This window comes from Oryctolagus cuniculus, chromosome 20, assembly GCF_051225735.1.
Source record: "Oryctolagus cuniculus isolate XC-2025 breed Fujian yellow rabbit chromosome 20, ASM5122573v1, whole genome shotgun sequence".
In the NCBI taxonomy this organism is placed as follows: domain Eukaryota; kingdom Metazoa; phylum Chordata; class Mammalia; order Lagomorpha; family Leporidae; genus Oryctolagus; species Oryctolagus cuniculus.
In genome coordinates, this window is record NC_142886.1 from 31,965,472 (window position 1) to 32,109,650 (window position 144,179).

At 41.2% G+C, this 144,179-nt stretch overlaps 1 long non-coding RNA gene and 1 pseudogene across 4 annotated transcripts; one reads left to right on the forward strand and one right to left on the reverse strand.

Moving 5' to 3' along the window:
* Positions 1 to 13,312: 13,312 nt before the first annotated feature.
* Positions 13,313 to 115,796, forward strand: LOC149120128 (uncharacterized). 3 transcript variants are annotated; one of them, XR_016226659.1, is made up of 4 exons: positions 13,313 to 14,342; positions 28,314 to 28,364; positions 112,578 to 112,645; positions 115,684 to 115,796. It is a non-coding gene; the product is annotated as an uncharacterized LOC149120128 (long non-coding RNA). The 3 variants fall into 3 exon arrangements; XR_016226661.1 differs by lacking the exon at positions 28,314 to 28,364; XR_016226660.1 differs by lacking the exons at positions 13,313 to 14,342; positions 28,314 to 28,364 and adding an exon at positions 82,314 to 82,445.
* Positions 34,962 to 35,776, reverse strand: LOC100357005 (large ribosomal subunit protein uL4 pseudogene; annotated as a pseudogene). Its single transcript, XR_016226405.1, has one exon. The product of XR_016226405.1 is annotated as a large ribosomal subunit protein uL4 pseudogene (transcript).
* Positions 115,797 to 144,179: the final 28,383 nt, after the last annotated feature.

Genomic DNA, 144,179 nt, shown 5'->3' on the forward strand with positions numbered 1-144,179 from the left:
AAAATAAAAATTAAGTGTCCACTATGCCAAGAAAATCACAATTAGCAGTTTACTTTATTTCTTATCCAAAATGTTCAAGTCTACGTCTCAGCCACATTTTTATTGTCCTAAGTAGGATCATACTATATTTATATATCTACAGCTAGGAGTTTTGTAGTTATCTGTTTACACTGATGTTTTTATAATAATGCATTAAGATCTACCCTAATCTACCTTTCTCTCTTTCTTTCTTTCTTTCTTTCTTTCTTTCTTTCTTTCTTTCTTTCTTTCTTTCTTTCTTTCTTTCTTTCTTTCTTTCTCTTTCTTTCTCTCTCTCTCTCTCTCTCTCTCTCTCTCTCTCTCTCTCTCTTTCTCTCTCTCTTTCTTTCTTTTGATTTATTTTTATTTATTTGAAAGAGTTACAGGGAGAGGTAGAGACAGAGAGAGAGAGAGAGGTCTTCCATCTGTTGGTTCAGTCCCCAAATGGCTGCAATGGCTGGGGCTGAGATGATCTGAAGTTAGGAACCAGGAGCTTCATTCATGTCTTCCATGTGAGTACAAGGGCCCACAGACTTGGGCCATCTTGCACTGCTTTCCTAGGCCATAGCAAAGAGCTGGATCAGAAGTGGAGCAGCCAGGACTAGAATTGGCTTCCATTTGGGATGCTGGTGCTTTAGGCCAGGGCTGTAACCTGCTCTGCCACAGTGCTGGCCCCCCAATCTTTATAATGGCTAGTCTATTGAATGACTTTTGTATAATTTATTTAACTAATTTCCAATTGAAAGCATGCAGGATGTTTTCAGATTCTTGATGATTACAAAAAATGTGGCAGGGGTCCCGCACTGTGGTGTAGTAGGTTAAGCATCCGCCTGCAGTGTTGGCATCCCATATGGGCACCAATTCAAATCCTGGTTGCCCCACTTCTGATCCAGTTCCCTGCTGGCCCAAGTACTTGGGCTCCTATAGCTTCATGGGAGACCCAGAAGAAGCTCCTGGCTCTTTGCTTTGGATGGGTCTAGCTCTGACCATTGCGGCCATTGGGGAGTGAACCAGTGGATGGAAGACATCTCTCTGTGTTTCTCCCTCTCTTTGTCTGTAACTCTTTCTCTCTCAAGTAAATAAATAAATATTAAACGAACAAACAAACAAACAAAAACAAAAAGAGGTGGAAGGAAATATGTTTATGCTTATGTTTGTCAATTCTTGGGATAAAGTCTCAGAAGTCTAAGTTTATTAGCTGTTACCAAATGCCTTTCCAAAAGTGGCACCAGGAGTGATATTGTGGTGCACTGGGTTAAGCTACCCCTTGCTGGCATCCCATATCAGAGTGCCACTTTGTGTCCCAGCTGGTCTCCTTCTGAGTCACCTTCATGTTAATGTGCTTGGGAAGGCAACATGTGATGGCCCAGGTACTTGATCCCCTGCCACCCATGTGGGAGACCAAGTTGCAATTCTAGGCTCCAGGTCTTGGCCTGGCCCAGACCTGACTGTTGTGGCAGTTTGGGGGGGGGGGAGTGAATTAACAGATGAAAGATCTCTCTTTTTCTTTGTCTCTTGCTCTCTCTGTGTCACTCTGCCTTTCAAATAAATAATAAATAAATCTTGGAAAAAAGGAGCACCAGTGCACACTGTGATCAGCAGCATATCCAAGGAACCATTTCTGCATATCCTTGGCAACATCACGAATTAGCAGATGCTCTGATCTTTGAAAATACACTTTACTATTTTGTGCAACTGGAATTTCTTTTGATCCGAAATATGTTGGGATCCAGATCTGTTTTGTCCAAAAGGCTGGGCATTGGCCCCAGCTCCATCTTTCCCTCACTGATTTGAAATGACATTCCTTTATTTATTTATTTAAGATTTATTTTATTTATTTGAAAGACAGAGTTACAGAGAGAGGTAGAGACAGAGAGAGAGGTCTTCCGTCCACTGGTTCACTCCTCAGATGGCTGCAATGGCCGGAGTTGAGCAGATCTGAAGCCAGGAGCCAGGAGTATCCTCTCCCGCATGGATGCAGGGGCCCAAGCACTTAAATCATCTTCCACTGCTTTCCCAGTCCAAAGCAGAGAGCTGGATTAGAAGAGGAGCAGCTGGGGCTAGAACCATTGCCCATATGGGATGCTGGCGCTTCAGGCCAAAGCTTTAACCTGCTGTGCCACAGTGCTGGCCCCATAAAAAGCAGGTTTTCAAGAACATAAGAAATAGAAAAAGGGAATGATTGTGATTGAAGATCATCTTTTTGCTACATGTGCTGTGGGTCGTAAAGAAATATTGGTGAGGTTTGCATTTTGAAAAACTTCCTGGAGAGAGCATGACTAATGCAGAGGCTCAAATTCCTTGCTGAAGGTGTACACCTGCTGGGTTTCTCTTCATTCTAATCTGGCCTCCCTCTCTGCTAGTCAGACACAACAGTATGTTACCTACACAAACCTCCAGGGTCAACATCTGTCTTCCTCCCTGGGGTAGGTCAGGAGTCTCTCTCTCTTTTTTTAAAATTTTATTTAAGGTATACAAATTTCATGCACTTCATATATACAGATTTAGGACATAGTGATACTTCCCAACCTACACTCTCTCCTCCCCATGCTCCCACCCTTCGTCTTCTTCCCTCTGCTATCCCTACTCTTAACTTTTACAAAGATCTATTTTCAGTTTACTTTATATAAGTGACTTCTTGTGGAGTTGGGCTAAGTGGTGATTGCTGCCTTCGCTCCACTTCTTTTCATTCTAAATGAAAAGGTTTTTGATTCATGTGTACTACTGTTTATTCTACCATCATTTGTCTACCTCAAAGCAGAGGATTTGGCTTGCTGAGAAATAATTAAATTAATGGAAAGCTCAAGCCTTAAGAAACAAGTGAATATTATGTCTCTATCTCAGGGAAGAGACCCCCTACTCTACTCACAGATGTGCATTTAGGGTATGATTCTTTTCATAATTTTGCTAAAATTTAGACCCCACACTTCTTATTGGAAGTGTTAACTAAATACAAGATTCTGGCAGGCTTACTCTTTGCTCCAAAGATTCTGTTTCATTCACAATAATTTCATTATTAACATCCCTCAGATCCATCATGGAGAGGTTAAATTTAATGTGTCCTACAGGGAGTTTCAACATAGTTTTTTCATTTATAGTTGGGGAATAAATATTAAAATATTTTTTTAAAATTTTAAAGGTTTTAAGTTTATTTGAAAGGCAGAGTGACACACATAAACACACAGTGAGAGAGATGGAGAGAGACACACACAAGCACACACACACACACACACACACACAGAGAGACTGGGAGACTTGCATCCTCTGGTTCACTCCCCAAACATCTGCAACAACAGGGACTAGGCCAAATCCAAGTCAAATCCAGGAGCCAGGCACTTTATCCAGATCTCCTATTTGGGTAGCAGAAACCCAAGTACTTAGATCATTGCCTGCCTTCTCCCTTGGTGCACATTCATAGGGAGGTGGATTTGGAGCACCTCAGGCACTCTGAAACGAGATGCAGGTGGTGTCCCAAGTGGTGGCTTAACCTACTGGGCCACAGTGCCCATCCTTAATGGTAAAAGTTTAAACGTTGTACCATACTATACAACAATGCATGAGAAAAAGCCAAAAGTTTACTTGTAAACGTCGACTCGATTGTTAAAACTTTCTAATTTTCTTGTGTCTTTCCAGCCAAAATGAAGAAATTCTCTAGGGATTTCTCTAGCACTTTTCATCTGATGCTGTCAAAGCACTTTACACCCAGCATCTAATTAAGACTCTGAACACCTCAGTGAGAGAGGGAAGCATCAACACCATAAACCTGACAAATAGAAGCTGGATTCTCGGCAAACCTAACTAAATAAAACAGCTCTGGGTACACGATGAGAATTCACTGAATTTAAAGCATTGAAAAGTTTGTATTTTGTCAGCTTGTTTACTCCTTGGTGCCTCAGATCATTCCACTAAGAATTCTATATTTCAAGGATATTTGGAGCAAGCAGTAGAATTTCAGAAACAGCATGTCAGGCATTAAATACACTAGAAAGTGAATTGGAAGACAAAGAGACCCCAAGGAAGAACATAAGGAGTATGCTGTGTGTTTGCTATAGCTGCCAGGAGGTGACTGGGAGCTGGTTGTAGAAAGAAATGGTTCTCTGAACATGGTGGGTGGGGGGATATGGAGAAGTCTCTAGACTCTGACGGCATCAGGATTCTTAGTTTCAATGATCGACTCTGCCTCACATTAGCAAAATGGAAATTTGATGGAAGGGTATCAGAATCTCTCAGATTCAAAAGACAACTCAAGGACCTGTGTTTAGAAAACAGAAAAGAGTCAAATAGGCTCTAGAAGGCAGGATTGGAAGTAGTGGGCCTGCAGGAAAAATAGTCTAGTTTTCTTTTTGCTAGTGTATTTGTCATAAAGAAAGGACCCATTTTCTCAACATCTTTGTGACACTCACTAGTGAGTCCAACTAGCATCCAACTGACTTTTACCATCATTATCCATCTTAAGTTGTGAAGGGGCAGGAAGGAGGGAGGGTGTGGCTCCTTCAGCTTCCTGATGGGAGATGGTATCTATGACACACTGAGGGCTTCCTCACAGGAACCAGGAAGTGAGGGTCCTGGAGTGTGAACCACCAGAAAATGGAAAATGTCCACAAGGGTCACCTCGCGCTTGGCTCTTCACCCTTGTTCTCAGAGCCCATGTCGGTGTGTGGTGTGTAACGTCTGCGTGTGTACATGCAGAGTGCTCTGGCTGAGGGGTGACTGTTTCTAAGTTTGTCTTGGAAATAGCAGGTGGTATATCATAGAATATGTGCTTGTGCAATATTCCTTTTATCCATACTTCCCGCCTTCCACCTTTGCCTATTTGTAAACATCCTCTTGGCAAGACAACGAAGCCAGGCAAAGTGCGTCTAGATGCCAGAACTACTAAGATGCAACTTTATCATTTATACTGGTGTAAACATTGATCTGAAAGTGTCATTTATTCACTTATTTCTAAAAAGATTTATTTATTTATTTAAAAGAATTATTTATTTATTTATTTATTTAAAAGAGTTACAGAGAGAAAGGGAAAGACAGAAAGAGACACAGAGAGATCTTCAGCTGCTAGTTCACTCCCCGAAAGACTGCAATAGCCAGGCTGGACCAGGCTGAAGCCAGGAGTCAAGATCTCCATCCGGGTCTCAAGTATGCGACAGAGGCCCACGCACTCGACTGTCTTCCATTGCATTCCCAGGGGCATTAGCAGGGAGCTGGATTGGAAGAGGAGCAGCCAGGATTTGAACTGTGCTTAAATGGGATGTTGGTGTCCCAGGCAGTGGCTTAACCCATTAAGCAACAAGGCTGGCCTCTGAAAATTTCATGTCAATTTACAAACGTCCTATATCCCTGTCATTTCTGAGCCTAGAATACCTACCTGCCACTGCTTTCTCTAGTCCTTGTCCTATGTATTTCCTATTAGACAGTTGAGGATGTTGCTTCATATATTGCTTTGTGGATGTAGTCTTATTCATCTTTTATTCGCAGCATTCAAAAAGCTCCTGAAACACATCTTCTTTGAAAAAGTGATTTCCAAAGTGACATGTTTGGGTGAAATCCAGATCACTTAGTCATATGGATGTTTCGATGCTACACTTAAGAATATAAGGCAGCAATGAGTAATCAACCAGGGTTTTCAGTAGTCATTCATTCTGCACTTTTGGTGCTATTATCAGTCAGAAACTCTGTCTTCATCCTCCACCACTCAATTCTCTTGATCCTAAATTTGCACGCTAGTAATTGCTTATGCAGCCCCAGGTTTTTCTGACTGATGTGTTGTATTTATTAGTGTCAGTGTGGCATAGCTAAGATCATAAGATCCCATAAAATTGGCACCCAGACCTTTTGTTCGGTGTCCAACATGGGGTGCAAGTGACTTCTGGTGAGGGTGGTGGAGGTAGTTTGCAGACAGAGGAAGCCTGTAGCTCTAGAAAGATCAGCATTAAACAGCTCTTACTGCTTCTCAGAGGATGCAGACCATTTATGCCACCTGTCAAAAATCAGTCTTCTGGTAGCTGTCCCCTCATTCCTGAATACTATGTTTCACACCAGCTAAATCTCTAGGTGTTGGGAATACAATTTCCTGCTACGTGCTGGGCTCTGTCTGAAGGCTACCATTTACTCCTGTTGACTGAGTTTTAGTAATAGGTTAAAGAATTTCTGTATGTGAGGCCTTTTGAGCACTTTGGCTATGGGGGAGGATAGGTGCACATTTTCTGCTATTAACCTAGATACTTCTTTTGCCCCTAAAATTTTGTCCTACTGAGAATGCCAGCCAAGGTTAGGAGTAGTAGCAAGGATATCCAGGAACATGAGAAATACATGTCAAATTCAATATACTATACCATCTCTACCTTGGTATATTAATTTACTGATACAGAAGAACTGATAGGATAGGATGGGTGGAGCAGGTGCTGAATATTGAAAAATATTTCTTGTGAAACTGACCAAAGGGCACAGCTAGATATTCAGGTGGGAAAGTTACCTTAAAGTTGTGTCTACTTTTGAAATGACAAACACAAGCTTCTTTGCTTACATTTATGCTGCATTAATTTTAAAAACTGCAATTGGCGTGTACAACATTCAATATGAAATCAGTGCTTCTGTGTATAGGAGATTCAAACATGATATGAGGACCCCAAGGGCCTATTTCCTTCCTAGGCACTGGGATCTAGCCTGTGACCTTGGCTGAACTGTTCAGATGGCCATCAGCCTTTCTGTTCCCCATCTCTAAATGGAGGGAATAATGCTAAACACTTATTTTGTGATGTTGCTGTGAGAGTGCATGAGGCATTGCTTACAAAGCACTTCTCTGTTCAGAGCAAGGCACTAGAGAGAGGCTAAGTGCTTTGGCTCAGATTTGCACTGCACTCTGAAATGATGGTTTTCCCTGTTTTTTTTTTTTTTCTAGTGTACACTTCTGTCTGGGAGCCAGCAAGGAAGCTGGAGGGCAGTGTTGCTGTGAAGGGTTTCTTGCAGACCAGTCTGGGTTTCTTCTACAGGCCCAGTCTTTCTAGATTTTTTTTTGTAAAGGTGTATTTTACTTATTTTACAGAAAGGAGAGAGGGAGAGGAGAGGGAAAAGTAGAGGGAGGAAAGGAAGGAGGGAGGGAGAGAGAGAGAGAGAGAGAATCTTCCATGTGGTGGTTCACTCCCTAAATGGCTGTGACAATCAGGGCTTGGTGAAGCCAGAACTCCTTCTGGGTTTTCTATCTGAGTGGCAGGGTCCAAGCATGTGGCCCGTCTTCCGCTGTCTTCCTAGGGGCATTAGCAGGAAACTGAGTTGGAAATGGAGCAGCCGGGACCGGATCTGGTGCTCTGATAGGGGATGTCAGTGTTGCAGGCTGCAGCTTAACCCACTGCATCACAACACTGGCTCCTAAATCTTTGTTACTTGGACATTCTTGCTTTCTCCTTGTCTTGAACTCATGTCGCAATTTGTTTCTTCATCTAATGTCTTCACTAATGTCAGCTGAAAAAAACCAAAAATTGGATAAAACAAAGACTTAAAAAAATCTATTAAGCGCAACTAACATTTGTTTTGGAAAAGACTTTTGCTAATGGAGTGAAAATATCCAAAGCAACCTAGAAATGATTCAAACTTTATGGCATGCAGTGGTGACAGGGAGACTTTGTTTCCAGGGAGATGTAGTCATGGTGGCAGGTACTTGTACATGGAAAGTGTTGAGAACAGTGCCTGGCACATAACAGGCCCTCGATAATGATGGTGGTTGTTGCTGTAGTTATTATTGGTTCCTTTCCTTCACTGTGTTCTAGCGAGCAGCCATCATGAAACAGCTCTTTTTTGGAAATTGGGGATTTGTCTCTCTCATTTCCTGTTTGCAGGAGCAAGGTACTCTGGCATTGTCTCTTAGCTGGCATGACAGTGGAGTGTCACAGGGTAGCTCTGTTTCATAATGAAGGTTTTTTAAGGGCAGGCTAGGGAATAAAAAGCATAATTTAAGGACTCTACCTTCAGGAAGCATTCAAGTTGATAGGATGGGGGAGGTGGGTAGGCAGACAGGTTCAATATACTATACTATCACATAATTTGTGATTTTAGAAAATAGCTTCTATGCTTGGCTACGCAGACAGCAGCCAAGCCACAAGGGCCTCAGAATTAGCATCCAATCCAAGTCCATCTGAATCCAGGACTTTGCTCTGTCCCCTTCATCCCTTCTCTGGGGAAGAGTTCACTACCCACCTGTCATAGGCAGTTTTTCTAGACATATCCTAAGAAAAATGCTAATCTAGCCACCACCTGTATCAAAAAAGAGGGCCTCAGATAAGATCTGTGCTCACCCTAGCTTTCCCTTAGAAAGGGCCAAAGGAATTACTGCCTCAGTGGGAAATCCCTGGGGGCATTGCAGAAACAGGGCAAATACAGCTCAGGCCCATGGAAAAGGGAGGCCATGATGGATGGGCTAGGGTTTAACCAACTCTCAAGTGTCAGGCTACAAGGGAAACAGAAGTTCGCCCTTGATTTGTTGGCAAACAGGAAGCTCAGACAAGAAAAACTCTGCTAAAGCCTTAGGAGGGTGAGGCTGTGATGTTGATGTTTCAGGATTGCTATTATTGCCCCACGTGGCAAAGCCAGTGATTCATGGTGCTGTCAACAGCTCTTGTAGTTGGAAATGTCACATTAAGGAACTCTAGTTGTTATCATAACTTCTGTGATATTAGCAGCTTATGGAGCGGAGGCTCTGCATCTGTATTTCTAATTATACTTTCTGATTTAAACATGTCTTTCTCTTTTGTACTCTGATGTCCTTTGACGTCTGAGGCCCAAGAGGGAATGCCCTTCCCAGGACTATCCAGTTTCTAGAGGTGGTAAAAAAATCTGTCCCTGAGCACCTTGAGCAACCCTTTCAAATGCAAAGCCACCAATCTGGAGCCCAGTCCTCCTCCATCTGCCTCCCCTATTGAGCTCTCCTATCCTTAATCTCCTCAGCCCTAACCACTCCAGGGCCAAGTACCAATTAGGGGCAGTCTTTGAGCACCAGGGTCTGCTGAAATTATTCAAACCATCCAGGGTTGTTTACCCCATCTCACCTGTTACTTCCAGCAGACCACCAGATAACCTGGGTGCTTCTCTGTGTAAATCTTCTTCTTCTTGGGAGCTGTGGGTATACCAAGCTCTCTATCCAAATGCAGTTGTCTCCTGGTCTGTTGGCCTTGCTATACCTAGATAATAATAAAGCCTACATTTTAAAATAGCTCCCTTCTTCTAAAGTAGAATCCAGATGAGACAAGATCTGGAAAGATCTAACGAAATATGGATGTGGATGTGGCAAACAAAAGTATTGAATAAATTGAAACAGGGAAGAATGTCATTTAAAAAACATGAGAAATGAGGACCAATATTGCAGGGCATTCATTTAGCAAGGGAGAATGAAACTATACATTGACAAAGGATAGACCATATATGACAGTACAACCTGGACCCACAATAGTTGCAGGTATTGGCCTGGAATGGTCGGGGCTTGATCAGTGATGGCCAGATTCCTTAACTTTTGCTCTGACTTCCTACTGAGAGCCAAGCAGGGAAAGCCAAATTGCTTCTTAAACAAGTCACATCAGACACTCCATTTCAGGTTAGCCAGCCTCTGACTTCCCTTCCTTCCTTATTTTTGAGTCACTGTTAAACACAAGAGATCACGGCTGTCTTCTGTAAGCCATCTTTGAATAAATACTTTGTTTGTACTCAGATGGTGAGTATTTTCACTTGTTCTTTAACAATCAGTCATTCTTTTTTTTTAATTTATAATTACTTGAAAGGCAGAGTTACACATAGAGAGATACAGAGATGGAGAGATGGAGAGAGATCTTCCATCTGCTGGCTCACTCCCCAAATGGCTGCAAGGGCCAGTGCTGGGCCACGCTGAAGCCAGGAGCCAGGAACTTGATCTGGGTCTCCCATGTGGGTGCAGGGGCCTAAGGACTTGGACCATCTTCTACTACTTTCCCAGATGCATTAGCAGGGAGCTGGATCAAAAGTGGAGCAGCTGGGACCCATATGGGGTGCTGGCATCGTGGACTATGGCTTAACCAGTTATGCCACAATGCTGGCCCAAATCAACCACTATTTCTAAACCTGAACCCAATACATTTAGTCATCAAACTGATTATCTTCTTAACTTTCCAGTATGGAACTGATTCTGCCCAGCTTCTCCTCCCCATATTTTAGCTATTTTCCAGTAACTCTCCATGTTTTTCTACTTCATAATCCTCATTAGTACTAACTTCTTCTGACCTTTGATCTCACAGACTCACCCATTCCCTTCCACCTAACAGCGGTCTGCACTACTTGACTGCCACCACCTAACTACTAGATACCTTTAGATTTTTCTAACACCTAATTTGTATTTTGTCAGGTAACATTTTCTAAAATACCATTTCATCACATTTGTTCTCCTTCAAGAGGAAGTAACTTTTTAAAACGGTGGGCTTTTTTTTTTTTTTTTTTGATCCTGCCTGTACATTAAAAACAGAAAAAAATAAGGTTCCATTAAAGAGCAACTAGTCTCTGGGAAGCAGATACTTGCAGGTTTGAAAAATCTTTCTATGTGTTTCCATGTATGGCCAGGGCTGAGAACCATTTTCAGACCAAGCCAGATTTCCCTTCATTTGACTCAAGACTGTCAATCAACTGGTCCCAGAGATTGGGAACCTCCAGTGTTTCTCAAACTTTCCTGATAAGACTATCAAAGGCATTGGTGAAATCTCACCTCTTGGCTCTGGCTCAGAATGAGCAGTCCTCTGGGATGGGCCTGGGCAGTTGTACATCAGTCAAGTGTTCCAGGTGATTCTTATGGTTTGGGACAGTAGGAACTGGCTGTAGACTGTCTTTCAACATCTCAAATTTTGTTGTACATACAACATTTGGGGATCTTGTGCAAGACCACCATGAGATATTGTTGACATAGGGTGGGGGAGGTGAATCTGCAGAGCCAACCAAGTCCCAAGTGCTGCTGGTGCTGTTGGTACATAGACCACACTTGAGTAGCCATGACTGCTCGCTGAAATCACCTGGGAGCTTCACAAATGACTGAGGCTTAGTTCCTATTGCTGGAGAGTCTGATTTAATTAGTCTGGGTATAGTTTGGGGATCAGGATTTTATAAAGTTTCCCAGGCAAAAGCAATGTGCTGCCACAGCTGAGAAGCAACACTGTATAGATTCAGCTATATGCCTACTTTTACTGTCATGCTGTTCTTCCCATCTGGATCACCCTTCTTTTTCATTGCCATTGAACAACATCCTACAATTTCCATCAATCTTGACTCTTAAGATGACTTTCTTTTCCAAGATGCCCTCCTTTCTTAATTAACTCATCTTATAATAATCTTCCCCTCACTTTGATTTATTTTAGGACAAATGCATAAAATATATACTACATTACCAACTGATTACTTAAGGACTCTTCAGATGAATGTAACTGAGTTTTGCACTTGGAAACTTTAGGGCTTTGCATATACTGTCTATATGTGTCTCTTCCAATTCAGTATGCTAAACAGTGTCAGGAAAATAGTTAAAATTTAGAAATAAATAAAAAGGTTACTGCATGTTTAAGCCTTATCCTGGGTTAACATTCAATTGACTTGCCTATTTTACAACTCTGAGGGGGCATAGGTTAAATTGTCAATTTTTCCTGGTAGAGGTGTAAATAATACTTATTTCTTGAAAGAGAAATCCCTAGGGTTATGGTTTTATTGCCCAGTAAGACATTAGTTAACTTGTATATAACCCTGTAAGACATTAGTCAATTTGTATGTAACCAGCAATTTTATTCTAATATTCATTTATTTAATTAGCTCTATATATCATACTTGTTCCCTCACTCATTCATGAATTAAATAAAATATTTGACATATATAATTTGCATAAGGCATGATTTATCTTTTTAAAAATTTTGTTTTAAAAGTGCTGAAATGCTTAAATGGGAGTTTAATCAATGCATGGTAAAATTAATTGGATTGACAAAGCAAATGATAAAGCTTCATATCTCAAGAGACAACACATCCTGCAGGTGTAAAATAGAGTAATCAATAAATCAGATAATGTGAAAAACACTAAGTAGTAATAATTTCAAACAGGAACAAGCCATACTTCTTTGGATGTTCTTAGTCAGGGACGATGAGGACAATCAGTCACTAGTCATTTTCCAGCTTTTTTTTGTAATCCTTCTTGTGCATGTAATCAGTGAAAATAGCAGTTCAGCAATGGTGGGAGATGGCACAGCAATGGAATCAAACCAATCAGTCCAAATCTTGGCTTTGTCTTTAGTAGCTGTTCTCTGTAAATTGGGGTTAATAAATCCGTATGAGAAGTGTCTGGTGCATAATGGTTGCTCAATAAATGTTAGTAGTCTTCCTCATGAGCATCATGGACAAGAAGTGAACAACTGCAGCCTACATTGGAATTCTGAGTTATTGAGAAAGAGTTAAAATGACTTAATACTGTTTATGTATGGCCATAAAAACACCATCTGCTGGCTCTAGTCAGTTTAGCTCCTACAGAGCTGACATACAGTAATGCTGCACTGATAGGAGAGGAATGGCCAAGGTTTTGCTGTTTCCATCATTATTTGACGAGCTGCCATCTCGGGACCAGTCTCTAGTTTATCCATCACATAACACGGTTGTTCAACATTTAAAGATTTATTTTGGTTCTTAAATATTTATACTCTCCCCCAACTTTTATTGCAGTAGTTACTGCTGAAGAATAAACATGACTTGAGGCCACTGTGTGGCATAGCAGCAGTTCTAGACTTTACCACTAGATTGGGTTATGTTTTATGTTGAATTAAACTCAGATGAATGGATTAATATTAAACTCTCATTTTGCAGGGTGGGCCTAGATATGTCTGCTAGGAAAGGATTAGGTTTATTCCTTTTTATAGTCATCAGTCAGTGAAGAAGTCCACTTACCCTGCAGTACACATTGTTGAGCCAGCAGTGAATAGCAGCACATTCTGGACCTTAAGGGTGTTTGTCTGCAGTAAAGCATGCAGCTGACACTTGTCCCAATGGTAGATGTGAGCTGATTGCTTCTGCCCCCTCTCGCAACACCTGTGTTTGGATCCTTAGTGCCCATTAGGCATAATGACGGACTGATTTCACCTCCCTGGGACATTTGGCCTCATTTGGGTGATTAAAGAGAATGAAATATGTGTCCTAGACACCTGCCAACTTGCAATAATAGCCTGTTTTTTATATAATGTCTTTCCGTTAGAATTTCTAAGCCTTTTGTTTTTGAAGATGTTTTCCATATATGGAGAGACTTTTAATTCTATTTTTGAAAGTCCCATGGTAGGATCTCAATATTTGGTCATTTTGATAATCCATTTTTCATCCTGAACTTTGCTGTATATTGAAATCACCTGCAGATCTTTAACAGTTCTGGCTGCCTGGTTCCTATGCCCAGGCATTTCTAATTAAATTGCTCTGAGGGATGAGCCAGGCATCAGGATTTTAAAAAGCTCTTTAGGTGATGGGAATGTGCAGGAAATCTTTGGCCCACATAGGTAAAGGCATTTGACCTGGGATATTTTGGTGAAGGCTTGACTGTGAAAAGCATTTCAGATGGCAGAGCTGTTCGAATTACATTTCCCCAATGGGATCTGCAGCTTTATTGCAGTTTTCACTGCTGACCAATCCTACCAACAAAGAGGAGAGACATTCTGTCGCTCCCCCTCTTCGTGGAGGAACGACACTAAACCCTGCCTAGGCTTCATATCCGAGTCACGGCACCATTATGTCGCTCCCCCTCTTTGTGGAGGAACGACACAGGACCCTGCGCTGTTCTTTCGTCTGCTCGGCCCTCCCCGGGTTTGCTGCTGGTTCTTCCCCGGTTGGCTACTGTCCCTTCCACCTCCGTGGAAGGGCAGTTCCCCCTGGCCACATTCCCCACTTCCGCAGGGGAGCGGCACACCACCGGCCGGCTCTCTCGGGGGCTGCACAGGTGTTCCCCTTAGATGTTCCTGGTGCGTGCCGTCTCTCTCCTCCTTTATAGTCCTCCTCCGCCAATCCCAACTCGGCTGCCCACACGCCGAGTACGCTGCTCTCCTCCAATCAGGAGCAAGTCCTACAGTTTATTGGCTGAACTGGAGGCAGCTGTGTAGAAGCTGTTTTCTTCTCTCCCAGCGCCATATTGTGGGAGAGCAGATGCATAGAATAAGTCTTAATTCCAGTAACTCAGTCTAGTCCGGGTTGCTCCCCACACATTCAAATATAGCCCGATGCCAGAATTCTTGGGATGATTCTCTCATACCTTCAGTTAGTAACAGACGCTTTGGTGGCATAGTCCAGAGTGCAGATAATTGAATGAACATTTGAAGGTAAGTATTATGAGAAAACTATGCATGAATGGTAAAATGTTTGGCTTCAAAATGAACTTATCTATTAATTCCATTTTCCATGAACTTCTTGAAGACCCTTCATGCAACTGTAGTTTTAAAAGACAACCATGAGAACAAATCTTTCCCTTGGGAAATCTGTCTATAGCTTTGATTTTATAGACACTATCTGGGAAATAGTTTTGCAGGTAGTGAACTGTGGTTTTAAGAAGGAAAATGCCAAGGGCCTTTGAATCAGAGAGGAAAATATTCTACAAACCATGAATGAGTTGAACAGGTCAGTGCTGACATGGTTGGGAACCTGTTTATCATTAAACTTGACTCTTCTTTCCTGAAATTCACAGAGATGTTCAGGAAGTGTTGAGTTAGAAAAAGCAAGAGGATCCTTGCATCACTGCCAGTGTTTCTGCCATGAGTTCTAATGTGGGACCAGCTTCACTTGAGATGTATGGATCTGATGATGACACTTACTAGACTGTTTGGTGGAAGCAGCTGTTGTCTGTGAGGAATAAGCATGGCTTCTCAGATGTTGAGCTGCCTTTCTGTCTAGCTGACTAGAAATAAGAGAAAGCGGAAGTGAGAGAAAAACAGAGCTACCATGAAAACTATGACCTGTACAGGAACCAAGGAAAAGATGGGAGACAATTGGAAAGAAGGCAATGTGGCTTTACTACCTTACCAGTAAGAGTTAATTCATCTTTGGTGCTAAACATGAAAGTCATGTCGTGCACTGCTAGTAGTGGAAGGGAAATGAAGTGATAAGAAAATACCTTAGGGAAGCCTGGGCTCCTGCCAGTAAACTGATTCTATGAGCCCCCCAAATTCCCTGGAGCCTCATGTGCATCTGACTATTTGCATCTGGTGCAAACAGTTCCTTTCCACAACTCTTTCACTGCCCCTAAGTATTTGCATATTTTCAATTTATTTCTCAAGTCACAAGGACATCCTTGGACATTTCAGGTATTTGAGTAATTCTAGATAGAGATTAAATGAATTGTTGTATTAGTTCCCTAGAGTTGCCATAACAAATTCCCACACACTAGGTGGCCAAAAACAACAAAAATTTATTCTGTCATGGCCTAAAAACGACAAAAATTTATTCTGTCACGGTTCTGAAAGTCCAAAATTAAGATATCAGCAGGGCAGGCCCCTTCTAAAGGCTTTAAGGGAAAATTGTTCCTTGCTTTCTCTTGGGGAGTTTCTGGCAATTCTTGGCTTTTGGCTGCTTCGCCCCAATATTCATCTGCATAACCAGATGACTTTCTTCCTGTGTGTTCTGCATCTTCTCTTCTTGTAATCACATCAGTCACTGGATCTAGGGCACAACTTAAATGCAGGATTTCATCTGCAGATTCTTGATTAATTGCATCTATAAAGATTGTAAATATTCTACTTCCAAATAAAGTCAAATTATGAAGTTCCAGATAAACATGGATGTTGGTGGTGACACTATTCAACAGACCACAATGAAAAAAAAGCACAAAGAGATGACTGATTGGTGGATTAAGAACTAGACCCAGAGGAGTAATTGCTAACATGTTCATTGGAGACATTTGGGAAGGGGAGGATCTTTAAAATCCCCTATTCTGGTCCCAGTGTAAAATATTATTATTTAATTAATATGGAGTGGGGTCTGGCCAATATAAAAACTCTTAGGGCTGGGCATATAGGAATATGAATGAAGAGGATTGGTCTGAGGCTACAGGGAGAAATGGTGACTCCAAGGGGACACTGGGAGCTTGCAAACAGCATCTAAAAGCAAATAAAGCGGGTGTACAGGCATTGAAAGACAGATTGCCAATTTGAGATGCCAATTCTAGCCTCTTAGAATTTCTTCAATATTTTGGTGGTATAAGTATGATAGCCTAATTTAAAAATGCATGTAGTGATGACATGAATATGTGGAAATGTATAATCCAGAGTATGGAATTGCCTTCATTAAAAGGACCCTATTAATGGTTGTTCCTACCCAAGAATCAGGTCATGTGCCAAGGCTCCCCTGCCCTATTTTATGTGCCTTAGACTCTGGAATGTCTATGACTCTCTAATGTCTATTATAGCATTCCATTTGGGAGCCATTTGGGCACTTTTTTTCTTTTTTTTTTTTTAAGATTTATTTATTTATTATTTGAAAGCCAGAGTTACAGAGAGGCAGAGGCAGAGCAAGAGGTCTTCCATCCCCTGGTTCACTCCCCAGATGTCCACAGCAGCCTGGAGCCAGGAGCTTCTTCTGGGTCTCCCACATGGATGTAGGGGCCTAAGGACTTGGGTCGTCTTCTACTGCTTTTCCAGGGCGCAGCAGAGAGAGGGATTGAAAGTGGAGCAGCCGGGACTTGAACTGACACCTATATGGAATGCAGGCACTGCAGATGGCAGCTTTATTTGCTCTGCCACAGCACCGGCTGTGGGAAGCGGGGCCGGCCCCCCAACATGGTGCTAAGAGGGAGTAAACAAGTTCTACACAGCGGCTTCTGCTGCTTCATCAATTTGACTAACGAGTTGCAGGAGCTGATCCAACCTCTGATTGGAAGAAAGCGGCGTGCTCAGCACGCGGGTAGCGGAGCACGGATTGGTGGGAGAGGACTATAAAAGGGGACTCAACTGCACTTTCTGGACAACTGCTATCTCCGGGCTGGTGGAGAGTCCGGGGTGTGGTTGGTTGGAGAGTCGGTTGGCGAGTTCGCTGGGAAGCTCGTTATTTCGTTCTTCTCTTTATTTGTGCTTGCTTTACTGTCGAAAAAACCGACTGAAAGGGAATAACAGCGTCCGGTCTGGTGCCGCTCCTCGGCTCGCGGAGGAGTGACAGCCAGCCCCTGGGCACTTTTTTTCTGCACGAGATTTTAGTATGCACTTTTTTTTTTTTTAATGTTTTAGAATTTATTCAGTGAAAGAAATACGCAGGAAAGTGAGGGCTTTATTTAAGGGAGAACGAGTCTAGAAGCACAGGCTGGGTCCATACCAGGCAGCGAGCAGGCCAGGAGCCACGAGGAGCAAAGATGCAGGCAAGAAAGCAGAGGCAGCATGGCGGCCAAAAGGCTGCATGCCCGAAGGCACAGGTCAAGACCGGATTGCCTAGGAGTTCCAGGCCTTTATTCCCTTCCAAAGGGGAGTGGTTACGTAGTCTGATTGGCAGGTGGGCATACAGGTGAGGTCAGAAAGGGGTGTGAGGTTACAAGTGGGGCAGGGCAAAGGAGTGGTCTCTGGCTCACAAATCTAATCAGTTTAATCCTATCTGCCTGCCTGCATCATTCCCCTCTCAGAGATTCCAGACCTTAATCTTAGGGATGCTGAAAGGCGTATAATCATCATCTCTTCTATAGCTGCTTCTTGCTTACCAGAGGCATAGGCCCTGCCTGTAGGATGCATTTCTGAATCTCAAACATCTATTCTAAAAGAGCAGTCCTTTTATTAGTGAGTTCTGGACTTCTACCCATCACTTCTACCATCACTAGGTAGTTCCTTGACCTTTGTACCCAGCCTGTCTCTTAGTGGTTATATGACCTTGGGCACATTGCTTACTCATGTTTTACAGATGAGTTTGTTAGCATTCATCTTAATGAGCTATTGGTAGGATTAGTTAGTAATGAGGTATAATAAGTGTTCTCTTTCTCTCTGCAGCCTCTCCATCTCAAAGGCCGATTCTGTCCTTTTCCCAAATAAACACTGTTAGTTACCGAACAACATATACTGCTATGATTACTTTTAAACTGTTAAATGATAATGGTATACATAATAGCTAACATTTTGGAAGGCTTTTATGTGCAAAAACCTTCAAAAAGATTTTAGCACATATAATTTCATAGCAACTTCATTTCCTTATTTGTAAAGAGGGATCAATTATATATATATATAATAGGCAAGTTGATATATGCTTATGTACAAATATACAAATGACATAATATATATTAATATATAATAACATATATGTAACTTATTCCTTTTTTTTTTTAAAGATTTATTTTTTTATTTATTGGAAAGATGGAGTTACAGAGAGAGAGACAGAGAGCTACAGTCAGAGAGAAAGAGAGAGAGAGAGAGAGAGAGAGAGAGAGAGGTCTTCCATCCACTGGTTCACTCCCCAGATGACCGCAGTGGCCAGAGCTGAGCCAATCCGAAGCCAGGAGCCAGGAGCTTCTTCCAAGTCTCCCACGTGGGTGCCATCCTCCACTGCTTTCCCAGGCCATAGCAGAAAGATGGATCGGAAGTGGAGCAGCCAGGACTAGAACCAGCACCCATATGGGATGCTGGCACTGCAGGCTGAGTTTTAACCCACTGCACCACAGTGCCTGCCCCACTTATTCCTCTTAATAAATGAGGGAATTTCAGTTCAGAGAGAAATTTACTTAAGGGCACAAAGCTCCTTTGTCCCTGGAAACTGCATTATTATTCACTCTATAGTTTTCCTGACTTGTTTATGGACTATGTTATGTGGATACAATGATCTATTCTTAGTTGCCTTTTAGAAAATTTGTGCAAACACTTAGGGACAATCCTTGCATCTAAAGGCCCACATTGGGATCACTAAGAGTTCTTAGGGATGCTTGGTGGGTTTTCAAATATAGTGTCAATGTTTTTATTTTATAGTGTGAATTAGCCATCTAATGATGGCGAATTAAAAGACCTGGCAAGTAACATTTTGTTAGTATTTAGTGAGAAATAATGTGTGCTTTACTATTTCTGATACGTTTTTAGGCTATGTAAATAATTAGGGCAAATACATCTATAGCATTCCCAAAGTTGGAGAACCATTAAGAAATTAAGAGGAAGGGAGTACCCCATCTTTGGGGATGAAGTAAATAATTTTTAGAAATCTTAGCATATGGCTGGCGCTGTGGCTCACTAGGCTAATCCTCCGCCTGCAGCACCGGCAGTCCGGGTTCTAGTCCCAGTTGGGGCGCAGGATTCTGTCCCGGTTGCTCCTTTTCCATTCCAGCTCTCTGCTGTGGCCCAGAGTGCAGTGGAGGATGGCCCAGGTCCTTGGGCCCTGCACCTGCATGGGAGACCAGGAGAAAGCACCTGACTCCTGGCTTCGGATCAGTGCAGCGCACCGGCCGTAGCGGCCATTTAGGGAGTGGACCAATGGAAGGAAGACCTTTCTCTCTCTTTCTCTCTCACTGTCTAGCTCTGCCTGTCAAAAAAAAAAAAATCTTAGCATAAAGTTTCATAAGTATTGACTATTGAAATGAAATATTATGTTTTTGTTGTCATATAATACAAATATCCTGACTATCCCTGGCATATAGTAGGAGCTCATCAAAGAAGTCTGTGTCTTTTATATCACTAGGCTGATTAAAAGGAAACTATATATGAAAAGTGTTTTATATACCTCCAAAGTAAACACATCAGCCAGCATGAGAAGCTTCAAAATGGAAACAAACAAACCAAATTATATTACAGATGAAAACATAACTATACTCAAAGGTTCAGGGAAAATTAGAACTAACTAGGTTACTTTGGAAAATAATACTTTGGATGCTGTAAGACTAAAGATGAAAAGAAATATACAGAAATGTTATACTCTAACTGATGAATCTTTTTGTCATACAAGTATAGTTTTTCATTTTTGTACTTGATTATAGGAGAGAGCATTCACATTAAAAGTAATGAGAGCTAGGCCGGTGCCACGGCTCACTTGGCTAATCCTCCGCCTTGTGGCGCCGGCACACTTGGTTCTAGTCCTGGTCGGGGCACCGGATTCTGTCCCAGTTACCCCTCTTCCAGGCCAGCTCTCTGCTGTGGCCTGGGAAGGCAGTGGAGGATGGCCCAAGTGCTTGGGCCCTGCACCCCATGGGAGACCAGGAGAAGCACCTGGCTCCTGCCTTCGGATCAGTGCGGTGCGTGGGCCGTATCACGCCGGCCGCGGCGGCCATTGGAGGGTGAACCAACAGCGAAGGAAGACCTTTCTCTCTGTCTCTCTCTCTCTCACTGTCCACTCTGCCTGTCAAAAATAAAATAAAATAGAATAAAATAAAATAATGAGAGCTAGGTTTCTCACTGTTGGAAAAATAAATTTTAAGTAAAAAAGCATTGAGAATCAACCTTGTGGTGTTGGATTGGAGTTGGAAGTCTCAGTATGAACTTATAGTTTTTAATATGTACACAGATAAATTGATAGAGAAATAAATATAAATGGGTACATATGTACGTGTTAGTATTCAGCCTGTATTTCCTGTCTGTCTGCTTGGAGGACCAAGGAACAATGATACTCTAGTAGCAATGAACACACAGATCTTGGTTTCTAAATCTTGTTCTTTATCAAAATGGATTAGGATTCCTTGTAGGAGAAATGATCATTACTAGGACTGAGATAAGAAAATATAAAATAAGCCTGGAGAATTTTGTATTATCAGAAAGTAAAGAAGTTGTGAAAAAAAATTTAAAAGATTATACAGTGCGGAAAGGAAAGAAAAGCCAACTTGAAAGAGCTCCCAACAGCTACAGTGGACAATATCAGCAGCATCATAAGTAATAATACTGTTATGTTATAACTCAAAGAACTAAATAAATCACATATTCACCCTGATGCACATGATTGAATAAATAAATTGATAAATGGGAAAATAGACATCTGTTTTTTAAAAGTATTGTATTTATTTATCTGAGAGTCAGAGTTACAGATAAAGAGAGGGAGAGACAGGGAGAAAGGTCTTCCATCCACTGGTTCACATCCACTGGCTGCAATGACTGGAGCTGACCTGAAGCCAGGAGCCAGGTGCTTCTCCTGGTCTCCCATGCGGGTGCAGGGGCCCAAGCACTTGGGCCATCCTCCACTGCCTTCCCGGGCCATCAACAGAGAGCTGGATCAGAAGAGGAGCAGCTGGGACATGAACGGGCACCCACAAGGGATGCTAACACCGGAGGTGGAAGCTTAGCCTACTATGCCACAGTACTGGCCCCAGTCTGGTTTTTTTTTTTTTTTTAAACAAAAGAATTCCAGTTAATAACTGAAGAATCCTTCTCTTTTCTTTCTGCTGTGTGATGGCTCCTGCTATGTTTCAATGCAGCAAAAAGGCCCTCAACAGATGCCAGCATGTTGCTATTGGACTTCCCAGCCTCCAGAACTGAGTTTTCCAGGCCTGCTGTAGCAGACGACCACAAATGACATGCTTAAAACAAGAAGAATCCATTCTCTCACAGTTCTGGAGGCCAGATGTGTGAAATCAGGATGCCACCAGGGCTACCCTGCTTCCAAAGGCTTTAGGGGAGAATTTTCCTTGCCCCTTCCATTTTTTGGGGGTCCCAGGAATCTCTGGGCTCGGCTTCTTATCTTTGATTTCTGGCTCTGCCTTCACATGGCTTGACTCCATATCTGTTGCTTCTCTTCTTATAAGGTCATTAGCTATAGCACTTAGGGCCATGATGACCACCTGTTCAAATAAGATGATGTTCATAAGTACCCAGAACTGAAACTTGGATATATATTTTTGGTGGCCACAATATAAATTAGTAAAATCACCAATTTAAAAATTTTAAGGATTCTATTCATTCAACACACTTGAATAAGTATCTGTTACATGCCTGGCACCAAAGTGGGGGAAAGATAACTGGGAAGGAATGAGGGAAGTACCAAATCATCGGGTGACAATTCTGCAGTAATGACTGCTGTGAGGAAAATCTTCAGATGGATATTAAAATCAGGGGGCAAAATTTGAGAAATACTATACAAACATTATATAAGCATAGTCTCAAAGTGTCTCCTCTGAGAGATCTATCAAGTACAAAGGGAGAAACAGTAATGCTACAATCGAGAAACCTGATCAACCCTGCCTTTATTAAATGATCGAAGTCAACATCTCAAGTCTCATGACATGAGGTAGACAAGGGGTTTTGAATATTGAATAATTCTGGTCAACTTCCCATTGGTTCTTTCCATTCCTCTCTAATTTCTGCTGATGTAAATCCATTCTTAACTATTGGATTAAACTCCATCCCATATTGTCTGAAGAACATAGCATTCAAGTACTTGTGATCCGACCCCCAACTTCCTTGTTTGTTTCAATTCCTACCATACCTGAAACCTGAGCATGCACCTCAGGTCTCTCTATTCATTGGGTTGTTTACAAATTCCCAAAGAAACTGTGAATCCTCATTACAAAATGTTTTTACTCATGTTTTTCTTTCTATCTGGCATATTTTCCCTCTCATTTTTGCTCATCACCTTCTGATCATCTTTATGGGCAGCTTTTAGGGGAACCTCAAAGAATTCCTAACATCCTTCAGTTCTTTTCTGTTTTTATGCAGTAAATTGATTGCTGTGTATCCCAGCCTCTATTTCATTCTTAATAATACAGGGAAGTTGTTTACCTGTTTATTTTCTCCCTAAACTAGAGATTCTTTCACTTCAGTGTGCATAGAGATTACACAGCTTGTTAAAAATTCAGATTCTTGGAATGTCCCTTGTGATCTTCACCATCACAATGTTGGTCTCAGTGCAACTTAGGGGTTAAAAAATGAAAATTCCCAGGACCCAACTCAAATAGATGAGTGGGGATCTCTGAGCAGAGGATCATCCTTTGTAACAAACATCTCTGAGTTGCACTTGGAGCAATACTGGGACAGTGATGAGCATGTTGAATTGCCAGAACCTTACAAAGTCTGGCATTTACGGGTCTGTAATCAATGAAAAGGACACATACAAATGTTCCCCTGTCAAGCAACAAAATTACGACTCAGGCCTTTGCCAGATGGAAAGAGATTTCTAACTACTTGAGGAGAACAGGGAGTCACTTTGCAGAGAAACTGGAGACAGGCCCCAAGCCCAAGTGAACTACAGACTCACTTCATCAGCAGAAACTGCTGTGTGACTCCTGTCCTCATCTACTTAAAGAATAAGAGGACCAGTCCAGGTCATGCGATTAACGGGAAGGCTAATATAGGCGGCAGTAATTGATGATTTACTAGATCAAAGACCTTTAAGCCTGGCCATAGAGATGACCCTTGCTTATTGATTATCATCCAATAGGTTTAAATTATCCCCAGTGTCCCAGGGGATGGACGGAAAGGAGCTAGTACAGAAAGGAGCTTAAAGGTCGGTAAGTTATCCCCTGACAAGTTAAAGCCATCAAGCCTGGCCATGCACTTTCCTTTCAAGTTCACTTACGAGAGAGAGAGAAGAAATGAAATGGGCTTCTAATTATTTAAATTGGACCTACACTTTGCTGAGCAGTGCATTAGCTAGCATTCTTCCTCCATGCAAGCTGTCAGTTAGGCCAGGAAAAAGAAATTAAGCATGTCAGCAATAGGTGTGGAAATAATTGGAGGTAGCAACTGGGAGAAATCCGGGCGCCTGATTATGACTGCTGTCTTGTTCTCTCTTCCAAAATCTGAATTCACATTAACATGTTGATGGATTCATACAAACTAGATAGAATTTATTAACAATAAAAATAATTACAAAAGGAACTTGCATTTAAATTATCAAATGAGCTGTCGCCTTGATGCTAGACTGAGAGTGAATTGTGGGTACACTATTCTTGTTCTTATACAAAAGCATCTTTTTTTTAGTTTTCTATTTTATTTTATTTTTTTTTTGGTTGAAATCAAAGTTAGGTCTGGTGTCTGGTTTTCCACTTTGACAGTGTGGAATAACCCATGGCTTAGTTATTGAGTAGCAACAAATATGCTTAAACAGTTTGTTTGAAAAGGTTTGGTATATTTTCTTTTGAGGAGATATTCAATAAATGTTATTTTCATCTGAATCTTTTCATTAATAAAATTATGAGAAAGGTAGCATTTCCCTAAGTAGCTCTCCACTTAGCTTATATTTTACAAACATATACTTGTATGTGTAGTTCTTTTAACCTTATTTTCAAGGCTCAGAATTTTACCCCTTTGAAATTTATTTGAAGAAGGGAATTGAAAGCAAATAACTTGTACTTTTAAAAGTACTTAAAATCTAATGTGAATTAAAAAAATCTATATTATGTTACAAAAAACTTAAGTATTAGGATTTAGAAAGAGGCATTAGATTGGGGAACGGAATGGTCTTTGTAGCTGAAAGTACATGCAGGATGTATTTGCAAATCTTACTCATGGGCATGGTGCCCTTGCCTCTTTGGAGAAGACACAAGAGGAGATATTTCAAACCAATGCTACTGTTAATGCCATCTCCTCTTGGCCTGCTATGGGCCAAGAGCCCTCAGAGCTCTCCATCATCCTAGGAGAAAGTTAGGACAAAGGTTTTAGTCCTGTTCGACAGAGGAGCAAATGAAGCTCATAGACGTTGTGATTAATCAAAAATCAAATTGTGTAGTGGAGGGGGAAGTGGAGGGAGGACTTCGAGCTTTCTAATCAGAGCCAAGCTTGTTGTCTTCTTCCTTCCTGTTTCTTTCTCCATCAAACACTTACTGTGCACCAGGCGCTGTGCAGGCCCCAGGGAATTCCATGAGATCCCCTGGCACCTTGCATATAAAGCAGAGCCCCTGCTCTAAAGGAGTCTACAAGAAAATAAAAAGGGACACACACAAAATCAGTTAATAGCATCCAAGAATTAGAGAGACTGTGGTATACCCATTCATAGGCAACAGTGTGAAAAGACAGGGGAAGCATTGGTCAACTGAGTTTGGAACCAAAGGATAGGGAGCTGTGCTGCATCAGGACAAACTTTATGAGCCTGGAAGTCTCTAGCAAGAGTCTGAAGTCTGAAGCAAGAGCAGGCACCAGAGAGACCTGAAATCAACATTTTTGCAAAGTGTCTTTCCTCTGAAGAAACTCAGTACAGCAGGGATTCATGGCCAAATAATTCTGTGAAATATAGCTTGCAGTATATCCAAAATTCATAATTCTTATTGAGATATTGAGGACTCTGGGAAGCCATTCAAAAGGAGACCTTTTTAATTTTCTATCACTCAGCCAAAATGTGGGATTACAGACTTCTAAATAAAAATTTCTAGAGAAAAATTATACTTTTTGATAGTGTTCTGTAGAACTTTGGGAAACAGAAACATAGATCCTCTGGTTGGTACATCTCTGTGGGCAGCTTGGATTTGGCTGTGGGACGGGCAAAGCTAATGTGCAGTGCAGACCAGCGCGGCTCAGAAGGGCGATAAACCCTAAAGCAGATGACCCAGAACACTGACAATGCTACTTTCTCAGGCAAGCATTGAGTCATTCCAAGAAGGGACTTCCAAGTCCCAGAGGAAAATGGGAGAGGAGGAGGAGAGCCAGAGGGGCATCCTGATGCTTATGTTTTCCAGCTGGCACTGGGGTTAACTCTGGGGCAATCCTGATAAGGAAGCAGTGTCCTGGGAGCAGTGATGGCGACATTGCTGAGAGAGAGTGGTGAGGAGGGTTTTGCCCAGGGATACTTGTTATTTCTCTTGGGGTCCTCTTTCATCACCTCTCAGCTCTTCTTTTTTTTGAGGTGTCTCCATTAGGTGACAGCCTGGCGAATGCCTCTGTGTCCCCGGGAGAGAACGGGGCATATTCCTGAATTTCAGGGTTTCTCTGTGTCCCCTTCCCCCTCTCATCAGCTCATCAGAATCCATTCTGAGAGGTGTTCGTTCTCCACAGCATCTGACACGGAGCAGTCTCTCGGGATTCTGTATTTTGTTCTTCCAAGATCCCCCCAAATCACCTGTTTGTTCCATCAGGGAGGAACTTGCCCATTTCTGAACTTAGCATTGCACTTGACCCACAGTAGGACCTCTATGTTTACTGAGTAGGAATTTGAATTCCAGTGTTTCAAAGGAAATAGATACTTATGAATTTCCTTCTCCTTTGGTAAACAAGCAGAGAAGAACCAGGGCAGGTTAGAAAGGGGAATGGACATTTGTCCTGTTAAACCTTGTGTTAGATATTTTTTCTGAGGTAATTGATCTCCAGTGTTTTCCATGAATAGGTATTATTATATCATCCTAGCCATTCTGTAGATGAAGAAGCAGAAGGTCAGAGAGGTGGGACTTGTTCTGGGTCACCCAGGCATTAAGCACTGATCTGGGATGTGCACCTAGGTTCTGAGGCTGAACCACAGCTCCCTCAGTGTGGTGTCATGGAGAGGTTATTGATCTCAGTCAAGAAATTGGAATCTTGGGGCTGTCATTGTGGCGTAGTGGGTAAAGCTGCCGCCTGCAGTGCCAGCATCCCATTTGCGTGCCAGTTTGAGTCTTGGCTGCTTCTCTTCCGATACAGCTCTCTGCTGTGGCCTGGGAGAGCAGTAGAAGATGGCCCAAGTCCTTGGGCCCCTGCACCTGCGTGGGAGACTGGGAAGAAGCTCCCAGCTCCTGGTTTCAGATCAGTGCAGCTCCTGCCATTGTGGCCTTCTGAGGAGTGAGCCATCAGATGGAAGACCTCTCTCTCTCTCTCTCTGCAACTCTTTCAAATAAATAAATAAAATCTTAAAAAAAGAAACCAGAATCTGTTGGTAATTGTATCACCAATTAGCGTTAGATTCTTCATATTTAACATATTCTTCATATTTAGCGTTTGACCCTTAATTTCTATCAATTTCTAATTTTTACTTGTATGGCCAACATTAAGTTTTCCTCCTACATTTGGCACTATGGGATCATATGGAAGGATTTTCCTGAAGCCTGGTGATTATGCAATCCAATTTTGTTTTATGCCATTTCCATTCTGCACTGGATCTGTTTGGATAAAAATGTATGAATCTTAAGATTTTAGACACATTGGAATTCATGTTCTTTTGAAATACTTGCCATTCACTAGATGGCACTGTTGTATTAATTTTACCTATTTTCTAATTTTGTTGTAGAACTTCAGGTGTATTTCTTGTACCACTATGGCTGTCCAGCTATCCAGAGTTTCCAGGTGTTGGTACAGGATAGAGTGGGAAACAAGAAAATATTTTATATTCATCATTATGGGCCTTAAATCCTGGTTTAGGTTTTAGGACTATAATAAAATAGTAGTTTTGTGGTAATGTAGTAATGGCTGAACATATTGGAAGACTGAAAAATTATGTCTTGCTGGACTGGACTGAATTATCATCTTCCTGTGTTCCAGAACCTCGAGGTTTCACCAGTGGGGACAATCTCTGACCGAAACTAGAGATAGAGGCAGAAAAGAATAAACAGTCCTTCAAGCCCAGTAGATGCAGTTAAAAACCTAGACAATGCAATCATCATCTCAAGTCAGCTGAATTTATCCCCTTCCCTGAAAGCCAGATTCCTTTGTGACTTGTTTATTTCTGCTGATCGTACCTTCATGTTTTTAGTCTCTTGGGAAAATGTAATTCCTGACTGCTTCCTTTACTTGTCCTTTTCCAATATCCATAATTGTTCATTTTCCAAAATCACTGGGTCACTGTTTGCTCCCACCCTCACTGTCAAAGTCATAGTAGAGGTCTTTTTCATTTTTTCTTCTAAGTTGTGATCATTTTTGCCTTGAGTTCCCTGGGTCTCCCTTCTTCACTGCACTGGTAGTGTTTGATGGGAGCCATTTTCCTAATGGGCGGTCCATACTCCATAGTCAGCAATAACTCTTACGTGAGAAAGACTTCTTGGCCTGGCATCTATGTTCTCCTTCAGTCTCATCACAATTTACTTTTCAGACACATGTCCAATTGTCTCAATTAAATAAAAGATGAATGGAAAGTATTTATTCCATTGTCTTATATATCATAGGTGCTAAAAGGTAGGTACTACTATCTTCATTAAGTCTGTTAAGCCATTCTTTTTTTTTTTTTTTAACTTGGTTATGGGAACATTCATTTGCAGAGCTTCTGCTAGAAATGGATACTGAACTAAGCGTGCTTTTTAATTATCATCAAGTTCGATCATTATAACCCATCTATCCTGTGACTTGGTAAAGGGGATGCCAGGTCCTATTCTCCTTTGGCTGCACCCTTCTTCATGGGTAAGGATCTTTGGGCTAAGTGTACCTGCTTATCTTGGACCCTTACCAACTCCAGGGAACATGGAATTCCTTGTTCAAGCATCCCTGAGCCAATTTTTGGGCCTGCATTGATTTCTTCTCCAAATCTCTCCTTCTCAGGTGAGGCTGTGTTGTGGGCCCAAGATGTGACCAAGATGCAGCTGGTTGCAGGTAGGGAGGCATATGTGAGCAGGTCTTGGGACTGGGTTTATCATTCACCCTCGTGTGAGGTCCCAGACAGCACCGACAGAGCTGGTGGAGGGAGAAGCTGAGAAGCAGGAGCAGTTCCGACTGTGCTGCCGTGCTTCAGTGCAGACTCCGGGAGGGCGAGCTCAAGGCCCCAGCCTGACCTTCCGGGTTGTTGTCAAGATACATCTGTTCAGATAACGCTTTTCATAGCTTATTAGCTTCGTTTCTGATTTTAACTATGCATAAATATGATAGGTGCATCTCAATATTCTTGCTTTGATCTAGCAGATATTAGAGGTGAGCTTACCTGTATGTAATGTGTATGTAATAATCCCAAGACTTGAAGGTTCTCATGTTTTTTCTGTAGATGAGAAAATTAAGGACAGATTAAATATAGTGATCCTGATTCTCATACCTGTAGATTTTTCATTTACATTTTAATATCTGTGAAATCAAGATGCATTTTACAAACTAATATCATGTGATAGTGCAGTCAACACTGTTGCTTCTTTGGTAGTTGTACAATAAATAATGGTATGTCTTAAGGTTGATGGTATCCTAGCTTTGGCATAACTGATAACTTGGGCAATTTGTATGGGTAAGTGGTAAATCTGCTATTCAAATTCCCATTATGTTTACTCCAATGCCCATGCCCTTAACCAGCTGCTCCAAGCACATGTTCCTGATTAACCTCAGCTCTTTGTCTACCTTTCTTCCTTGTGTTCCCTCTGCATTTTCAGAGTTGGAACCACCCTATCATGCACACGCTTATATGTTGGATTGGAAATAGATCCTGTTAGTTAGTTTGTTGATTTATTTATTTATGTTAAGATTTATTTATTTGAAAGTCAGAGTTACATAGAAGAGAAGGAGAGAGAGAGAGAGAGAGAGAGAGAGAGAAGTCTTCCATCTGTAGGTTCACTCCCCAGTTGGCTACGGTGGCCAGAGCTGCACTAATCTGAAGCCAGGAGGAGCCAGGAGCTTCTTTCAGGTTTCCCATGTGGGTGCAGGGGCCCAAGGACTTGGGCTGTCTTCCACTGCTTTCCCAGGCCATAGCAGAGAGCTGGATTGGAAGTGGAGCAGCTGGGACTTGAACTGGAGCTCATATGGGATGCTGGCACTGCAGGTAGCAGCTTCACCTGCTAAGCCACAGTGCCGTCCCCATCCTGTTAGTTTAATTATGTGTTTCCTGACTCTTCAGCTCATGTTTTCTAGGTGTTTGTATGCCATGCTTAGTGACAAGTGCAAAGAATTCTGAAGTCAGGCCTGGGATTGTTTTCCCTCTCTGCTCCTTACTAACAGAGTTACCCACAGAATTAATGTAACCTTCATTAGCCTTAGTTTTCTTATCTGTACAATGGACTTGAAAGTACCTGTCTCCAAGATTTGTGATGAGATTTAAAAGAACTTAGCAAGCGGTAGGTTTTCATTACACCAGAGTCTCTCAATTGAGTGCCTTTGACACAGTGAAAGCTAAATAAATGATTAAGTTCATAACGCAAGCTCCACGTAGACTTACATGTTGACTTATCTGTAACTGTACTGGATTCATTCATCCCATCAGCCATTTATTTGACAAGTGTTAGCCTACCATGTATGCTGTGTGAAACATTGTGCTGGGCCACAGGGATAAAACAGGGAACAAGGGAGTCAAGATTCCCGCATTCATTACAAATTGACACAGCTACAGGAAAGGAAATGAGAGAGAAGCTGTGACTGAAGGTAACAGGGAGGCAGGGTCAGGTGGTCAGGGCAAGGCTGGCTGAGGAGGCTGTGTTTGAGCTGAGCTGTGAAGAATGAGAACAAAGCAGCCGTATAGTATGAGAAGGAAGTGTTTTATCCCCTGAGGTTGGGCCTTAGATTTCCTAATACTGAAGTTGCTAGAAGTCTCACTGTTCTGCCTGTGATGTGAAGTTGGGTGCTTTATGGATGGAAGCCCTTATTTAGGGAAATACCAACCCTCTGACTACCTTTCCCCTCCACTCATGCTAGAGAAGAGGCACAGAAAAGGTAGTTGCCTAATCTTATAAATACAACCTATTGGCTTTGTTTTGTAATCTATGTTGCAGTTCCTCTAAACAGCCCATTTCCATGGGACCATGCATTTTCCTCTTTTAACTTAAGGGTCTCAATCTTGCCACTGTTGATATTTTGGGTTAGATAGTTCCCTGTCTTCAGGGACTGTCCTGGGCATTATAAGAAATTTAGCAGAATCCCTGAGCTTTGCCCAGTAGATGCCAGAATTGGTATCCTCTCCCTTCAACCAAAAATGTCTGTCGTCATTGCCAAACAACTGGTGCAGAGTGAGGTCAGCTCTGGTTGAGAACTGTTGCTCTATTCCTCTGGAGCTTTCTACAGGAAGTCTTTGCTTCAGGACAGGGAGAGTGACCTTCGCTGGCCTGACCCCCAGAACTGGGAAAGGGGGCTCTATCTCCAGAGTTTCCAGTAAGAGGATTAGACTGCCAAGGTGATTGGATTGCATTTCTGATGAGCTAAGCTGCCAACATCTGTTTGTGGTAATTGAGGACAGCTGTGAAGCCTCAACACCCTGCCCTGTCCCTCCAGGTATCTGAGCCAGCTCCGGCCAGCCCATCCCATCAACCTCTCATAGGAAGACACTGGCAAGGTTAACACACTTGCACAGAGTGGTCTCAATCCAGACAGCATCCTGTATTTGATGCCGCTGTGTTGGTTGGGGTACACAAGCAGTGTTCTCTCTTGTAAACCAGCACAGAAAAAAAAAATTGTGCACAGTACAAAAAAGAAAAATACAACCAATAACAACACTTTCAACTCATGTATATTCATCCAGTGTATGCCAGGTCTTATTATAAGAACTTCACCTGTGTTGTTTCATTTATTCCTTATAACAGCTCTCTGAGATAGGTAGTACTATTATTCACCTGTTACAGCTCAGACAAAAATAGGTATAAAAGGGGTGGAATTAGAATTTATACCCACAGAGCTAATTTCAGAGGTTAAAAAATGTCCATAGGTTGTGGATTCCATTTTTAGAAATTCATTTAATTCTATTAAGCTGTATACACATATTTATTCACAATTAACCTAACATAAAACTCTGGAAGAAAATTATTGAAACACAGTCTCTCACTGGGTGACAGCATTAAGGGTGATTGTTTTGTTTTCTTAAAACTTCTGTTTTTGCTAAGTTTTCAATATTACATATTATTTTTATTGGAAGTCACAGAAATTCTTAAAACATATATGTCTCAGGGAATGGTAGAAAGCAGAGCAGTGAGGTAAAGGGATCTTTGAGAAGCTGGGTCTTCACTGATTCTAGGGACCTAGGTGACCACCTGACCACCTGGGGGCTCACGTCCCACAAAAATGTGCCAATAGCTGCCCTCTAGCTGAATTCACATTGATCGACACCACATTTTGCCCGAGAGCATTGCAGACTTTTTGGTGGGATGTTAAAGTTTCTCTGACTCAACTTTTTAAAACCTTCATTTGCTACTGTAAGGTCATTTTCTCCCAGGGCTGCCTGTGGCAGCTGCGTGCTCATCCTGATGGCACTCTGAACTGAGGGCTGGCTCACAGACCTTGGTCATGCAAAGACAGCGAAGACTTGCCTTTGGGCATGGCTTCTTAGGGAACATGATGATTTCCTAGGAGCAGAGTCACAGATGCAGCTACTGTGGCTCCCAAGCTGCTTCCTTTTCCACAGGCAGGAAGGAAAATTCTCCTGGGCAACAGCATCACTTGACTTGGAAGTGTGGACCAGTGCATGTGACCACCCAGGAAACACACCCATATGCATCACCCTTTGCAGAAGCTTCTCTTGGAGAGAAGCTGCCTTGGAAGTGGAATAGCATCCTAGTCTAAGGTCTAATGAAAACCCTCACTCTAGTTTTCTTGTTCTCTAAATGCCTCATCACATGTCGAGTAGACTGGAGGCAGTTGTATAGAATTGAAAGTGCAGGGTAGATAGATCTACCCAGCAATTCTCCTGGAGAGAGTCTGGCTTGGACTCATGGTGCCATTGTTGGGATAAGGGTCCCCCTCTCTTCACTCATGACCATTCCAGGCCCTCAAAGGGAAATGAAGAAAGATGTGGTTTAGCATTTTTCTCATGAAGGGCAGGGGTGATCAGAGAAGTAGGAAGCTGTCAGGAGGCACTCATGTTTTTCAGAGACACATTGTCCCTGTTAACTTAAAACTCTTAGTTAATAGTGGCTCCAGGCATGTGCACTGATATCGTGCCTTTAAACTCAGTCAACACCCTGTTGCTGACAGTTGCAGGCTAATTAAAACCAACCAGGCCTCAAGCCCCTTTCTTGGTGATTTCCTTGGATTTCCCAGGTTAGTTCCTAGCCCGATCTTCCCTAAGGTGTCCCACACAATGCTGACACATACACAGCTCTCCTCTTTGCTCTCATGTGCAGCCTTGGGTTGTGCACATTCACCTTCTCTCTCTTTTTTTCTTTAATATTTTATTTATTTATTTGAAAGGCAGAGTTACAGAGAGGCAGAGGCAGAGAGAGAGAGAGAGAGAAAGAGAGAAAGAGAAAAAGAGAGAAAGAGGGAGAGAGTCTTCCATCCACTGGTTCACTCCCCAGTTGGCCACAATGGCCGGAGCTGTGCCAATCTGAAGTCAGGAGCCAGGAGCTTCTTTCGGGTCTCCCTCGTGGGTGCAGGGTCCTAAGGACTTGGGCCATCTTCCAGTGTTTTCCCAGGCCATAGCAGAGAGCTGGATCAGAAGTGGAGCAGCAGGGACTCGAATTGGTGCCCATATGGATGCCTGCACGGCAGGTGGCGGCTTTACCCACTAGCCCACTAGCCACAGCGCTGACCCCACCTTCTCTGTTCCTAGCACTCGGTTTCCCTAGGATGCTGATGCTGATGAAGCCATTGCTCTGCTGGAGCATGAACAGGAAACATTTATTTTTTTCTGTGAACCTTTAGTCATGCTATGACAAAAATATTTCTCAAACCCTAATGACAAATTCTATAATTTCCTGGCCATTTTTAGATGCTGAAGGTCAAGTTCTATTTAAAACTTAATATGATTTCAATTTTATCCCATCCCCGTTCCTACTTGGCACAGGTCTGACCCAGTGTTTGAAGCCCAAGATTCTTTTATTTTCCCACATCTCTCACCTTGGCGCTTTGTGATTGAGTGTGGGTGGAAAGAGCCTTCATTAAGGTGCCATCTCCTCTTTCTCTCTTTGTTAGATTTATCTTGCCTGGGTTGTAGGTCTGGAAGAGATGTTGGAGGCAGGTGTAATTGGTCATGGTAGCCAGCTGCACATCACAGTGTGGGGCTAATTTTGGATATCTCCAGGGTCAGTGTGGTTCTGCCTCCTGGTGACTTTCTGTGGCTGGTGGATTTAATTGTCAGCTTACACCAGTCCTTTGCATGACTGAGGTTCACCTAGAAGGGAAAGCCATGTCCTCCAAGACTTCTTTTTTAAAGTAATTTAGTCTTTTTTTTTTTTTTTTTGACAGAGTGGACAGTGAGAGAGAGAGAGAGAGAAAGGTCTTCCTTTGCCGTTGGTTCACCCTCCAATCGCCGCTGCGGCTGGCGCGCTGCGGCTGGCGCACCGTGCTGATCTGAAGCCAGGAGCCAGGTGCTTCTCCTGGTCTCCCATGCAGGTGCAGGGCCCAAGCACTTGGGCCATCCTCCACTGCACTCCCTGGCCACAGCAGAGAGCTGGCCTGGAAGAGGGGCAACCGGGACAGCATCCGGCACCCCAACCGGGACTACAACCCGGTGTGCCAGCGCTGCTAGGCAGAGGATTAGCCTGTTGAGCCGCGGCGCCGGCCCTCCAAGACTTTTGAGCTGAGTCTGTATCCCAAACTCATTTCCAGGAGGACAGCTCCACTCTCGGTGGCCACCAGGATGTCCCTGGGCCTCCTGTTTTCCTTTATTTATTTATTTATTTATTTTTTCAAAGAAACTTTTCTTCATGGTCTTTCATATGATAAAGCTGCTGAGATCTTTTCTGCATGAGACTGGTGTGGAAGGCTACCATCCTTTCTTATCAGGCACCTGTAGCATAGTTCCTTCTTACCCTGTTGAAATGGGCCTCTCTGCCAAGCTTTGCAACTTTAAGTGGGCACTAATCTCTGTGTTCCAGAATATAACCTATCCTCAAGGGTGTAGGTCAAGGTCTCCCGACAACTCACTGTGCTAGCTGCAGAAGATCTGCTCTGTAGCCTTGAAGGCTCCATCCAGGGAGAAAGATGCTGTGTCTCTGTCTGGAATGTACTCCTAATCTTTCCAGGGATACTTCTGAAGCCCTCTGTCCTTTCTCTTGGAGATAGGGACGGCTATGTTTAATATGTATTAACTGAGTAATAGGTTATTGAGGGAATGCTTTGTTAAAAGAGTGAGCTCTCTCTTTGGCACGCTTGTTCTGTCTGGCCATGTGATGCCGTTTGCCATGTCCCAGCTGGAAGGGCCCTTATCAGGTGCTTAACAGACATCAGCGTCATGCTGTTGGACTTCTGAGCCTGCAGAACCATAAGCCAAATAAACTTTCTTAAAAATTTTTCCAGTCTGTGATATTCATTTATAGTAACAGAAAATGGGCTAGAACAGGGATATGACATCTTTTTTTTTTTTTTTTTTTTCACATCATCTCTCATAGGCTTTTATTTAAAATAAGTGGCCCGGGATAAACGAGCTGCCACGTTAGGCAGCAGGCTTCTTGTCTTCCGGGCCGGCCCTCTTGTCGGCAGCCTTCTTGTCTGCAGCTGGCTTCTTGGCGGCAGTGGCCTTCCTCCCCACCACGGGCTTCTTCTTTTGCTTCATGCCCACGGCCCTGGGCTTCTTCACCTTCTTCCCCACCACAGGCTTCTTCTTGGCTGGCGCCTCCTTCGGGTCGGATTTGGCTGCTAGTGCCGCAGCCGCCCTCTCCACGCGGAGCTTGTGGTTCCGGGCCTGCCGCAGGATGGTGTTGCGCCGCATGGTCTTTGCATACGGGTTCAGCTTCAACATGATCCTCAGGTTCTTCAGCGGGTTCTTCTTCAGGACGCGGCGATGGATCTTCTTGCGTGGTGCTCGGAGCGCTCTCTGGATCTCTGGGCTCTTCAAGATTCTGCTGAGGTCTGTGTTGAGCATCTTGTGCATGGGAAGGTTGTAGTTGCTCTTGAGGGACGCGGCTTTACGCCAAGTGCCGTACAAGTCGTCCAGCTTCCGGAAGGCACTCTCCGTCCAGATGCAGAAGCGCCCCACGTGCCCGCCGGGTGCGAGCTTCAGGATGTTCAGCTTGGTCACGTTGAGTAGAGTGATCCCAGGGATGTTCCGGAAGGCCTTGACGATGCCGTTGTCCTCATTGTAGATGACGCAGGGGCCCCTGCGCTGGATCCTCTGGCGGTTTCTCATTTTGCCCTTGCCAGCCCTCATCCAATGAGAGGCGTACACCTTCTTGATGGGGATATGACATCTTATCACAGACCTGCATGATCCAACCAGGCCGTGAGCCTGATAACTCTGCTCCCTCCCACTCTGTCATCTCCAGCGTTGTCTTTCACAGACTGAGAAGGGATGGTGGTTTGTGGCTGCGGATGGTGTGGAAGGTGGAGGTAAATTCAGGTTTAGTAATCTTTGAGGTAGATACCTGGCCCTGGGTGTTGTCATTTGTGTTTAGAACGTAGGGTTTTGAAGCATCTTTGTACTCAGTTTAGGTCTTTGTTGTGAATTTTGGGGACCCACAAAAATCGCTATAAACCTTCTGTTGTTTCAGCTCAAATTCCTTAAATGCTACTTACATAACAGGTTTTGTGCTGGAATCTGCTCTGATGAGTTTGTCTACCTCCACAGTGATCCTATGAGGGAGAAACTATTATCATCATCAGGCTTATTTATGAAGGAGGTGGCTAAGACACACAGACCTTGTGTAAAAGGTCCACGGTTATGCAGTTAGTAAGTGATACAACTAAGATTTGAACCTGGCAATCTGATTCCAGAAACTGAATTGAGAAGTTAGCTTAAATTCTTTCCTGCCCCTGTCTATTCATGACCCTCCATCTTCATGCACCTGGCAGCTTTGGATGCTTGCCTCTTCCCTTTCCCTAACTCACTAGAACTTAGCTGCTCACTGACTCCTGGGTCCTCATTATGGTTTCATTCCATCTAGCTGACTGGTCTCCCTAAAGGGATGGTTTAAATACTAGGTAAGACATAAGCCTGGAGCAACAGACCAATAAATTCAGGCAGAAGTTGGCTGGGGAAAAGCAAGGTAGAACACTGAGGTTGGCATTGTTTTCTGCTTCAAAAAATACCAGACCCTGAAGAAAAGTGAGCAAGAAGGAAATGAGAAGAGAGTGGGAGAGGACTGTTGTTACTGCATGCACACAAAGGAGGAGCACACCTATGGCAATTCCAAACATTTGCACAAGCTACAGAATATCAAGCTAGGGTATTTGAATTCAAATTCTCGGTCAGCCAGTTACTAACTAAGCAACTCAGAGGTGTTCAGTTATTGTAATAGAACTATGGCTTCTTTTTTTTTTTTCTAAAATAAGAAAGATTCCCTTTTCCTGTTTCATAGGGTTGTAGTGTGCCACAGATGGGATAACATAAGGGAAAGTACTTTGCACCCTGATATAAAAAATTAGAATTATTATTATCTAGAATGATGCTTTGGTGTGTTGGATTGTTGAATAAATACACACATTTTTATTGAAAGTTTATCATATGTTAAGAAAGTGTTGGACTCTACTGTTGGTAGAATAGATGTGGCTGAGTTATGACTGTTGAGGACTTTGCAATCTTGTATTTGAGCTGAAACATATTTGGTGATAATTATATACAATCCAAATGTGCCATGAAGATATTATAGGAAAAAATGAGATGGAATTCAAAAGAGGGGAATAATTTTTGGCAGAGTGATCAAAGAAGATTTTAGAAAGAGATGGCTTTTGAGATAGATCTAGGGAAATGGTTAGGATTTCCTTTATTACAAATTATTAGCAAAAAGACATAGCAAGATGAAGGTATACTTATCAAGAAATTGTATTGACCTTGGTGGATTATTCAGTAGAGAACTTATAAAAGAGTAAAGGCAATAAAGTTGGTGGGGTGGGTTGTTAAAAGACCATGGAAGCTTTTGGATGTCATAGAGAGATTTGTGAGGGGAGAGCTTTAGAAGGCTTTAAAATAGTGAAATGTCATGGTTAGTGTGCCTGCACTGGAAGACTGGTCATCTGGCTGCAATGTGCAGGGTGGACCAATGTCAGATGCAGACCTGCGTTGATGTATATATGTGGTAATGATTCAGTTGCCATCACAGAGTTTAAATAATAAGTGAGGGTAGTAATGAGAAGAAAAACATTTTAGCTAACATACCTCTCTACTGCTTCAAGATATTTGATTTATTCTTTTCATTTACTCATTAATTCTTTCAACAAATGCTACTTGTATTCAGTGGTTTCTGCATGCCAAGCAAAGTGCTAGGGATAGAGAAAAATTGCTTAATGCTTGTGCTCTAGAGATTGTTGTCTATTAACAAGTAATGATTAAGGTGTTTGCCCTGTAGAAAAGAGATGAGGTTTGGGAAGAAGGGATTCTGCTTAGAATTGCGAGTAGTTCATATGCGTGGTCTTCTGCGAGGATCTCTTAGGTGGTCAGAGTGATATCATTGCTTGTTGGATGCATTAAATTTAGTCTTTTGTCTGTAAGAAATCAACAGTCACAAAATTCCTTTAAGAGGAGCAGTAATAAGAGAAATTTTGCACATTAGAAGGGTTGATCTAGTGATAATGTGTAGAAAACTTAAGAGAATCAGAGAATGGGAATATGCCTCGTGATGAGAGGATCAGTTAGGAGACTGCAGCAGTGGCCCATGTGAAAGGCAAACTGCCTTGAGATAAATGGGGATAGGGAAGATGGAAAATGTTCAAAAACTGAGCTAATGGGACTTGGACACTCGCTAGATGTAGACAGTGGAAAAAGTACCGAGGTTGACCTCCAAATTGATGGTCTAAGAGCTGGTGGGTTGCCAGAAAATGAAGCTCAACTTCTGTGATCTAGCCAACATTTAGTTCATGTGGACTGTCCTTGCAGCATAGAATTATAGGAACAATCCTAACCTGTCTTACAAAAACAATTTTATTCAGTCTGACAGAAGGTCAGCATGCAATGTCAGCTTTGGTTAATGCAATGTTCCTAACTGGTTCCTCTCTAGTTCTTCATGATATGGTCACACATGGAGTGGTGGTCAGGCTGTCTTGCTTGAATGCCACTTGGGAAGGGAGCAGAGGTCAGGCATCCTGCTGGACTCACATAGTTCTCCAATTAAGCCATGCTAAATACATTTTAAAGCACCTTTTTAGCATTTTCTGAGTTTGGAGTTTATCATTTAAAATGGCTGCTGGTCTGGAAGGAGTTGTTATTTCTTTATCTGGAGATGTTGGCAGGGAATGGTCAGTTAGGTCGGTTAACACTTGGATTTGAGAAGAAGAGTGGGGTTGACTGGTGCAGAACCTTGGCAGTAGAAGCAGCAGGGAAATACAACAGAGCTTAAACAGTATGGGTATAAAATGTAAAGGAAGTCTCAGATTGACTGGACTGTGTGTTATGGGGAACACTGTGAGCCATGATTTCACAGAGTAGACCTCTTATATCTCACAGCAGGTCTTTCTGTATACCAGGTGTTTCCCTCTAAGTAGGGCAAAAGATGGGACATCATGCAGTGTCACAGATAAAACATCCCTCTGGATATCATTTCAGGGTGTTAATAGCTGACTGTGGACTCTTGAGTAGATTATTTTCTTTCTGATAATCCTTCTTTAGGGGAAATGAAGCAATTTTTGCACTGGTGTGTAATAGGCCTTGGAATTATAAGGGGTTCTTGAAAAATTCATGGAAAATATATGAATCTCAATTTTTTTGCACCCAAATAAATTTATCTTCCAATTCTCTTTCCTATGAAAGTTTGAGGTGCCCATTCAGAATTCCATACCCGCATCCTCTAATTTCCTCCAATATAGAGTGAAATATCTGCATTCTTGAACTTAAACCTTTATGTGGAAAGATCTTCTTGAAAGTGGTTCATGATGTGAAAGGACAAGAACTGTATTAAGATGGGTCTGCCTCTTGGGGTTCAGGGGAGAGTCCTGTTGCTGTATGTCCTGTAGGTAGAGAGGCATTTGTGAGTTTGTCAGCTGAGAAAATGTGAGATTCCCTGACATGTATCAGTTTATTCACTTGCTTTTCCATATGCTAGCCTGGAAAAGCCCTAGGGCTGGGATCGTTTATTTGGTTTTGCACTGTATTGGGGTGGGGCAGAGAGGGGTGTAATAGAGGCCCTCTACAGATGTTTGTCAAATGAATGAATATTTTAATGAGATCAACAAATATCTGAACTTTAATTTAAAAAAAAATTTTTTTTGACAGGCGGAGTGGACAGTGAGAGAGAGAGACAGAAAGGTCTTCCTTTGCCGTTGGTTCACCCTCCAATGGCTGCCGGGGCTGGCGCACTGCGGCTGGCGCACCGTGCTGATCCGATGGCAGGAACCAGGTGCTTCTCCTGGTCTCCCATGCAGGTGCAGGGCCCAAGCACTTGGGCCATCCTCCACTGCACTCCCTGGCCACAGCAGAGAGCTGGCCTGGAAGAGGGGCAACCGGGACAGAATCCGGTGCCCCGACCGGGACTAGAACCTGGTGTGCCGGAGCCGCAAGGTGGAGGATTAGCCTAGTGAGCCGCGGCGCCGGCAATATCTGAACTTTAAAGAATCCTGAAGAAGAATCTAGAGAAATCCTGTAGCCAAAGGGATCGGAAATGGAGGTGGAACACCCTTGAAGAGTCTGAGACCAGGGCCAGAGGTCCATTAAAGCAGATCAAATGCAAATGAGCAAGGATGGGAATCACAGAAAGGAGCTTTCATTACAAGGGGGAGGGAAGGAGGTGCTAGAGTGTGGAAGGGTCAGCTGGGCTTAGAAGGACAGGGCATGTGATGTGATCTTCAGCATTTTGCCTTTGGTCTCAAACAAGTTCTCATCATGAAAATGCTATGTCTTATTCATTATAAATTTCCCAGAGAAAAGCCACCTTTCCAGCTATCCATCTTCTACGTCTTATTTCATAGAAGTGGAGAACTTTCTAGCTGTGGTCAGGTGCAGATGTGATGATGCAAGGATGGTCTGATAGATGTTTGAAGATGAAAGAAAAAGGAAGGTGTGCAGCTTTAGGAAGTGGAAAAGGCAAGGGAATGGATTATCCCTAAAGCCTCCAGAAAGGAAGACAACCTGCTTACCTGTAGATATTGGCTCAGTGAGACCCAGGTCAGATTTATGACCAACTTAAATACAAAGTAATACATTCATGTTGTTTTAAACTGGTGAATCTTGATAATTTTTCCAGCAAAAATAGAAAACTAATACACAGAACATGGTAAATTATATAAATGTTTACAAATACTTCTCTTTCTTCAATTAATACCTTTCCTAGATTTCACTGCAGATTCTTCCATCAAAAGATGAATGCTTGTGCATGCCTTCAATCTGTGCTTGTCATTCTTCCCCTTTTTGGAATGGATTGATTATTGAGGTCATCTCGTCCTTTTTCTGCCTTTGTTTATTGAATGTCTATCTGTGGTGATGAGGAGACAGGATGTGGTTCATTTGGCTTAACAGTGTTAGTTTTTTAAAAGATATTATTTAATTATTTGAAAGAGTTACACAGAGGCAGAAGGAGAGGCAGAGAGAGGGAGAGGCCGAGAGAGGGAGAGGCAGAGAGAGGGAGAGGGAGAGGGAGAGAGAGAGGTCTTCTATCTGCTGGTTCATTCCCCAATTGGCTGCGACGGCCAGAGCCTTGCCAATCTGAAGCCAGCAGCCAGGAACTTCCCCTGGGTCTCCCACTCAGGTGCAAGGGCCCAAGTACTTGGGCCATCTTCTACTGCATTCCCAGGCCATAGCAGAGAGCTGGATTGGAAGTGGAGCAGCCGGGACTTGAACTGGTGCCCATATGGTATGCCAACCCTGCAGGCAGAGGCTTTAACCTCTATGCCACAGCACTGGCCCCAACATGGTTAGTTTTTAAGGTCTAAGAGGAATCATGGGTTTGGACTTGATGTACAGATTAATGTTTATCTCCCCATCCCTGTCAGAGAAGAGACCTGCAAGTCTGAGTCCAGTCTCCTGGGCCTTTCTCAATCCTAGGATTTTCTGGGACTCGGGGTTGTCTCCCTGGGGTTGGATTTAGAGCTTTCAAGGTGTGGAAGGGTGAACTAAATATAGGATGAGCAGAGTGATGGATTGTGATAATACACATTCTCCTTGATTTTTGATAAGGCTAATCCCAGTAAAGCATACATGGTAAGTGGAAAATATTACAAGTTGGCAGTGCATTTAGCATGTCCAACATACAAAACATCATAGATTCTCAGCAGGACGGGGTGGAGTAGTGGTCTTTTATTCTCATCATGGCACGACTGACTGAGTGCTGTTGCTTGGTGTCCCTGCCCAGCATCATGGGGTATTGATAGCATGGGAAAAGATCAAAATTTAAAACCTGAAGTACAGTTCCCACTTGAATCTTGATCATTTTCACTGTATCATAAAGTAAAATGTTGCAAGTAGAACCAGTGTAAATTGGAGACCATCTATGATGTTTTGTGTTAATCAGTTTTTGTTAATCCTCTCCTTGTGGGCATGTGAGGGGTTAAATTCCTTTGCTTCCATAGCAAATATGCCCTGTACCTTTTTCTAGCCAACAGATCGGAAGCTGAAGTGATGTGGGTTGGATGAGCTAAAGCATTTAATTGCCAGTGAGATACCCTCCAGCAGTTTCTTATTCTACCATGGTGATTAGGGAAGCATGTGTTAGATGAAGGTGCCTGCAAAACTGAACACCATAGGGGATAAATGCCTCAAAGAACTCCCCTAGCTCAAAGTGAACTCTGTGTAAGTGAGAAGTAAAGTTAATCATATTAAACTATCAATGTCTCTGTGCTTTTGTCAACCCAGTGAGTACAATCCCCCCACTCTTTGACTAACTCCAGATCCAGAGAAGATGAGAACCATAAATGCATAAGGTTGGTATGGCAGGATAAGAAGAAAAGAGCAGGCAGAGTCCCAACACTCTATAAAAGGAAGAAGCAGAGAACTCAGGAGCATGACGTAGGCCCAGGCTGCTCCTTAGGTTTATGTCTTGAGAAGTCAGAGGGCACACAGGCTGAGTAGCAAAGTGCTGACAGCCCACAAGACGTGGGAGAAAGAAAAACCACAAGTGGATGCAATGACTGAAAAAAATAGAAATTTGGGTCTTTCTGGAGTTAAGTAGCCCAGTGCAGCCAAAGACTCCCAGAGGACATTAGCAAACCAATGTTTTGTAAAATAATTGCCTTAATTACGACTATAAGTCATGTGGGGAAAAAGTTATGTTTTGAATATGCTTTAAAGAGTGGCATGCCACTATATAAATATACATTAATGAAAGATTTCAATTAACTAGTTAAAGAAAACATAAAATAAAGCCTCTGTGGGTTTAAAGAAGAGAGTTTCATTTATCTGGGATGTTCATTTATACAGAACAGTGAATTCTGTGATGATTTATTCATTCAGTAGATCATAGCCATTCATTTATATATTGCCCTGGGCTGTTTTGGGGCTACAAGGCAGAATAGCAGAATAGTTGAGTAGTTGCAACCAAGATTATATGGCTGGTAGAGCCTGAAATATTTATTATCTTGCCCTCTACACAAGAAATTTGCTGACCCCTGCATTAGATAACTACTGTGGATCTTCAGTGGGCCAGACACTTTGCTGCAAATATGCCTAAAGCCACCCGTGCCTGCCTCCCTGAAGGCCCATAGCAAGAGGCATCATGGAACAGTCCAAAGTGGACATAAATGAAAAGGCATCCTTTAAGGGAGACAAGAGCCTATGTCTGGTGGACACACTTTACAGATACAGCAGTGGTCAGTGGCCTGGCCTTACACTTTGAGGATTTGTGTGTGGAATTACCCGAGGACTAAGTGCTATTAAATGGTCTCTTCAAGTTACTAAACTTACTAATGTTCTTTTTAAAAAATGGTCCAAATATCAATTTATAGTTAAATACTTTGTGAGGTTTATGTCTTTGTTTCTGATTGACATGCCACTGTGTAAGTTAACTTCCGCAGGCCATTTTCATTCCTAGAGGAAGCTATGCATCAGATCCTGCTTCTGTCCTAATGGACTTTGTTTTCCCAAGGTGAGAGAGTTACATTTTTCAAAGGGAACAGACCTAAATAATAAGCGATAATAACAATAGTGATTGCACACAAAATCTGCCTCTGGCAAGCACTTAACAGCTAGAGAAGTTGAGAACCTCTGACCTTATCCAATCATTATCTCCCAGAAATGTCTCACACAGGGAGAGCATTAAAATGCAAAGAAATCAGTTATATACACATATACCAAACCAAACAACAATTAGGAAAAAACAATACCTTTAACACCCAGAAGCTTTTTGTTGTAGACACTGATCTTTGCCTCAAGTCTTTCCTCATTATGAAAGACCAATGTCTACTTTATAGGATAACAAAATGGTTTCCTTAACCTTTGGTAGGCATATAATCAGGAATATAATATGAAAGATGGCTTCATACCTAGGTTCATAGAGGTCTTGTCTTTTTAAGACCTGGGAGAGTTTGGAATTGCAACAGGAAAATTCAGAGTCTAATTAGAAATGCAGTGCCTGCCTTTATAGATGTGCGGAGACTATCTAAGCTTTGCCGAAATCATTCCGAGAGGATGTTTCACCCGTTTCTGAGAGCAGTGGTAGAGGTAACAAATGTGTTATATTTAGGACCAAACTGGCCCATGATCTCAGCAAAAGGAATATTCTCTGGTTTTCTGCTGCTGGTAACATTTCTCAAGCTCCCATTCAGGGGGTCTGCAGATTTCTTTCAAACATGCCTGTCAGGCATTTGACCTTTTATTTTTCTCTGTTGCTTCCTCTCTGTATTGTTTTCTGTACTGTTCTTTGAGTTAACAACATAGTTAAGTTTCAGAATTATTGATGACTATAAAAAGCTACAATTATATACATGTAAGAGAATATATATGAATATAAGTCCTTTGACTCTTTGTAATTAAGCTATATTTTTTTCCATCCTTTTAACCTCATTACACAGACTCTGGTATATAGTAGCAGCTGGATATATATTTGGTGAATGAATATCTTAATTCAACATGAGTTAGTTTACTACAATAGTCAATTTAAAAAGTAATTAGTTGGGGGGTGGATGTTTGGCTTAGCCATTATGATGGCACTTAGGTTGGCTACATCCCATATTGGAGTATGAGTCTCCGTTCTAGTTCTGATTCAGTGTCCTGCTAGTGCTCACTCAGAAAAGCAGCAGGTGATGGCCCAAGTGTTTGAGTATCTACCACCCATGTGGTGGGAGACCTGGATTGAGTTCTTGGTTCTGGCCCTGGCCTGCCCAGCTCTGGCTGATACACGCATTTGGGGGAGGTTTCTGTGTTTGCCTGTGTCTCTGCTTCTCAAATGAATAAATAAAATAAAATAATTGAGATGCATAGTCATTTCTCTAACTGCCACACTTTTTGTGCTATACAAATACTTCAGTGCTTTTTTGCTTCTTGTAAACTAAAGTTCTATTTAGAATCTCCACCATGGGTGTGAGTTGCATTGTAGTCCAGTGTATGAAGAACTACCTTACATATAATGATGTAAATATTCCCTCTCTTTCCAAGGAAGTTAAATATTATCTTGATTAATATTCTCCTTATTATACCACCTTCTGTTAGTTCCCACACATGTATTTTGTTCTTCAGAATTTTCTGCACATTGATTTGTTCATTCAAAAACATTTAATATTAAGCAAAACTATTTTAGAACCTTTATGATTTTTACTTGTCTCTTAAAGGAGAGTTCTTGGAAAGATTTATTTATTTATTTGAAAATTAGAGTTTTATATATATAGAGACTTTCCATCTGTTGTATACTCCCCAGATGACCACAATGATCAGGGCTAGGCCAGACTGAACCCAGGAATCAGGAAGTTTTTCCACTTTTCCCAATTGTGTAACAGGGTCCCAAGCACTTGAGCCATTTTCTTCTGATTTTTCCAGGCCATTAGCAGGAAACTGAATTGGTAATGGAGCAGCTGGGACACACACTGGCACCCATGTGGGATGCCAGTGTTGCAGGCGGTGGCTATACCTGCTACGCCAAAATCCAGGCTCCTTGAAGGAGATTTTTTTTTAAGTGCTGCCCCTTACCATGCTTTTGATGTTATACAGGTTGTTAATCTGGCTTCAGTTTCTTTATCTGCAAATGGAACTGCTGATAGAATCTAGCTCATAGAAATGCTGTAAAGATTAAATACTTCACATTTTCTAATGGCAAATGCTCAGTACATGTTAGGAGTTAAATAATAATAATAATTATTACGAGTCAAATTCTTGAGGGCAGTGCAGCATTCGATCAATATTTGCTGCATTAGCTTTATCTTACAAGGCAGTGAGAGGTTTGAATACAGTGCACAGGATAACTATGGAGTCGGTATTTCTTCACAACATCATCAAAACAGGCTGCTTCTGCTGACAGGAGAACCAAGTCTTTGATTCAAGAAGCTTAATCTTTGCGTTCTTTTCTCCTAGCTCCGCTTCAAGTGCTTAGCTTTCTTCCTCCCCTTGTCTCTGGGAGGATGGGTTGACTGCTCGCTCCTGATCTTTGGGGAAATATTACTTACAGATCTCTACATTTGTGAACCAACTACACAGAACCCTTCCTTTTTTGCATTGCATAAACAAGAACATTAAGCAGGGGTCACAGGGCTTATCACTAGGCTTTGAAAATGGTTAACAAATAGGAGGACTCTGAAGATGTCACAGATGCTCCTTATTGGGACTGATAGGTTCTGTCCTAAATAGCTTTGAGCACATTTGTGCATTTAAAAGAAACACATTACTTACTTTTTTTTGAAAATTACCTTTCTAAGTGTTACATTAATATGAATTCAAATGGCACATTTGCAAACTGGGCTCTACATTTTCAGAGCCTATGTTTGAGAAGGTTTTCTTCGTTTCTGATACATAATATCTCGAGTGTGGGTTAATACCCAATGTCCTTTTAAAGAAAAAAAATCTTTGTAGTTTGCAATCACACTTTGGAAAGAACATTCTCCACCAAGGTGAGGATCTTTCAGAAGGTCCGGAAATGAGAGATGGGGCTGGAGATACAGTGAGAGAGATGAGAGTCCAGAGTCCTGAATGAGTAATGTAGGAAAGGGACTTTATCTTTTAGGCGGTGAGACACTTCTAACACAGGTTTGTTTTTTTCTTTAAGATTTATTTATTCATTTAAATGTCAGAATTGTGCAGAGTTAGAGAGGTCTTGCATCTGCTGGTTCACTCCCCAATTAGCCGCAACAGCCAGAGCTGCGCTTATCCAAAACCAGGAGCCAGGAGCTTCCTCCGGGTCTTCCCACAGGCATGCAAAGGTCCAGGGACTTGGGCCATCTTCTACTGCTTTCCCTTGCTATGGCTGAGAGCTGAATTGGAAGTGGAGCAGTCGGGACTTGAACCAGTGCCCATATGGGATGCTGGCACTGCAGGCAGCGGCTTTACAGGCTATGCCACAGTGCTGGCCCCTGCTAACAGTTTTTTAATCCAAGAATTGATACAGGCTTATTTGTGCTTGAGAGTGATTTTTTTTTTTTGGAAATTATTGATTTTAAAGGTGGAGGTTTGGGGGGGGGGGAGAGATACAGAGAACTCCCATCTGCTGGAATTCTCTCAAATACCCATAACAGTTGGGGTTAGGTCAGGGCTGAAGCTGGGAGGTTGAAGCTTGATCTGAGTCTCCTATGGGTGGTAGGAACCCAACTACTCCGGGAGCCATCCCTGCTACCTCCCAGAGTCTGCATTAGCAGGAAGCTAGAATCTGGAGCTGGAATTGGGAATTGAACCCAGACACTCCAGTGTGGGATATGAGTGTCTTAACCTGGTGTCTTAACTGCTAGGCCAAATGCTTGGCCAAGAAATATTACTGCTGCTGCTGCTGCTGCTGCTGCTGCATATGTGTGTGTGTGTGTGTTTGTGTGATGGTTGGAGATTAGATAAAAAGTTAATTCTGGCTAAAAGATGGCAAGAGCTGAGTGAACCAGCAGAGGTGGAGATGAAGGGGAGGATAAAGCAGGTAGCTGTTAATGGCAGGTCTGATTGGTTCTTGGTGACCTCTGTGAAGGAGGAGGAGACTTGGGCTGAGTGGAGGTTGTCGAATCTCCTTCATTGAGGTAGAGGTAAAGAATGCAAGTGGATGAGGCATCATCATTATTAGATATTTTCTACAAGTTGATGAACCTGAAACCCACACTTCCAGTCCATGTATTGTTTCTTCCATTTTAGGTCCATTTACCTAGCTGTTTAATGGATGATTCCATCTAGGTGATAGGCACCTGAAATCCAGCATGTCCCCAGGCTGATATGATATTTTTGATTTCAGAGTCCTCTCGTCATTCTTAATTCCCTCAGTGAATGACACCAACATTACCCTGTTGTTGCTTGTACCAAAGTTTTGGGAATTATTCTTAGTTCATCTCCTAGTGTCACTCATTCATTTATCCTCAAACTCTATCAATTTAGCACCTTTAATGTCACTTCAATCTGTACTTTATTTTCCCAGCTTCACTTACAAGACAAGAAAGTAGAAATAAGATGCTGAGAGAGCAGCCAGGACTGGGACCTGTGTTAGCATGTGAAATTTCAAAGATGAAGTAATTCCAAGTCACTAAATAACTTCATATGAAATGGCTGGAGATTGGGGGCTAAGGTGTGATCTATGGAGGTCCCAGGATTGATGCATAAAGGACACTTCCTTTTGGCCTGACCTATGTACCTCTTCCTTGTATACAGAAGGATTCTCCACCTTATTACAGTTGAAAATGCCATATAGATACTCATCTTTTAAGCTCTGCTTGCACGTAAGATGGCCACGCAACCACTATAGCTTTTAAATCTAGAATCACAGTGGCAGAAATGATAAGTGGTGCTACAAAATTATATGCCTAATGCAGAAGCTACAGTGATTGTAGTAAGAGTATGCTTTTGGTATAGAAATGATCATGGTACAAAACAGCAACATGTAATAGATTCATGACCCTTACCTGACTAGTTCTGTGGTATGCTTTTGAGTATTGATGTTGGCTGTTAGATGTGAGCCTTCCCAATGAAGTCAGAAAATGTTTCAATTAAGACTTCTTCCAGCTGCAGTAACAGAAAACATAACCAGTAGTAACTTAAGACAGTAGCGCTCTCCTCCCCTCTCCAAGTCTGGAGTTAAGTAGAGACTGACATTTGTTCAATAGGTTGGTAGTATTAAGGCTGTCTCGGCATTCCTCTTAGGCTGTAGTCCCTTCTAGTTGTCTTGACAGATTTGAACCAATTATATCTTTTCTTCTAATCAGAGGAGCCAAACTTTTCTGGAAGTTTCAGTAACATAGGTTTATATATTATTGGCAAGAACAGAGTAATATGGCCAACTAGTTGCATGGGAATGTGGGAAATGAGTATTTAATGAGTACAGGATGTGTGCCCTCTACCCAAAATACTTGAGACCAGAAGTGTTGTGGAATATTTGTACTTATGTGGTGAGATACCTTGGGGATGGGACCTAAGTCCCAGTACAAAATTCATTTATGTTTCATATACACATGTTGCACATAGACTAAAGGTAATTTTATATAATTTTTTAATAATTTTGTTTATGAAGTAAAATATTCATGGAGTGGAATTTACTGCTTGTGGTATCATCTCAGTGATTAAAAAATTTCAGATTTGGGGCATTTCAGATTAGGAATATTCAACTTGTTTTTTAAAAAATTTTATTTATTTATTTGATAGGTAGAGTTACAGACAGTGAGAGAAAGAGACAGAGAGAAAGGTATTCCTCCCATTGGTTCACTCTCCAAGTGGCTGCTACGGCCAGAGTGCTGTGCTGATCCAAAGCCAGGAGCCAGGTGCTTCTTCCTAGTGTCCCATGTGGGTGCAGGGGCCCAAGCACTTGGGCCATCCTCCACTGCCTTCCCGGGCCACAGCAGAGAGCTGGACTGGAAGAGGGGCAGCCGGGACTAGAACCCAGCACCTATATAGGATGCCGGTACTGTAAGTGGAGGATTAACCTACTGCACCATGGGGCAGGCCCCTATAGGCTATTTTGAATATTTGGTATTACAGTTGTTTTGATAATGGGTCTCCAGATTGTCTATGCATGGGCCTTATTCTGTAAGTGGTAGAATTGTTTATTAAGGCAATAAATTATATGGATTAAGTGGTGATTTCATGAATCAATAATATTATAAGTTCTAGCTATTGATTTTTAAATTACTTTTCTTGGGGGAAGATTTTATTGAAAATTGATAATGAGGAAATCTTCTCTTAGGGACATCTAGCAATGCTGGTATCCTCACACCATCACACCACTATCTACTATTGGCTCCACGCCCCCCCACCCCACCCCCATGCCTTTGCATGTCTACTCTCTGTGTCTGGATAACTTTGTTTCTCCCTGTAAGACCACCCCCTGTTCTTCTATTGTTGGAGGTTCTTCAATTAGCAGATTCACTCTCTGTTGCTTTCCACCAAGGACCTTGTATGATAATCTAAGTCTTGCACCTCCCAAGATCATGGGTTGATATAATCTCTTCTAGGAAGCTGATTCCCTAAATTTAGATATCCCTGCCTTAGAGAGAGAGCCCATTGTTTTATTTTCTATTAACTGTACCCAGAACAGATTCTAAATGCATGCTTTTTGAATAAAATAATAAATTAATATTAGAGAACTTGTTACTAACTTGATAGTCTAGATCAGTCAGAGGAAGAGAATGCATACTTGAGAGAGGTAAAAGAGAGAGTGTGAGAGACAGAGGAAGAGAGAGGAGAGAGAGATCCATCTTAGTCATTCTTAGAGTACGAGAGGACCCAGAGATGAGGAATGCGGAGAAATGGAAGCATAAACAATGTCTGCATACAACTCATGTTGCCTTGGATGTGAGAATATTGCAGCCTTGACTTGGAAGTTGTGTCAGAGATTTATTACTTGTCTGTAGCTCAAATACTTTTTTTTGCCTTCTTGCCAACACCTCCAATTATTCAGAACCCTAGAGGCCTTATTCCCTTACATGAGAGTCTTTCAAACCATATTTCCCAAACCCTATTGAGGAAACTTTTGCCTCCCATCCCTCTCTCTTCAATTGTAACACCTCTGGAAGACAACTATGATGATGCCATTTTGCCACCTTCTCTAATTTTCTAGGTCGGCTAGCCAAGGAAGTAGCTGGATCTATTCTGTATCTTCATTTTTTATGTCTCTTCAAACCAAAGACTCTTTAGTAATTTAGAGCCACAGACCTGGTTTATGATTAGACCAAACAATTCAGTTTTCTCACATAATTTGGATACCGGAGTGTGATACTCATTTTCTACAAAGACTCAGTGAAATGCATTCTAAGAAATCTTATTCTTCCAGGTCCCTGAAAAAATATCTGTGCTTAATGCCTTTTACTACTGTCTCCAACTTTATCCATAGTTAATTGCCTTTCTCATTTTGGCTGGCATTCGGACGCAAGCATTTCAGCTTTCTTCATACATCTTTTTCTGTCATCAAATAGTCGTCCTTTCTTGTAGCTCTATTTCGTTGCTCTGTGGTGGTTGTCTGTATTATGATTTACTCTTGTGTCTTTATGAGTAAAACTCTATTTGGAAATCTGACAAAACTCAGATTTCTTCTTCCTATCAGAAGGAAGGAGAGGCTCCGTCTTTGCAATATTCCTGTGATATTTTTGCGCCCAAAGGAAGTCAACAGATTACTTACTCTCCCAGGGCTCCTCTTTCTTGTTGGCTGAAGGCAGTTAGTGATTTGTGTCTGAACTAGAACTGATCTCCTGATAAGAAAATTAAGGTCAAACTCAGTCTTCTAATCTTAGAATCAAAATCCAGTGGCTTTTACATTTCAAAGGCCATTTTGCCATTTATTTCAAAAGCAATGTGTTATTTATACTTGACCTAAACTGGGCCAATCTCCTGGAGTATTGTGATGATCATGCTACCTGAGGGCCCCAGAATTGCTACTGGACCATCTGAAGACATATGTGTGCTCCTCCTTGGAGGCTTGTGAAAATATAAAAGGGAAATCATTGTGGTTGGGAAAATCTTTTTCTGCTTTATTATTCAAAAAGCACTGCTGCTTGCTTTTTCCATGGAGTGTTTCCCAAGGACACTTTGAATTATTGACGGCTAAATTCTCATCACTAAATGGAATTTGAACTTTAAGGGGGAAACTGAGGGAACTTTCTTTGTTAACTGGTAGCACACCTTGTCTTCCACACACTCAAAGAAGATACAAGCTTGACAGAAAAGAGATTAGGGAGTTTGGAAAGAGGCAAAGGAAAGTGTAAACAGGAGAGGAGAGAGTACGAATGGCCTTCATGTCCAGAATGCTGTGAGATCTTTCCTGGTTTTAGTTAGAGCTTAAAAACCACTTTCTCTTGCATGTATGACTTTATAATGGAGGAAAATCATTGTGAAAAACGTTGTTGCCCTTCTTTAAGGCTGCTTCTGTTAAAGGACTGGCTCTCTAGTTCTGCTGGACTTCTTGGTGAGCTTGACTATGAAAAGTTGGCCTAGAGGATAGAGGTTGAAGAAATTTGAGTTGTTAATCATAAATACTAAGGAGATTTTAGGGTTGGGAGGACTGGGTAGGACAAAATGTGGAACTGGATGAATAGCAGTCTGATTCCTTAGGACAGCACAGGCTGGGTAATTTCATGGGTTGAAATGGCTAATGAAAAAGCTGTTGGTAATGGAATATTGTCATTTATGTACAAGGATGTCTAATGTTTAATTTGAAGTTGTGTTATTGGATATATCCCTTTTTTCCAGAAAATTCTTTGTATAAGCCAGCTTTTCGCTGAAATAATTTTGCATAATACACAACTCCAGTATCTCAATAGCTTACAACAACATTTATTTTCTTATTTATGGGTCTTTGAAGTTGGCTGAAGTAGCTATGCTGAAGGTCACATTATATCTATTCCTATTTTTTTAAGATTTATTTATTTATTTGAAAGTCAGAGTTACACAGAGAGAAGAGAGGCAGAGAGAGAGAGAGAGAGAGAGAGAGAGAGAGAGGTCTTCCATCTGCTGTTTCAGTCCCCAATTGGCCTTAATGGCTGGAGCTGCGCCGATCTGAAGCCAGGAGCCAGGAGCTTCTTCCGGTCTCCCACGTGGGTGCAGGGGCCCAAGGACTTGGGCCATCTTCAACTGCTTTCCTGGGCCACAGCAGAGAGCTATCTTGGAAATGGAGCAGCTGGGACTCAAACAGGTGCTCATATGGGATGCCAGCACTGCAGATGGCATCTTTACCCACTACACCACAGCTCTGGCCCATCCTGTGGTTTTAATCTTTGAGTTCAGGCTGATGGAGCAGTGGACACTCTGGGCAAACTCTTTTCAAGGAGAGGAGGAACAGTAGCAGCCAAGACAGACAAAGCAAGTGCAGGGAAAGCCTCCACTCAGAGGTAACTTACATCATATCTGCTTGTATTCTATTGAACAAAGCAAGTCACATTGTCAAGCTATGCATCAAAAGAAGGAGGGTAAAAAGTCTACTCTTCTCAGAGGAGGAAACAATGCATCTTTGCATCTGTCCAACTATATATAATGCAATCCACATGCTCTAAGCTTTCAGAAAGCTATATATGTCCACTGGTATGCACACACGCAATGGTGACTTGAGTTAGACTTTTTATTTCATTTGTTTGTTCATTTACTTCAACAATAAAGTGTGAGTTGCAAATCAGGTTATCATAGCCTGAATCAGGACAAGAAACAGGGAGATGGTTCATCAACTAAGCTAATTAAATAAGAGTAGGAACTCAAAGTAAGGTGATTGTGAGCTGTAAGTTTTGGCAAATCTATCCTATAATTTGCAGAAATCTTATGTATGTGTGTATGCGGGAGAAGAGAACCTGGCTGTTGAAAGCCCATGCACTGAGCATTCAAATCAATCCTTATTCCTTTTTAACAGCTGAGAGCCCTATCTTACATCTGCAGAACATGTGAGCTTGGAGATCAGTAAAATTATTTACTGACCCTGCCTATAGAAAACCAATCCACATTTTTGAGCTCATTTCATTTTATACAACCATTTCCCTCCCCCCTAAATAAAAATCACCTGCTTGGTTCTTAGAGAATCACTATTACTGAAGCTCTTAGATGACTCAATTTCCTATCTAGGATTTTCGTGTCACTTCTGCTTCCATAAAGATACCTGGCAAAGAAAAGGGAGAGACCTCTTTTGCCAAAGGCTGTGAACCATTGAATCTGAAAGTTCAGCTCCTGATTTTTACTACCACTTTTACAAGCTCCATTAAGAGACCCAAAAACAAAAACAAAAGCAAAAGCCCAAAGCTCACTGTTTGCTGCGGTTTTTCACCAGCTTTTTGCTTCCTCTTAAACTCAAAGTAGTTCTTTTTTGGATTTGAAGATTTGCAAGTTGTCAGTTTCTAATATATGTGCCATCCTACTGTCATTTTTAGACAAATCACCCACCTCAATGATTTTTTTGTTCCCAAACAGAAGCTCTTTGGCTGTTTGATCTCTCTCCTCTCTTTTTTCTTTATTTAGAAGAATCCTTTGCCTGAACGGATAAAGAAGAAAATAAAGGGCTAATATTCTTGTGCTTCCTAACAAGGCAGAGAAACAAAGAGGACAGAATGTATTTTTCAAGGAAGAAAAAATGAGGTTGAAGGGAACAGATCAATCCGTTGAGTTGTTTGATGGCTCCCGCCCCGCACCATCTCTCTGCTGGCTCAGGCTCTGCATGGTCTGGTTCTTGTTTCCTCATTGCTGTTTCACTGCAATGTTTCTTATGGAAAAGAAGATATTGGGCAAAGCAATTATTGCAATTAGTTCCTTTGCTGTTGTCTCATTCTTCCCCATGGCCGGCTCTCCTGATGGTGACTGCTTGCAGATGGAGTGGGCTCCCCTCTTCCTTTCTGCTGTTACCTTCTGAAAAGATGAGATAGTTGTATGCCGCAGGAAAATGCTGTACCAGGTTCTTATCCATTATAGCTGAATATCATTTAGCTTTTAAATTTGAAAAGGTTCTTTGTTCACAGGAGCATAGAGTTTTTGAGTCACAAGATGGTTTGAGATAGTCTCTCCCAACCACCTTGTTTTGTAGATGGAGTTCCAAAGAAGCTGAAGGCTTTTCTGAGGTCAGAACAGATGTTATGGGTAGCACTGGGACTACAGCCCAGTTGTCCTAATTCTATTCTTTCCGTTATATTTTATTTAATCACAAAATCTAGCTTACAATGAAAGCACAGACATATTAAAACTAATCATTAACCTCTAAAGTGGCAGATAAAGTTTAAATAGAAAGCAAGCATTTTTGGTAGGGATAATAATGTGGTAACCAGGAAAGAATAAAACTATTCAAGAATAAAGCAATCTCCTAACTTCTCAATGTTGGTGGAAAGATAACTGACAAGAAAGCTTATTCCAAGGCATGCGAATAAAAGGAAAAAGGATTTGAAAGAAAAGCAGAGAATGATTGTCAAAGCCAATCTGGGAAATTTTCACCTGCACCATTTTTTTTCTAATCTTTTTTTTTTTTAACATTACTCAATTTATTTTTCCTCCCAAAGAAACCTTTTATTTAAGGAATACAGACTTCATGCATTTCCTAAGTACAACTTTAGTAATATAGTGATTCCTCCCACCATACCACCCACTCTCCCACCTCTCCCCTTCTCCTACCTCTGCCATTCCCAGTCCCTTTCTCCACTAAGTTCCATTTTTGATTAACTTTATACACAGAAGACCAACTCTATACTAAGTAAAGAGTTCAACAATTTGCATGGTTAAAAAACAAAAACAAAAACAAAACCAAAACAAAAAAACTGTTCCTCAACAATCCAGACAAGGGCTGTTCAGTCATTACATCTCAAATTTAATTTCACTTTTTTTTTCTTTGAAACTTAATTAACTTTAACAAAGCACCCAAGAATGATACATCTTTTGGGAGCGCTTAGACGTAGTTATAATACAACTCTTCGAGGAGAGAGATCCTGCATGGGAAGTTAGTGTACAGTGATCCTTGTTAATTTAGTAGTTAACACTCTTATGTATGATGTCAGTGATCATCCGAGACTCTTGACATGAGCTGCCATGTCAAGAACTCTAAGTTCTCTCCTCCCTTCAGAGAAAAGTACCTCCTTCTTTGATGACCACTTCTTTCCACTGGGGTCTCACCCACCAAGATCCTTCATGTAGGACATTTTTTGCCTTAGTATCTTGGCTTTCCATGTCTGAAATGCTCTCGTGGGCTTTTCAGCCAGACTAGAATGCCTTAAGGTCTGATTCTGAGGTCAGAATACCTGCACCTTTCTAAGAGACTTGAGGATAGTGTCATTTTTTTTTTTTTACAGGCAGAGTTGGACAGAGAGAGAAAGACAGAGAGAAAGGTCTTCCTTCCATTGGTTCACTCCCCAAATGGCTGCTATGGCCGGTGTGCTGTGCCGATCCGAAGCCAGGAGCCAGGTGCTTCCTCCTGATCTCCCATGTGGGTGCAGGGCCCAAGTACTTGGACCATCCTCCACTGCCTTCCCAGGCCACAGCAGAGAGCTGGACTGGAAGAGGGGCAATGGGGACAGCATCTGGCACCCCAGCAGGAATAGAACCCGGGGTACTGGCACTGCAGGCAGAGGATTAGCCAGGTGAGCCGCGGTGCTGGCCAAAGATAGTGTTATTAACAAAGGGTGGAGGAATGTGAAAGGGCTCACTGCTTTTACACTAGAAATGTATTTTTCCTTCCTTCTAGTTCTACAAATACAATCTTGGAGGTGGAACACAGGCTCTTCACTGTGTTCTTCTAAGAACAATACTGATTTTGAACAACTGTGATCTTCAAATAGGCCACAGTCTTTTGCAGATATTTCTGAATTGTTTGATCACTTCCTTCATGTAAGGTCCCTCTGTATGGCTCAGCTCTGCACAGACTTTTAATTTTTCTCGTGTTCTTTTCTCAAGGCAACATTTTTCTTTTCTGAAGAAAAGGCTGGGAAAGACAATTTCAATTACTTTGTCACTACTTCCTGGGAAAGTAAGGGATAGAGTTTGAGAAATAGCAGTTATAGGAAAGGGAGGTGGGGCAGAAGTCAGGAGTCTTGGAAATATTGATCATTTGAGGCCTAATTTTTCTATCCAAGGAAGAAAAATTGGGCCCCCTAAGTTGAGGAAATTATTTGAAGTTGAATGGTCAAATTGTTAAAAAGTGTTCATAGTCCAGGGTGGGTCTGTTGGAGGAATATGTGCCTCCCCTGGCTACTCTTTCCTGTGGGACCTGTAGCTTATGGTGCCCAAGTACACAGCTTCCACAGAAGGTCTCCTTGCTTCATCAGCCTTGTCCCATCCCTTCCAACCTACCCTCCATCCTCTCTTCCCTCGCTCCCTCCCATCCTCCCTTGCGTTTTTCTTTCTTTTCCTTCCTTCCTTCCTACCTTCTTTCCTTCATCTTTAAGATGACTGGGTGCTTATTTTAACATTCATTTGGTCTCATTTTATTTTGAATAACATTTTTAGAAAGATTTATTTATTTATTTGAAATTCAGAGTTACACAGAGAGAAGAGAGAGAGAGAGAGAGAGAGGTCTTCCATCCGCTGGTTCACTTCCTAATTGGCTGCAATGGCCAGAGCTGCGCTGATCTGAAGCCAGGAGCCAGGAGCTTCCTCCAGGTCTTTCACATGGGTGCAGGGGCCCAAGGACTTGGGCCATTCTCTCCTGCCTTCCCCAGGCCACAGCAGAGAGCTGGATTGGAAGTGGAGCAGCTGAGCCTCCAACCGGCACCCACATGGGATGCTGGCACTTCAGGCCAGGGCATTAACCTGCTGAGCCACAGCACTGGCCCCCTTGAATAACATTTAATTAAAACATTTTTAATGATAATAATGACGTTAATAGTAGTTCCCTTTTGTTGACCACATTTCTAAAGTCTTTCTATAGAGTCAATCACCACCACAAAACTATTGGTAACTATTCTTTCACGTTGTGGATGAAGAAAACAAGATTGAAGAGGTTAAACCCGTTATTTATGTTATTTCTGGCAAGGAGGCAATAATTGGAAAAGCTTAGATTAAACACATGCTTTTCTGGCTAGAAAGTCTGGTTTCTAGATTGTATTATGTTATCATCAGCTGTGCCCTCCCTCTCCATCTTGCACCTGGAGCATCTCCAAACTCCCTGGAACTCAAACTCCCACCCCATATAACTTCATGTTTAACATCAAAGTTTCTAGCAAAAAAGCACACTGGTGGGTTGTGTTTACCTTAGTCAATAAGGGTAAAACTACACTCGGGGTGGTGTCTGTGCATTAAGGGTTAGCAGTGTGAAAGGAGAGATGCCTTGAATAATTGGAGTAGAAGATTCCAGAAGGTCTGTTAAAGAAAAACTGAAGAGATATGGATACATTCAGTTCATTCCACAGACAGTTATTGCTGATTGAGCATTTCTGAAAAGAAAGGATTCTATTTGAAAAGGAAACTCTGAACAGTTCTCCTTATTTCCAAGTGTGCTTATTAAGTAAGTTTTATTTCTTTTTTAAATTTTAAATTTTCAAAAGATTTCCTTTTTTTTTTTGACAAAAAGATTTCCTTTTAAAATGGAAGAGACTCTAAGTGTCACATAGTGCTGGACCAACATCCTGATGACAGCCCAGCCCTCTATTTATCCTCAGAAGGGGAATAAAACATAGTAGGCTAAATAGTTTAATCTCACCTTCCCCCAACTTTTCCTTCCCATCCTTCCCTCTCTTGCTCTCTTTCCCTACCAAACCTCACATCTGAATGTCTGCCCTAGTGATGCAGAGCAAGGGAGAGATGTGCTTTTTCCCCATTTAGTTCATTAAAACATTATCCTGTAATACTTATACACCTTTATGAGGCACAGTGCAGTATTTCAATAGTTGTAGCAGCATAAACTGCTCAGATCAGGCAATCAGTATCCACACCTCCCCACCCTTCTTCCATGTTTGGGTACTACCACTTCTCTCCTCCGGTTCCTCATATATTGATAAATAGCCATGGAGAAGTGCTCTGTTGAGCCAAAGCTCTGCTTGGCTTGCAAAGTGATTCTTTGCTCTTTGTTAATGTTTGTCTAAGTGAGAAGAGAAGACAAAAACACTTCCCTGAGTAACTGTTTTCTATACTTCAGCAGTTGCTATGATTTTGCCTAGGGGTTCCTCCCACAGTCCTGCATTTGAACCCCCAATCCCTAGAATCCTCCCTGCCAACTCTCCCCCAAAGCAGCAGGAGTTTTCTTGGTCCGTCCTGGAGTGTTTTCAAAGTAGAGATCATGACGGTTGTTGGCAGTGGTTGATACAGAGGAAGGAGGATAGGGATGGAACTCATCAAGTTATATTGTAAACTTTAGACTGAATTCCGCTACTGAATTTCAGAGATGAGAAGGCGGGCTACCTCCCCTGCTTTGTGGAAAATATGTTAATTAGGATAGCAATGTAAAAATAATCACTGAGTTATTTTCCTGGTTTTAGGTGGAGTATAATTCATAATAATAAACACTACTGAGTATCTGCTTTGGATTAGATTTTACAAATATTATTTCTTTCAATAATTCATAACAATTATGTGAGGTAGGTAATATTTCGCACATTTTATATTAGGAAAAATGCTTGGGAAAAGTTCCCCAAACTCAGATAGCAAGGACTAGGACTCAAAAGTCCATGAATGTTCTTTGAATTTTGATGCACTATGTATAATATATTTAAAAATAGTATTTTCTATCCTTCAGAAAGAACTGCAGAGCGTAAAAATGTGAAGATACTTTAAAAAGTTCATGGAAAATGGAAATAAAAGATGTTTATTTTGGTGGAAACAACTTTGAATTCATGCATAAAGGAGTCTTCACAAAGTTCATAGAGATGTATATTATAAAAAACTATGTATGGATTTATTTTTTTAAATTTTTTAATTATTTTTTAATTTCTTGACAGGCAGAGTGGATAGTGAGAGAGAGAGAGACAGAGAGAAAGGTCCTCCTTTTGCCGTTGGTTCACCCTCCAATGGCCGCCGAGGCCAGCGCGCTGCAGCCGGTGCACCGCGCTGATCCGTTGGCAGGAGCCAGGTACTTATCCTGGTCTCCCATGGGGTGCAGGGCCCAAGCACCTGGGCCATCCTCCACTGCACTCCCAGGCCACAGCAGAGAGCTGGCCTGGAAGAGGGGCAACCGGGACAGAATCTGGTGCCCCCACCGGGACTAGAACCCGGTGTGCCGCCGCAAGGTGGAAGATTAGCCTAGTGAGCTGCGGCGCCGGCATATGTATGGATTTATATTTTTAAAACTTTTGAAGTACCTTTGTGTGTTTAGAAGTTTGCAGAAATGTCAACATTACAGCACTTGGATAATGAGCGCTGGACTGCTGAGCGGGGGCTGGGGTACGGTAGTTAAACTCTGCAAGAAGCTGTTGGAAAACTTAGGAAGAAGAATACTCAGAGTGTTCACAGGGAACAGCGATTTTGGAGATAAGATGCTTACAAGTTATTAAGATGGTGGGACCCAGACTGACTTGAATGGACTAAAATAGAAAAGTAGACTACACCTTCAATATCAGTAGCCAAGAGAAGGCTGCAAAGCAACCATCTTAACAAAGTTTGGTGAGTAAGGGATAGGATGAAATGTTCAAGATCCTGAATTACTACAGTGGATCAAACTTGAGGTCATACAGTTTAGGACTGCATTGCTGATGGTGGTACCAAAGATGTGTAATTGCAAGGATATTGGTTTTCCTTTAGGGATTGGGAATTCTCACCAGGTATATTCCAACTTCTCCAAGTAATTTATGATTCAATCACCCATTAATTCATCCCAGTTATTGAGAAAAAGCTAAGCAGTACAGATGAATATAGAGAAAAGTAAAAAAAATCTCCCTTTCTATCCAACTTTTTCCCCAGGACCACCTCTCAGGTGGAACTATCTTTACTAATTTCTAGGTATGTGCCAGAATTATTTCATGCAGATGTTAGCACATGGGTGTATATGTGGAACCTATGATCCATTTCTGTTCTGATTACTGGGGAGGATGCAACCCAGAGAAAGGAAAATGACATAGGTTGCCCACTGTGATCTCATTGTAATCATGATAATTAGGCCTGTGGGAAAATAGGATAATGATATGTGTTAGCTAGAGTCCTTTTCTATAGCGCACTGTAAGGATATCCTTGGATTAGGATTCCTTAGGATTACAAATTCATAATCCATGGATTTATAAGGCATGGCTTTGTGGCTGATGTCAAACAAACAGTTTGACTTTCTTAATATAAAATAGAGAAGACTTTTAAAATTGAAAATCTACTTGCTGTGTGAGATGATCCATGAAATTCATTAGAGAACACATCTATTATTCTGGGCCAGAAAGCATCCTGCCTGATAAGGGGATGAATCACACTGTATGCATGCAGGATAGTTAATTAAACTAGAACGCTGTTAGTGGAAGTTTAGGCTGTCTCTAGTTTTGTTTGATTTGCTATTACAAACAATGCTGTATTGGATGTCTTTATAAAAATATGGTTATATATTTATTTAAGTTTATCTGTAGGGTAAAAAACATACTAAATTAAAGGTTATATTTATTTTAAATAACATTTTTTGCCACAGAAACTTTAAAAAATGTATCCAAGTAGACACAGGAATTTAATATAATTCCATGTATCCAGCCCCAACTTTGAAATATATACATGATCCATCTTGTTTCGTATGTGTTTTCTTTTTTTATTTTAAAGATCTATTTTATTTATTTGAAAGAGTTACAGAGAGAGGTAGAGCCAGAGAGAGAGAGAGAGAGGTCTTCCATCCACTGGTTCACTCCCCAAATGGCTGCAACTGGCCAGAGCTGAACTGATCTGGAGCCAGGAGCCAGGAGCTTCTTCCAGGTCTCCCATGTGGGTGCAGGGGTCCAAGCACTTGGGCCATCTTCTGCTTTCTCAGGCCATAGCAGGGAGCTGGATCAGAAGTGGAGCAGCTGGGACTTGAACCGGCGCCAATATGGGATGCTGGTGCTGCAGGCCTGGGCTTTAACTCACTGTGCCACAGTGCCGCCCCTCATATCTGTTTTCACCCACTTTATCCTTCTTTTCCTTCACTACATAAACACAAATTTATTTTAATATTAATCCCAGTTCTGGTATCATTTCACCTATACAAACCTTAGTATGGATCTATAAATTTGGAAGAATTTCTTTAGCAGGATTATAATTTCATTATCATAGCCATTAAAATTAACTGTGATTCTTTAATGTTCACATATATTTAATCTGTACTTAAATTCCTATATTTGTTTCAAAAAATTTTAACTATTTTGTTTGAACCAGATTTAAAATGAAAACTATGCACTATGCTTTATTTTTTTTTGTTGTTTCTTGACTTTCTTTTATTCTGGTTATTTGTCTTTTTCCTCTTTTATTTCTTTCCATTTATTTTTTTGAAGAAGCTATATTTCTGTACTCTAAAATTTCTTATATTGAAGATGTTGGTAATCCTGCATTTTTGTTTAACATTTTCTTTTTCTCTTATATTTGTGATATAAGGGTGGCTTGATCACATTCAGGTTCAGTCGCTGGTTAATTAGTTAACTGATAGATGATGAGGAAAATGCCTTGTTATATTACATTGTGTGGCATGTATTCTATGGTTGAACCTGTATTTTCAGTTTGATCCATTATCAATATTTCACTTAATAGTTTTAGTAACCACTTATGATTATTTCCAGACTCATTTTTTAAAATTAGGACTTCCAAGTTATTGACATTATAATGCTTTCATTCCTTCTGATGCATTCATTGGGATATTTCCATAAAGAAAAGTTTTTCCCACTTCCACTATATGTGTACTTTAGAGCGCAATTCATACAAGGGTAACAATAAATGCTCGATTGTTTCCTCTTACCTATCAGTTTCAGACCAGTGAGTTGTTTGCTGACATCTCTAATAGTGACAGATATAGTTTTTAAAAGTACTATTATGAAATATTTTTTCTAATCATATTCAATTTATTTTAGCCCATTGTGATTTTTATTCTTTTTGATGGTATAATTGAATTGGCTTCTGTGTCCTATTGCTAAAGCCTCAATAATCTTTTGTAGCTTTTTGGCTTTCTGATACTTTCTGATTTTCAAGGATTTTATGTACATTTCTGCTGTGAGCCCAGAATGGGTTATTTTTTAAAGCATCCTGGTTCTTTCTCATGAAATAATATTTAGAAATTGCATACTGAATACAGACATTGGAAGTTGTCATTGATCATTATTTTATTTCTAGATTTTTTTTAATTGAAGGAACAAAAAGCCCCATTTTTGAAGAGAAAATATATGTCCAGTTCAAATTTAACTTTATAGGGTTTTACCTAATATTTTTGAATATGATTTTTTTTGTTCTCCCACCAAATACAATGTTTAAAAAGGTATCTATGTGATCTGGTACAAGTGACTGCTCTAAAGTTGGATACAGATTTGTAAAGAGAGAATTTGAAGGACAGTCTTCATTGCCAAAGCTGTTACAGAAATACCACAAATATTGCTTAGTACTCAGTCTTTATGAAAGCCTCATTTGGATGTGTTGGCCAACTGCATAGGCTTTTATTTACTATAATACACTAATTCCTCACTTATCCAGAGGCAATTACGCTGACAATCTCATCTATTTGGAACACTAGAGAAAATAATAAAGTAAAACAAATGGCTTCTAAAGAGCTGAACTAGATGCATCAAGGTCATTACAAATAAATTTCCTGTATTTGACGATAAGGAGAACCCCTGACTCAGAGTCTTCTTGCTTCCATTAAAAACATAGTTTTAACCAGCTTGGCTAATTGGTTTCCTCGCCTTCAGCAGAAGGGGGAAGAGGGATAGGCTGGTGGAGGAAAAAGCACACACTTTGTTTAGCGTCAGATGCAACAACCAGCATTTGTCTGCTCTTTTGTACTGCAGTCTTCTTTAGGGCAGTGAGCAGTGTCCTGTTTATCTTTGCGTCCTCTGAGCAGTACCTGAAACACAATATTCCACAAACACTGCCCAGACACACAGAGAGGTTGGGGACACATGGAAGAACCACACAACATTGAAAAGAGAATTCAAAAAGGGTACCAGGGAGAGGCTGTTCTGTGCACAGGCAGAGGGTTCTTTATATCACTCTCTGCTGTGCAGTGAGAATATTTCTATTTAGGGAAAATAGGAGCAGCATGGAGCAATAGCTCATGTGGATATCAGTGACATGTCATTCAGAAAAGGTTACATTTTAAAACCCATGTGAGTACTTACTGCCTTAAAAAATGATTTCCATTAAAACTATCTCCCTTCCCACTTCCTCTTTTTCTCTCTGTCCCAAGTTCTATTTCTATCTCTGGCTCTCTAACAGTTTCACCTTTTCACATTTAGAAAATTCATTTATGCAACAAATGACTCGTTACCTGATGACGTTGCTAAAATGATATGTTTCAGTACACAGAGTAGATCTCTTAGAAGTAATTTTTAACCAGTTTACAAAGGCAAAAATAGTCCGTACATACACAAAAATGCTGTTCATCTTTAGTAAGTTATGTAATCTCTGTGTAGGCGGACATTTGTACTCTCATTGTATTGACTGGTGTATGCGACTTGCCCTTAATATGCTATTGTCATCAAGACCCTTCAGCTTACAGTGCTAACGAGGGTAATAATGGAAGCTGGCATGCCCTGAGTGGTGATGTGTCTGTATGTGTGTGTGTACACATACTCTGTGAAGAGCTATCCTGGATTAATTTTTTATTTAATTATTGCCACACTTTGTGAGGCAGCAGCTATTGTTATCCAGTCTTACATATGGGAACTAAGGCTTGGAGAGTTGTGTTTACAAACCCAGTAAATGGTAGAGTTGAGATTTTAGTCTCAATGATTGGACTCCAAAACTTGTACTCTTAATGTTTATTAACGCTGTCTGCTAATTCCTTCATCCCCATCATCTTTGGGAATAAATTAGTCAACAATTGCACAATATCTATTTTTATCACACTTACTAAAATATTTCTTGGAGTGGGCATTTACTAACAGTTAGTATCTAAGTACATGTGTTTGATGCCTGGCTTTGGCTCCTGACTCCAGTTTCCTGCCAGTGCAGCCCCTGGGATGCAGTGGAGATGGTTCGAGCAGCTGGGTTCCTGCCATCTATGTGGGAAATTCGGATTGCATTCCCACCTCCAAGCTTTGGCCGTGGCCCTGCCCAGCTGTTTCAGGCATTTGGAAGGTGAATCAGTGGATGACAGCATTCTCCCCCACTCCCCCACCCCACTGCCCCTCTGACTCTCAAAAATAAATAAATGAGAAGTGTTTAAAATAAAATAAAAATTGATTTACTTTACAGTCATTCATTCATCACAATGGCAGAGATCAGTTAAGTAAGCTAACAGCTGGTAGACAGGGGGAAGTACACATTTGTGTCTCTGTAGGCATTGTTAATTTGATAACGACTGTTTCTCTCCTACCCTTCCTCCGTCCCTCACTCTGCCATTTCCATCCTTGAATTGGATGTATGCAGCTAAGTCAGATCATTCAAGAAACATCTCATCTTATTCCACACCAATTAGCTGGCTGTTCTGAATTATTTGGATTATTTTATTATTCCCTACTTTTCTTTTGGAAATTCTTGGTCAGAGTTTTCACATCTGTTCCCAACCTGGTTGAATTTTGTCCACACCGAAATGCCTTTCGAAAGATCCAGGGCATATTCTGGGAACACAGTTTTGAGACCATTTTCATTCCCAGATCCAAAGCATAAAAACCAGTCATGCTGATTGACATAGTTCTGTGTAAGTACCATCAACTGACAGTAAGATACTCAGTTTAATTATCTTGGCCTCCAGATAGGAAACAAAACATACCACTGATTTCTTTTCCTAAATAAAGCAAACCAATATGTACATTTGCCAGAGGGTGAGGGACATAGGGATGCTTTGTATATGACTTTAATAAAGAGTGTGTTTGTCTTTTAAATCTTCCACGAGTGAGGTGGGACTCCGGGAGCTGAGGAAGAGCAAAGCATGGCTGCATTGGGGAATCATGAGTGAGAGGAACTGATAAGATAAAATGCATTTAGGTTGTCTATCAGATGTCAGGAGCCATGCCCTGCTGTTCTGAAATTGCCTCTTCATGTTGCATTTCCTGAAGGTGAACTCAGGGTGCAACCTTCTGTGTTCTTTTGGGGAAAGAGAATAACAAGAGTAAATACAGTAGTCACAGTATATGCCCATGATTTCTTCCTACTCACAGTGTATCAAGATTATTGACAGAGACTTTTCTTTTTTTTTCACAAAAATAAAAGCAACTGTTAACATTTATTATTATTATATTGGTTCTCTCGGCTCTTTTCCAGTATTGCTTCTTGCTGGCCTGGCCCTCTGTACTCAAGGCCGTGTGTTTTCACTATCATTAAGATTGCTGATGTCTGCTCTCCAACCCTTACCCCTGACCTCAATAGTTCTAAGAAATTATTTCCTTGGCTTCTTTCTCTTGCTGAAGTAATGCCAGTCATTCCTTGAGCTTATTAATTTTCTCTTCATGCTTGATAAGGACATTTTCAGGGCAATCATGACTCAGAGTGAAGAATGGAATATAAAGTTAGAACTCCATTTTTTGAACAGTTAATCAGAGGGCGAGCAATCTGAAGTTGTTCCTTGCATGGACTTTTCACATCTGATTACTTTCCCCACTCAACCCCTTCGCCAAATGCCCTTGGGTACCTCAAACCGCTCACTCACTGCAGCACCTGGATTGTGGTGCAGTTCTGATCGTTTGCTTTATGGTTTTTCCCAGACTCAAATAGCCTGAATTCAGGTGTGACCTGAAGAAGCAACAATGCTGCTGTATTATATCTAGAAACATTTGAGGTCTAAATGCCTGTGAACTCTTGTTCTTAACTCTCTAATTTCCTTAACATCTGGTGTCTCTTTGGCTTATTAATCTGAAGAAAGAATGACCTTGATAGCAAGCTACAGGTATTTTTGCAAACAGTGTATATGTTTGGGAGAAACTGTGGACTGTCTGCTCTTACTTTATTCTGGGATCTGGTTGGCAGGTGGCTTTATTCATCCCCTGTCCGTGACTTGACATCAAATCCTCCATCAGGAGGACTTCAACTCCCAGTGGAAAGCGGGGGCTAAGTGATGAATGAACCTTTTACTGCTTGTAAGAATGTGCCCGAGACAGAATTTCTCCCTTATTTTCCAAAGCACTTCTGCTTTTTTTTTTTTTTTTTTCCAGTCCGGTTCTCTCAGCGAAATCAGGTGAAGGGAAAGATGATTAAGTCTCAGAAGAGGGATGAAATGGCCTGAAGCTAAAGAGAGAAAAAGTTTAGGGTGGACATTTTGAAAGATGAAGAGTAAGAGCGATTAGGCTGTGGAATAGAAGTCGCATCACCGCAGAGAGCTGAGGAAAGGTTAGATAAGATATTAACATTAATGAGGTAGAGCGAAGCCCCGGAGAATAAAAGAGGCTTGACTAGAGGAGGAGGGCGGGAGGATCATAGCATCTGGCTGACAATAAGCACTTTCCTTCCTGCTTCCTACATCACACTCTTCCCCCCTGGAGACAGCAGGACATCTAGATTGCAATCCCAGACAACAAGGATGCTTGCTTGTATTGTAAAGATGACTCTATTTATTCAACCAACACGTTTTTTAAGCTCCTTTTACATGCTAAGCACTGAAGCCCCAAGAACATAACTATGGAAGGACAGGAATGATGCTAGCTTGTGGGAGAAGAACATCTGACAATAAGGGTTGTGGGTTGTGGGGAGCAACTGGGAGCAACTCGGACTAGACTAAGTTACTGGAATTAAGACTTATTCTATGCATCTGCTCTCCCACAATATGGCGCTGAGAAGGGAGTAACAACTTCTACGCAGCTGCCTCTCGCCAACTTGAGTGATGACCTGCAGGAGCTGATCCTGCTCCTGATTGGAGGAGAGCAGCGTACTCGGCGTGTGGGTAGCAGAGTTGGGATTGATGGAAGAGGACTATAAAGGAGGAGAGAGACAACATGCACCAAGAACATCTATCTGAAGGAACACCTGTGCAGCCCCCGAGAGAGCCGGCCGGCGGTGTGCCGCTCCCCCGCGGAAGTGGGGAAGGTGGCAGGGGGAACCGCCCTTCCACGGAGGTGGAAGGGTCGGTAGCCAACCCGGGAAGAACCAGCAGCAAACCCGGGGAGGGCCGAGCAGACGAAAGAACAGCGCAGGGTCCTGTGTCGTTCCTCCACGAAGAGGGGGAGCGACAGTGGGTTGGTCGCCCACTGTGGAAGAGAGATAAAGAAGAGAGATACAGTTGTCTAATGGATGGCCTCAGAAGCTCAGGGTGTTTGGAAAAAGTGCCTCAGGAGAAGCAACTGCATGCAAGCACCATTGCTTATGGGAGCAGCATCCCCCTTCTCCCCCGGTAGCTGTGTGCCAGCAGTTGTCCGTCTCAGACAATTCTCGGCAGAGTGGGTACTCCTGAGACTGCTTGGACCTGCATGTAGTTTTCCGTCTGAAAAAGCAGTTCTCACACTTGCGCTGTAAGAAGGCAGAAGAGCAATGGGGCAGTGCTTCTTCCAGAACAGAAACATTTTGTGAATCCACAGGCTCCCTGCCCCTTGCCTGTGCCTACTTTCTGAGGGATGACAATGGAACCTTTATGGGACAATGGGACAATGGACCTTTTCTGTAGGATGAGCTTCAGCGGGCAAGTATCCCCAGTAAATTCTACTGCTTGCTACATGATTTAGCACTGTCCTTCCTTTCCTCTGTCTTAGCTCCAAGCCATTTTATTGAATTTGGCCAGTAGTTGTTTATCAGTACATGTTTAGCCAGTGCAGCTTCAGAAGAAAATGAATTGAATGCTTTTTCATTGAGTGTGTACCATTGTGGTCTGAGACCTCTCCCAGGCTCATTCATTTATGACACAGTCTGACCTCTAGTTGCACTTGGATTTGCCTTGCTTGTGAATACAGATGTGATATGTTACAGAAACATATGCACATGGGGCCATGGGAGCTTGTATGTCCTAATCCATAGGACTTAGGAGAAAATGGCATGAAAGCTAAGACATGAAAGATGAGAAGGAGTTAACCAGATAAAGAGTTAGAGCGTGGGTGCAGGTACGGGGGGCCATGCACGAGGCTCTAAAACGAGATGGTGTGGAGTGAAGAGTTCACCATTTCTGGAATGATGAGTCCAGAGAGCCTGCAGCAGTTTGCAGTTTTTCTTTGGCTGGTGATGAATTGCTCCAAGGTCTCTTGCACTTTCCTGTGACCAACACTGGGAGAATCTCAGACAGTGTTAGGAGAAGAAGATGGAAATAGTGTGGGAATAGAATGAAATTAATGGAGACAGAACCTTTACTTCATTTTTCCTTTTTTATGGACAATGGAGATCCATTTAATAACTACTAAACAACTTAAATAACTGCCGTGAAATTTCCTTTTTGTTTTCTTTATATATTTCTCCTTTTCTTTTATCTTTCCTTGCCTGCTTTCATTTTATTTTAAGGATTTAGATATAACAATTAACAGAATAGTTCATTGCACCTAATTTTGTCTTCAGTGGTTTGGGGATCTGAAGAAAAGCCTAGGTCCCCAGGAAAACCTTAATACAGATCATTGGAAAACAAGATCTGGCAGGAAAACTATGAATTAAAAATAAGGGCTTTTAACATTTTTTAAAAATTTTATTTAAGTTACAAGTTTCATGTATTTCATATATACAGATTTAGGAACATAGTGATACTTGTCCCCCTACCCTCCCTTCTGCCCACGCTCCAACCCTTCCTCTTCTCGCTCACAATCCCACTTTTAATTTTTTAAAATTTTAAAATTTTTTTAGTTTTATTTATTTTACTTGAAAGAGTTACACAGAGAGAGAAGGAGAGGCAGAGAAAGAGAGAGAGAGAGAGAGAGAGAGAGAGAGAGAGAGAGGTCTTCCATCGGCTGGTTCCCTCCCTAGATGACTGCAACTGCGCCGATCCAAAGCCAGGAGCCAGCAACTCCTCCTGGGTCTCCCATGTGGGTGCAGGGGCCCAAGGACTTGGGCCATCTTCTACTGCTTTCCCAGGCCACAGCAGGGAGCTGGATAGGAAATGGAGCAGCTGGGACTTGAACCGGTACCCATATGAGATGCCAGCACATATGAGAGGCTACGGCTTTATCTGCTACGCCACAGCGCTGGCCTCCCTTGCTCTTAATTTTTACAAAGGTCTATTTTCAGTTTACTTACTTATGGTATAGTTAACCATACAATAAGTAAAAGAGTTCAACAAAGAGTATGAAGAAAAAAATAAGGGGCTTACTCCCCCCTGTTGAGAAAAGGGAAAAGATTTCTCTATTTCCCATTTTTTGGTCAGAATACTTTAGTTTTAGAAATCTTGTGAGAGTAGGTACTTTTACTGTCTTGTTGAAATACACCTTTTTAGAAACTAAATAAGCATTTTGTCAGCTTTATAGTCCAGGAACTTCTTTCTTTCATACTTGAGAGCCATCTCTCTGATATCTAAACATCAAGGAAGTTAGCATCTCTTTGGCCTGGTTTCACAGGGGTGGTAGGAACCTAATAATCTTTGGGTGCCTTGTTTGGAGTCTTACCACTATTCCCCAAATTAAAGAACCCCTTGACCCCTTACTGTTGTTTAAGGCCACTTAGCTAACATAGATATTTACCCCAATTACCAGGTAAAGTTAGGACATACTATGTGTGGCCAGTACTCTAACTCTATACTATGTGGTTCAGTACTCTAACTCGAGGCCTGGTTATTTATTGTTTTGAGAGCATGTATGTAATGAATTGTATTGGATTTTGTTCTGTCTTTGCAATTTCTTACTGAGTTGCTGGTGGCACAATTTGGTTGGATACCTATCCAGTAATAAAACTTTTTTTTTTTTTTCCTCTTCTGCCTTTGTGGAAATGATGTTTGGGTCGGGAGAAGACTTTACTCTCTGTTTTCCCAACACACCTTGTAGAAGGTGACATTTGGTTTGTACTTTCCCAGATCCTTCTAGGAGAAGCTACTACTAAGAGCAGTGGAAACCGTCACCCTCTGTTGCTCATTTGCCAGGCCTGCTAGGAGCTCTGTGTGGCAGATGGAAAGCCAATCCTTTCTGATTTTCCCAGGTGGACCAAGCACTGTTTGCTTTCAGAAGTTCTCAGTGAGGCTTCCATTTTAAATTTATGAAAGTTATCAACTAACTTCCAACAATTGTTTAATAAAAAGCAATTAGCCAGCCAAAAATATAATGGCTTTTATGTCAAAATATGCTAGAGACAGCTGCTAAGCGGGCCACTGGCAGCCCCCGGGCCATATGCCGTGAGTCCCAGGCATATGCACAGCCAGGCACAACAGCACAGAGCATATTGGGAGTAATAAACCCAGCCCCCCACCTCCCTCTCCCCTTCAACCCCAGTCTCCCCACTCCAGAGAAACTGACAGCGGGAAATTCTCCGGAGTAAATTGCCGCAGTCAAGATTCACAAAACTCATTTATTAGGCAAGGATCTAATCTGGCAATGGAAGCAGAAAGCCCTAGTTCCCTAGCCTGATTTGGATAAAATCCATGCAAACCTTATTGCATTGCAGAACAACGATTGAAAAGAAAAAGCCTCTACAAGACAACAAACTCAACAGCACTCATCAAGAAAATTGAACTCAGATTATAGACTTTTCACTTATCTATTTGTTTGCTTCTTCTAGTTTCCTATTTGCATCGAAAAAATTTCTAGAGCCCTCCTTTCCTTGTAAAGAGGATTTTATTTTCCACAGCGTTGGTTGATGCAGTCATTTACTGCTCTGCCTTGCACTTCAGGAGATGTGCCGATGATTTAGATACTGGTGATGGCCCCATATGTCTTTTGTTGCCATTAGAAATAAAATTCAAGATATGTGGTTATTTTAGTCATGGGGGTGGAGAAAAAGGAAATTCCCCTGAAAATTTTTTTTTGCCAGTTGAAAGGCTATATTTTACCAAAAGCATGTTTATTCTGAAAACAGAAGACAGGCAAATCACCTATTGTTTGTAGAGGGCTTTTCAATCCCAAAGGATCCTATGGTTTGTAAATACTCTGAAGTTGTTTTTTCGAGAATTCATGTTGTATATCACCTTTTAAAAATATTTAGAGAGAGAATATTTAGAGAGAGAGAGAGAAAGCAGGAGTGAGAGCAAGAGAGAGCAAAAGTGAGCAAGAGAGCAAGAGAGAGAATGAGAGTGAGAGAGCGAGAGAGAGCGAGCTAGAGAGAGATTTTCCATCTTCCATCATCTGGTTCACCAGCAAATCCCTGCAACAATCCATGTTGGGTCAGGCCAAAGCCAACAGCCAAGAATTCAGCTGGGTCTCTCTGTGGGTGGCAGGAATCCAAGCACTCCAGCCATCACCTGCTGCTTGCCAGGATGCCATTAGCAGAAAACTGGTTGAAAGCAGAGTAAGCAGGCACTGCAATTCGGGATGCAGGAGTCCCAAGTATTGTCTTAACTGTTCTGTCAAGTGCCTGCCCTTGTCTGTCTCTTCATGGATAAATCCTAAAAGCTGCTCTGTAGTCATTCTTTCTGAACATTTTGGAGAGCCAGCAAAACCTTATTCTATAGCTGTACAAATTTTTCATGATTTTGAGTATAATAGGACATTTTCCCCTCTGAAAACACATTAAATAACATAGTGTAGGCAACAGAGTTGCAGAATAACTCTTGGAAAAGGGGCAACAGGTATCTAGGAATCCGTACAGAATGTACACATTTTGATTTGTTCTTTTTTTTTTCTTACACTGCCTTTCAAGTAAATAAGATTTGTTCTTTTTTTCAAAAAATATTTATTTACTTGAAAGGCAGAGTTACAGAGAATGGGAGAAACATACACACAGAAAAGTCTCCCATCTACTGGTTGACCCCCCCGAATGTCCGCAATGGCTGGGGCTGGACCAGGCTGAAGCCAGGAGCCTGGAACTCCATCCAGGTCTCCCATGTGGGTGGCAGGGGCTCAAGTACTTGGGTCATCTTCTGCTGCTTTCCTAGGCACATTGGCAGGGAATTGAATTGGAGGTGTAGCAGCCAGGACTTGAAGCAGAATTCATACAGGATGCTGGCATCACCAGCAGTGGCTTACCCCACTCTGCCAGAACACTGGTCCCTCAATTCATTCTTCAGTCCTCTCTTCCTCCCACCCCCACTTTTTCAGCAAATCTGTGATTAGGTGTATTGAGATTTCTTAAAGACACCCCTAGTTTTGATAATTTCCTAGGGGGACTCAAAAGACTGAGCATATAGTAGTACTCATGTTTATCTCATGAAGGCATAAGAAGCAAGGGCATATAAAGCAAAATCAGCAAAGGGAAAAAGCACAGGGTAGGGATGGAGTCTGAAAGAAACTAGGTGCAAGCCCCTCCCACTGGGGGTCACACTGCTTGTGCTTACTTAATTTCCAGAGAGGAGTCATGGCAACATGACATACCTACCAGAAAAGATATTAGAGACTTAGTGCCCAGGGCTTTTTATTGAAGGCTGGTCATGTAGGTACCCAATGCCTGGCAAATATCAAAATTCCAGACTCTAGAACAACAGATATTGAGCATAAATTAAATTATAAGTGCAAATAGTTTAGGCACAGTGCATCATGCTTACCAGTTCTGAGAACTGTGGGAACCTTCCCTAAATCTAATTTTTTTTTTTTTGACAGGCAGAGTGGACAGTGAGAGAGAGAGACAGAGAGAAAGGTCTTCCTTTGCCGTTGGTTCACCCTCCAATGGCCGCCGCTGCGGCTGGCACACCACGCTGATCCAATGGCAGGAGCCAGGTACTTATCCTGATCTCCCATGGTGTGCAGGGCCCAAGGACTTGGGCCATCCTCCACTGCACTCCCTGGCCACAGCAGAGAGCTGGCCTGGAAGAGGGGCAACCGGGACAGAATCCGGCACCCCGACCAGGACTAGAACCCGGTGTGCCGGCGCCGCAAGGCGGAGGATTAGCCTAGTGAGCCGCGGCGCCGGCTCTAAATCTAATTTTCTAGATGCCAGTCAAGGGCCAACCTTGCTATCCGAGCTGTCTAATGACAACAGTCTCTGACACACATACTCTTGCTTATGCTAGCTCTTTTCTGCATGACTAGCATCATGGACTGGTCATTCTAAACTCACACCTTCTCATTGTATCCCCCTACAGAGGGGTACAAGGCACTTTGTTGATTCTCCCAGGGAAGTGGTGGACCTGCTATAGAGAGTTTAATAAGAAGTAAAAGATAAGGCAAGGGCCCTTGAAGTGGGTCCAGTATAGTGAGGTGTCGCTCCCCCTCTTCTTGGAGGAACGACACTAAACCCTGCCTAGGCTTCATATCCGAGTCACGGCACCACTATGTCGCTCCCCCTCTTCGCGGAGGAACGACACAGGACCCTGCGTTGTTCTTTTGTCTGCTCGGCCGTCCCCGGGTTTGCTGCTGGGTCTTCCCGGGTTGGCTACCGTCCCTTCCACCTCCATGGAAGGGCGGTTCCCCCTGCCACTTTCCCCACTTCCGCAGGGGAGCGGCACACCGCCTGCCGGCTCTCTCGGGGGCTGCTCAGATGTTCCTCAGGTAGACGTTCCTCGTGCATGTTGTCTCTCTCCTCCTTTATAGTCCTCTTCCACCAATCCCAACTCTGCTACCCACACGCCGAGTATGCTGCTCTCCTCCAATCAGGAGCAGGATCAGCTCCTGCAGGTCATCACTCAAGTTGGCGAGAGGCAGCTGTGTAGAAGCTGTTTACTCCTCTCCCAGCGCCATATTGTGGGAGAGCAGATGCATAGAATGAGTCTTAATTCGAGTAACAGTCTAGTCCGAGTTGCTCCCCACAGTGAGGCTTCTAAGAGAGGCCACATGGTGAAGCTTAAAAAGGAGGAATTTTAGAATTTAGCAATCTGGGTTCAAGTTCATCTCATTATTTATAAAGAATTATTAACATTTCAAACCTTTCATGCTTATATCCTTATTTATAATCTACCAAGTGGTCAATGCTTCTGTATTGAACCAATTTGGTAGAAGATAGAAAAACTTGCATTTTAGGGGAAATAGCATGTGATGGACCTATGGGCATGGAAATTAGTAGGTGAATCAAAACCATAATTAGGGGCAGGAATTTGGCATAGTGGTTAAGATGCCAACCAGGATGCCTACATCCTATATGGAAGTGACTGGGTTCAAGTCTTGGGTTCTGCTTATAATTCCAGCTTCCTGCTAATGCACACCTAAGAAAGCAGAAGGTGATGGCTCAGGTAATGTGTCCTTGACACCCACGGGGAGACAGGGATTGAATTCTAGGCGCCTGGCTTTAGCCTGGCCCAACCATGGCCATTGCAGGCATTTGAGAACTGAACTAGCAGATGGAAGATCTCTGCCTATCAACCTGTCTCTGTCTCTCTGCCTTTCAAACACACAAAGATTATGAAATAATAAAGTTAATATTCTTGCATGTAGAACCTGATATTCTAACTCTGGGGATTGGATTCTCATTCCATTTTTATGAATACATCTGCACACTTTAATGTATATGAAGAGAAATTCAAGTATGCCAGTGCTGCAGTCTGTGCCCTCAAAATACTTATAATTTACTGTATTAACAGAAATTCTGAATATAGAAAATGAATGAAACCATGAGATTCCAGACACTTTAAATTTACCAAGGATTGGGGCTGGTGCTGTGGTGTAGTAGGCTAAGCCTCCATCTATGGCACCAGCTTCCCATATGGGTTCTGGTTGGTGTCCTGGCTGATCCTCTTCTAATCCAGCTCTCCACTTATGGCTTGGGAAAGCAGTGGAAGATGGCCTGAGCTGGGCCTCTGCACCTTCATGGGATCGGCCTAGCTCTGTTGTGGCCATTTGGGGAGTGAACCAGGGGATGGAAGACCTCTCTCACTATCTCTCCCTCTCTCTGTCTGTAACTCTGTCTCTCAAATAAGTACACAAAATCTTTAAATTTACCTAAATAGAGCAAAGTGAGCTCTAGACACAAGTTTCTCTTTCATACCAGCTGCTTCTAATAACTTATCATTAATGTGCCTCCTATGAATTTAACTCTTCTGGTTAGATTTGGTTTTTAAATTTTTATTGTGACTTCAGATGATAACATCTCCTGAGGCAAAACATTAAACAAACTAGCATTGCAGGAGAAGGGGAATTTTGATGACTTTTGTTCTGATGTGTTCACACAAATAGTGATTTAATTTCCTTCCTCTGTCTTACGAGGCTGAGGGGTCCTCAAATTTCTTGCTTATTATCTTCAGTTAATAGCTTCTTTAGTGCTTCTTAGGCTTTACACAAATCCCTAATTCTTCACGAAGCATAAAAACCGGAACAGCAAGCATGTTTTCAATCCAGGCTTCTATGGTGTGGAATGATGCTTTGTTAATGTCATGGTTGGCTTGGGGGCACTCACACTTGACCTTTGTATTTAAGACAGACTTGTCTCTCAAACACATGGCTAATTGTCCTTGCTATCATGTCTCTGCTTCAGTCTCAGGTCCTAGATTCAGACACCCTGATATAGACATATCGAGTTTTGTGTACTCGCTGCATAAAAGGCTTTTGATTGATCTCTCTCTGCTTTGCAATCATCTTAGAACAGAGGCGAGATAACACAGTATTTCACAGGATGGATGCCTGGTTCTGATTCCAACCCCTGATATAAGTGTAATTTTAAAATGTCATGAAAAACTGAATTAAAAGATAAATATATTTTGGTATAAAATTTTTGAAAACCATGCTTAGTTTTTTCATAATATACTTTTCATGAACTTTTTGAAGACTCCTCATATGAACAGATTTCAAAAATTTTTTTCAAGATTTTAATTTTATCTATTTGAAAGGAAGAGTTACAGAGAGAAAAGGAGAGAGAGGGAAAGAGAAAAAGAGAGAGAGAATCTTCCATCTGCTGGTTCGCTTCCCAAGTGGCCACAAGGGCCAGGGTTGAGCCAGGCGGAAGCACCCACGTGGGTGCAGGGACCCAAGGATTTGGGCCAGCCTCTGCTGCTTTCTTAGGCACGTTAGCAGAGAGCTGAATTGGAAGTGGACCAGCCAGCACACAGAGCAGCTTCCTTATGGTATGCTGATGCCTCAGGCTGCGGCTTAAGCGGCTTCTCACACTACGCCACAGTGCCAGCCCCTTAACATTTTTTTGTACCAAACTAAACTTATTTTCATTTTCTGTGAATTTTTGAAGTACCCTTGTATTTAGCACTTGTAAGATACTGGCAATTTACTTAAGCCACTGTTCTCAATTTCTTTATCTATAGGATGGGGAATAAAGTATTAGTACCTATTTTGGGATTAAGCATGAATATTTTTGACATGTGTAAAACTGCTTGACAGAAATTAGAAAAAGAGTCTTTTGCCACATTATAATAACACTTAGGTATCTTTCTTAGATTATAAATAAATGCTTTGACAAGCACCTTTCTTAATACATCTCACGCTGAGAGGCGCTAACTACTATACAGACCCACTCTTCTCACTGATTCACCTCTATTTGTCCACAGTATGTATTCCATGGCAGAAGTCTGGTTTATGCTAAGCAAGAAACAGAAATAAGAACGTCTGTTGAAAGATATCTACATTACCCTACAATTTAATAAGATAAAGGACCAGGGTTACGGCGCTGCAAGGTAAACTGCTGCCTGCGACACTGGCATCTCACACCCGAGCTGGCTTCCCAAGGTCTGGCTGCTCTGCGTCCGGCCCAACTCTCTACTAATGTGCTTGGGAAAGCAGAAGATGGCCCAAGTGCTTAGGCCCCTGCCACCAACCAGGGAGACCACGATGGAGCTCCTGGCCCCTGGTTTTGGTCAGGAACAGTCCAGGTCATGGCGGCCATTTGGAGAGTGAACTAGTGGTTGGAAGATTTCTGTCTCGGTCTTTCAAACAAACAAACAAACAAACAAGTCTTTTAAGAATGAGATACTATGCAATCTGTTCTTTTTTTTTTTTTTTTCCTGGTTAAAAATGTGGTTACTTATCCTGGCAAATTCTCCCATGCCTCTTCCTCTTTACTATTCACACTAGCATTCTTCCCACCAAATTAGGGAATTGAGGCAGAACCATTGGTTTTAGCGAAACCTTATATCAATATTGCTCCAAGAAACAAAAGGTGCTGACGTGTGAGTCCGTGGAGACTATCACAGAGAAACACACACACCATTGAGAAATTCTCTTGAAGTAAAACAACAGAAAAGTGTCCCGCACATAGTAGGGAATAAGCAAATGCTAATGACCTTCTTTGACTTTGCTTGGCTGCCAGAAGCAATTCCTTCTCTCAGTCTTCACACTGACCTTTCTTTTCCTTTAGTCAGGAAAACACGAGTTTTCCTATAAACTGTGTGACCGTGCAGCTTCTGCAGAAGTGTGGAGAGGCCCTGCTGTGGAAAGTAGAGTAAGGTTTTTTCTTGGGCGGAAGCCCAGAGAAGTTCCACAGGCCAAGGGGAAGAGTCTTCCTGACAAATGACAGTGTGGGTGTAGGTGTGCATTTTACAGGTGTGAATTTGTGGGTCCTGGCTTCTGGAGCCATGTTGTTAAGAAGTTAGAACTAACAGAGAGGAATTAATCCAAAGTGTTAGATAACAAAATGGTTTGACCCACCCTACTGGGCCCAATGTGTGATTTTTCTGTAGAGGCTGAAGTCAACCGTCTTTAAATTAGATCTTGGAAAAGCACAGATTAAAATCACATTCTGTGAGCTGAACAGACCATAACTGTTACTGTGGTCAAACTGGAGACTAAGATTTATTACCTGAATCTTGAAGAATTTTAAGAACTCAGGTTAAGCATAGCAAATACATTGACGTTCAATGTATTTGGGGGTGCCCATAAGGGAAAAGGTTTGTGGTAGGATAGGCTCCCTTTTTTATAAGGTGCCCTTCCTATTTCTGTAAGTTAGACACAGCTTTAAATAGGACTGACAAATAAAAGGCATCAACAGTGAGTGTTTGAAATACAAATCCATTGCTCATAACAGATTGTTGAAGGTGGTGAGATGTGTAAAAGTAGAGACCTAAAGATACCTAAAGATGACATGTTGGCATTTTGCTTCCTTTTCAATCCCTTCTTGAAAGTGCCTGTTCCAAACAGAAGAGTTGCAAACTGGATTCCCCTGGTAGGGACACAGATGAGTGCTCTTCTTACTAGGAGGGAAAGGTTGAGTTTTTTTTTTTTTTTGACAGGCAGAGTGGACAGTGAGATCGAGAGAGAGACAGAGAGAAAGGTCTTCCTTTTGCCGTTAGTTCACCCTCCAGTGGCCGCCGCGGCCAGCACGCTGCGGCCGGCGCACTGCCCTGATCCGATGGCAGGAGCCAGGTACTTATCCTGGTCTCCCATGGGGTGCAGGGCCCAAGCACTTGGGCCATCCTCCACTGCACTCCCGGGCCACAGCAGAGAGCTGGGCTGGAAGAGGGGCAACTGGGACAGATTCCGGCGCCCCGACCAGGACTAGAACCCGGTGTGCTGGCGCCGCAAGGCAGAGGATTAGCCTAGCGAGCCGCGGCGCCGGCTGGAAAGGTTGAGCTTTGAAATGTCACCGTCATGACATGATTGAGCCTGCACATCTCATACTGGAGACCATGGGCGGAGAAGATGGCAGTGGCCGCAGCATGGCGAGGCCTTCAGTGGGCATGTTATACATCCTCACCAGCTTCCCTGGGAAGAGGGAAAACAATTTTTTTCCCCAATGACTCAGATTGTCTTTGCCACTTACCAGCAGGAGTTTCTGACAACTTTGTTCTCACAGGTTTCAGGGATTTAAAGAGAAACAAAATATTGCACATTTCTAGCCATGACAGGAAGAAGCCAAAGTCTACCTCATTAGTGAATGGAAAACAGTGTCCCCTTTGGGCTAGATCAAGAGGTCAATGTGTACATGACTGAAAGACCCTATTTATTAACCAAACACCCATTACATGGGTCAAGTCCAAGGCCAGCCTTACGGGTAGACAGCTCCCCATATGGTTTCATTTCAGGAACTGAAATACCACTCTCTTGATCCTCCAAATGCCAAATACAGTTCCTGTGTGCCCGCTGATGCCTGAAATGTCTTTTATAGGAAAAATGTCTTCATTTAGTAGTTGGTAATAAGGTGCATAATAAAAGCACCTTAGGTGTGACTTAAGAACACACTGAGGTGTGAGTGACTGGAGCACGGACTCTCTTGAGAGTGAGTTTAAGGGTTAGGAGAAAAAAGAGTCTTTTGCTTAGAAGACAAAAAGAGATAAACGGGGAGCAGGGGCAGCAAGGGGAGACTTCGAGGTGTGCAGTCAAGTTGACTTTGTTCATTAGCTTTTGTTTGCTTTCAAAGAGAGGTAGAAAGCACTCATTGTGTCTAGCATGTAGCAGGCTCTCAATGCATGTTAATTAAGCTTTTTTTATAAAGGTTTATTTATTTGAAAGGCAGAGTTGCAGAAAGAGGGAGAGGTGGAGGAGATAGAGATCTTCCATCTGTTGGTTTAATCCCTAAATGGCTGCAATGGCTGGAGCTGGGCACATGTGAAGACAAGATCTAGGAGCTTCTTTCGGATTTACCTTGTGGGTGCAGGGGCCCAAGTGCTTGAGCCTTCTTCTATTTTCCCAGGCACATTAGCAAGGAGTTGAATTGGAAATGGAGTGGCTGGGACTTGAACTGGTACCCATATTGATGCCAGCATTGCAGATGAAGGCTTTACCTGCTACGCCACAGCACTGGCCCCTAATTATTCTTATTTATAGTTTTGACAGGCTCAGTTTATGACATTTTGGAGATAAATCTATAGACTCCTTTCTCTAAATCTATATGCTACATGTATAAAATCAAGGACCTTGAAAATTATTCTCCTATTTCCCCTCTCCCATCCTAATTTTTTTCCTTTGCATTAACCCTTAGTCTTTGTTTAAAAGAAGACTTAAAAAAGATGTGTTTATTCATTTTAAAGGCAGAGTCACACTCACACATACACACACACACAGAGAGAGAAGGAGAGTGAGAGAGGGAGATAGAGAGGGAGGCAGGAGGGAGAGAATGAGTGAGTGAGCGAGCAAGAGAGAGAGAGAGATCTTCTACCTGCTGGTTCATACCCCAGACACCCGCAACAGCTGGGGCTGGGCCAGGCTGAAGCTAGGAAGCAGGAACTCCATCTGGGTCTCTGTTTTGGAAGGTAGGGACCCGAGTATTGAGGCCATCATCGGCTGCCCTTGGGTGCTTTAGCAAGAAGCTGGGTTGGAAGCAGTGTAGCTGGGACTTGAACCGGCACTCTGATATGGGATGCCAGCAGCACAAGCACTGACTTAACGTGCTGCACCACAATGCCTGCTTCTGAAGGGGTTTTAATAGGCTCTATACCAAAAGAGAGAGAGGTTGCAAATAAAAAGATATCTAAAGTAACTTTTGGTATACAGCCGTGCACCACGTCTGTGTCACATTTGTGGATCTACTATTGCTCATTATCATTAGGGGATTCATGATTAATATTTTTCTAATGATGGGGCCCCATGGTCACAATCACCTACCCAGTGGCTTACTTCCAGGCATATCACCTCCAGGTAGTCTTCCCTGATTACTTTGCTTCATAGTGATTCTGTTTTTGAACTACTCAAATGGCACCAGTTGGCAATACCTCTCATTTGACATGCATTCATAGTTGACGAAAACTGTATTTTCATCTAGTTTCATGATTAACAAATAAACGACCATTCAGTATTTAGTAGACACAGTCACCCATTAGTAAACATGAAGGATTGTTTCCAGGACTCCCTGCAGTTACCAAAATCTCCAGATGCTCAAGTATTTTTAATAAAGTAGTGCAGTATTTGCATATTACCTATACACAGCCTCCCATATACTTTAAATCATTTCTAAATTATTTGAAATACCTAGTATAATTTAAGTAGTCATTACATAGTATTGTAGGGAAAAAAGTCTGTATACCTTCAGTGTGGACCCAACAATCATAGGCCTAAATGCATAGTACATAAATGAGGCAGGGAAAATGCTGAAAGAGTGCTAGGAAGACTGAGGCTCTGGGACGTGGTAGGAGAGTAGAGCAGAGTGTGCCGACATCCATGTGGATTCAGTGCATTGCTTGATATGTGGCAAATTCAAGTTTTGCCTTTTAGAATTTTCTGGATTTTTCCCTCCAACTATTTTCTATCCATACTTGGTTGAGTCCATACATGTGGACCCTGCAGATGTGGAGGGATGAATGTATATCTGTATTGTTTTTTCCACCTGGACTGTAAACTAGTTCGTATGGGCATGTGATGTGTAGTCTTTGAGAAATCTCCAGAGACCCCAGATACTAGTGTTCATGACTTGATGTGATCCCTTCCTCCTAACCGGTGGTAAAACCTGGTCACTTGCTTTGAATAAGTTGAATAAGGTAGAAATTTTGGGGTGTTACTTCCAACATTAGACCACACACAGTCCAGTACTCCTGTTGTGCTCGCATCTCTGGCTCACTCTTGCTTGCTCCATGTGTTGGAAGTCAGTTGCTGTATTGTGAGCTGCCATCTGGCAAGGCACTGAGGGAAGGCTCTGGCTAACAACCAGCAACATATCGGCGCTGGCGCTGTGGCATAGCAGTTAAAGCTGCTGCCTGCCATTGCTGGCATCCCATATGGGTTCCAGTTCAATTCTCAGCTGCTCCACTTACAATCCCGCTCTCTGCTATGGCCTGGGAAAGCAGTGGAAGATGGCCCAGGTCCTTGGGCCTCTGCACTGTCATGGGAGACCCCGAAGAATCTCCTTGCTCCTGGCTTCAGATCGGCCTGGCTCCGGCTGTTGCGGCCATTTGGGGAGTGAACCAGCGGATGGAAGATCTCTGCCTCTCTGTCACTCTGCCTTTCAAACAAATACATAAATAAATCTTTTAAAAAATAACCAGCCAAAAACTGAGGCCTCAATCTTAGAGCTGTGAGGAACTGAGTCTTGCTGAGTCATCACCTGAGTGAGCTTACAGATGATTCCCCACCAGTCAAGCGTCCACATGCGAGTGCAGCCCCAGCTGACATCTTGATGGGGAGCTGTGTAGAGATCTTGAGGTAGACACCTAGGTAAGCCGTGCCTGGGTTCCTGGCACACAGAAGCTGTAAGATAACGAATGTTTGTTGCTTGTGCTGTTTACTTTTGGAGTCATTTCTTATACTGCAATAGGTAACTAGAACAGTCTCTGACTTACACCTAGACACTAATATTGCAAGTCTGCAGCAAGCACATGTCTGGAATACTGCAGAAATCTACTCTTTGTAACCTGGAGAACATTTATCTTGTTAGGAAGGAGAGGGTGAGAAGTGCAACTTAAAATTTGGACAACAAAATCTTGATCCCTTAACTTGGGCCATGTTAAATGGAGCTAGAGAGTTAATACAGGGAACCGTTTAGGAATAGAAAAACCAAATGAAGTTCATCATTCAAGGGTCTGTCACTGAAAGTTGGGGTTCAGAGCTAAAGTGAAGAGGAGAAAGAGTGAGGAGCAGTGGAGAGGCAAGTGGAAGGTGCTTGGTACTCCATTTTAGGATGGAGTGAATGGAGTTCATGGACTTACGTGTAGAGGGTGAGAAGCATGGTAGATCCATGTAGAGATGGAGTTAGAGAAAACGATGCCTCTGGGCCTGCGGAGTAAGTGAAATATGTGGTGTGGGGCTTGGTGAACTGGAGTCAGCCTAGTTTTAGGGGCATGGACTGGCTATTGCAGTGGGCTTCTCAGCTCCTCCCCCACTTTAGAGAACTATTAGCTGTCAATGGTTCGCAGCTGCTTACCTCACTGAACATGGCAGCACGTTACGGGGCAGTTTCTCTGCAGAGGTTATACCTCAGCCCTGGGGTGACTGGAGCCAGAGAGAGGCAGATGAGGTGTGTAAGACAGTCATGAAGGCTCATCTGCACTCCAGAGCCTCAAAGACAAGGCCGACTTCCCCTCTGTCAAATTCTCACTTCCTCGCCTTTCCACAGTGTTATCTTCCCTAAAAACCCTTCAGTCATCAATTTCTAGTTTATTTTTATTTGAAAGAGTCACACACACACACACACACACACAGAAAGAGAGAGAGAGAGAGAGGGGGAGAGAGAGAGAGAGAGAGAGAGAGAGAGAGAGAGATTGAGATTGCTCCTATGTGCTGGTTTACTTTCAAAATGCCATTGATATCCAGACCTGGGCCACTATGAAGCCAGGAGCTAGAACTCAATCTGTGTCTTCCAAGTGGTTGTGGTGGGGAGGGCAGAGACTCAACCACGTGGGCCATCACCTGCTGCCAACCAGAGTGAATGTTAGCAGGAAGCTGGATCAGAAGTGCAGTAGCCAGGACTCTAACCAGGCACTCTGGTATGGGATATGGGCATTCCAAGCAGAGGCTTAACTGCTAAGCCAAACACCACCCCTTCATTATTTTTTGATACTTCTCCTAAAGGTGTGAGATAATGAGGACAACCCTTGTTTACATCGATTATTCTGGTGTAATTTATAATCACTCCCACTCCTGCTTTCATTCCCTTAATATTCCAGTTTGGATGATAAATTTTGTGTCCTTGATGAGGGAACCATCTACTCTTACTCTCTCTCTCTCTCTTTTTCTTTTCTATCTTTTTTTTCTTTCACAGTTAAGAGCTTTGGACTTCCAGGATAGTTAGCACACGCTGCCTGCTAAAGGATGAAATTCATTAGAAGTAACATTTTTTTTCTCTTGCAAGTTGAAATCATCTCTGGTGTCCCAGTGCAGCAATTTGACCCAATACGCTTTTTCAGGGGAATAGTTTTCACACTCACTTCACAGTTTAAACCAATTTGATTTTACTACTAATTTGCCTTATTTTAACTTGGATATGCTGAAGTAGTTCAAGCTGCTTCCAAACACTTACTGCCTCATTAGCTGATAGCTGTAGTCTAATGACTTTCAGACCAAATGAGAGCTTCCAGGGTGTTGGACACCAGTTGAAACAGCTCTTTGCAAACTAAAGGAGAGGAAGTCAGAATTGGATTTAATTCCATCCTTTGTTAGCTTTGGGATATTTGGCATTTGTTTAAATGAAATTGTAATTATTTTCAGTGGTACTGATTGATGGGGAAGCCCGAAGTAAGTAGACTGAAGCCATCTTGTGGTTGATCATTACAGTTCAGTAAGTACATAACAAGGGAAGCCATTCTTGATTGAGAGTTCAATGTGATTCTAGCTTTAACCAAGAAGATAGATATTAATGTAGATTTTGCATATGCTTGTATGTAAATATACACACACAGACCTCCCTACATATATGTGTATACATGCCAACAGATACATATTACATTTATGTGTATATATTCATATATATAAATAGACACATTAAAATATGCCTACAATCCCCTTCTCTAATATGTAGATTATGTTTTTGATTATAATAGCCTGAGACTAACTCAGCCTATCTCAAGGACAGAGGTGAGAATAGAAGACTCTTTCTAGGAGAAAATGTATCAAAATTCCTCTGACTATTTATCATTTATCTATCAGCTATCATCTATTTATGCCACACAAGGCTGTAAGAGGTAATTAAGAATTCAGTTGTCTATTTACATTCCCACTCTGTCTTTGTTAAAGCCTCACCCCACCCCCCAGCCGGGGTAGATGAGTACTTCTCAACCTCAGAGGATGAATCCTATGTTGTCCAAGGCTAGTAGCATAGTCTCTTTTGGCTACTGATTACTTTAAGGATGAACATGAGAATACTTTCTAGGCAATTTGAGAAGGATTTTGCTCTCTGGTAAGGAAAGGGATGGTGATGGGTGGGTTCTATTTTTTGTTGTGAAGTGTTGTCCCAGGATCTTTTAATCGGTGCTGTGGAAGTCATCTTGCTATGGAAGCCTAAAGATGAGAAATGAATATGCTAAGAATAGTCTTGCCGAAGGAAAAAAAAAAGATTCTATTTTGGTAATGTTTTTAGTTTCCCCACATCTCAACTGTGCACTTTACCCCAGACTACTTGTAATATGAAAAAAAAAATGAAATTTTTTATTGTCTAAGCTCTTTTTTTAAAGATTTATTTATTTTAAAATCAGAATTACACAGAGAGAGGGATATCTTCCATCTGCTGGGTCACTCCCCAAGTGGTCATAATGGCTGGGGCTGAGCCAGACTGAGGTCAGTACCCTGGAACTCCATCTGGGTCTCCCACATAGAGGGCAGGGTCCAAGTATTTAGGCCATTTTATATTACTTTCCAAGGTGCATTAGCAGGGGTCTTTATTGAAAGTGGAGCACTTGGAATTGGAATTGGTGGTCCGTTATAGGATGCTGGTGTTGCAAGTAGCTTATGGTAGCTTACCATACTGCACCAGAATGCCATTCCTCATCCTTGGTCTTTTAGTCTACTCTGCAAGGCAAATCATCCTGAAATGTCAATGCCCAAGAAAGCTTTAGGGATCAGGTTAACTTGCTTTCTCAGTATTAGCATTTTATGAATATTAACTTGCATATATTCAGAATGACATTCATCAGAAGCAGGGAGTTTTCTGAGCATGACTGGTTCAGATTCCCAACTACTCTGATCACATTTCTTCCCTTATGTCCAGCATAAGCAATTTTACAGCCCCCCCTTTGACATACTGGAAATTTTTTCGCTAAATAAAGGCTCAAGTGATAACATGAAGACTTTTAGCTTCAGTATATTTTCCCTTTTCACTTCTCTTAGTTGATCATTCATGTGATTACCAAATATTTTTGAGCACTTTATATGTGCTAGACTTGCACATTTAGTGGGGAAATAAAAAAAAATGCTCCCTGACTTCTTGGGAGTTACATTCTAGCAAGATTTGTGATTCTCACCTTCAGTTGGCCATTTGGTGCACAATGCCAAGGACCTCCAAGATGTGGAGTCACAGGAACACACTATAGAATACTCCCAGGATGAGTGAATATATATTTGAAGATAGTTATTGTAGCAGATACCTCCTTTATTATTATTTTTCATTTTTTACTATGATATTGTGAGGGGTTGAAATAATGTTCCAATACTGTACTGAGATTTTCTCTTTCTTATCAAGGCTATATTCAGAATGCATAGTCTGGAACAAGAATGTTATACCTATTATAGATTACTAGCCTGGATTTTTAATCTATCTGTATGTTTATCTACCCATATCATATATGATAGTACTTCAAAAATCTCATGCAAAATGCAAATGAAAAATGAATTTATTTTGAAGGAAAAAATTGAAATCTATGCAAAGTTTTTTCATAAAACACATTTCCACAAACTTTTTGCATAGATGTATTATATGTATCTGTGTATCTATATCTGTTGATTGATCAATGAATAGATACAGATAGACATTCACACTCCTCCAGAATTCTCTCAAATAATCAAGGTCATGCATGCCAAAATGAGTGGTGGGAAATCTTACCAAGGGTCTCCCAGCTTCCATGTTGATACTAAACAGATTTCAAGTCCTAGGATTCCAGAAGCATGACAGTGATTTTCTCCAGTGGCTTATCTAGATTCATGCTTGGGGAAGAACATTACCTTTGAGTTTCTTCCAGATAGCAACTCAGGTCCAGTAATCTCATTGTTTGTCTTCATTTTCCCTGTCTTGATTTTTCTTGGAGCAGGCCATCATTACTTCATTACTTGTCCCCCATGGGGCTACTCCGCTGCCTGTGAAAAATGTTTACACAGAGCTGTGGGTCAGGCAAGTGTGGATCTCTATTTGGTGGCTCTCTGTGGGCTTGTGGTATTCTGTGAAACAAAAAAATATAATTCTTTACAGGGATATTTATGGAAAATAGGCTGATAGTGTTTTCTCCTTTTATTTTTCATTGGTTATGATTCTAATGAAGATTATCATTAAAAGCCCATTTTGCAACCTTTCTTTTAAATAAAACTTTATTTTTTATGTAGTTCTGTGCATTCTCAATGCTAACCAAGAATAGGAATTATCCTGGCTGCCCATGGCCTCCTTTGAATTAGTGAGTTAAGCCTTTCATTCTTCTCTCCTCACTACTAGATTTTCTAATTTACATTTCAAAGGTAGTGCCTGGGGTTGATGACCATAACCCTAGCTCAGTAATGATTTTTTTTTTTTTTTTTTTTTTTTTTTTTTTTTTTTTTTTTTTTTTTTGACAGGCAGAGTGGACAGTGAGAGAGAGAGACAGAGAGAAAGGTCTTCCTTTGCCGTTGGTTCACCCTCCAATGGCCGCCGCGGCCGGCGCGCTGCGGCCGGCGCACCGCGCTGATCCGATGGCAGGAGCCAGGAGCCAGGTGCTTTTCCTGGTCTCCCATGGGGTGCAGGGCCCAAGCACCTGGGCCATCCTCCACTGCACTCCCTGGCCACAGCAGAGGGCTGGCCTGGAAGAGGGGCAACCGGGACAGAATCCGGCGCCCCGACCGGGACTAGAACCCGGTGTGCCGGCGCCGCTAGGCGGAGGATTAGCCTAGTGAGCCGCGGCGCCGGCTTCAGTAATGATTTTTAAAATCAAGTTATATTCTTGATAAGGTTCTAGCACAATGTCTTGGAGGCAAGCCTGAGTCAGCTTATATATATTTTTTCAATTTTCCCAGAGAAACATTTTTATTTATTTATAGTCCTGTGTTTCAAAGAAATCTGCTTCATTAAAAAAATTCATTTCAGTTATTTGAGAGTATGGAACAGAAATTAGATCAGTCCTGTGATGAACTGTTAGCTGTACCTGTAGTTATAAAAACCTGTAAAGCAATGTGAACAGGAAACCAGATGACAAATTGCATTGCTATTAGTAGTATCTATGAGCTGGGTCTACAAATAGCAGGTGGGGAAAAAGATATTTTACACCATTAATGTCTATGTTTTCATTTCTAATGTATGTTCGAAACAAAATTGTATTTACATATGAACACTGAACGTTTTGCTGGATTTTTCATGGAATAGATTTGATCAACTAGATATGTATATTCCATTGTGTATTAATTATGTTAATTAAGTTATTCAGCTTTTGGCTTTGGTGTTAATTTGGCACTTAGTTTTAAAATAACAGAGACTGGCAGCTGACACAAGGCTTTAGGAAGTAGAAGCCAATTGGAACAAAAGTATAGACTTTCTAATTTTAAAATATGCATATTATAAATGGAAATTTATAATTTTTGAACGAAGTTTAGAAGTGACTTTGAGATGACCTGATTACTAGGCTATTAGGACTCTTTTGTATTCCCTGAAACCTCTTCCTCTTCTCAATTATTTCCTGATGTTAATAAGATGCTAGGGCTGCATAGAATTGTCCCCTAGGAAGACCTTAGCCATTAACTAAGCACACAGCACCTCTCCCCCGCTGGTCCTCCTGTCCTTCATACTTAAACTGTTCTGGGAAGATGAAGTGCAGTCATAAATATTTTCATATCATGGATCCTTAAGCTCCCTTGCTGATGAGGGAGTTAGGTTAAACAGGAATAATATTGCCCACAACAAACATTTCTAAGTAAAATGTGTTGACAAGAAACTGAAAGATTTGAGCAGTCAAACATTAGATGTGCAAGGAATGTTATTTCCTCATTCTCCTGTAATTGACAGTTTTCTTCAAATATCCAATAACTGGGTTTCCCAGATGCAAGTTCAGGAGGACTTACGTATTACTGGGACATTGTGTGTGTGTGTGTGTGTGTGTGTGTGTGAGTATTTGTGCTTGGGGCCTTTTAGCTCTCTAAGTTATATGTTTGCCCAGGAATTTGCTCAGATCTTCCTTGTCTGATTTGGCCCTTGATCTTTGGGTGACACAGCGCCTGTAGAGATGCTCACGGTTGGTAGGCAGGGTCTTTCATCACCATGGCCTTCTGCTCTGGGCCATGTGTGGTACCTGGGTCATAACCTCTCCCTCTCTTCCATCTATCCGCCTCTGGGTTTTTGTGTCTGGCACAAGCTTAGAAAATGGATGTGGACATGCAAATCTACAGAAAAGGGGTTGTCTTCTATAAATCCTTTCCTATTTTTAATTTTATATTTGTTCTTTGATTCAGTTTTTATTAATGAGACAAGCCATGGGTTTGTCTATTTTATTGTCTGCCTTCCCCTTTTCTTATTCCATCCATATAAAATACCTATTTTCATTTTTATTCCATATATTTATAGTGTACAAGAAGATATTTTGATATACATATGCATGGTGAAATGATTGATACAGGTAAGCAAATTAATATAGACATCACCTACCTTTCATAGTTACATTTTTTTTGGAGGGGTGGTGATAATAGCACCTAAGATATACTCTCTTGGCAGGTTTTCAATGTACAACATCATTAGTTATAGTTCTTGGCAATAATTAGATCTCTAGAGTATTCTTCTGACCAAGTTTGTGTCACTTGAACTACTTCCCCATTTCATATTCCTAATAACTACTATTCAATTGTTTCTATGCATTTGATCTTTTTTTTTTAGATTTTACACATAATTGAGATCATGCTTGGCTTATTTATCTTAATGTAATGTCCTCCAATTTCATCAATACTGTTGAAAATGACAAGATCTCATTGTTAAAGGCTGAATAATATTCTATCATTTGCAATATTCTTATCCAATATATATAATCAAATATATATTTCTACTAATACATGAAATAAAGATAAATCATATTGCTCAACCAAGACATTGATTGTTCCCAGTCATTAAGATGGGACTTATCATTATAAGGTTCATTTATATACTGATTTGCTTTTGAAGATCCTTGTTTGCTTCTGTTTTCTGGGGATAGTTAGTAATTGTGCCTCCTTTTAATTTAAAAATGTCCTAGTTTGTACACTAAATAAATTTTACAGTTAAATGTGTACAACAAATTAAACATTTTAGTCATTTTTTGATCTTTCATTCTTCTCCTACATATATATATACACATATATATATACACAAATAATACCTTTAATTGGAATAAATACATGCAAATGTAATCTTGGGCAAGCTACTCTCCTTGCCTCTATTTCTTCATCTATAAAGAGGATAATATAATAATATCTCTTGCTTCCTAGTGTTTTTGTGACCATTTAATTAAATAAAGTGACTATAGAACTACCTGTGCTGAACATATTACATGCTATAAAGGTTGGCTGTGGGTCCTCGCTCACCCCTAAGTTCAAAGTAGTTTATTACATTCAGTCCAAACTGTTATTAGTTTTATCTTTGCTCCTCTAGTTCCCATATTCTTAATATTACAAAATCCTAATGACTCTATCACCATCTACTCAAAGTTTTTTACCTACTACTGTTTTCTCTCCTTGTCACGGTCCCCTCTCTGGACATCTGTTCTATGCACTCACCTGCTTAGAGCACTTTCTTAAATCATCATGTATATGATACCTATAAAGACTTAAATCGAGCAATAAATGTGCCACTTATGGTAACTTTCTAATAAATATTGTGTTGTTGAAATATCTGCAGAATGGGTTAAGTATTTCCTCTGTCAATTTCTCTGGATGACATCCTCTTAGGATCTTTTATGTTAATATAAGAAAAAAAAAATCTGGGTTTTGAGGCTGTAGTTACAGAGTGATGGGTTAAGCTGCCACCTGGGAAGCTGGCATCTCATATCAGAGTGCAGATTCAAGTCCTGGATGCTCCACTTCTGATCCAGTTCCCTGCTAACGTGCCTGGGAAAGTAGTGGATGATGACCCAAGTGTTTGGGCCCATGGGAGACCCAAATGGAGTTCTTGGCTCTTGTCTTTGGCCTGGCCCAGCCTTGGCTGTTGTGGCCATTTGGGGAATGTATCAAGGGGTGGAAGAACTCTCTCTGTCTCTTCCTCTCTATCTCTCACTCATTCAAATAAATGAAATAAATATTTTTAAAAATATAGGTTTTTGTAGAGCCTAGAGTTTATTTAATTTAAGGAAACTTCTGAGAAAAACAATACAAAATCAGGAACATAAAATGAGTTACTGAAGTTAACATTTGTTCAGAAATTTTTTAAAAAGAATTTTATTTAAGGTATACAAATTTCGTATATTTCATGTATACAGACTTAGTAACACAGTGATATTTCCTACCCTAACCTCCCTCCTGCTGATGCTCCCATCCTAAAAGGGGGTTTTGAAGTTTGAACTTTACTGATTTCCTGGTAAATCTGCTTCTTTTAATAACTTTCAGTGCTGTGAAAGAGAAGTCTAAGGTTTACTTGATTTTGGTTTTCTGTCATTCAGTGTTTCACTTCTATCCTGAATGCCATTGAGATGTTTTCTCTATATGCTTGAAATGTAAGATCTTCATGGTTTATATCTAGCTTTTAGTCTTTTATCAGTATTTTTATCCAGTGTCTTATATGATTACTTCAATTCAGAAAAATTTTTCCAATTATATATTTTATATTTTTCTGTTTCAGTTTAAATTTATTTTCTTCTGTAGGAAATTCTTACTTTTGCATCCCTTCTCTGCTCAAATGTATTTTCCTATTTCTTGTCATTTTGCTATCTTTGTCGTTTTCTCTGCATTTTGGCAAATTAGTCGTTTAGTTTACTTATTTTTATAATTTTTGCTCACTATTTTCAACTTGTGCTTAATTGCATTTGTTAATATTCTATTGTTATTTCTTTCTGTCTCTCAGTGAACTCTATCTAGAATTTTTTCTACTTGTTGCTTTATGGAGTATATATTTTACTTTATTATAAGCATAAAACTATTTTACTATTTAAAAAAAATAAAAATATTTTCTACCTCTACATCTTGAATGTATGTTCCCCTTTCTCACATTATAGAAAAATTTTATTTGAGAAAATATAGTAGGGACCACCTGGCAACCTCTGACTCTTGTAATAGAATTAGATCATGGTTGTTAGCACTGGTTGTGGTATCTGATCTAGAGAGTAGTACTCTGTTATGACTTTGAGTGCTTAGTTTTAGGTGATTTTTGTACACTGCAATGAACAATTCTTTGCCTCTGTAGAGCAGCCTCTAAAATTCTGTGGCTCCCTTCCCATGACCTCTCCTTGTGAACCTTTGTTTGAGAGTTGAGAATAGTTTCCGTAGGGTGCTTCTATTGTGCAGTTGTGCTTAAGGAAAACTTCTGTGAATTTGTGATACCAAATGTGAAAGAATAGGCATGATGAAAAAGGCAAAAATCAATTTGTCAGGAACATAGGCATGCTGGAAAAAAAGGAAGAAGGCAGTCATGCCAATTCTTTTTTATTTATTCACTGATCAATATAAGAAGTTTAGAATTGAAATCATGACCTAGTCTCTTCTCTTGTTGCCATTGCAATAGATTTTGAGACCATGGGCTTCCAAAGAAAAACCTGAGTTTTGATTTTTATCTCTGTTAGCTTGAGGGAAATTATACAAAGTCTTCAATCTCAATTTCTATTTTGGTAAAAGGGGAATAACAATAATACATAGTGGATATACTGACATAATTACAAGAACCCTGTGTCTGGCACATAAAGAGCACTCCATTGTATCAGCTACTAATGCTGTTTCTGTTTCATTGTTTGTTTACTGTTACATTAATAATTTATGTTTAAAATTCTTACCTACAGAGAGGGGAAATCGAAATTTACCCAACTTAATCAAAAAAGAGGAAAGTTCAGGAATACATCTGACTTCAGGAATGGCTGATTCAGGATCTACACAATATGACAAGGATGTCTTTTCTCCCCCTATTTTTCTTGAGCTTTAATAACTTCATTCTCATTTTCCATGTGGTAGCAGGATTGTTTAAACAGTTCCAAGACATATCATGAGAATGCTGCAGGGAGCTTGATCATCATCCCAGAGAGCCCAAGAATGTGTTGAGATTCTGATTGTCCAGCAAGGGCGACATGCCCGCCTTGTAGCAAAGGACCCCCTGCCATACTGGATCAGGCCTGGGGAGGAGCCCTTGTTTGTGGGGCTGAGCTGTTGAGAGAAGGCAGAACGGCTTCAGGGGATGGGGGGAAGGACAGACAACAAATATCCAATGAGTAAAGAAGTCAGAAGAAGGAGAATTCTTCCCCAAACAGATTTGCTAGTTCATCTTTTATTGTAGGTTTGCAAATAGAGGATGAAGGAGTAACTTAATAATGACCTCTGAATATAAGCAATCTTAAAAATTGGGCTTGAGGGCCTGTCATTTTCTATCTCCATTCGGGACACTGCTGACCAATGTGGTGACAGGAGAGCAGTGCGAATTAATGAAGATCTCAAAGAGGGAGCGGGTGACTTTTCATTTAACTGGGCCATTCTGAGCAATGAAATGAAATAATGCCGGCATCCCCAGAATATAGGCTGAGGTCATTAGAAGCGTTTGCACCAGATTCAATTGTGACCAGATTGTGGGAGGACAAGTTCCAGTCTGAGTCAAGTTAACTGTTGTATTTCATATCCCATTTTTAATGCTTTCATATAACTCGCTTTTTCTAAATTACATGCCTCATTGTATTTGAGTTCCCCCTGCTTTTGACAGCTCATGGCTTCCAATTTTGCTTCTGCTGCTTTGATTATTATTCCTGATTTGCTTGTTGATGAGACATGTGGTTTTCTTCAATTAGCTCTGTCACTCTTATAAATGTGTATGTCTCACAAGTGTCCTAATTAAAGTCAGGAGGAGGAGGGGGGAGAAATTACAGGCAATTACAACAGTGCCACCCTCCTCTCTCGCTGCTCTTTTCTCCTCATCACCGCAGCGCATTCTTCTGTATCTCCATTTCGCAAGCACATTGAGCAGCCTCTCTCTTTAAAACCCCATTAATTTTTTCAGAACACGATATGCAGTGGTGTCAGTGTAGCTCCCAGGAAGCCCCATAGCTTTCATTTGGTTTTATTAAGTACAGTCTCCTCCCTGTCAGTTTCCACCGTACTTTGGATTCTTCCTGAGACAGAAGGCCACCATCACTGCCACATATGGTCCTGCAAAGCCTCTTGAAATCGGTGTCCTTGTAGTTCAATCTATGAACTTGAATTCAGTTCACTCCAATTCAGTATAATGAATACCAGTAGAGCACTGGAATCTATTTGCTGTGCCAGACATTGTGCTAGGGACTGGGCCTACCAAGGTGCATTAAGGCAACTAAGGTAAGACAATGTGGGATAGCAAAAAGGGTCTGCATACCGGAGCAAGACAAGGCACACATTCAAATACCTCCTTTGCCAGACAGTAGCTTTTTGGCCTTGGGTAAATCACTTAGTTGGTTTTTTCATCTGTAAAATTATGCTAATAATACTTACCTGCAGGGTTGTTGTGAAGATTGGAGATAATGTATGCAAAGTAGCTAGCTCAATGCTGGGTATAGCTCAATAAATGGGAGCTATAATTGTTATCATGAATAAGATATAGTGTACTTAAGGAACTCACCATCTACTCAAAGACAGAGAATAGTAAATTCACTTTCATAATACATTGTTATATGTATAATAATGGAAGGATGTAGGTGCTAAATGGGCTAGATTCCCCGGGGGCTTCACATGTTCTCTCTGCCACTCACCTCTCTCTTCCCCCCATCTTCTCCCCACCCCCATATGCAGCAGCCACTCAACCTTTCCCCTCTTGGTATCTTTGCCTTTACTCCCTGTATCCTCTGCTTGAAAGCTCTTCTTCCAGGCCCTTACACAGCTCCCCTTTTTTCCTCACTTTGATTTCAGTTTAAATGTCACCCTCTGGAGAGACCTCCCATCACCATCCAATCTAAGGTAGCACTGTTCCTTCACCTTAATATTTTTAACCATGTCATTTTATTTACACCTTAGTAATTATCTGTAATTGTTTGCTAATTTGTTAGTTTAGATGTTTATTTTGTGCTTTTCCTCACTAGGGTATAAATACCGTAAGGGCAGGGACCGGATCTGTTTTGTTCATGGCAGTTTCCTGATGATTAACAAGTCTCTGCAGCATACAGCATGCTCAATACCTATTTAGGGAAATGTATAGTGGTGGGGAGATGCAAACCAGAGATTAAAGGCAGAGGAATTTTGTAGGGTGTGTCTGCATTTTTGTTGCTGCTGCTGTTGACTGATCCCTCTTGCTTCATACAACTGCCATCATGGCCACCTAAGTCCAAGGCAAGCGATACAACCGATATTTGCATATGCTGTTACCTGATTTTGTATCTCTCAACTTGGGAAAGTTGGCTTTGATTATTCTTCTGAGATCATCTAGAAAGTAATTTTTACATGACTGAGTCTCTTGTTCCTGGATTCAAAGCAAGTTCCCTGCAGAGGTCTTGTCTAAGCACGAAGTGGTAGTCCACAATAATTTTTTGTGGAAAATCTTTCTTGGGGTTTAATAGGGAAGGTCGGAGGATATTTGCAGAAATAAGGTGGGTAGGTAGGCATTTTGGACTTCAAGGCTGAATATTTAGCTTTTTAGCTTTATGAGCCATAGGCACAAGCTTCTAGAAATAAGTGTTAACTTTTACAGCTGGTAATTCTCTCCCAGCATCTGAGTTGGGTTTAGAGTGACAAGCCATCAAGAAGTACTAGCCAGTGTTTTTAAAAAATGTGTGACCTTGATCAAAGCAGAAATTGGGAAAAACAGAGAAGGCTCAGTGGGAATCTGTCCCTCCTGTTGGAAAAACAATTCAGAAAGCAAGAAACACAAATCAAAGATTCCAACTTATAGAGGGGAACAGTCATACAATTTCCTTATAAAGAACACAAGAATTTTGTTTCATCTCTGTCAAGTCTTCCGTCTTTTTATGTAAAAACATTTGCAGGGCATCCACTTAGCTTCTGATCAAGGAGTTAGCCAAGACTCTATAGTTACTTCATTGGTACTTTCAGGGCTTCTAACTACTCAGTGAGAATTGTAATATGCATTCAGATATATTTGTTTTTTCTAATTATCTCTCTTAGTCTTAATCTGAAAAGGAGCCTGAAGAAACTTATGTTTCATCTTTGTATGATAAGACTTAAATCTAAGTTTAAGTTTTATGGCATAAAATAAAACAGATACAGTTAAAGCACTTAATCTAATTCATTGCAATTCATCTTTAGACCTTGGCAGTGTCAGAAGCTCAAAAGATTTGTTTCAACCTCTTAGTCTTTGAGACACTTCTGAGTTTGGCTACACAAATTATAGCCTACAAATAGAAATATGTTCTTTTGCATACACACACAAAGCATTTCAGATGAACTACATATTTTTGAAAGTATATTGTTTATATATATTCAAATCAGAGTATCATAGTATTTGTGCTGTCATAAGTTTTCCATCAGAATATCTTATGTAAACACTAGGTACTGAATGCTTAAATAGTTGGGACTTAATTGCCATTGCTGGATACTCTCTGTGTTGGGGCCGTTAATGTCATGCAGCTGTTGTTTGGATTCAGCACACGTCATACTGGATGCATGGAGGGGGCTGGTTACACATGGCAGTTTTCCAGTTCACAACAATTTCCCCATGGCCATACCTGGACTTCTTCTATCCCTTTTGGAAACAGACTCCAACAGTTAGGTGGCAGGCATCAATATATGAGCCAGTGCTAGCCAGTAATAGTCCCCCACCATTTTTAACTGTAGGCTGGGTATAATCACAGTCTGGCCCACTGTAGTCCTTCCATGGGATTTTTCAAACTCACAACAAGGACGACACACTCGTGTTTGTGTCAGACAACTCCTAAAATGTGAGTCTGTTGAGTCAGTGTGGAGGAAGTTTGTTGTTAGAGAAAATGAAAACTTGTAGTCAAAGAAAATAAAAACTTGTAGTCAGAGATAAACAGAGAAGAGATCCAGCAGCACCTGAGTACCTGATCTGGTCATGTGAGTCATATGGGGCACTTGACCTCACAGTTGTGTTTGTTTTGTTTAAGGTGGTTCGAGTAGGGTCTTCTGAAAAGCAATTAAGGAGTCCTTCACCAGCCTAAATCCCAATTCCCACCAAAGTGTCAATAGGGACAGGAGTGTCAGATCCTTCCCATGAAGTCAACACAATGGAAAACATTGGTACTTTTATTAGGACAGAGAAAGTTAAACAGCTGTTTCAACAAACTCCTTTTGGCTCATAGATATAAAACTGTGGACACTTTACGAAGATAATGAAGGTTTGAAAATAAAAAGTAATGCCTCCCCATAGATGGTAATTATAAATGGAGACACTTGCTCAGATGTATAAGCTAAGTAAGGCTCCTCTGTGTTATGCTGAAGTGCATTGCTTAGTGTTTAAAACATCTTCTATACACTGGGATTCATGTATTGCTGTGAAAAGATTCTTAATACCTGAAGAGCTCTTAACCATATGGAAGTTTTTTTATTATGTCTTTGATGTTTGTTTAATGTCTCATTTACAGATAATATGAATTTATCAAACAATGGTTTTTAAAACAATAAATAAGACATTTTCACCATTTACATACTAGTAGATCATGATAAATAAAAATTAGATATTTAACAAGATAAATTTTCCCAAATACTTAGATGTTGACTACAAACTTAAATTTGTTTCGCAAAATTCTTCTGATGGTTAAATTAAAGCACAATCTCTAGAAATTTTCATGGTTGTTTTAAACATGCTAAGATGCAGAACTGAACACACAAAATATCTCTTTTTTAAATTTTTATTTAGTAAATATAATTTTCCAAAGTACAGTTTATGGATTACAATGGCTTTTCCCCCCCATAAGTTCCCTCCCACCCGCAACCCTCCCATCTCCTGCTCCCTCTCCCATTCCATTCACATCAAGATTCATTTTCAATTATCTTTATATACAGAAGATCGATTTAGTATGTATTAAGTAAAGATTTCATCAGTTTGCACCCACACAGAACACAAAGTGTAAAATACTGTTTCAGTGCTATTTATAGCATTAATTCATATTGGACAACACATTAAGGACAGAGATCCCACATGAGGAGTAAGTACACAGTGACTCCTGTTGTTGACTTAACAATTTGACACTCTTGTTTATGGCGTCAGAAATCTCCCTAGGCTCTAGTCATGAGTTGCCAAGGCTATGGAAGCCTCTTGAGTTTGCTGACTTCGATCTTATTTAGACAAGGTAATAGTCAAAGTGGAAGTTCTCTCCTCCCTTCAGAGAAAGGTACCTCCTTCTTTGATGGCCCCATTCTTTCCACTGGGATCTCACTTGCAGAGATCTTTCATTTAGGTCCTCTTTTTTTTTTTTTTCTCCAGAGTGTCTTGGCTTTCCATGCCTAAAATACTCTCATGGGCTCTTCAGCCATATCCGAATGCCTTAAGGGCTGATTCTGAGGCCAGAGTGCTGTTTAGGACATCTGCCATTCTATGAGTCTGCTGTGTCTCCCACTTTCCATGTTGGATCATTCTCTCCCTTTGTTATTCTATCAGTTAGTATTCACAGACACTAGTCTTGTTTGTGTGATCCCTTTGACTCTTAGACCTCAATGATTAACAGATTCTTACATTTACAGTGAATTTACTACCATAATGCAAATTGCAGGATTTCTGTTTTTTTAATGTCTCTGTTCACATTCTCATATTTACTGTGATTCTTATTGCTAATCTTATTTCTTTTTTTATTCTAATTTTTATTACTATTTTTATTCCTATGCTTAATTTGGTTCATTCCTGGAATTCTCTTTCTAAGCTTACAGTAACTTTGCATCTTATATGTACCCTGTTTTAGTGCTAGGCTTGTGATGATCTTATATGACTCAACTGAAAAACAGTGTACTCTCAGACCAACCAAGATGGAAGGTTTGGGTTGCTGATCCATTGGTTGTACAGAGCAGTATTACAGATTAGTGTGGGGAAAAATGAAGCTGCTGTTTATGGGTGTTTGATAGAGATAGCAAATAAATTTCTTGTAAAAATTCTGAGTTCAGATAGAGTCTTCAGTTGAAAATTTGTATTTTCTTCCTCCAGTTTTCTTTAAATATATTTTATTTTATTTTATTTTATTTTATTTTGACAGGCAGAGTGGACAGTGAGATCGAGATAGAGACAGAGAGAAAGGTCTTCCTTTGCCATTGGTTCACCCTCCAATGGCTGCCGCGGCTGATCTGATGGCAGGAGCCAGGTACTTATCCTGGTCTCCCATGGGGTGCAGGGCCCAAGCACTTGGGCCATCCTCCACTGCACTCCCTGGCCACAGCAGAGAGCTGGCCTGGAAGAGGGGCAACCGGGACAGAATCCGCCCCAACTGGGACTAGAACCCAGTGTGCCGGTGCCGCAAGGCAGAGGATTAGCCTAGTGAGCCACGGTGCCGGCCATAAATATGGTTTTAATTGACTTTCTCTCATATTTAATATTTTTTCTTGGTTGGTTTAATGTACATGAAAATATTTCTAGTTCATATTCCACCAGGTGAAAAATACAATCATTATCTAAAATCTGCTTATTCTATAAAGCCCATGTCATAGTATGAAAGGAGGATTCTCTCACTATGCTGGGTTAGGCTTCCCTCCCTTTGCCAAAAGCCTGAGACTGGTAGTCTCCCTGAGCTGTCTCAACAAGACTAATTTCTGCCCAAGCGTGCAGCACCTTGTCCTTGCTCTTGGAGCTCCATTGACTTTCTGCAGACAGATACTCATATTAAAATGAGCAGGTTTCTGCTTGTGGGCCTGAAATAAAACCATCGCCTCATTTCCTGTATGTAGCTCAATCATCATTCCCTGTTTTTGTAAGAACATTAGAATACCTCCATAAGAAAGTTACCATGGAAATGAAAAGTGCAAATGGCTAGTTATTAGTTTTTATTGCCCTACGGAATGTCCAACCAGAATGTTTTGAGAAGGGGACCAAAGAGTAGTAAGAGCATTTGTCTCTTTGTAAAGTCAATGAGGAAAAATTCTTGTCCCTTTGGGAGTACGTGCAGAATTTGAAACTCCTTGAAAAGATGTTCTGCCAGGCCACATGCATAACTCCTGCAGCCAGTTGCTGCTTATGATTTCTCACACCAATAGATTCAATTTTCTGTCCCGAGAGTTTCAAAATGCCACACTACCTCTAATTCTGACAGTCAGCCCACGGCTCACCCTGAATGTTTTCATTTTATGTCTAGAAGTTAATAGGAGCATGGTTTGTTACATACAAAACACATTTGGACTCATAAAAAATGGATAAGACCACCTGGTGGGCTTTCCCTTAATCTAGACCTTGGGCTCATTTCTGCACCATTTAGTCAAGTTTGGGGCTGGATTCTACTTGCCAAGCATAACAAGTGCAATCATTTCTGTTCAGTATTTGTTTTGTTTTGTTTTGTTTTTGAGCGAGCACATTTTCTGACTTCAGTCCAGGTGAACACAAACTCGAGCAAATGCAAAACCGGAGTGTGGAACTTTAAACTGCCAGTCCCTTCAGCTCTGCCATTAGGTGGCAGCAGTAGCACATGGAAAACATTATGGCACTAACTGGAGTAAAAATGGTGGTGGTGGTGATGATGATGACGATAGGGATATATCCTTGGATTTATATTCTGTCTTTAATGTAATTTTATTGCTGTTTTCTTTCTGCCTCTCACAATATACTTGGGATATGGGAAAGGGAAACTTTTCCTCATGTGTTTTGGAGTAGGATCAATGAGTCAAAGTTTTTGAGTGACTTGCCCCGTTAACCTAGCCAGAATTGTCAGAGCCAGCCTGAGAATTTAGATCCTGGTAGCCCACTCCAATATCTTACTCACTTGCAATCCTTCTCGCAACTGTGTAATCATCTCGTATGACTTTAAATTTTACCCATTAAATAAAGGAAAGATGCAAAAGAAAACATGAATCTGTATGGTTAAAAAAAATTCTATGCCTAAAAGAGTATGAGAAAAATATTGTCTTAGGGTAACAATATCTGTAATTTTTGAGGCCAGATTGCCTAGTTTGGTGAATGTGAGGCATTTGTAGTTTGAGAGTCTGTTTCTTTTGTGACATTTACAACATGTGGGAGCCCCTGTATGACCATCAGGCCACCTGAAATAATATTTGATGGCTTACTATGGTAGCTGGGGGGTGGTGGGCTCACAGGAGCAAACAATACTTATATTGGTCAATGATTTCACACAATGGAAAGAAAAAAAGCAATGCACGTGAAGAGTAAGGAGACCACCCTAAGGATGGGAACCACACTTCCCCTGGATTTATTTTGAAGCCAGCAATCATCAAACACACAGCAAGACTCTGAGCATGTGGAGTCTGTGGGTGGCATGAACTTTGAACCACACTTGGGTATCAGGTGCCTGGACTTATGGCAATTGGGAGTAGAAAAAGTTATCTTTAGTTTCCGTTTTCATTGTTCACTTTGTTTTAAAGCAAAATGGGAGTCAAACCAAGACTATCCACCCCTCCCCCATTCTCTTGCATAAATATCCAGTTCAAGGTCTGTGTCGTAAGCTTGGGAAGGTTGTGCAGTGCAGCTCACAGCAGAAATGACTCCAAGTTTCTTGAGAGGGGCTACTGTGTACAGATAAACAGTCAAACTACAAATACAGAGGTGCCCTAATGGGATGGGGCACTTGATTGGGTGATCCTTGAGAAAGGCAGTGAACTCGTGGTTTCTTGTTACTGAGGGAGATGGTAACTATGTAGGCTCCTCACAGATTTTTACCGTTTTTTAGCTTTATAGTTACTACATGCAAAGTTGGGATGTTGGGCAATTACAAAGAGTGATTGTAGTCTTTGCAAAAACTTTATGAACTTAGAAGGCTCCTATGAAGAAGGAAATGGAGAAGAGAGCACTGATGGCAAACAATAGAGAATCCTGGTGGCAGAAGAGGATTCTCATCAAAACCAGGACAGAGGCGTTTTCTTGGATTTGGAAGCAAAGAACTAAGAACTATCATTTTCCAGCTCTATGGGGAGCATGAATTGGGGTCTAAATGCGTAAGCTCATAAAGTGGCTTTATTGCTGTCTTGGAAAAGAATCCTCGAATTCTGTGGAAAAATATTCTGTAACTTAATACATGTTATTATAAATTTAAAAAATTGTTTTGCACAACCTGTGCATCTGCCTCTTTCCTTTAGTGTGACTTATTGAGCTTGGGGGAAGACAGGACTACTTGATAGTCACATACTTGGGAAAGACATTTCTTCTTCTTCTTTTTTTTTTTTTGACAGGCAGGCAGAGTGGATAGTGAGAGAGAGAGACAGAGAGAAAGGTCTTCCTTTTTGCTGTTGGTTCACCCTCCAATGGCCGCCATGGCTGGTGCACTGTGGCCGGCGCACCGTGCTGATCCGAAGGCAGGAGCCAGGTGCTTCTCCTGGTCTCCCATGGGGTGCAGGGCCCAAGCACTTGGGCCATCCTCCACTGCACTCCCTGGCCACAGCAGAGAGCTGGCCTGGAAGAGGGGCAACCAGGACAGAATCCGGCGCCCTGACCGGGACTAGAACCCGGTGTGCCGGCGCCGCTAGGCGGAGGATTAGCCTAGTGAGCCGCAGCGCCGGCGGGAAAGACATTTCACATGGGTTACTTCATTTGCTTTGGTGATTCAATAAATACCAATTGAGAACCTACTGTGTGCCTGGAACTGTGTTGTTGGTAATATTAGATAAAAAGTCCAAAGTCCATGCATTCGTGAATGTAACAGGGAAATAGACTGATTAAATCAACATACTCCATACATAAGAAGTTCATGGGAGAATGCAATTAGAAGATAATGAAGGGCCAGCGCCATGGTGTAGTGGGTAAGGCTACCACCTGATGTAACTGCATCCCATATGGATGCTGGTGTAGTCCCAGCTGCTCCACTTCTGATCCAGCTTCCTGCTAATGGCCTGGGAAAGCAGGGTGGTGGCCCAAGTGCTTGGGCTCCTGCATCCACGTGGGAGGCCTAGAAGAAGCTCCTGGCTCCTGGCTCCTGGCTTTGTATTGGCCCAGTTATGGCTGTTGCTGCCATTTGGGGAGTGAACGAGTGGTTGGAAGATCTCCCTCTCTCTCTGTGTTTCTTTCTCTGTCTCTTCCCTTCAAATGAATAAATATTTTTTAAAAAATATAATGAAAATGTCCCATGAAGTATTTGAAAATGTATATATATTTTTTCAAGGGGAGTTTTCTGACTCATGCAGTTTATCTGGAGATAGACGGAGAATGACTTTGGGTGGTGAGTAGCAACATGATTAAGATGAGTATGGCACATGGCATGTGAGGGGCCTTTGTGTTAGGTACAGGAATAAATAGGTCTGAGTGTAGGTGGAAGGTTTGGATTTGGGCTGTAACTTTTGCTTTTTACTGGCATATGTAAAGGCCCTTCAAAAAGTTCATGGAAAATGAGTACTATGAAAAAACTATGCACAGATTTCCAATTTTTGGCATTAAAATAAGCTTATTTTTTAAAATAAAGGTAGTCTGCTTTAGATTTATTGAATTTACTTTAAAAAAAGATTTATTTATTTGAAAAGCAGAGTTACAGAGACAGAGAGGGAGGGGAGAGAGAGAGAGAGAAAGAGAGAGAGAGAGAGAGAGAGAGGGAGAGAGATATCTTCCATCTGCTTGTTCACTCCCCAAATTACTGCACTGGCTGGGGGCTGGGCCAGACTGAAGCCAGGAACCTAGAACTCCATCCAGATCTCCCATATGAGTTGTGGTGGTCCAAGCACTCAGGCTGTTTTCTGCAACGTTCCGAGGCACATTAGCAGGGAGTTGGATTGGAGGTAGAGCAGCTGTGACTTGAAGGTTCATGTGGGATGCTGGTGTCTCACAAAGTGGTTTGACAGCTGCACCACAACACCAGCCCCTGAGCTTATATTTTAATTTTATTTTTTCATGAAATTTTTGAAGTGCACTTGCGTGTAATATTTAAAATCATGAGAAGGACAGAACTACTGTGGCTTGAAAGCAGACAAATGTGCTGTCTTGGAATTGAGCATTGTTGAAGCTGCTGGGAAGACAAAAGAGATGATGGCTGATGATGCCTTTTGGACTTGGCAACAAATGACTGGCCTCTTGAGAGGGTATGGTGATTACAGAGCAAAGAGAAGAGTGGCTTGTTTAGAGACTCTCGTTGAGTGACTGGAAGGTGGAGAAGTGGAGGTGACAGATATAAACACTTAGGAGTTTTGGTTATGAATAGGAGGAAAGGCTTCATTGGTTCTTCAAAATATTGGGAGGATATTGTTGTTATTATACCTCTGGTAGATGAGAAAACGGAAAGTTCTTGATTCGTACTGTAGAATATTTTTTGTTGCCAGTTGTTGAGACCCAACTCAAAACAGCTTTAATGAAAGGAGAGTTTATGGCCTATGTCCATTGATTTCTTTGAAGATTGTATGCTTCTACTTTAAAAAAAAAGCTACTGTAAGTGCCTATGTGGGGTGGTTTCATCTTGAAGACTGTGTGTTTCTCCCTCTTCCAGCTGTAGACACCTATCAGGGAGATAGTTAATTGCTTTTACTTCTTCATGTTCCCTGTGTTTTTTTTTTATTTAGTAGCCAATACCCATGTATAAGTCTTGTTTTCCTGATAATTTTCAGTTTTATCTGCTTTTAAAAAATTGTTATATTGTCAGTAAAGATGTGAACTCTCTGCTCAGCAACGTTTAAATTTCTCATCAACATGTATGTCTTGGAAAATTTAACAAGTAAACTACCTACTAAAAAATGAAAGATCTTTCAGACCCACTTCCTGGTTCTCTTTTCTCTATTAGTTATGTCCTGAGATGAGGATGGTTTTATATGGCTGATTTATCAATACTAAATTCAAACTCCACATATTCTATCCCATTGCCCCTGGGGTATGTTTGTCCCTGTAAGACTATGTGTCCCTCTGGTGTCATTGTATAATATGCACCCCATAAGGAGAGGGTAGGAAATTTCCTTCCTTAGAGGCAGAGTTAATAGCCTCACTGCCTTGCCAGCTTTGATGCCATTGATTTGAGCCAAATAGCTCTCACCTTATCTTTGCTCCTTCCTCTGAAATTCATTGTAGCATTAAACATAAACACATCTACAATGGAAGCACTACATTGGCAGAGTTTGCAAACCCTGCAATGGAAAACAGATGATGGAAATTTTATTGTTGTAGTCTCCATTGACTTTAGAACTTCCAAACTTCTAGAATATCCTGAGGTTAGAGATTTAGAATAGAGTAGAATGCAACATTAGTTTGCATAATGTTCTTCACAGAAGCTGTTTCACAAAAAACACTTCAGATATAGGCAAAGAGTCAGAGGAGAATGCAACACAGAAAGCAGCTTGACTGAGGCATCTATAAAGAGTAGAAGCTATAAGAGCAATTCAAGGGCCTGCACCAAGGAGAAAGATGTTTGCTGAGACTTTTTTCCTTTTGGGAAAATTAATTACCAACTCCATGTGAGAATAAAGGAAGAGAGGAACGCTCTGATGGCAGAGTGGGGCTTAGCGTGGCTGGTAAACAGAACAAAGAAGGATGGACTTTGGATCCTAAAGTCAAGGACATCCTGGCTTGGGCCTAGATCTTGCCAGTTATTGTGCTACAGAGAGACCCAGATGTGCATTTCAGGCTCTGGGAAGTGCTATAGAAACTCTGACCAAGAACTTTGAAGGAAGAAATTAGACCCAGGGTGACACTTGTATTAAATATTGGGGGAAGGGAGTTGGGAACAATCACCACTGCTTAATAACAACTTCGTGCTAGGCATTGAAATTAGCATTTTGCTTACATTATCTTATTTAGTCCTCAGAGCAAATGTAAGGGGTAGATATTTAGGCTAGCTGTACAGGTGAGAAAACTGAAGGTCAGAGAGATGAACTCATTCCACAAGTAATAATTATAACAACGACTAATGTTTGCTGAGAACATCCTAAATGCCTGCATTGGCTATTTCAGTTCAATCTTCGTAACAACTCTATAAAGAAGTTATAATATGTATAACTATTTTATAATGAGAAATCCAAGTAGAAAAAGTTTAAGTAATTCACCTTAGGTCCCATAATAGTGTATGTCAGACCAGGATTCAGAACCAGACAATTTGACTTCAGTTCTAAGATCTTCACCATAACCTGAGTGTCAACCATGCTCAAGAACCACGCTGGCCCTGCTGACAGAGCATAAGGCAGATAAGGGCCCTAGCTTCACAGAATGTACTTCTTCTTTTATTTTTTGAATATTTATTTGCATTTCTTTTATTCCCCTAAAACCTGGAATACAAACTTCTGCATTTCATAAATACAAACTTAAGAACATAGTGATTCTTCCCACTCTATTCTCTTTACCACCCACACTCCCACCCACTTCCTCCTCCCTTTTCTATTCCCATTCTTATTTTTTTTTACTAAGATCTGTTTTTAATTAACTTTATACACATAAGATTAACCCTACACTAAGTTCAGGGTTCAATAAATAGTTTCCAAGCAACAACATCAACAAAACTGTTCCTCAGCACTTGAGACAAAGGATGTTCAAAACAGTCACATCTCAGTGTCAATTTCACTCCTATAGACTACCTTTTAGGTGCTCTATTAGTTACCACAGATCAGGGAGAACATATGGTATTTGTCTGTTTGGGACTCTTATTTCACTAAATACAATGTTTGTTGAAAACAACAGGATTTCATTTTTTTTAATCACTGTGTAATGTTCCATGGTGTACATATCCATTAATTTCTTTGTCCAGTGTTCAGTTGATGGACATTTGGGTTGATTTCATATCTTAGCTATTGTGAATTGAGCTTCAATAAACATGAGGGTACCCTTGGGTAAATTCACAGGAGTGGGTTGGATGTGTCATATGGTAGGTCTATATTCAGATTTCTGAAGTATCTCCATACTGTCTTCAACAGTGGTGGTACCAGTTTACATTCCCACTAACGGTGAATTAGGGTACATTTTTCTCCACATCATCACCAGTATTTGTTTTTATTAATTTCTGTATGAAAGCTATTCTAACTGGGGTGAGGTGAAACCTCATGGTGGTTTTCTTTTTTTAAAGATTTATTCATTCATTTGAGAGGTAGAGTCAGACAGAGAGAAGGAAGGACTCACAGAGAGATCTTCCATCCACTGGTCCACTCCCCAAATGGCCACAACAGCCAAAGAATGTCTGTTCTGGAGCCAGGAGCCAGGAGCTTCTTCTAGGTCTACCCCTTTGGTGCAAGGGCCCAAGGGCTTGGGCCATTTTCTACTGCTTTTGCAGGCCATAGCTAAGAGCTGGATCAGAATTGGAGCAGCCAGGACTTGAACCAGCACCCATATGGGATGCCAGTGCTGCAGGTGGTGGCTTCACCTGCTATGCCACAGTGCCAGCCCCACTCATTTTGGTTTTGATTTACATTTTCCTGATGGCTAGTGGTTTTGAGCATTTTTTCATTTGTCTGTTGGCCACTTGGATTTCCTTTTTTGAAAAATTCCTATTCAATTCCTTTGCCCATTTCTTAACTGGATTGTTTGTTTTTTGTTGTTGAGTTTCTTGAGCTCTTTATATTTTCTGGGTATTCAGCCTTTGTCAGTTGCATAGTTTGCAAATAATTTCTCCCATTCTGTTGGTTGCTTCTTCACTTTGCTGAGTGCTTCTTTTGCAGTGCAGAAGCTTCTCAATTTAATCTAATCCTATTTGTTAATTTTGGTTCTGATTCCCTGTGCTTCTGTGATCTTTTCCAAGAACTCTTTTCCTATACCAGTGTCTTGTAGGGTTTCCCCAATGTGCTCTAATAATTTAATGGCATTGGGTCATAGATTTAGGTCTTTAATCCATTTTGAGTGGATTTTTGTGTAAGGTGTAATGTAGGGGTCTTGCTTGATACTTCTGAATGAAGAGATCCAGTTTTCCCAGTGTCATTTGTTGAAGAGACTGTCTTTGTTCCAGGGATTGGTTTTAGCTCTTTTGTCAAATATAAGTAGATCTTTATGGATGCATGGATTGGTTTCTGGGGTTTCTATTCTGTTTCATTTCTCTATCCATCTGTTTTTGTACCAGTACCAAGCTGTTTTGATTATAACTGCCCTGTAGTATATCTTGAAATCTGGTATTGTGATGCCTCTGGCTTTGTTTTTGTTGTATAAAGTTGCCTTAGGTATTTGGCATCCCTTGTGTTTCCATATGAATTTCAGCAACATTTTTTTCTATGTCTGAAAAGAATGTCCTTGGTATTTTGATTGGCATTACATTGAATCTGTAAATTGCTTGGTAGTATGGACATTTTGATAATATTGGTTCTTCTTCTTCTTCTTTTTTTTTGACAGGCAGAGTGGACAGTGAGAGCGAGAGAGACAGAGAGAAATGTCTTCCTTTGCCATTGGTTCACCCTCCAATGGCCGCCGCAGCCGGTGCACCATGCTGATCCGAAGGCAGGAGCCAGGTGCTTCTCCTGGTCTCCCATGGGGTGTAAGGCCCAAGCACTTGGGCCATCCTCCACTGCACTCCTGGGCCACAGCAGAGAGCTGGCCTGGAAGAGGGGCAACCGGGACAGAATCCGGCGCCCCAACTGGGACTAGAACCAGGTGTGCCGGTGCTGTAGGCGGAGGATTAGCCTATTGAGCTGCGGCACCAGCCAATATTGGCTCTTCTAATCCACAGAATGTACTTCTTACTGGTTGAGAGGTTCAATGATTTGTCTATGTATATACAGTGAGTTGGAGGTTTGTAGTGAGAGCTCGCCAAAAGCTATATTTTTTTAAGGATTTATTTATTTATTTGAAAGTAAGAGTTATACAGAGAGAGAGAGAGAGAGAGAGAGAGAGAGAGAGGTCTTCCATCCACTGGTTCTCTCCCCAATTGGCTACAAAGGCTGGAGCTGAGCCAATCCGAAGCAGGAACCAGGAGCTTCTTCTGGGTCTCCCACATGGGCACAGGGGCCCAAAGGCTTGGCCCATCTTTTACTGCTTCTACTATTTTCCCAGAGAGCTGGATCAGAAGTGGAACAGCTGCTTGAACCAGCATCCATATGGGATGCTGGCACTGCAGGCGGAGGATTTACCTGCTACGCCACAGCACTGGCCCCCAAAAAGCTACATTCTTAGAGAGCACCACCCTAATATTTCCCAGGTTTCTGATCATGATGTTAAGCCCTTAGAGCATCTTGTAGCCATTTGTATTCTCCTTTCTTGTAACCTGCAGTTTCATCCTGAGTATTCTTGCTCTCTATTCTTGTCTCCCTGACTTTACCTCATCTTTCCTAATGTAAAGCTGCAAATCCAAACCCCCAAAGTTACAAAGAACTTTGAAGGGTGAGAAGATGGAAATTGTTATTACAGTTTCTTCTCTATAGCCTCATGTACTTTGGAGTACACGGTGTCCTCCCTGGATCTGGCTCTAAAGTGATGGCTTTAGATGAGAAAAAGGGGGTAGCCTCAGCCTGAACAAAGCAGTCCAGTGTCCTGGGAATTAGTTTGTCTCACCAGTAACCTCCTAGGAGGTAACTCTACTCCTTCTAGAACTGCTACTCAGCCATTGATTCCATCAACTGACATTTATTAAGTTCTTAGCACCCAAACGCTGAAATATATGACAGTACTTAAAAAAACTTATGGAAAGTAGAATTAAAATATGAGTTTATTTTGATGCAAATTTTTTGAAATTCATAATTTTCTATAATATGCATTTCTATGTATTATATTTTTAATCAAAATACACATGCACTTTAATTCCATTTTCCATGAACTTTTTGAAATCCCCTCATAGTGATGAGTTAGTCCTTGATGATGACTTAAAGAACTAGTTTTCTAGTGAAGCAGACACCTTTGATTAATGCCAGGAGAGAGGATGGGGGTAGGCACAAGAGCTGGGGGTTGGGGAGGGATTGCACTATAGGCTGGTAAAACAATGCTATTTATTGAGAAGTTGTGGCAGACTTGGAAATGCACCATTCAGATCTGTCTTCCAAAGGGACGTTGAGGTAAGAAGTATAGTGACAGCCTCCAGCTACACCTTTGGGGTCAACTGCATTGCATACATTGAGGCCACGTTTTCTCCAGGCTTCCCCAGTAAATGACTGGGAACAATGGTAGAGTTAGAGATTGGACATTTATACCTTAACACAATTTCCTAGTGGATACTCTATTTTCGAACTCCTTATTTCCTGGCTTAGACCTTTACAGAGATATGCTACAGTCTAGTACTCCTTCCAACCAATCTACCTGTTTGCCCTCTCACTTTCCGTGCATGGAAGACCAGCATCATGGTTTGAAGGCTCTCTCTGATTACTCCTGGTCCCTCTCCTCTTTATCTATTGCAGGAATTTCTCCAATTATTACCTAAAGCTCAGTCTATGCCCCTGGTGCCAAATCAAAATAATGAGGACAAGGCTTTGGAGTGAAGGACAGAAAACATTTAATCTGTTGACAGATGAGAGGGCAGCAGACCTCTAGATCCCAAGGACTGTGCTCTGCTTGATGAGGGTGTTTTGGGGCTTACAAAGGAGCTTCATGGAAGAGGGTGCATTATGGTGAAATCATGAAAGAGCTACAGGTCTCTGGTGTCGGGCGCCAAGGTTTGTTTTATCATGGTGATGCTGGAGGTCCACAGCTGACCCAGCCTGACCAGGTGCTCCTGCTTTGCAAACGAAGTTTCCATAAGGAAAAAGGCAATTTGTGCCTTAGGATGTGGCTAAGTAGGAAGCCAGCAGTTCAGCCTGTAAACAACAGTTTCCCGGCTTTACATTTAAGTAATAAAAATTGTTTGCTATGTTGTCTTATGCATGGTTACACAACCAATCTCTTCTGCTTTTGCCTCCGTCCTCGTGTCTCCTAGGAAGATCTGAACTGATTCAGGAGTATTCATTAGGGAAGGCTTGATTTTCCTATAGTAATGCATTAATCTCAAATTCTCAATCACTTAATATGAAAAGGTTGATTTCTCCTATGCTCCATATCTAATGCAAGTTGTTAGTGGTGATGGTGGAGGAGGAAATTCTGTTCCTTACAGGTTCCCAAGCTGAGGGTCCTAGGTTTCTACCTGACTGCAAGGCTTGTCATCAAGATATATGGAGGAAGAGAAAACTTCTATTGCCAGGTCTGAAACTGACTTAAATGACCTCTACTTATGTCACATTGTCCAGAACTGTCACAGGGTTTAAGTGATAGTAGTTTGTGGAATACCGTCTCCTTGTATGCCCAGCATGAGGTGAAGTAGTGGGGAATAAGAATTGCCTTTTTCTTGAGAGGTCATCACATGCTAAGTCCTACATATTTGCTAAGCATTAAGCCATCCCTATAGGTAGTGCCAGAATTTGGAGTCGGCCATACTTTTTAGCCATAATACTATGGGAAACAGAAGGAATGAATAAATGCCAGGGCATTGTTGGTGGCTGACAGGTTTCTAAATATTGAATATGTATCCCTTGATTTCTCCAGAGCATGCTGGGCTACTGTGAATGGTCTGAGACACAGGAAACCTGACTGATGTTTATGCCGACTCCATTATACCAAGTGTCTTCCTTATGGGACGATGGCACCTGGGCAGCTCTTCTTCCTCCATCTCCCTTCATTCAGGGCCAGGAGGAGAAGTTGTGTTTGGTTTTCACTCCTTTAAGTAGTACAGACCAAGTGGCAAAAATAATGAGTTGAACAAGTTTAGTTTTTTTTTCTTCTTTTGATTGTATTTAATAGTCTTGAAGAGTGCTACAAAATAATGTGGTTGTTGAAAGAAATGCTTTTTGCCCAGTTTCTTTCTGGCCAAGGTTTTGAGAAAAGAAAACTATAAATAGCTGACGATAAAAGAAAATTGCTGCTGTGATCTGCAAAGAAAGAATGGGAAACACAAAAGGACCATTTTGAGAGGTTTTCAAATAAAAATTACGGTTCCCCTCCCAGGGCCCCAGATTGCTACTTCTTAGGAGATAGAAAGGATAAGGGTGTGATGGATGTTTCCCCTCTCTTGTTTGTTTACTAAGATGTTTTGACTTAGTTGCTTTTATTCCATTGAATGCAGAGCTCTTCAAAACTATTAAACATTCCAAATTATCAGAATTTTCTCAAAAAGTAGGTAATTCACAAATAGAGGTTTATGATGCATAAGGTAATCATCTAGTTCTTGTCATTTCCTGTCTAAATCTGCATCTCTCCCCTTGCTTTTACTGTCCTTACCTGCCCTCTGGAACAGATGTGTAGGGTGGGGAGAGGTGGAAACAGAGGTGCAAAGAGGAATCGGCACCAGTAGGATTGTTAGACGTAATGCCCTTTTGTTTATTTCTCTCCATCGACCATTTCCAGTTTCCTGCCAAAATGTTTGTTTGCCATTGATTAAACTTCACATTTTTATTACCTAGAATTAACTATAATGTTTATGAAAATGGAAGGTGGAAAGAGACAATTTCTCTGTGAGTTGTTCTATTTTCCTGTAACCAAAGGGCTTCCCTAAGCTGAAATCATCTCCCCTCCGTTTGGTATGCAGTTCTTGCCAACTAGAGGTAATTGGGCTACCAGTTAGATGTGCAGACACTGCTTTGAATATCACAGAGCTCTATTTACTGTGTGTTTTCTGTTTGATATAGAAGTTAGTTTCCAGAGGTTGACTTAAAATAGAAAGCCTGGAATACTGTGATCTTGGGATTCAATGAAGGTAAGAAGTTTTATGTTTTTAAAGACCCACTGATATGCATGCTTACTTATACTTATTTTTTTTAATTTAAAAGATTTATTTATCTGAAAAGGAGAATGAGAGAGAGAGAGAGAGAGATCTTAAATTTGCTGGTTCATTCCCCAAATGCCTGTAATGGCCAGCAATGGGTAGGTGCTGGGAACTGAACTTGAGTTTCCCATGTATATGGCAGGGACCCAAGCACTTGAGCTATCACCTACAACCTCCCAGGGTGCTCTTTAGCAGGAAGCTGAAATCAGAAATGGAGCTGGGACTTGAACCCAGGCACTCATGATATAGGAAGCAGGTGTCCCAAGCAATATCTTAACCCTTGCAGCCAATGCACATCTTATATTAAGTTACATTTATCTTCTGTGCTAGGGACTCTCCTTGTCTCTATCAATAGGCCACAGGGACTTATTGAAGGAATTCATGGGTTATGTAGAATTGTCCAGAGTAGCAAGTTGGGGGACAAGAAAGGAAAAGGAGTATATCTCCAAGATCAAAATAAGCCTGACAACTTGACATGGAGGGAAAAAAAAAGAAGTTGAAAGTGAGAGAGAATAAAGTCAGAGAGGAAACTTACCCAAGGGCATTTTAGACACAGATCTTGTGATATTAACATTTCCTCTATTTAAAGAAAAGTGAAATAAATTGCTTTTTTGTGACCCTGAAGGTCATTGGTCCTCCCTGCGGCATCTCACTGCAGAGAGAGAACAACAGAGGAAGAAATGAGATAGGTCAGGACTTGGGAGTGGAATCAGACATGTGCATGGCTTAGTGAGCCTGGACATTTGCAGCAAGCTCAGATTGAGTCAAACAAAGCAGTGTCTAGAATTTTGTTTAGCTGTTGCCTTTGAGTCCAGCTAGAATGCACAGTGGATCAGGAGGCAGGAGATAGGGATGTAACCTTAATTCTGTCCCTAATTTTATAACTTGTTATATAACATTGTTTGTGCCTCAGCATCTTTGTCTATAAAACTAACCACTTAAACTAGATGACCAATAGTCCCTAAGGTTTTAGCTAACTGTAAGGTAGATGCATATGTGATTAGACTTCCTATTATTTGTTTTTGGTCAAGAAGCTAATCAATGAATGCAATGTGTTGCTCAATTTTTTTCTGTGCGAGGCACAGTGTTGGGTGGTATAAGGAGATAAAAATCTGGCTCTTGCTTTATATCAACCCCCTACGTGACAGATCTGTGACTTTTAGAACCACTGTGTCCCCAGAGCCTAGTCCAGTGCCTGCCATGCAGTGGTTCTCCAGAGATGGCTGCCTGCTCATGGTGTATATTCTTTTGTTTCTAGTTTGAGGGAGAAGTCATTAACATGCCCAGTCTTGCAAGATTGACAAAACGGATACCCAATCATCAGGCACAGTGTCCTTGTCACAGAATCTCTGAGAAGGTGGTTCTTTTTGGTCAGAAATAATGTGAAAATTTTCCACAGAGAAGAGGAGATTGGTCTGGCTAAAAACAAGGTCAAGTCCTTTTCAATCCTGGAGGCAGAAATCAGTTTCAAAGCTTAGACAAAAGGACAGCACAAATCGTACTCTGCTTCTCACACCACAAGCATCACAGCGCAGGGCTTTGCAGTTCAGTTTATTATACAAAATGGGTCACAGTGAGCTTGAAAATAATAAGTCTAGGAATTGTTGACAGGAAGCAGCAAACATTTTCCACATTAGAGTATGGACAGGTGTACAGACAGCTTCTCTCAGGTGATGAATTGACTTACAGTTTTTCAATTGTACAAAAGCCATAGGCACCCGGCAGAAACTTTGAATTCTGCCTTTGATCTTCTCCTAGTCTGGTGATATGTGGTACCACACTCTGGTGATGCTGGGCAGCAGTAGTGAACTACTGCTCCCAGACAACCTGCAGGAGGGCAACAGCCAGTACTGTGCAGTGACTCATGTCACTAAGCTAGGATGTTTGGTAAGTCACATAATAAATGCATTTTCCAATTTATGATATTTTCAGCTTAATTAGTTTACTCCATCAGAAATCGAGAAATAGCTGTGTTTCTTAAGGGAGACTACATGATCACATGAGAGGGATTCACACACAGCTCCAGAAACTTATCTATGAAGTATATATCCAGCTGGGGTAATTTCCCACAATCCTATTTTCCCCTCTCATTCTCCTTTCTTCTTGGTTTGGATACTGCTCCAGTCCAAGCACTGGGTTAAATGTTGGAGAGAGAGAAATAGAAAGTTAGAGCTTAGGTCATTGGAAGACAGACTTGAAATAAGACATATTATGGTGTTCTGGTTGCTGCAGTACATGTGAATGAATGCTTGCCATAAAAGCCTGGAGCTCTGTGGAACTAAGAGCATCAGCCAATTAGGCAAGATACCTGGTACCAAACTTGTGCTAAGAGCAGTGGAGGAATGCAGAGCTGCAGCTGCCACGAGGCAGCCTTGGTGCCATCCCACCTCGCAGGACCAGGAAGGCAAACAAATCTGCACCTTGTTTACATGGAAAAGGAGAGACCATGCATTCTTTCTGTAAATGTACCCACATTAGTCTTCCTGTTTTGTTGTTCTAACAAATGACTACATAGTTAGTAGTTATCATAGAGTTCTGGGGGTTAGAAGTCCCCAAATCATATTGTCAGGAGGACTGCACACTTTCTGGAGGCTGTGGGTAGAATCCATCTCTTCGCCTTTTCTAGCTTCAAGAGGCTGTCTGCTCCACTTGACTTGTGGCTCCCTTCCTCTGTCATACAGCCCATGAGCATAGTACCTTCTAATCTCCTGTGATCTCAGACTCTCCTGGCTCCTTTTCTAACAACCCTTGTGACGACATGGGGTCCACTACATTACTACAGGATCATCTCCTCATGTTAAGAATCTTACTTCAATCACATGATCACATGGCAAAGTTCCTTTTGCCATGTAATGGAGTGTGTATTCGAGGGATTAGGGCTCGAATGTTATTGGCGGTCATCATTCAGCCTCTCACAGTACCCAGGTGTCTCCTGAGGGTGTGCCCTCTGTTCCTCTTTCTCCTCCCAGATCTCTCCACCACACTCTCTAGTCTGGTTTCCTCTGCAAGGTATGTGGAACGGGAGCAGGCGTACTGTTCCATGGATGCGTTCTGGATTCCACTTTCAGTGCGACCATGGGTAAGTTACCTAACTTTTCATAGTCCGAGTTTGCTCATCTGTAAGATAGAAACAACAGAAATTCTTATGCATAGAACTGTTGTAAAAAGTAAATGAGACTCCATGTATTTGTTTCTTAGGTCCTTTCATGCAGAATGTTTTCAGTTGATGTTGGCTGTTATTTTTATTGTTATAACTACTAGTAGGAAGCTGGGAAAGGATCTAGGTGGAGGAGTGGAAGGTCTCCAAAATCCTGAGTTGTACTCAGAGCTCAGCTTTGTCTCGATTTTGGTTTTGGGTGCATTATCAGCTTTTCCTTACTTAACTGAAATACCACGGGAGCATCTCAGTAGGGGAATTTGTTTCCACCTACAGTTGTGGAGGCTCACAATTCAAGACAGGGTAGCCCATTGGTTTAGACTCCTGGTGATGCTTGAGGATGGCACAGAGATTATCTCATGGTGAGGCAGGAAACAGTGAGAGAGAAAGAGGGAGAGAAGGAAACAAGAAGAGAGGGAGAGAGACAAAGAACGAGTAGGCTCAGCTTATATTACCAACCTCTGGAATGAACTACCTTGAGAATAAGTCTCCAGCGGCCTGAAGACCTCCTGCCCCCCAGGCCCACCTAGCAAATGTCACAAGTATATCAGATTTCCATCCTTAATCCATTAATTTCTCACAAAAGACTTTGGGATTTAAATGTCTGCATGATTTTGGGGGGTCAAATTGTGTTCAAGTCATAACAGCAGATTCTTGGTTTTTATGAAAACCAACTCCCCCAGGCTCACGGCTTTCCTCTATCCTAGCCCTAGGAAATCACCTGTTCAGACTGTTACCACCTCATCACATTATCTCAAGTTCAGCTTTGGGGGCCTAAAAACCAGAGGGTCACTTTAAGGCTTTTAGTATTGTGGTAATGTTAATGCTAGAAGCTCTTTGGAAGCACCATGCTCCATGATCTAAATTCATTTCTGATTTAGTCTGACTTTATGAGAAGATAGTCTCATTTAATTTATTCTCCCCAATGTGTGCTTACCTGGTAGGTCTTTCCATCTTTTTATAAATGTTGCTCATGAACCTAATATGATCTCTGAACAGTGAAACTTCAGGAGGTGTAACAAAGGGAGATGAATATAATCTGGAAACTTAGAAAAATTTGGGTAATACATTTAACTTGGTTATTAGGTGTATTTTTGCCTAAGGATATGGTCCCAGCAGTTGGTTGCTCTAAACTATTCTTGCTTTTTAGCTTCTTCAAGATTTCTCTATTTCAGTGTGGTCACAGTGGGTCCATAGCTGTGAGGAAATGGGAGGGAGGGGATATTTAGCAACTGGGGCTGGAGTGGTCGTGGGTGTCTGAAGGGATATTGTATACTCTGAGTTTTTAAATAAAGGGTTTGCCTGTACTGCAGTTTGCTCCCTGTTTATTTTCTTCTGCTTGAACAGGAGACATTTTAAACTGCTCAGTTATTAAATATCTGGTATCTCAGGATCACAGGAGCAGATATAACCTCACAGTTTTTATTAGTGTTTTTTTCAGAGATATCTTTCTGCAAATGAAATGTAACAGTAATCTTTAAGCACTGGGTTTGATCACTTCAATAACTGCATGGGATTTGCACCAGTAGCTGTAGCAAATGATTAGACAGCACATGAGTATTTAAACTTGAAAGAGTCTCTCAGAAGAGAGGGGATTGTATATTTATTGATGGAGCTAAGTGGTAGATGGAGAGGTCTAACTCCAATTCCCTTCATCATAACAGAGGCCTTGTCTACTCCCAATATGTGTAGGTGGCTTTGGAGGGGTCATTCCCAAGGGAGGAACTTGGTTGCTGCCCAGTTTGACTTATAGTATAGAATTTTAAAACATTTTATTTATTTCATTTGGGGGGAGGGGAGAGTGAAAGGGAGAGAAATCTCCCATCTACTGGCTCACCCCCCAGGTACCTGGGAACTGGAAATTGAATCCATGTCTGCCATGTGAGTGTCAGGAACTCTTCTAGTTGAGCTGTGCCTTGATTCCCCACCCTTCACCCCCTAACCAGGGAGTGGATATGCAGGAAGCTGGAATCAGGAGCAGAGCCAGAACTTGAACCCATGCACTCTAATATGGGATACAGTTGTCCCAAGTGACATCTTAACCACTAGGCCACATGTCCACCCGATAGCACTGAATTTTGATACTCTCTTTTGTTTGTGTATCAGAATATCTTAAAAATATTAACTAGTGTTCCTGCTGGTAGTGCAGGATGTCTGTAAAAGTTCTCATTGATCAAACGCTTTGGCTTTTTTCAGCATCTTCTCAAATCCTCACCCCAGTCCTAAAAGAGGTCGTATAGGACTCTTGTTTCACGGTGGTGGAAAGTAACATGCAGGATGGATAGCAACTGTGTAAGATCTCATAACCACTGAGTGATAGGACTGGGATTTCTAGAAAACCCACCTGGTTGTTAGTGTTGGGGAAAGAAAAGAGGAGTGTTAGGAAAGATTTCATAATTGATCAAGGTGTTCATTGTCCACCCAAATATCTTGAATCACAGAGTAAATGTAATTAATGTGTTAAAGTGGAAAACTGGTTGTCCTGTGATGCCTAGGGCCTCTGTTAATGATGTGTAATTGTAGTCGTGAAGTAACCTTCCAGGGCCTTTTGTCTTCATTTTAACCAATAATGAAAACAAAAAATGAAGACCCTATAGCAGAGAAAAAAGAAAAATACCTTTTTGCATTGGGAAAGAAAAAGTCTCGACAGCTTGCTATGGGATAATCCCAACTTTTGCTTTATTCTTAGCTTATTTATGTTGTTTTAGTGGGGACTTTATCATATTTATAAAAATGGAGGATTTGAAAAGGCCTAGATTCCTAACCAAGTTTTAAATAAATACTTAGAAGCTTGAATGCTTAACTAAAACTCATCCAGATTCCTTGTCTGAGTTGAGATTTTGCAATTCTTATCTAAGAAGATCTGTGGAGATTTTTCCTTGATTAAGAATTAGAAGTCAAATAAAAATCAAATGCCTTTATTAGGCAAAATAGAACTAATATTTCATGAAATATATAGGTCCAGGCTACTCATACAGGGTTGAAAAGTTTACTTATTCAATTCACAATGCTTATCATTTGGAATTAAGTTTGAGGCCTGATCATTGTTAAGTTTATAATATCACCAAGTCATTAATTGTACAAGATAATGAAATAGTGGGTTACCAACCATTGCTAATTTGTGTCTGTTTTTCATCTTTCTAAAACTAAGGTGGTAACACTGGTAGGGAGTAATGTTTTATGTGTTTTAGTGTTTCTAGAAGCCACTGCTCAAGTTGATTTCTCCAGAAAAGGGAGCTCTTCTGCCAACAAGGTGTCTAAGTTACCATCAGTGGCCATTGATTCAGACAAACATTCACATACGTTCTTGGAATTAACAGAGGTCTGTGAAAAGCTAACACATCTGGAAGACAATCAATCCTTACAATTAGTCAGCATCTGGGAATGTAACCACTGAGGCTGACAAAACTGGTGATTAAACGTGATCGAAGTTGGCCATCTATAGGCAAATGCAGAGTAGCTGACTATAAATCATGAGAACATACATGCACCTAGCATGCTATAATGAGCCATTAACATCCAGCTTGCGTGAGTTTCAGAGTCATCGGAACACTGAGGTATGTTTGGAGATATTTTCAGAAGTTTCTTGAATTTGTTTTTCTTTCAGAGTGATGATTAAAAACCATAGCATAAATTCAGACAAAGCAAAACAGAAAGTTTAGCCTCTCTCTGATTCCTCATTCCTTGTCCTTCATGTTTCGACTTGTTATTTTCATTTCCTGGGCTTTTCCCCTCATTCTCAAGTCATTTTCTTTGTAACTGAGTGTTAAATGCCAACCTTGTTGCTACTCCTTCTGGGTCTTACCTTAGATGCATCTGATCACCCATATGACAGCTTCAGATGCCCGGCAACATCAGCCAGGATCAACATACAAAATAATTCACTGTGCTTAGATAGTCATTCAGCGTGATACTAGAAGAACCCAAGTGAAAGCAATGAAAGTAACGAACAGCTCCTCTCTCTCCTGTGATTTTCATACTCCTTTCTTTGGCTCATTCCTTGTGCTGAGAATATCCACACCAAACCACATTGTTAGGCTGTTTTAACTTTAGTCTTCTCTCATCTTCTTTTCTTGATAACATGAATATCTGTAGTTTGTGGCTAAGTGGGATAGAAGTAGAAACTTTGTTGTTGAAGCATAAGTGGCTTAAGTAGGACAAATCTTTTGTTGTCTGCAGTTAATGGTAAAAGATATTCACAGAAGGTGTTTCCACCACTTATTGTTGAACAGTATTTATAAAGTGCTGTAAATGTTTCAAAATGAAAAGAGTGAAAGTATGAAAAATCTTAACTGTTTTTGTAATTAGCAGACTCTAAAGTGAATCATTATGGAGAGTTTGTTTCTGCGGAGCAAATTCTCAATTTCATTGAAATAATGATTCTATCAACTGTGCCTTTAAAATGCAGTCTCCTTGACCAGCTACTACCAAAAGTGAACCCCACTGAGAATGAAAAATTCTTTAATTCTTTTAGAAGTTAAAATGAGTCTCACAACCTTGGTAATACTTAAGTCATGTGTCTTCAGACTTTATCTTAAGAACCATAAAGTAAATATGTTCAACTTTGTGGCCATAGGTTTCTGTTGCAATGTTAGACCCCCTGAGTGAGGATGCTAACACATCGAGAGGCACACCCCAAAGACTCAGAGTCCAGACTGGCTGATGCAAAAGCAAGAGGATTTACTCGGCATCTGCGCAGATGGGCCTCCTGAACTTGGGAGCCCAGAGAGCGCCCCCAGCACAGAGCCACACGGTTTATATACCCGCAGCGACCAATCCGTGAGCTGATCATGTGAAAGGCATGCGTCCTCCATCCAATCAGTGAGCTGATCATGTGAAAGGCATGCGTCCTCTATCCAATCAGCTACGGGATCACATGGGAGGCATGCCCCTCATCGCCATTTTGTTGTTTACTTCTTCAGCAGTTCCTTTCCCTGTCAGCGTCCTCTTGTTCACTCTGAGGGGGACGACGTCTCGCTCCCTTCGTTCCCCTGGAGGGAGAGCAGCGTCCCGCTTCCCACACCGTTATCTGAGTATTAGGAGGCATACAAACTGGGTTAGGTCTTAGCACAGCCAGGCGCAAGTGTCTCAGCTAGCTAAGCATAGGGTCCCTTATTTTTATAGCTGCACCTAATTTTAGCTCTGGGGAAAAAGTTTAGGGCTATAATTTTTAAACTTTAATTTTATTTGGGGCAAAGGTGACTTCTTGTTTTTAATAGTGTTAGCTTAAGTCACTCCATCTTGGTTTGATTTTAAGGTTCTTCAGCAACTCTGCCATTACAGTTCCAAAGAAGCCATAGATGATACTACACAAATAAGTCTGACTGTGTTCCAAGAAAACTTTGCTTGCAAAACAGGTATAACTTCAGTATTGTAGTTTTTGGATCTTTCATTAAACACTGATTTCAAACATTTAGGAAACATAGTTAGAGTGATCTTTGAACTATGACATATTGCACTTGATATTAACCAAAAGACCTAGAAGTGATGGACTATGACGTAGTGAGTTAAAAGTCCAGGGAAAAATGGCTGACACTTTGAGTAATAGAATCTGTAGCATTTTGCTCTAATGGAGATGGACATTTTGCCATAGGAGGAAAATATTGGACTACAACTGTGATGAACATAGTTGGCCTAATATTTTAATTCTTTCATTTGCTCTCTTTTATTTTTTGCTTTTCTTCTTTTCCCTTCCTATTCTGATTTTCTACTTCATTTTTTTTGTAATCCTTTAGGCTGGTGCACATGTCACCTTCATAATTGAGGCATTTTGAAGTATCCACGGAAAAATGGAATTGAAATTTTCTTTTGATGTAAAGATTCTGAAATCCATGCACAATTTTTTATAAATTTATAAAGATTTTGCTTGAACTTATTGAAGATTCCTTATATATATGATTTTAATTTTTTGAACCAAAATAAGCATATCTGTTAATTCCATTTTCCACAAACCTTTTGAATTACCCTCATATATATTCCATGAGAATGCTTGGGCTATTTTGATAGAAAGTCAGCATTTAGTCCTGGTTTAAAGTTCATTTAGAATGAGGTTGGACGAACATTTTAGCATCAAAAACAAAGTTTTTGTTGGCCAATTTCACCATTTGTGTGTCTGGCGACAATGAGGAAAGACCAATATTCATGTCAACACTCTTTCCTATTGCCTTTTCAATGACAGAACAGTCTGCAATCAATTATGTGGTGTAACGTTTTCTAATTGATGGGCTATATGTGTATGTAAGTCCATCATAATAGATTAGCTCCTAACGAGATAACCCATCATGTAGAACTCTCTGCCTGCCAAGTACAAGCTTCTGCCAAACCATCTGATCAATGTTATAGAATTTTCGGCATTTGCACACAGAAAAGTGACTATAGAAAAACAGCAGCTTTACACTCAGCACATTTGCCCTCTCTCTCCCTTGCTTTGAGTCACATCTGCTGATTTCATGGTTTGACACATTTTATAAAAAAAAAAATCTTGTTAGCTCAGTTGAGCCTGTTGGATCCCAGCTGGCCTCCTAACCTTACACACTACATCAACAAAGTTCAGATCAGGGTCTCTGTTTAGCGGGAAATAAGAAAGAGGGAGAGGGAGAGGGAGAGGGAGAGGGAGAGGGAGAGGGAGAGGGAGAGGGAGAGGGAGAGGGAGAGGGAGAGGGAGAGGGAGAGGGAGAGTCCTGAACTCTGGTAGACTTACAAAATAGTTGCACTAAATTTGACCCCTTGTACCTTGAACTCAACAAACTGTTATTCATAGTCATATTATAGAAAGAGCAATATTGAACTAGAAGTGTTCAGCACACACTAATTTTCTCAAATGTGGTTTTTACAAAATAAGGAAGATAAATTGGGAAGTTCTAAAGGATCCATTTCAGCTTTGTATTTCAAAAATCTCAGATGACATCATTTGGAAATTGCTTTTGACTCTAGACAATAGATTTAATTTACTGAGATTCAGTGTTCTAGTTATCTATAAACATAACAAACCACCCCCAACATTTTGTGTCTTGAAATAGTAACAACATATATTTTGTTTACAAATCCACAGTTTGGGCAGGAATATGTTGAGGAGAATTGCCTCTACTCCTGTCAGCATTAGCTAAGGCTGGGGGACTGGAATCTTCTCAAGGCTTGTCATTTGGTGGCTACCAGTCCTCATTAGCTGGAAGCGCAGCTGAGATTGTTGGCTGGGACATCTATATGTGCCACTTGCATGTGTCCTGAGCTTTGGGTAGAGAGAACCAGAGGATATTGTCTTGTTTTCTTTTTTATTTATTTATTTTTTATTATTATTTATTGACAGGCAGAGTGGACAGTGAGAGAGACAGAAAGAAAGGTCTTCCTTTTTAGAAGTCAAACTATCCCTCTTTGCAGACGATATGATTCTGTACTTAGAGGATCCAAAGAACTCTACTAAGAGACTATTGGAACTCATAGAGGAGTTTGGCAAAGTGGCAGGATATAAAATCAATGCACAAAAATCAACAGCCTTTGTATACACAAGCAATGCCATGACTGAGAAAGAACTGCTAAGATCAATCCCATTCACAATAGCTACAAAAACAATCAAATACCTTGGAATAAACTTAACCAAGGACGTTAAAGATCTCTACGATGAAAATTACAAAGCCTTAAAGAAAGAAATAGAAGAGGATACCAAAAAATGGAAAAATCTTCCATGCTCATGGATTGGAAGAATCAACATCATCAAAATGTCCATTCTCCCAAAAGCAATTTATAGATTCAATGCAATCCCAATCAAGATACCAAAGACATTCTTCGCAGATCTAGAAAAAATGATGCTGAAATTCATATGGAGGCACAAGAGACCTCGAATAGCTAAAGCAATCTTGTACAACAAAAACAAAGCCGGAGGCATCACAATACCAGATTTCAGGACATACTACAGGGCAGTTGTAATCAAAACAGCATGGTACTGGTACAGAAACAGATGGATAGACCAATGGAACAGAATTGAAACACCAGAAATCAATCCAAACATCTACAGCCAACTTATATTTGATCAAGGATCTAAAACTAATTCCTGGAGCAAGGACAGTCTATTCAATAAATGGTGCTGGGAAAACTGGATTTCCACGTGCAGAAGCATGAAGCAAGACCCCTACCTTACACCTTACACAAAAATCCACTCAACGTGGATTAAAGACCTAAATCTACGTCCTGACACCATTAAGTTATTAGAGAACATTGGAGAAACCCTTCAAGATATTGGCACAGGCAAAGAATTTCTGGAAAAGACCCGGGAGGCACAGGCGGTCAAAGCCAAAATCAACTATTGGGATTGCCTCAAATTGAGAAGTTTCTGTACTGCAAAAGAAACAGTCAGGAGAGTGAAGAGACAACCAACAGAATGGGAAAAAATATTTGCAAACTATGCAACAGATAAAGGGTTAATAACCAGAATCTACAAAGAGATCAAGAAACTCCACAAAAACAAAACCAACAACCCACTTAAGAGATGGGCCAAGGACCTCAATAGACATTTTTCAAAAGAGGAAATCCAAATGGCCAACAGGCACATGAAAAAATGTTCAAGGTCACTAGCAATCAGGGAAATGCAAATCAAAACCACAATGAGGTTTCACCTCACCCCGGTTAGAATGGCTCACATGCAGAAATCTACCAACAACAGATGCTGGCGAGGATGTGGGGAAAAAGGGACACTAACCCACTGTTGGTGGGAATGCAAACTGGTCAAGCCACTATGGAAGTCAGTCTGGAGATTCCTCAGAAACCTGAATATAACCCTACCATACAACCCAGCCATCCCACTCCTTGGAATTTACCCAAAGGAGTTTAAATTGATAAAGAAAAAAGCGGTCTGCACCCTAATGTTTATTGCAGCACAATTCACAATAGCCAAGACCTGGAACCAACCTAAATGCCCATCAATGGTAGACTGGATAAAGAAATTATGGGATATGTATTCTTTAGAATACTATACCGCAGTAAGAAACAACGAAATCCAGTCATTTGCAACAAAATGGAGGAATCTGGAACACATCATGCTGAGTGAAGTAAGCCAGTCCCAAAGGGACAAATACCATATGTTCTCCCTGATTGGTGACAACTGACTGAACACCAAAAAGGAAACCTCCTGAAGTGAAATGGACACTATGGGAAATGGTGACTTGATCAGCATAGCCCTGACTGCTAATGGACAACTTAATATATTATCCCTCATAGTATTTTTTTTTGTCTGTTCTACTTAATATGACTGGTTTAATTCTGTAATTATCACACAGTTATTCTTAAGTGTTGAAAATTAACTGAAAAGTGATCCCTGTTAAACATAAAAGTGGGAATAAGAGAGGGAAGAAATGTATAATTTGGGGCATGCTCGGGCTGACTTGCCCCAATTGGTAGAGTTGGAAACATACCAGGGGATTCCAATTCAATCCCATCAAGGTGGCATGTGCCAATGCCATCTCACTATTCCAAGTGATCAATTTCAGTTCACAATTGATCATAATGAAAGGACTAAGAGTCAAAGGGAGCACATAAACAAGTCTAGTATCTGCTAACACTAACCGATAGAATAAATAAAGGGAAGAGTGATCCAACATGGGAAGTGAGATACTCAGCAGACTCATAGAATGGCGGATGTCCTAAATAGCACTCTGGCCTCAGAATCAGCCCTAAAGGCACTCGGATCTGGCTGAAAAGCCCATGAGAGTATTTCAGGCATGGAAAGCCAAGACACTCTGGGAAAAAGATCTCTGTGAGTGAGATCCCAGTGGAAAGAACAGGTCTTCAAAGAGGGAGGTGCCTTTCTCTGAAGGGAGGAGAGAACCTCCACTTTGACTATGACCTTGTCTAAACAAGATAAGAGTCGGAGAACTCAAGGGGCTTCCATAGCCTTGGAAACTCATGACTGGTGCATAGGGAGATTATTGATGCCATAAACAAGAGTGTCAATTTGTAAAGTCAACAACAGGAGTCACTGTGCACTTACTCCTCATGTAGGATCTCTGTCCTTAATGTGCTGTACACTGAGGCTTAATGCTATAACGAGTACTCAAACAGTATATTTCACTTTGTGTTTCTATGGGGGTGCAAATGATTGAAATCTTTACTTAATGTACACTAAACTGATCTTCTGTAAAAAAAAAAAAAAAAAGAAATTATCAATTCCCAACTTGACTCTCACTGGGATTAAACATGACAATAGGTCTGCTCTGATTTCATCATGATTTAAAAAAAAATCATCTATTATTTTTCACTTTATGTTTCTGTGTGGGAACAAACTGTTGAAATCCTTACTTAAGGTATACTAAGCTGATCTTCTGTATATTAAGATAATCGAAAATGAATCTTGATGTGAATGGAAGGGGAGAGGGAATGGGAAAGGGGAGGGTTGTGGGTGGGAGGGACGGTATGGGGGGGAAAGCCATTGTAACCCATGAGTCGTACTTTGGAAATTTATATTCATTAAATAAAAGATAAAAAAAAAAAAAGTCTTCCTTTTTGCTGTTGGTTCACCCTCCAATGGCTGCCGCGGCTGGCGCACCACACTGATCCGATGGCAGGAGCCAGGTACTTATCCTGGTCTCCCATGGGGTGCCTGGCCCAAGTACTTGGGCCATCCTCCACTGCACTCCCGGGCCACAGCAGAGAGCTGGCCTGGAAGAGGGGCAACCAGGACAGAATCCGGCGCCCTGACTGGGACTAGAACCCGGTGTGCCGGCGTTGCAGGGCGGAGGATTAGCCTAGTGAGCTGCGGCGCCAGCCGTCTTGTTTTCTATAAACTCATCTTAGAAGCCATGCAGAGTCCTTTCTACCATGTATTGTCTGTCCTTGAAGTCACATAGGTCTGCACAAGTCAGCAGGATGGGAAAAAAAGACTATCTCTTGATGGGAGATAGCAAGGTGCTGGAAGAGCAAGTGGTCATTCTTGGAAAATATAATCTGCCACATTCAGGCTATAACAAGTGTTTATATTTGAATAGACCTAATACCATAGCTTGGGAGTTCAGTTTCTTCATCAATGATTTTTTTAAAGATAAAAATGGGGTGATTCTATATCCCAAAGTCCTACTTAATATCCTAATATAGTTTGTCTCAATTAATTTTCGTATTCACCTATGAAAAAATGGAGACAGGAAGAGTTCAAGTAACTTGCGTTAACCCTAATTTACATATATTTGTATATATGTTTTTTCCTAACAGTGAGTTGTTTGTTAATAGACCACTCTGAATCTTGTTGATAAAATGTTTCATCTTGCTGTTTACATCAGCATATTCCTCCAGCACAAATGGTCTTCCAAGGACAGTTCATGGGTCTTAACTGTGGGATATATTTTCTTTTTCTTTTTCTTTTTGACAGAGTGGACAGTGAGAGAGAGAGAGAGACAAAGAGAAAGGTCTTCCTTTGCTGTTGGTTCACCCCCCAGTGGCCGCTGAGGCCCGCACACTGGGGCCGGGGCGCTGCAAGCCAGGAGCCAGGTGCTTATTCTGGTCTCCCATGCGGGTGCAGGGCCCAAGGACCTGGGCCATCCTCCACTGCACTCCCGGGCCACAGGAGAGCTGGCCTGGAAGAGGGGCAACCGGGACAGAATCCGGTGCCCCAACCAGGACTAGAACCAGGGTGCCGGCGCTGCAGGCGGAGGATTAGCCTATTAAGCTGCGGCGCCGGCCTGGGATATATTTTCTTATGTTCTTGCAGCAATTGTGGTTGCTCCATAGCACAACATCTGGAATAACATTTGGCTTCATTGTTGGAAAGTAAATTAGCATCCCTGTTCATAATGAGAGGCTGATCTTGCCCTGGACAGCAGCTACTGTGTCTTTTGTTGACAAACCAGTCTTCCTTGACTACAAGAAAGAAGCTGAAATGCTTCCCTTTTCTGGCATTAGTACCCATCTCTCAGAACACTCTGAATCTACTCTTGTATGCTGAGCCTTTGCCCCAGGACATGGAGCAAAAGATGACACTAATTGGAAATTGGCATCCTAGAAAACATTGTCGGAGTAATTTCCTGCAGCAAGATAACCCCTATCCTATGCCAGCACTGAACTCTGGGCTCCATGGACCTGCCCGTGTCTGCTCACACCTGTTCCAACTTGGATGCCAAGAAATCATGGGTCAGGAGGAAATTAGACACACAGAACCTTTGGGAAGTCACCAGAAGTTACAGAACCCTTTGAAGGTCCTTTGGAATGGTAATAGATTAGACAAGGAGGGGATGCTCTGTTATGAGGTATATTTGGCCTTGGTCATCAGTGTTGAGAATTCCACATCAAACACCTATCTGAGCAAACTGAACAATTAAACATTCATGCAGCCAGAAACAGACACCATGAAAGGGATAAAAGACCTAAGTGATGAATAAATCACACACACACACACACACACAAGCACACACACAAACCTTTTCTTTTTAAATTAGATATGATGTATAAAGATGGAGGTAGAAATGTGGATATGTTTTTGAATTAGTATAAATAAATAGATTTATATACACTAATATCTTCTGCTACTATATAAATGTGGGCAGATTATAAATCAAATCATATCTCTGGCAGCATAAATTATGCATACATATAAAACTCAAGACACCACAATTAGCATAAAAGTGGGTGTTCATCCTAACTTTTGAACACCAGTAACATAAAGCGATTACACTTTGTGATCACACTTTTCTTATTTTAGTCTCCTTCCCTTCCTGTCATAAAGGCCTCTGAAAACTTTAAATTTGATAGCACTGCAGGAAATTCAGATGGGAGGAATGGATATAGATGACTCAACATAGAGGTGTGTTGATGTTCGCCCACTGTGGTATGTTAATTCTCTTGCCTGCTATCCATTTGGTTCCACAAATGCTTATTAGGCACCCATTTGGTATAAGGCATTATGTGCTAAGCTCTAGGGGTACAAAATATTTAGGCCACTGTCAGCTCTCAGATAACCGCTCCAGTCTCTTAGTCAAAGGTCTTGTTTCTGGTCTCACTACTTCACGTTATACCCCTTTCCAATTCCTTTTTTGCTTTTCACTCAAAGCATCTTTCTAAAATCCAAAATCTGTTATGCTACTCCCATTAATACAACCCTATAGTGATTGAAAGTTGTTCTTGGGATACAATGGCAGCTTCTCTGATGGGCATTTGAGATTCTCATGAACTGGCTACTGCTGACCCTCCAGTTTCCTCTGATTTGGTGGCATAGGTAAGCAGAACTATTTGTAATTACCTGAAAAGTATTATGTGTTTTCTTATTTCTAGGTTTTTGCAAAAAGTACTTCTCTGGCCAGGATTATCTTCTACCTCTATATAGACAATGCTACTCATCTTTCCTGCCTTAACTGAAATACCACTTCCTTTGAGAAATCTAACATAACTTTCCATCTATACTGCCACAACCGACATTGACTTACCCAAGTAACCATCTATTGTTACAATTATTTATTTAATCATTCAGTAGAACATTATCATAGCTTTTATCCCTCTGAAATAATTAAATTGGGTTAAAGTAGAATCAATCTATGACCTCCCTCCTCTATGTTTTTTCAGTGTTTTAAATGCACCACCAATGTTATAATATAGCTTTGCACATATACTATTTACTTAGCTTTTACTAGTCAGGAGTAGTTTTTCATTCACCATTATTTAATTTTTTTCAAAGGCTTATTTATTTATTTGAAAGAGAGACAGCAGAGAGGTGTCTTCCTTCTGTTGGTTCATGACTGGGGTTGGTCCAGGACAAACCCAAAAGCCCAGAACTCCATCTTTGTCTCTGATGGTAATCCATGTTCTGCTGGGTGGCAAGTATATTAGCTATTTCTGATGATTTCTTAGTTCTAAGAATTTAAAGTTCCTAAGAATGTTCTCCTGAATCAACAAAAAACCAAATCTCCACTTTTGTATTAGTTACTAATCCTAAACAATTGTATAGATTTTGTTTTCAAAGGTACATTATTAAAAATATTTATTTATTTGAATGCAGAGTGACAGAAAGATTTTCTTTCTACTGGTTCACACCCTAAATGGCCCAACAGCCAGATCTGGGCCAGGCTGAAGCCAGAGCCTGGAAATCTATCTGGTCTCCTATGTGGGTGGTAGGGGCCCAAGCACTTGGGCCATCTTCCACTGTTTTCCCAAGTGCATTAAGAGGGAGCTGAATCAGAAATGGAGCAGCAGGGATTTGAATTGGTACAATATGGGATACCAGCATTGCAAGTGGTGATCTAACCTGCTACAATGCTGGTCCTCATATTTACTTTTTACAGCAATTCTCAGAATTAGGTATTATTGCAATCATATCATTTTCAGCTACATTTAATTAATTTTCTCAAGGTGTTTTAGAAATGCAGAACTAGGATTTAAACTCTGACCTGTTTAGACATTAGAGTCTGTTTATTCTCTCTTACAATATTCTCTCTCTCTCTCTCTCTCTCTTTCTCTCTTCAGCTTGAAGCATTTTAAGGGAAGGGATGCTATCTTATTCAAAGCTATTTATTCAGTATATAGTATAGAGCCTTTGTTAAAGCATATTTTGAGAAAATAGAGAATGAGTAATTAGGGAAGACTTTGCTTTAAAGTTGATCATAAAACTGGAGGGCATGGCCGGCGCCGCGGCTCACTAGGCTAATCCTCCGCCTTGCGGTGCCGGCACACCGGGTTCTAGTCCCGGTCGGGGCGCCGGATTCTGTCCCGGTTGCCCCTCTTCCAGGCCAGCTCTCTGCTGTGGCCAGGGAGTGCAGTGGAGGATGGCCCAGGTGCTTGGGCCCTGCACCCCATGGGAGACCAGGAAAAGCACCTGGCTCTTGGCTCCTGCCATCGGATCAGCGCGGTGCGCCGGCCGCAGCGCACCGGCCGCGGCGGCCATTGGAGGGTGAACCAACGGCAAAGGAAGACCTTTCTCTCTATCTCTCTCTCTCACTGTCCACTCTGCCTGTCAAAAAATTAAAAAAAAAAAAAAAACAAAAAACTGGAGGGCAGACACCCCAAATGATCATTTTAATATAATAAAATAAACACATCATTATAGTAGGAAAAAGGCTCTGTGAGAATGAAGAGAAGGGGTACATGGCTCAGACATCACGTACCTGACTGCCTAGAGGAGGTGATGCTTAAATTGAATAAAACTAATTTTCACTAAATTTTTATCTGGAAAAATTCGGACAATAGAATCCTATTCATCCTCACCAAAATTAAGATAAATTTTTGTTATCTTTTTGAAATACTTGGTCTGTGATGGAAGGAGTGTGGAGATACTGGCTATGTTTTTTTTAGTGAAAATATTACCACTGTCAAATCATTGTTAAGAAATAGCAACAGGTTACGGTCCAAGGCCAGATTATTCTCCTCTTGGTTTTGGAATTTTTCATGTAAAATTGGGCATTGGAGTAGGGATTAATAGACTCCAAGTTTTGCATAATGAACCAGAAAAAAACTCTTAGATTTAAAAATAGTTTAAGTGCATGGAAGCATTATCATTTCTGTAACATTCAGACTCAAATTTAATTAAATTCATGATTTTGTCCATTTAGAAGAAGTATGCATGACTGCTTGTCCTGATTCTTATCATTTGTTTGAGAAGGAATTTGGGTTGAAGACACTAGAAGGATCTTTTTTTTTTTTTTTTCTTTCAACTTTTATTTAATAAATATAAATTTCCAAAGTACAACTTTTGAGTTATAGCATCTTTTCCCCCCATAACCTCCCTCCCACCCACAACCACCCCATCTCCCACTCCCTCTCCCATCCCATTCTTCATCAAGATTCATTTTCAATTATCTTTATATACAGAATATCAACTTAGTATATACTAAGTAAAGATTTCAACAGACTGCATCCACACAGAAACACAAAGTGTAAAATACTGTTTGAGTAGTAGTTTTACCATCAATTCACATAGTACAACACATTAAAGACAGAGATCCTACATGGGGAGCAAATGCACAGTGACTCCCGTTGTTGATTTAACAACTGACATTCTTATTTATGATGTCAGTAATCACCCAGCTCTTGTCATGAGCTGCCAAGGCTATGGAAGCCTCTTGAGTCCACCAACTTCTGATCTTATTTAGACAAGGCCATAGTCAAAGTGGAAGTTCTGTCTTCCCTTCAGAGAAAGGTACCTCCTTCTTTGATGGCCCGTTCTTTCTGCTGGGATCTCACTCACAGAGATCTTTCATTTAGTTTTTTTTTTTTTTTTTTTGCCACAGTGTCTTGGCCTTCCATGCCTGAGAAACTCTCATGGGCTTTTTAGCCAGATCCGAATGCTTTAGGGGCTGATTCTGAGGCCAGAGTGCTGCTTAAGGCATCTGCCATTCTATGAGTCTGCTGTGTATCCCACTTCCCATGCAGGATAATTCACCCCTTTTTAATTCTTTTTTTTTTTTAAACTTTTATTTAATGAATATAAATTTCCAAAGTACAGCTTATGGATTACAATGGCTTGCCCCCCATAATGTCCCTCCCACACACAACCCTCCCCTTTCCCACTCCCTTTCCCCTTCCATTCACATCAAGATTCATTTTCGATTCTCTTTATATACAGAAGATCAGTTTAGCATACATTAAGCAAAGATTTCAACAGTTTGCTCCCACACAGAAACATAAAGTGAAAAATACTATTTGAGTACTAGTTATAGCATTAAATCTCAATGTACAGCACACTAAGGACAAAGATCCTACATGAGGAGCAAGTACACAGTGACTCCCGTTGTTGACTTCACAAATTCACACTCCTATTTATGGCATCAGCAATCACCCTAGGCTCTTGTCATGAGTTTCCAAGGCTATGGAAGCCCCCTGAGTTCACTGACTCTGATAATATTTAGACAAGGCCATGGTCAAAGTGGAAGTTCTCTCCTCCCTTCAGAGAAAGGTACCTCCTTCTTTGATGACCCGTTCTTTTCACTGGGATCTCACTTGTGGAGATCTTTCATTTTTTTTTTTTTTCCCCAGAGTGTCTTGGCTTTCCATGCCTGAAATACTCTCATGGGCTTTTCAGCTGGATCCACATGCCTTAAGGGCTGATTCTGAGGCCAGAGTGCTGTTTAGGACATCTGCCATTCTATGGGTCTGCTGTGTATCTCACTTCCCATGTTGGATCATTCTCTCCCTTTTTGATTCTATCAGCTAGTATTTGCAGACACTATTCTTGTTTATGTTATCCCTTTGGTTCTTAGTCCTATCATTATGATCAATTGTGCACAGAAATTGATCACTGGGACTAGTGAGATGGCATTGGTACATGCCACCTTGATGGGATTGAATTGGAATCCCCTGGTATGTTTCTAACTCTACCGTTTGAGGTAAGTCAGCTTGAGCATGTCCCGAATTGCACATCTCTTCTAATGAAGAACTGGATTAAGGATTCCTCTGGGTTGCCTTTAGAAATCTTTTTTTTTTTAATAATAGGTAAAATCCAACAATTTTATGTAGTACAAGCAAGTGGTATTTATCCCACGTAAGCAAGGCTGTCAGCATTTAAAAAAAATCAATAAATTGGACATACTACACAAACTGCAAAAATGTTAAATGATTACATCAACTTTTGTGGAAGATATTTGGCATAAAAAAACTGAGCAAACAAGGAACAGAAGAGAAATTCCTCATCTAGATAAAGAATATCTACCAAAACCAGCTTTAATAGTGAAATTGGACAGTTTTCCCTTAAGTTGGGGAAAGGGGGAAGTGTCTTTTTCTCACCACTACTTTTCAATATTATGGTGGAATTACTAGACGGTGCAGTAACACAAAGAAAGGATACAAAATGCATACATATTGGGAAGGAAGACATAAAACTGCTAGCAAATGTCATTATTGCATGTATAGAAAATTCAAAAGTACATCATAAGTACCCCTGGAACAATGTTAGTGTAGCAAAGTGGCGAATTACATGTACAATTTAATTGTTGTTCCATGTATGGGTAAGAGCTAGGATTTGAAATTTAAAAACAAAATTAAGCATCATTTAAAATTGCATCAGGTTAAAAAGCAAATCCCAATCGGTGTCTTTTAACTGGACAGTTCAGGCCATTCACGTTCAATGTGACTAATGAAAAGTGGTAACTTTGCCCTGCCATTTGCCAAAGATAAGTTCTAATATATGCTTTGAATTCCCTGTGATCTTTTGCTGTGAGGTTTCCTTCCTTTATCTTCTTTCATACTGATGACCGTGTTTCTGTGTTTCTGTGTGTAACACATCTTTAAGCATCTGTTGCAGGGCTGGACGAGTGGCAACAAATTCTTTCAATTTCTGTTTGCTATGAAAAGTCTTTATTTCACCTTCATTCACAAATGAGAGCTTTGCAGGATATAATATTCTGGGCTGGCAGTTTTTCTCTCTTAGTACCTGGGCTATATCTCGCCATTCCCTTCTAGCTTGTAGAGTTTCTGATGAGAAGTCAGCAGTGAGTCTGATTGGAGATCCTCTGAGAGTAATCTGACGTTTCTCTCTTGCACATTTTAGGATCTTTTCTTTATGTTTCACTGTGGAGAGTTTAATTACAACGTGTCGTGGTGAGGATCTCTTTTGGTCGTGTTTATTAGGGGTTCTGTGAGCTTCCTGTACTAGGATTTCTCTGTCCTTCTCCAAACCTGGGAAATTTTCTGCTAATATCTCACTAAAAAGGTCTTCTAATCCTTTCTCCCTCTCCATGCCTTCAGGAACTCCTAGAACCCGAATGTTGGTTTTTTTAATAGTATCCTGAAGATTCCTGACAATATGTTTTAGATTTCTAATTTCCTCTTCTTTTCTTTGATCTGACTGTATCCTTTCCTGTTCTCTGTCTTCTAAGTCCGATATTCTCTCTTCTGCTTCACCCATTCTGTTTGTAAGGCTCTCTATTGTGTTTTTCATTTGATCTATTGAATTCTTCACTTCAGTCACTATCACAGTTTCCTGTTGTACTAATTGTTTCGTTTCATTTTGATTCCTCCTTAATATTTCATTTTCACGAGAGAGATTTTCTATCTTGTCCATTAAGGCTTTATGTAGTTCAAGAATTTGTTTTTGAGAACTTCTTAATGTTCTTATCAATTTTTTGAGATCTGCTTCTTGCATTTCTTCTATGTCATCATCTTCATAATCTTGAATTGGGGTGTCTTTTTCATTTGAGGGCGTCATGGTGACTTCCTTGTTTTTATTACCTCGGTTTTTGCGTTTGTTATTTGGCATATTGGAGATGTTTGGTTTCTTCACTGTGGTGCTTTTTCTTGTTATACTATGACTCTAGATTAAGTGGGCTATCTGTTTTTGATGGAGCCTTAGGGCTTGAGATGGGTGTGGCCTGAGAGCTCTGTTTGGTGTGCCAAAGGTGACACTCCCAGGTTAGGCGTGGTAAATCTCTCTCTCTCTCTCTTTCTTTTTTTGATTCAAAAGGGAAGTAATTCCGCACAGCTGAACGAAGTTGGAGGTAGTTAGCAGGCAAATGATATACCCACAGGAGCCAGAGATTGGAAGCTCTTTCCCAAGGACCACACAGGGAATCTGTTTGGCCCTCAGAGTGGGTTCAAATTCTCCTTCAGTCTCCCACTGGGTTGCCAAAGTTACGGAATTGTAGCGTCTCTGGAGAGTACTCAGGTGAATTCCGTGAGTTCTCTCCCCCACTGTCTCTTTTTTCACAGTCTCAGTTCAGCAGCACCACAAATTTACTAGGTCCTAATCTCCTGTTAATTCGCCCCGCCCAGAGTCAGGTTTTTCTGCTAGGCTCAGGGCCGGTGCAGACCTGAGGTCGCTCTGCTTATGACGTATGTCCAAGATGGCGCCTGCTCTTTTCTTGCTCGCCCTTGAGAGGTGAGCGGAGAGAGAGAAACCCGTGTCCGTACCAGTCACCTTTTTTTTTTTTTCTCTCTCTCTCTCTTCCACTTAGCCTGGTGAACTTTTCCCCCCCGGGGGTCGTTCCCTCTAGTCTCCTCTCTCCGCTTGCCTGCCGGTGTCTCAGGCTATTGAGGTTCGGCTCACCTTGTGTTCCAGCGCTGGTGTGTTGAGTCTGCCGCTGGTGTCCCGAACTGTGGGCTTCCACGCTCTCCACACAGGTCCGCTGTGAATCACGCGTTCTGGAAGAGTTTCTTCTGCTGTTTCCTCCCCTACTCTTCCTTGAACCTGCAGTATCTCCACTTTTATTAAACTATCTCTCCCCGGACTATCAGTGTGCTCCCTTCCTATTCCGCCATCTTGCCTCTCCCCTCAGGAAGTGATCACTAGAAGGATCTTTACAGTTCTAGTAATCTCTGATCCTCAGTTTTGTTGATTTCCTCTATAAAGAATAAAAATGTCTACTTTTTAAAAGTTATTATTTGAAGCCAGCGCCGCGGCTCACTAGGCTAATCCTCCACCTGCGGCACCGGCACACCAGATTCTAATCCCGATTGGGGGGCCGGATTATGTCCCAGTTACCCCTCTTCCAGGCCAGCTCTCTGCTGTGGCCCGGGAGTGCAGTGGAGGATGGCCCAAGTCCTTGGGCCCTGCACCTGCATGGGAGACCAGAAGCCGCTGGCTCCAGGCTTCGGATCAGCGTGGTGTGCCGACCACAGCGCGCCAGCCGTGGTGGCCACTGGAGGGTGAACCAACGGCAAAGGAAGACCTTTCTCTCTATCTCTCTCTCACTGTCCACTCTGCCTGTCAAAAGAAAAAATAAAAAAAAAGTTACTATTTGAGAAACAGACAAGAGAGAGACACAGAAAGAGAGAGAGGGAGCTTCCATCTGCTGGTTTACTCTCTGAACATTTGCAGCTGTAGGGGCTAGGCTGAGTCAAAGCTGGAGACTGGGAATCACATCAAGGCCTCTCAGTTGGGTGGCATGGACCCATCAATGCTGCCGCACAGGTTCTGCATTGGCAGTAGCTGGTGTCTGGAACTGGAACTGGGATGGGACTGGCTACTCTGATGTTGGAAGTTATCACCTTAACTGCTGGCCTAAATGCCAATCAGTCTCCTTTTTAATAAATACAGGTGGACCAGTGTTAAGATATAGTGAGTAAAACCTGCCACCAGCAATGCCAGCACCCCATATGAGCATCAATTCATATCCCAGCTGCTCCACTTCTGATCCAGATCCCTGCAAGGGGCTTGGGAAAAGCAGTGGAAGATTACTCAAGTGTTTGGGCTCCTGCTACCCACATGAGAGACTTGATTGAAGATCCTGGCTCCAGTTTGCTCAGCCCTGGCCATTGCATCCATCTGGGGAGTGAACCAATGTTGGAATATCTTTATTTCATTCTCTCTCCCCTTCTCTCTGTAGCTCTGATTTTTAAATAAATAAATAAATTCCTTTTTTTTTTGACAGGCAGAGTTAGACAGTGAGAAAGAGACAGAGAGAGAAAAGTCTTCCTTTTTTCATTGGATCACTCCTAAAGTGGCCGCTACAGCCGGCGTGTTGTAGCCAGGAACATGAAGCCAGGAGCCAGGTGCTTCCTCCTGGTCTCCCATGTGGGTGCAGGTCCCAAGGACCTGGGCCATCCTCCACTGTACTCCTGGACCACAGCTGAGAGCTGGACTGGAAGAGGAGCAACTGGGACAGAATCTGGCGCCCCAACCAGGACTAGAACTGGGGTGCCGGTGCCGCAGGCGAAGGATTAGCCTATTGAGCTGCGGCGCCGGCCCAATAAATAAATTCTTAAAAGAATTACAGGCACTCAAAATCTGAATAGGAAAAGTACTGTTATAGGTCATGTGCTTACAACTTTGAATTAAGCTCCAAAGAATTGTGATTTGAATTCAATTGAAATCCTGAAATTGGTATCTTCAAAGTATGATTTCTAACGGTCACTGATGCCTGTGTGAAACTTTGAGCCGCTGTCCTTGGTGCTGATCTTCATTTTTATAGATGCTGTGAGAGAAGGGTGGGGTAGGGCAGAGAGATAAAGAGACACACAGATACATACATAGAAAAAGTGGGGAGGGTTTGAGCATTATTTAAGATTCAGAAACAATTGTCCTCTCTCAATTAACCAGCAAACATCACTTATACTCTGCTAAACCCTGGTAGGCAACTTAGAATTTTCCTTTATTAATTAAACATATTTATTTGAAATTTATTTTTTAAGGAATACAAATTTCATAAGTACAACTTTAAGAATATAGTTATTCTTCCCACCATATTAGCCCTCTCACCTATACTCCCACCCCTTGCCAGTCTCATTCTCCATTGAGATTCATTTTCAATTAACTTTGTACACAAAAGACCAACTCTATACTAAGTAAAGTTTTCAACAATTTGCACACACACACACACACACACAAAACTGTTTGAGAACTGATTTTATAGTTAACTGTCAATGCAACTCATTGAGGACAGAGGTCCTACATGGGGAGGTGGTGCACAGTGACTCCTGTTGTTAACTTTATTTTATTTATTAAAAAGATTTATTTACTGACAGACAGAGTTACAGAGAGAAGTAGAGTCAGAGAGAGAGGTCTTTGACTTTGCTGGTTCACTCCCCAAATGACTACAATGGCCACAGCTGAGCTGATCCAAAGCCAGGAGCCAGGAACTTCCTCTGGATCTCCAATGGACTTGGGCCATCTTCTATTGTTTTCCCAGGCCATAGCAGAGAGCTGAATCAGAAGTGGAGCAGTCAGGACTAGAACCTGCACCTATAAGGGATGCTGGCGCTGCAGGCTGGAGCTTTAACCCACTGAACCACAGTGCTGGCTCCTCCTGTCGTTAACACTTAACACTCTTATGTATGACGTCAGTGACCACTGAGGTTCTTGACATGAGCTGCCTAGGCTATGGAAGCCTTTTGAGTCCACAAACTCTATCAATATTTGGACAAGGCCATAAGCAAAGTGAAAGTTCTCTCCTCCCTTTACAGAAAAGTACATCCTTCCTTTAATGGCCACTTCTTTCCACTAGGGTCTTACAGAGATCTTCATGTAGAACATTTTTTTGCCACAGTGTCTTGAAAACATATTTTTAAAATATGAATAAGGGTTAATAGTTGTTTCCTTCCTGATTTTTCATTTTCTACATTGATTTCTCAGTTTGTCACAATAGGTTTTGTTTGAGTATCACCAAAATTCCTTGGGTTGGTGATGTTACTTGTTGGTCAGCATAGAAGAATGCCAAGGGTTATTGGCTTTCCTGCTACCTTTCAATTTTCTTTCTTTTATTTTAAATATTTATTTATTTAATTATTTGAAAGTCAGAGTTAAAGAGAGAGGGAGAGACAGTGAGATCTTCCATTTGCTGGTTCAGTCCCCTAAATGGCTGCAATGACCAGGGTTGAACCAGGATGAATCCAGGAGCCAAGAACTCTGTCCCAGTCTCATTCGTGGGTGGCAGGGGCCCAAGCACTTGGGCCATCTTCAGCTAGCTTTCCAGGTGCATTGGCAGAGGGGCTGAATCAGAAATGAAGGACCTGAATTCATGGGATGCCAGCATCTCAGGTGTTAGCTGAACCCACTGCACCATGATGCCAGCTTCCCCATTTTCTTTATAAGAAAACAATTTATAAAGCTTTTGCTCCATTTCCTTATTTTCTTAGCATTTCACTATTGTTAGGTCAGTAAATTTTATACCAGGCACAATGTTTCTGGTGTTTACTTACTGCCTCTTTAGCTATCTCTATGAAATTCAGATTTTTTTGTTTACATTTATCTTAGAAAGATTCTCTCTCTCTCTCTCTCCCCCCTTCTCTCTCTTACTCCTACTCCCCCCACTGTGAAGAAAAAGAGACTAATACAGACTATTCTGTATAGAGTATTGTGGCAGTATCCTTATTGCAAAGAGGAGGAAAGTTGAAAGCTTTGATGTGCAATTAGGAAGGATAAAGAATCGGTGGCTTGCACATTTAAACTCACTGAAAATGCACATCAAATATCTTCAGGGTCTTTAAAAGTCAACATTTACTTCTCTATCATTCTCTAATTCTATTTGATTTTTCATGTCTCTATTGTTTTCTACAATTTTTCTAAAGCAGTTGTATAATACTTCTAAATCAATGGAAATTAAAAAAAGATTTTGTTAAAATTGAACTTACAGATGATGTATAATATTTTATTGTTTTTTATTTATAATTTTAAATGTTATTTAAGTTATACAAGTTTCATGTATTTCATATATACAGATTTAGGAATATAGTATGAAGCCAAAACAATCTGCATAATAACTTTTATAAAATTCTTGCTTCCATCATAGGGTTACTGTGAATTGATTATGTTTGATGGATTTTGTTGAGGATTTCATGTCATTTATTTTCAAAACTGAATGCTGCCATTTCATTTTCATGAAACCAATAACCATCTTAGTAGATTTTCTTTACTTACATTACAGTTTTTCATACTCATTCATTTATTCACATGGTAATCGTTCTTGACAATTATTCACAGATTTCATAGTATAGATCAGGCATGATACTAAGACCTGGGACAAAGATTTGGGGACACTAGCAATGATTTTTTTTGCATTATAGTGCTCAACGAATATTTGTTGAAAGAAGTAGTGAAGAAAATCAAAGTCCTCAAGTCAACTCGGTCCCCAGTGAAATCAAGACAACGATGTTCGTTTTATCTGTTAGCTTAGAAGTCCATGTCAGCATGTCAGTGTGTCTTTCCAGCTAATTCTTGCCAAAACACACGTTTAGTCAGCGCCACCAGCTGTAAGTAACTCTTCACTGGAGTGTTTTCCTGTAAAACACTGTCAACTTTCCTCCTGAATGTCAGAATGGGATCAAAGCCACATGAGAGTTTCTGGGAGCTCTGTGAATTATGCTGCCCTCTTAAGGAAGAAAAAATGACAAGTTACACTGTACTTATCTTTACCACCTGTCAGAGACTCGTCATCCTGGAGCAGGGGAGAATATCAGAAGTTTTAGTTGGCTACTTGTGATTCTCTTTCAGAACTGCCTTGGCTTTAGGAGAAAGTATCTGTGACACTGGCAAAATGTGGATTTAATTCTCTGAAAACAAAGTGTTGGAAGTTTTATACCTCTAGACTTCTAGGCTCCCAATGTTCTAGCTGGGAAGTCTATCCTAGCAACACCTTCTTTCTACAATGGAACACTTTGTTTTGTTGGAGATTTTTTTCTTTTCACAGCCATGATAGGGACATGTATTGTGTGATGTCCAACTGGTGGCAGATAATTTGCCCCACACAGAGCATGACTGTTCTTCTTTGTTGCCTGAAAACGTGGCCTCCTTGTTAATTTCCCTGAGTCATAGTGAGAATTACAATAGGTGTGAATGCTGCAGATCAGTGGGTGTAGTCAGTTAGGCTATATTCTTCAAAACTTACCAAGGTGGAATATTTTCCTCTCACTTGTAAGGCTGAAAAAAGAAGAATAACTACCAAAGCCTTATATCTCTTTAAGCTTTTTCATTCCTAAGAGCTCACAAGTGACTCCACAGGCTTACATCTCATTTATTTTTGTAACATCCCTGTGGAGTCAGAGGCTAATTTTCCTTTCACTGTCCGTGCTGCTCAGAGGAAAAGTGACACCCTGAGAGCTCAGGTGACTTGCATTCAAGGTCAAAGAGTGACTGAAGTTGTAAAGTCGAAGCTTGAAATCTGGTGCTCTGACTCCTCACCTACTAGCTACTTAAAGATGGTGTTGGGGGAAGAAATGTAGCTGAGAGAATTCAAAATATATGATAAAGACAAACAATGTCATGACAGATCAACATTCAGATCTGTAAATGTTCCTTAGTTCAGATAAAAAAAATGTTTTTGTTGACTCCACAATATTTAATGCTGGGAACTGTTCTTACTCCTTTAAGCCACAGGCTCAAAGGTCATTATTCTGTATTTAGTTTGGAATGATACCCTAGAATCAGAGTTCCTAAGTAACACTAATGATTTCATATATTTCAGGAGGAGTGGGGGGAGGGAAGCATTGGCCATGGCAGATAATGATCCTCATTAAATTGTTGATAAACAGAAAGGTCATTATAACAAACTGAGAAGTAAATGAACAAAACTAAATTCTCTACACGTAGAGTTGGAGCAGGGTATTCTTAGCCCCTGTAGTATCTTTATATAAAATAAAAAAAATCTTTTTCCATGCCAGGTAGACATAACCCCAAGCTAAGGTGCACAAGTTGGTTAGTGAAGCTGGGGCTGAATTCTAGCTTGTTTATCCTTCCCTCAAATGCATGCTCTTTGTGGCCACCTTCACAGGCACCTGGTCCACTTTTCCACATTCAGTTTATGCAATGTCATGTCTATGTTCCATGTAGAAGTTATTCCTCTCTTAAAGAGTTCCCTGAAAAATATTTTTACAACCTCATCATATTTTTTCTCATAATATTTTGAAGTCCTTGAGGTAGGATAAGATTCATCTTTGTATTAGGGAAGCCATCAGGAGTGAACACTACTGAGAGAAAGCTGACATTTATGTGTAATTCATTAGGAAGTCATACTTAGGCAGGACATAACTCTCAGCACAGAAAGGCCAGAAAGGTCATGAGAAAACCAGAGTTAATGGCAGGTTCATCTTAAAAATTCATCCTTGTAAGTAGAAGGATAATTTGTCCATCTTCCACTAATTCCCAAGAAGCACGTCCCTCCACAAATTACTAGCTTTCAGTTGGGACCTGAATTTGCATGATCAATCATAAAATGGAAGGGAAAAGAGAATTAAAATAAAAAATACAATAAAAGTAGAACTCTACAAAATCTCTTTGACCCCACCCACTTCAAATTAAAGCACCTCATGGTGGCTTGTAACTTCTTGTCTGTAAAAACAGCAACAAAACAATTTTTAGTTTATGAACTTGCAGCATCTTTAGCCAGCTTCATAAGAGGCCTGTTCATAGTGAGCCCTCTACTAAGTTGGGAAGAGAAGAAGGAGGTTCTGGAACATGAATATGTAGCCTGGCCAAACCTCAGATAGCCCAAGAAAAAGAGGGTCTAAATTTTCCATGAAACAACAATGTAGGAATCTATAGGCCACAACAATCTGGAGCCTCTAAGCTACAAATAACTGCTACAGGAAAACTCGTTCCTTTGACAGTATCTCTCTTTCTAGGACTCCATTATTTTTGTAAAGATTTTATTATAAACACATAGTCAAATTTGATGATAACTATAACTATATATATATATATTATTTGACAGATAGAGTTAGACAATGAGAGAGAGAGAGACAGAGAGAAAGGTCTTCCTTCCATTGGTTCACTCCCCAAATAGCTGCCACGGCAGGAACTACGCCGATCCGGAGCCAGGAGCCAGATGCTTCCTCCTGGTCTCCCATGCGGGTGCAGGGCCCAAGCACTTGAGCCATCCTCCACTGCCTTCCCGGGCCACAGCAGAGAGCTGGACTAGAAGAGGAGCAACTGGGACTAGAACCTGGCGCCCATATGGGATGCCGGTGCTGCAGGTGGAGGATTAACCAAGTGAGCCACGGTGCTGGCCCGATAACTATATTTTAACTTGTGGTTTAAGAGATGGAGGAATGGGCCAGCACTATGGGGCAGTGGGTTAAAGCCCTGGCCTACAACATTGGCATCCCAGTTTGAGTCCTAGCTGCTTCACTTCCAATCTAGCTCCCTGCTAATGTTCCTGGGAAAGCAGTGGAGGATGGCCCAAGTCCTTGGGTCTCTGCACTTATTTGTGAGACTTGGAAGAAACTCCTGGCTCCTGGCTGTGGATCAGCTCAGCTCCAGCTGTTTCAGCCATTTGGGGAGTGATTCAGTGGATTTATTTCAAATAAATAGAATAAATCTTTTTTAAAAAGAAATGGAGGTGAATGAAATTAAATTTACAATTTCTTTATCTTTCTACTAAGGTTGATAATTTTTAGAGTTGGTCATGTAATCCCGTGAAGTACAAATAGATGCTATTTGTTAAGGGCTTACTCTGTGCTGCAGTCTAAATGTTTGTGTTCTCTGAAATGCATGCTGAAACATAATTACCAGGTGAGGCCTCTAGGAGGTGGTTAGGTCATCCCCACCGTTGGGAATGGGGTTAGCGCTCTTAGAAAAGAGACTCCAGAAAGGATACCTCACCCTTCCACTGTGTGAGGACACAGCAAGGAGATGCCACGCATAAAATAGAAAAGTAGAAAGCAGGACCTTGGCAGATACCACGTCTTCTGGTGCTTTGATGTTGGACTTCCTGGTTATGAGAATTTCTGTTGTTTGTAAGCCACTCTTGTTTTTGGTATTTTGTTATAGCAACCAGAATGAACTAAGCCATTGTGTCCCTCACAATCTTTATGTTGAAGCCTCAACTCTCAATGTAACTGTATTTGGAGAAGGGGACTTTAGGCAGGCAATTAAGGTTTAATGAGGTCATAGAGCCAGGCCTTAATCCCTATGGGGCTGATGTTATTATAAGAAGAGGAAGCAGTTTCAGCCATCCATTTCCACACGTGGATACAGAGGAAGAG